We start from the raw sequence: 112,082 nt of genomic DNA on the forward strand, positions 1-112,082 counted from the left end.
ACCTCAGTGGACACTGCAGACGCTGCAGAGGCGGATTCGGTCTGGCAAGTTCAGCCTCTCACCTATGGAATCTGACTTTGATGAGCACCAGCTGTTTGACCAAGAGGAACTAGCTGTGAGTGATTTAAGTGATCCACCAGATCAGAGTCTGTATCAAACACCTGAATGGTGGATGAAACGCTTTCAGATACGATTGGAGTCATTTTTATAGTTGGCTCAAAGAAGTAACACAGAATGGGATTACTTCTTGAGCTGTTGGGGAGGCTGTGAATATAGAATCATGCTGCCAAGGAGAAGTGGAACAGTTCTCCTAAAATGCTCTGGAGTAAATTCAGCTGGGAGAAAAAGAGGAAGTCAGCCTTCACTGTTTCCAGCGCTTAGAATTTAAATATGTGTTGAGAGACTGACCCCAGTCGCTCTGGTTCTTGGACTGGTGCTGATATGCAGACTTGGTCAAAGCATGACTCGTTTAGACTCTTCCCTGAACTCACACCGTTTGGCCCAAACTTGGCTTATGTTTCTAATCTGCACGTGTGCCCACGTCAGTGAACAACGCTGGTAACACCAGGAACCTAGGGGCGTCTTGGACTCCCCACCTGTCCCAACCCACACCTGATCTCCAAGTCCTAATAATCCACTCGTGTTGATGGAGCCTGAACCTACCTGCTTCTCTCCATTGCGGCCCCAGCATCACTCAGGCTCTCTGGATCTCACAACTGAATTACCGAAGGCGTCCCCCAGCTGGCGCCTTGACCCTGGGGACCCTCCCCGTCACCCACTCTCCACACACTGCTGCCGGGTGAGCATCCTCAGATGTGAAGGGGACGTTCCCGTGGCCCCCCAGCCTGTCCCACCGGTCTCCTTACCCACTGAGGCTCCCTTCCCACCGTCACTCCGGCTCCTTCAACCAACACCCAGTCCTGGAGGCTTTCTTGCTTTCTCATCTCTACTCAAGCTTTGTTTTTTGTTTTTCTGTGCAGGGAATGCCCTTCCCCCACCTCTCCCCCCCCAGGAGGGCGACAGGTGCAGACAGAGCTGGAGCTAGAACGTGAGATGGGTGTGCAAACACACGTGCTGACGTGCACACGCACTGGGGCCGTTACTGGGAACCCCCAACCTTCAGGGGAGATGAGGGAGTGGTACGGCACCATGTACTTTTTTTTACTTTACTGTTCAGATTTTTCTATAGTGAAGATTGTGTAACTGTCTCTCTCTATTTTAAATTACATTTTCCCACCTTCACCTCCAGAGATTCTGATTCAGTGGGGAAGAGTCCAGGATTCTGATCTTCCAAAGACCCTCCACAGACTCTGCTCATCAGGCAGTTTGGGAACTGTGGCTGAAACAATTGTTTCCAACAGAATAAGGCAACTGACATTTTTGTTTTTAAGGAAATCCCCGATGCTATTATATAACCATTTAAAAAATTATTTCCTTTTATTTTTGCAGTAACTTAATTCTACTACAAATACACATTCTCTAAGGATATTAGATTTGAATTATCTGTAAGCATTATAATAGCATTAGCAGTCATTTTAACAGTTAGCCACATTTGAATAAAGGGTCTAAATAATCATTGTAAAGAATATATTTGTGTAGTAGGTTTCATAAATCATTTTAAATTAAGGCAAACAAGAAAAAACTACAAATACAATAACAGAGTTTCTTAAATTCTAAATTTAAAACACAAATACCATTTGATTGACTCAGAACAATGGATATTCTCAAAATATTAAGTAGAAAGTTATTAGAAATTACCAACTTTGGGATAATGGGTACCTATTTCACTAAACATTTTTTAAGTTTTGACTTTGGGAGAATATAAAGATGGGAATGGCTTTCTAATAAACTTTTGAAAGTATCTATAATGCGCTATAATTCGGACATCAAAGCATCTATTTCTTTAAACTTGTTAGTTATACTTTCAATGCATTCTCCAGCTTTCAGCTTTAGCCCATCAATCACGAGGTAGTCCTCTTCACAGTGGTCCTTCAGGCGAGCTGGCCACAGGAGCTTCAGGGCCGCATTTACAAGACTGTAAAAATAACCATACAATTCATTAGGACTAAATCAAATCTGCTTGAAGACCAGGCTTAATTATTTCACAAGTAAAACGCAAAGTAGTCCGTAACTCCCGCATCCACAGCAGGCACACGGTGTCCGTCACACTGGTCAAACAGGGATCCCAGGTTGTACAGTAAGTGTGTTCATGTGAAAGTCACTTACTGAGTCACGTCTAAGTGAATAGATTCCCCAACATTACATGTTTTTAGTTTGATTTTATGCTTTGGAAAAATGTGGTCATTAGAATTAAAATTCTGGGAGTTTTCTCTATTTGTTTATTTAAAAGTGATTCTTATGAGGAGGGGATACAAGTTAGAGTTGTTTCAGGCACATTTTCTGAGATCACCTTGTAAGCATCTGTATTCCTGACAACTAGGGAGAGTGTGTACGCCAGCTTAGTGGGAAAGGACACGGGTAAAAGAACACAACACACTCATTTATGAGATTTATAACTTCAAGGTTCATTAAAAGTAGAACATAAGGAAAAAAATGTATGTAGCTTATACAAGTGCGTTCATGTATCAAAGATGTACCTTGTAATACAAATAATTATTCAGTAAATTCTGTCTTATTTGTATATGGGTGACCTAATCTGTGAATTATTCAGGTGGATTTTATAATGATCTGAAATTAATTCCCTCCCATTTTTTTTCCCAAGTCAGGGCATGTCAATGAGCAGTAATATTAGCTAAGAACATAATTAAAAAGGTGACTCTACTGAGGAAAATAATCTAAAGTATTTCAGTGACAAACTGAAATGAATGTTGATGATCCATGTGTGTCTGCCTTCTTCCCCGTTGCTCCTCCCTGTTCACTGGTCTCAGAGCTTGAGTGTAATCAACTTGAAACCTCATACAGGAAATGAATGATGCAAACACCATCGAATTCACAACTCTGAAAAGAGCTCAAACAGTCTCTGCCCAGAGAACAAACATGCTCAGAACTTAAAAATTACCAGGTGGCTCTTCTTGGTGTGTCAGCTTTACCTGAAGTGGAAGGGCCACTTTCTCCTAAAAACAAAACGCATCTTCTGTCTGAGGTGGGATTACCTTTGGAAGCCGCATTAATATTTCCTACCAACTTAGAAAAAAAAGGAAAAAAAAAAATAAATCCCTTAGGGGATCATTCTTTATTTTTAAACTGGAAATGGCTCCGGCTTTGACAGCTGGTTTCGCTGCTATTCTCCTCATTTCAAAGCGAATAAGGCCCCGAGTAACCGAACCTGCATGAGCACCACGCTCACTGAACTTGGTGGAGAACAGCCCACGAGCCAGTCAGCAGGCGGCACGCACCTGCCTGCCAGCAAGCTAAAGTGGTTAATTTTGTGTAATTCCTCAATGCCTTCTGAAAACCTAAAATATTACAGGCCTCTAAAACAAAAAGCCTGCTCCTGCCTGGCGACGTATTAAAACTAGGTATTTGACCTTTAGAAATAAAAATCCGAAGTAATTTTCTGTTCTATCAGGTTACCAGTTATAATGGCAAAATAGAAGCCAATTCTGTGGCTGTAAAAACTCCAGGCCATTTCTATAAAAATCAACCTGGCTGTGTTTTTGAAAAGACGAACTGCAAAGACTGGAAAAAACATTGTATAAAGCCATATGGTGCTCAAACAAACACACATTTGCTAGAAAAGAATAATTTGTAAATGAATTATACATATACAATATATACGTCACCAATCTATAGATCTTATTCTACAAAAGGTAAGATCTATGGAGAGAGAACAAGCTTTTTACGAAAGGGAACTCTAACTGGGAAAACGGTGTCCACAGTCCATGGCCAATCAGGGACAAGCTCGTATCACTGATCAAGAGGATGATTCTGTCTTTCAACTCGGTGAGTGTTTTTAATGTTATTTTTATTTTCTCTTGACACTTCGATCTCAGCTGTAAATTCTGTATATTTTCTTGACTTCTAACTCAATAAAGGAGGTGTTTAAGAGTCACCTTTATTCTTGCTAAAGGTCTGAATGAACTCAGCCAAGGTGGGGAAACGATCTTGTCCTTCTATGAATCCACTGTTTTCTGCATCTCAGAACAGACTTGGGGCGGGTGGGTCCTCACAATGAGAATGTGGGGAAAGAGATGCAGCGAGGAACCCTTAGCCCTTCCTCTCTCCAGTGGCTGCCAGAGCCAACGCTCATCTGTAACAGTAGCCAATTTTGGGGTGCCAATTACTGTGCGAAGCGCTTTTCCTGGTTTGCCCCATTTAACCCTCAAACAATCCTCTGAGGCAAGTGGTAAGCAACTCTGCCAAAACACACCAGTCCTTGGTGGCAGGACCGGGACGGGGGCACAGGCACCGGGTTCCGGGCTCGCTGTGTATCTGAGCGAGTGAGCGAGAGAATGAACGAAGCCCTGAGGACCCACAGCTCCTCACGGCCACTCGTCTTCCCCACTATTTAGGGAACAGCTGTACCACCCCTGGGGAGCGTCTGCCTTGTGACTTGCTTTTCTCACACCTGCCACACTGCTGCTGTGTGTTAATGACCCGGGCTTGGCCCCTGATTTTATCTGCAGAGACACGGAGCTGATGGGCTGAGTGATTTGTCAACCAACTTCAAATTTCTGTTGTCACATGGAAGTACTGGATGCTGTAAACACACACGGCCTTTCTCAGCTCAACATAGTTGCTCCCCCACCAAAAAGAAGACAATCTAGTTAAGGCTGGTGAAATATATCCAGGTGAGAACCTCCGCCTCCAGGGTGTTATTAAGGAGGTTTGCCCCCGTGGGGGTTGTCCCTGTGCAGGAACCAGACAGGGCAGATTTTCCAGACTGCTCTCGTCCTGACCGTCAAGACTGGAGCCCCTCAAACCACGAGCCCCTCCCTCTCCTCAAACACATTTTTCTTTTCAAAGACGTTCATGAACCATGTATTCTGATTTCTCAACAGGCTGCTTAGTTTATTATCTAGCCCGTGATAATCAAGGGCTCACATTTCAGAACTGAAAAAAAAAAAATTCCCATACAATTAAAATGAACATCCAGGAGCAACTTCTGCCACTTATGGAACCTGAAGCTGCCGTTCGGCCTGATAATAAGCACGAAGCCTACCTTTCCTGCTGCCTCCGTCTCCCACCTGCTCCTCTTCGGCCCCCTCAGGCACTGCCGTGGGCTCCAGGGCTTGCCGGAGCATTTGCTCCAGCTCTTTCAGTAAAATCTCGGTCTCAGAGACAACTAAAGAGACATCAGTAATTAGACAGTCAAAATGCTACATCTTAATTAACGCCATCCCGTTCATAATCTCAACCACCCCCAAGGAGGACGCTCTCTACATGTTAGGAGATAGAAAATAAATATTTCGTCTAATTTTCATGTCTGGACTTGGCTTGATGCAAAATCATTACGGGTTTCCAGGTCAATCTTTTTACAAGTACCCCCTGAAAACTGTAGGTGACGTTCTTGCTATGTGAGGACCACAAAGTAGCCCTGAAGTATCAAAAGCTCACCAGAAGTTGGTATTTTTTTAATCAGGAGCCAAGGGCACCAAATGAAATTGTTTTACAGACCAGAGGTCAGCAACTCTTTTCTGTGAAGGGCCAGAGAGTAGATATTTCAAGCTTTGTGGGCTGGATGGTCTCTGTCACACCTCAATTCTCCTGCTACAGTGCAAACCATACGCATCTGTATAAACCAGATGAGAGTGGCTGTGTTCCAAAAAAACTTTATTTACAAGAACTGGCAGCCACTGGTGGACTCGGGGCCACAATTTGCCAGTCCCTGCAATAAACTGTTCAAACTGCTATTTAAAAGGGGAGGCCTTGTAATTACGTGGCTAGGCTACACACAGGCTAGGCTATTCCTAATCAAAATATCAGTGCATCTTAAAGATCTGATCTGATTTAAAAAAAAAAAAACCCCACACGTAAAAGTTGTGGGTTTTTTTTTTGCTATAGTGACATAAATATGTGAGTAGGCAAAAAATCTGGTACTTCACTGAACGTGCTGAGATAAAACAGTATTCCCTACCAAATTAACGCCTATAAACGTCCAGTGTAACTCTACAGAGGCGATTACTGATTAACAATTTGCAACTGATTCCCGATTTAATTCCCGATTTAAATAAAGCGAACATCTTCATTTCAGACAGAGTCTTGCGGAAGCGAAGACCAGGGGAAGGAGGCCAGCGTGGCCTGCCCCGACACCGCAGACAGATGGAGCACCTGACAAGTCTTCCAAGACAGCAAGAGGCAAGGCCACGCGCACACACCCCATCACCTTCCACTCCGGTTGTTCCCATCTGACACACAAATCCTTTTATCCACTGTTCACTGGCAGGTCACCAAAAATCCCACTAGGCAGAGCAGCTGAAATTTCAGGGGACCCAAGCTGGACGCACCCTTCAGTGGTAAAATATTATCAATGGATATGGAAGTAAGATGTTCCCAGCAATAACATTAATTTTAATTTAATTGTGCATGTGATATACACATCCATTTGTGTGTGTGTGTTGTGTTTACACTCACAGGTATCCTGTAAACCAAGCACGTTTTAAGGTAAAAAACAGAGATTATTAATGTGAAAAGTTCCAGTTCAAAAGAATCCATATTTTATCACCATCTCCTTTTATGCAATCCACACATATTTACTGAGTGCCTTCTAAGGCCGGGGACTTGGCAGGAGTCACAGACCAGCGAGTTTCCTGGCGTCATCCCTACCCAGCCCACCTCAGGCTTTCTCTATGGAAAACTTCCAGAACGGTTTGAAAGCAGCTTCCTGATAAGCCACTCCGCACCTTGGGATCAGCTTCTATGTTTGAAAACAAAACAAACCGACAGAAACTGTAGCTCACATGTTAGCTGTCTCCACGCGGATCTGTGTTCTGTGGGAATCGCTAAGCCTAAGAACACAGCCTATACACTGTTACACTGGAGAACACGGTACTCAAAGTTTGAGAGGTGTCAGAATCACCTGGACAGTCTATGAGGAAACTCCAGTGCGACCCCATCTACTGAACAAGGCTTTTCGACAGGAACACACGTTTTTATTGCAGCAGTTTTGCTAATGAGATTAACCTCTCTTCAGGACGGACTTCTTGCTTAGGGACCTGTTACCTCACGACACCTACGTGTGGTTCTCTTCACCCCGATTCCCCAGTCCCACTCATTCCTGCTTCTCATTCTGAGTCTATGGAAATTGACGCTGACACTTAATGCACTGTTGAGACGATGAATTTTGAGCTGTGCTGTAAAGGAAAAATGGCACACAAACATCTTTATATTTCTAAGGCTCGACTAAAATACAACCAATTTATGATAACGCAGGTCACTGCTGAATGCTTTTGTGGGCTCTCTGTTTTCAAGTGATCTGGAAAAATATCTCCGCTGCCTTTTGATCCGAGGGTAGACAAAGTAATGGATGACTTCATAAATCAACAGGGGTTCATGACACCAACTTGACTGATGTCAAATTCTCCTTCCACAGCAACAGGAGGCTTGCTATTCTCAACAGGTATTTCTATTCTGCGAACTGATGGAGTCCAAAAATAATTCTCGGAAATAGCGGTTACTGTAATCTACAAACTGGGTTAGCAAAATTGGTCAATGAGGTCCTCCGAGGATGGAGACAGGATGAACGCCTGTGCTTACTGCCTGGCCAATCTTCATCTATCAACCCTGATTATCCTGTGCTTTTCCTGACTTGCTTCAATTTGTTGTTGAGAGTCAAGTGGTGCATGATAGCTGTTCTATCACAGAAAAGTTCAAAAAAAAAAAAAAAGGAGGAAAAAAAAGGATCCCATACCGAAGTCTGTATTTGGCTTTTAAAAATGAATTTTTGTAAAATAAATCAGTGTTGTTTTTCCGTTCCTGACAAGAAATAACTTATTGTTTGTCTCAATAAATTGGTCACTATTTTAAAAGCCTTCAGATTTATATTTATGAAGTTTGGGTTAATCTCTATTTCTCTATTCAGTGTTTAAAGAAGCTGTTTCCTCCCTCATACAAAGGGGCCACTGGTTGGGTTACTTCTCGCCCGGCACTGAAAACATCATCTTAAATACATTTTCAGGGCCATTTCAATGTTGAAATTTTGAAGCCATTCTTACAGAGAAGGGGGGTGAAGAGGAGGCAAAAGCATTGGTTTGGTTTGGTTTTCAATAAACGACAAACCCTCCCTCCTCTGAGAGTTCAAGATTCAGATGCAGAGATGAGTGAAATCCAGGCTGACGTGGAGTGAAAAAGTCACCGTCCTGAGACACCAGCAGAAACAGGAGGCACCGTGCTGTTTGGAAAGGGGCGTGCCGGCCACCACCCCGCACCTTCAGCCTGCAGGTTGAAGGTAACTCCCAACCAAGAGCAGGCAGGGGCAAGGTTTGTCTTGAAGAGCAAGACAGTACCTTTCTCCCCATCACCGCCCAGCCCCAGGCCTCCAGGCCTTCCTGCCCTGGCCAGGCTCAGCCTACGGTCCAGACCTTTCCTGTGCTAACCATTCTCTGCCGCGCCTACCGGCCTCAGGTGGCTGATGATCACACCCTGGGCTAACTTATTAATGAATAGTAATAGATTATTAGTTAATCCAGGGTAATCCGTCAATCTTTTCTTTATTAAAACTTTGACAGACTGTCTACTCCCCCAAAAGAAATGAGGTGATGACCAACAGAAAACAGTGATACAACGAAACAGATGACAAAAACTCGAAGACTAAAAACAAAAGGAATCAAAATCGATTGATTAAGGGGGATACAAAGGGCGATAATGATGTTTAAAAGATGCTTAGACCAACTACCACTGCGGTACAGGATAACCATACATTTAGCTTTAAGCTTCTGGTGCTCCAAGCAAGGAAGCAACTGTGAGCTTTGAGGAATTTTAAGAAGCTATGGGACCTTAGAAAAGTCATATAACCTAAGTGCTTCAGTTTCTCCACTGATAGAACAGGCGGTGTCAGAATTCCTATCTTACCTGTCTCAGAGAGATCTTGTGAGGGTTAAATCAATCAGTAAACATGAAATGTTTAGAAGAGTGAGGACACACAGTAACCGTTACAGGTGTTGATTATCATCGCTATTATTGTATTATTATTTCATCATCATAGGTGAATTTTTTTGTCCCTGAACACTGGAAAAAAAAATTAGTTACAGGGATGACACAAATATAATACAAGATATTCCTGGCAGTGATTTTCCAAACAACCCAGACATGCTCCACAAATAATTATTTCTTAGATTAAATCTTTATAGAGCCATGAACATAGCGTTTACATTATTTAATGACTTCTCCACTTTTTCTATTATTTTCCAGAGACAGTGCTCTCTTTGTTGGATAAGAGGGCTTCCTCTGCCTTTCTTTACGGCAGACGAAGAAACTGATCCTTGGAGAGGTGAAGTAGCTGCACTTAATTAACTCCCCCCGGATCTCTAACCAAAGGGGAGAGAAGTGATCGTGGAGCATAAAACCCGTACAGGCGCATCAGGGCTGGGGCAGCAGACTGATGGGGCCTTCAAGACCTGGGGGTGTGAGGAAAGAGGGTCCAAAAAGTGGGACGGAGTCTCAAGAATAAAACGGTATAGGAAATAGGACTGGCCCTAATTAGGCTAAGAAGAAACGAGACATATCAGAGGCTTGGACCAAGAGATCCACAGGAAAATGGGTAGGAGGTAAAAAGTCTGAAGAGGGCTAAATTACTGGGAAAGAACCCCTCTTTCAGGAAGTCAGTCAGGAAGCGGCTCTTACAAAGAACAGAGAAGACTGGATGTTTCTGCTCCATAGTTCGCATGGGACTGGAAGAGTAAAATCCAGATCAGGCTAACTCCTCTCACAATGAGCCCTTGAGGCTTTCAGAGCCACACAGAGCGTGAGACTACTGAAAGGGCTTCCTGTTACGTAGGGAACCGCCGAGATGCGGTCACACAGTGACACGAAAGTGTCACTGCCGGCCCTGGACTCCCGGCGGCAGTGGGTTTCCTCTGTGGGGTCCTGTGCCAGCTGAAGGGGAGAAGGGCCCAGCTGTGGGGTTAGAGTCTCCCAGTGGGAGCTCGGTTTAGGGATAGAATGATGTTTGCGTTTCCATAGGAATATCTGGACTGATCACTTGAGGCAAAGGGAAAAAACAGCCAAGGGGGAAACAAAAAGGAACCTTATTAGCTGGAAGGCGGCAGCAGAATTAAGTTGAAGAAGAGACAGGAGCAATGGAATTCTGTTGTGCTTTAGGAGAGGAACAGAAGAAATTTCTTTTATAAAATAACTACTCTGCCCTTCGTTGGCCTGATCCTTTCTTGTGCTGAGACTTTACGAATGGCTTGTTTAGCCAGTTGAAATGAGTGTGTAGGATGTGGTAGGGGGGCTCCATGGGGAGAGAGTTTGGCTCAGATCACTTCTCTGGGTTTAATCAACTTTGAAACGTCTTTGCAGGGCTGCCAAAGCTCCACCTTGCAAGCAAGCAGGTGCCGGCTTTTCAGGACGAAGGGAAATGCAGAAAGTGGAAAGCACTTCTGAAAGCAAAGGCTTCCTCCCTGCTTTCTCCCCACTGTGGTCTGACGCCCACGGTGGGCAATCAATTCAGCCAGAAGCCCCGGCAGGTGATTTTCTTCCTTCTGTCCCTGGGGCAGCCCCCAGACCCTGGTACCCTGGACAGAGAAGTCTGGATTGACGTGCACTGATGCTGGTGCCTCCCCAACAAATGCTGGTGCTTTATTAAAAAAAAAAAAAATTAAATACATGACAAAGCCAGAGAAAATTTCATTCATTCGAGGGAATAGAAACCGAAAGACATTGAAAAGCCTTAGTATGTAAATCCGTCCTAAAAATGTCTCACTAATGTTTCTCCTACACGTACATTTTTTTTCCTTCAAAGGACGACAACTACATTTGGTGGAATTAAACAGAGGTAAAAGAACTAAGAGCGGGCCAGCTTTCACATACCCAGATTTTCCTTTGATAACGCATCATCTGAACAAACATTTTCGAAAGAGGATTCTAAAACAGCTAGCCTAGAAAAAGAATTGGACAGATTTAGTTCCAAAAGATCAATTGTGTATATTTAAATGACTAGTCACGCATATTCATTGCTAACTGTAAATTATAAACATCTATTTCTTATCTTGAGGTACTTTGGCTTGGTGGTTTTACACAGTATGTGAGGCAGTGAAAAAACCAAAGGGGAAAAATATTGATTCAATAATAATATTGAGCTCTCACCAGGGGAAAAGGCCTAACAATCTGCTCAGCACCTTACACAGCCTTTTTCATGTAATTCTTCCTCCAGAAACCTACTAAGTGACTGTTACTCTTATTGTATAAAGAAACTGAAGCTCTGAGAAATTGAGAAATCTGATAATGTAGGAAAATGGTTGAACATGACAGAACTAAATTCTGTCTGACTGCAAAACCCACGTTTCTTCCACTACACTCTGTTGATGACTTAGAGTCAGAGAACGTTTGTTCAAATGCGTTTTCTCTAAACGTAAGAGCTTGAGAAAGCCACTTAACTTCTCTAAGCCACGAGTTCTTCTTCTTTTAAATGGAGTTAATTACGAGACACCTCCTACCTATCTGATGGGGTTACTGTGGTGTAACACAGCACTGATGACCGTTCATTAAAAAAAAAAAAACAACTCTATGGCTGGTTCAATGATAAACATGAAAACTTGTCATCAGTGGATTGTTATAAAGGCTTGTTTCTGGTTTGCATTATCTAGTTTTAAACGAAAAACCTGCTTGTCATCTGGCTGCTCTCCCAGATCACTACTTATCATTTTGTTCTTTTAGAAAATTTAGAACACATTTCCCTAGAGAAACAGAGTTAAGAACCAGGGGGAAATATCATAAAAATTAAACCCAACATATATATTTCAATTTTATACATAGTGTTTAATTTAAAAAAAAAATCAGACCTTTTCCTTTTTCTAAATTTGGGCTTTTTCTTTTCAGTCTTATTTTTGGAAACTTGCATCTGTAAAATAAAAAGAAAAAGATGAGTTAGTTTATGTGGGATACGATGAGCTCAGTATAATAATGGATTCGATATGGTCCAAGTAATTTGGCCCAGAAGAAAAACTCTGGCCCACAGCCCCAAACAACACCTGTAACTCTAATTCACTACTTCATAATCACTGCAATTGCGCTGATTTGCTTAGCTCCAGGAATGGTCGACTGATCCAAAATGAGTGCCTACCCCCTGTATCCACTCTTCCTTCCTCACCTTCAAAACCACATGAAAATACTAAGTAAAACAACTTTAAAATTTTAATACATATATGATCTTTAAAGAAAGAAAAAGAAATATTCAGATGCCAGAAACATGTGCAATGCAAAGCTGTATCAGTGGGAAATGACATGGTGAAGACCCCCAGGGAATGTGAACCAGGAAAGGGCCAAAAGGGCTTGAGACTGAAGTTTTAATCTCTAAACAAAGACAAGATGAAGTATGTCAAGGAGCTGGAACCCTCATACATTCCTGGCTGGACTGGGAAATGGTGGAGCCATTTTGGAATACAGTTTGACAGTTCCTCAAAATGTTAAACGTAGAGTTACCCTCTGGTCCAGCAATTCTACTCCTAGGTATATGCCCAAGAGAAATGAAAACACATGTCCACATAAGAAATTATGTTTCATCAAAATGATAAAACTATAAATACACATAACAGCATTATTCGTAACTGCCAAAAAGTAGAAACAACCCAGATGTTCATCAATGGACAGATATTGTGGTATATCCATACAATGGAATATTATTCAGCCTTCAAAAATAATGAACTGTTGACACATACTACAACATGGATGAATCTTGAAACCATTATGCTAAGTGAAAAGTAAAAACAAAAGTCAGACACAGAAGGACATATGTTGTATGAGTCCATTTATCTGAAATGTCCAGAAAAGGCAAATCCACAGAGACAGAAGTGGATTAGTGATTACCAGGGTCCATGGGGAGGTAGAAATGTGCAGTGATTCCTAATGAATGTTAGGTTTCCTTTTGGGATCATGAAAAAATGTTCTGAAATTAGATAGTGGTATTGGTTGCATAACTATGAATTTACTAAAAACCACTTAACTGTGCATATTAAAAAGAGTGAATAAATTGTATCTCAGTGAAGGTCAGAAATTTTTAAAAAATGCAATGACATGGAAAAATTGAAAGTAATGAAATAGATACAATGTATCAATGATTATTAACAAAAGGAAACTGATGTAGTGATTTTAATGTTAGAAAAGAACAGATGTTAAGGAAAAAAAAAAGCATAATCAGAGATAAAAAGAGTTATTATTTAATGCTAAGAGAAACCATCTACCCCAAAAGTATAACAGTCCTGAACCTGTATACACCTAAAATGTTAGCCTTAAAATATACACAGAGAAACAGACAACTACAAGTAGAAACTGATGAATTTACAGTTAAAATGGGCTATTTTCATTTACTTCTCATAAGAAATTATATCTTAATAATAACTCAAGGAAAATTTATATGAAGCATTCAGGGAATTCATGTTATTATGATGCTAGAGACTAAGTGGTCTTTTTGTGATCTTCAACCTCAAAGTAATATTCAAATATTTTTTCCAGGACTGTTTTACATACACACAAGGTAAAAAAGCATATAGAAATATTATTGTCTAAATCATTGATCTACATCTCCAAAGACAATGTAAAGCTATCATTTTTATCTTGTTTGTTCGGGGTTTTTTTTTGGAGGGGGAGATAATTAGGTTTATTATTTACTTATTTAATTTTAATGGAAGTACTGGGGATTGAACCCAGGACCTCGTGCATGCTAAGCATGTGCTCTACTACTGAGCTATACCCTCCCCTCTATTATTTCTGTCTTGAAATTAAGGATCGGCTTAAATTATAAGCATATTTGAGTATGAGGTGAGAGGATTGCTACAAAGGAAAATAAAATTAAGGTAACAAAGTGCAAAGTGCTTTATAGGTTTTTAATAGAAAGAAATACTGTTAGACAATGACCAAAAGTCAAGTAGAGTTGTGTTGGTGACAAGGAATTCCGCTTCTACTTTGTTAAATACTCCACAGCAGCCAAAACGAACATGTCAGTACTTGCCAAATGGTCTAATATATATTTTCTGACTAAATGACCATTTTGCATTTCAGGGTCTTCTTTTGTTAAATAATGCTAAAAAATAACTACCTCAAGGTATCTGAGGGAAAATTAAATTAAATAACATGCCAGTTAGTTGATGTTCAATCACTGCTTACCACCAGGCCACCAGGTCAGTGCCGGAACTCTGTCCTTCATCCTTAGATCACATGACCGAGGGAACTTGGCACTTTGATATGGCTGGACTCTGCTAGCCTATTAGTTCCCCAAGGCTGCCATAACAAATTACCACAAACTTGGTAAAGCATCAGAAAATTTTCCTCTTCCAGTTCTCTAGGATAGATGTCTGTCTCTTATAAGAACACCTGTCATTAGATTGATGGCCCACGCAATCCAGGATGATCACATCTGAGTCTTTTTACCTCAGTTACACCTGCAAAGATCCTTATTTCAAATAAGGCCACATTCTGAGGTCCCTGATGGACATATCTTTTGGCGGCTACTAGTCAACCCACCACATCAGACACTAAAGATTACCTTATCCACTCCATCCGTTCTACTTCGCTTCCTGGGTGGCACAGCTGACTCTCCCATGGTGTCTAGTCCAACGCTCCGCAGAGTTAAGAGCCACAACGTGACCGACTCAGCACATCTGGCAGCTTGTTAGGAATACAAATACTCATGGCTGCTCCAGCCCTACTGAAGCAGAAACTCTGGCGTGGGGCCCAGGGATCTGTGTTTAACTAAGCTCTTTGGGTGATTCTTCTGCAAACTAAAGTTTTCCAGGCACCGGTCTAGTCCACACCCATTCACACATATTTACTGCTATAGAAGTATCAAGTCTTTTAAAGGAAACAAAGCAAGTATTCATTCTTTTCTTGTTGGATGTAAAAAACAAAGAGTCATATGTATAGAGAGCACGACAATCATTGAAAAATATATATATTTAATGATTATTACGATTGCAAATGATAGAACTGCCTTTCATTGCAAAGAACCGAAAATCTGTAAGAACTGTGTTTACATTCGATTTATAAAATCTGCATAATGCATAAACTGACTTGACACTACACATTTCCTTAAGTCACTATTCATCTACATTAAAATCTTTTTACTTTCAGGCAAGAACAAGTTTGTTAGCTAACGCTGTGTTAAATCTGAGGGCGTAAAATTTTCATTCAGTATTTTATGCTCATAGAAGATATAAATATGTTTTGTAATCTTGTGAGAATAACTGTCAGTTAATAATAATCTTAACTAAAGAGCTGCCTACTTTGACGGAAAAGGGAATATGTACCTCGAATAATGTACACAAACTCCTTGTCAAAAGTCATCACACAGAAGGGAAAGCCAATATTCTCATTTTCCTTTCGTAAATCTGCTGGGAAAATATGCTTGCAATAGGATGAAAACTGGTTTCAGGCAACATTGTAAATGATGGTTATTACTTAATCTGAGGATCTGGAGAGTACAAATGACACAGTTAAGTCTTCGAGCCCGGATAATGTTTATTTTTAACACTTTATTGAAAAAGGGGGGAAGGTTGAAATGATCACTGTCTAGCCCTACTTTAAACATGATTTCAACAGATCATCTACAAATCTGGACTTTCTTACATAACCGTCCGTCAGTGACCAGTGCTCCAGTGTGCTCCATCTTCAGTAGAGGCCAGTATTGCTGTGAGATTTGAACAGTGTCAGAGATCAGTCTGTGGCAATGTGACCTGTAAATATCTTGCTGTCCCCTGCACTATCTCTTCCGCCATCTGTGAGTTCACACTAAAGCACCATGTGGATTTCTCAGCTTTGAGGGGCTTACCAGAGAAAACAGTGGAGTGTGTGTTCAAGGAGTGAGCTAAGACACAGGAGAAAATAGAAAAATAGAAATTGGCCACTTGGCCACCTTAAACAGAAGGCATGAAAAGGCCAGCTATTACCACCTTCCACTCCGGGCTGAGGACGGAAGGGACAGGACACCTCAAGAAACACTGTGATTATACACTTCACTGATCATTTTTAAAGCCTTGGACTTGATTGTTTTTAAAATAGCCTTTGGCTATCTATCTGTACCAGTGATAGTACACAGAGATAGCACAGGCTGTACTCGCACCGATGGAGAGCTTCAGAATACTTGGGACTAACAGAAACAGGGTGTCCCGAGAGGAAAGGTCCCAGGGAAAAGCAGAATTGATGCCAGCTGTTCATCTGACTGAATGGAGCCAGTAAATTAGATTATTTGACCTGTAACTGGACACTGTCTAAACACTCAAGTCTGCTGGAAACAATTCCTATTTGTGTATGGCTTTTCCTAAAGTCACTGGATATTTCAGCAAGAGGAAGGTTAGGAAAAGATAAGGTTTCCAGGGAAGATTTTTTTAGGATTGACATATTTCAATTAAATTTAAAAAGCTGATGCACAGAGAACCTTTGATGATTCTAGTACCCATATTAGACTTTTTTTCTGGATTACAGAATAGATGTTGAGATCTTTGTGATCTGTTTTACCATTTTTCTCTCCAACAACTTGAGCAGTAAGGATAACTGGCCTGATCCTTGAACCTACGATCACTGTCAAGTGTTCTGAACACTTATCCTCAGCATTAGGCGAAAGAAGATGATCTCTGTTCTACATAGGAACAGACAAACTCTGCACAGTAGTACATTTTTTTTAAGAGACTATCTGCACAATAACACAATTTAAAAAAAATTTTTATCTGGATCCAATTCTTTACACCGGCTCTCTGAGGACTGCAGAGGTTAAAATGAAAGACATTCTTGCTCCTAGATTCGTGGAAGGACATGGAAGATACATCTGTTTGATCTGGCTGTGTGGGGGAATACAGACTTAAGATGTATATCCAATATACATATTTCATAAAGGAGTAAATTATTTTCAAAGCAATGTGAACGTATTACTACATAAGCCAAAACAAAAATGTTACCCAAAGTCATTATAATTACAAAGAATTTAAAAGTAATAATTCATAGGTCTTCAGAGAAAAGAAATAGGTTTGTGCTGTCTAATATAAATAATAAGTTGGAAGACTTGTGGGCAGAAGCCAAATGCTTATAAATTGGAAATTATAGATTAATTCCAAGTTATTAATTCTAATAAGTTCTAATAAGTTCTAAGTAAATTCTACTAATTTTCACTGGCATATTTTTTTCCGATGATAATAATTTCCCTTTGTAAATAGGAAAATCGTAGTTATTACTATTAGGCATAGAAAGATGATTAACATCTAGTGTAATAGGTGCAATCTATAAAATAAACTCATTACTCACATTCCTATTGTGTGTTATATCAATCATCACTTTTCTATCGATCAGTAACACTGGTCTTGATTTTAGTGGAATGAGATGAGGAAGGTGATGGTGAATAATAACCTAACGTCGAGAAGAAACCCGGATTTATCTTGTGTGCAGCTTGACGGTGGAGACACATGTGTCTCTGGATGAGATGAGTATAATCAACGAGATTGAAGAAAACTGCAGAACACAACCTTTTGTCCCAAACAACAAAGGACAATGCCTGTTCTTCATGTGATTCGTAGGACTCAGGCTGAAGAGGTTTTTGTTTCTTAACAAAAGAGCAATCACACTTTATAGAATTCTTTTTATTGCCTTCTGGCTCAAAGGTAAAATGTAGACTAGAAAACGTGGACAGTTATGGTTGAAAAGTTTTGAATTTCTGGAATCTGTGACACCGGATTTTAAGTATTACTAAACTCGAATTTCAAGTGAATTAATACTTTGAGTGAATTTTCAAATAAGCATGCATAGAGAAACAAAAATCAATACAATCTTCTATTATTAAACAGGGATATTTTTAAAAAATTTTACACGATACTTTGTGTTTTTTAATAATTAGGATGAAAACAATTCTTAAACATTAAGAGAGAAAATTACTGACAAAGATGAATTTCTGTTTACCAAGTACCAAGTCTGTATATACCAAGTCTGTATTTTGAATTTCTTAAAGTCACTGGTTTGGATACCCACATCACTTCCACCTTCCAAAGCACCCTTCAGACCTGCAAGTCCCCAGAATGGCAGTAACAGGTTCCCAGCAGCCCTGTGGATGGAAAAAGTGCCCTTTAAAAGCCAGCTGGCCAATACCTTGCCAACTACAAGCCCTGTGAGCCTGGAGAACAGCATGACCCTCACACTAGGATACTGTCCTTTTGAAGTGGGAAGAAAGGGGGCAGGGCGCAACCACTGAAGGAATGACACAGCAACTGAGGACAGGACAAAGTGGCTAGAACCAAGATGGCAGAAGACTTGACTTCCAGTAGACCCTGAGCCTCACGGAGCACCCACAGGTGCCATGACAGTTCCTAGGATGACCATAAAAGGTCAAAAAGTGGGTTGGGGGGCGATTCCTGGAAATCCTTGCCCTTTTCCCAAAGTAGTTGGAATAATCCTCCTACTCATTAGCATATGAAATTGCCAAGCCCATAAAACCTAACCAACTCAGCACCTTGCGGTTGCTCTCTCTCTCTCTCTATCTCTCTCTCTCTCTCTCTCTCTCTCTCTCTCGCCTTCTGAGATGGCCGGCACTCTGCCTATGAAGTATGTTATCTCTCTAAATCAACTTGCTTTCACTCTACCATGCCTTGCTCTTGAATCCTTTTTTGCGTGAGGTAAGAACCTATTCTCTCACAACACTTCACCTCCAGGGAAGGAAAACAGAACGGTTTCCAAGTCTGCTGCCCCCACCCCGGTGCACAGGTCCCCTCTATCCCCCAGCTCCTCCCTCTCCCGCTGCCCATCTTAGGAAAACTACAACAGGCTCAGTTTGGCTGAAGTCAGAGCCGTGAACTGAAAGTCAAACCAAAGAGAAAAAAAAAAAAAGGTTAAGCAAATCTACAAGTCCCAAAGTAGACTTTTTAATTTAATAAACAAATACAATCATCCACAGCAGAAAACAGCGACTTGAAATCAAGGGGTCTTTGCTTGCTCTCATAAATGGTATACAAAAGGCTTCGATATCAGCAATTAATTCACTTTGTCTAATTTTAATATTTTCCTACTAAGAGTTATCCTAGCAAATTCCTATAGCTTGTAATTCAAGATTAAAAAAAGGAAATCTCTTGCAACCTAATCGGGCAGGTTTAGTTATTAAGTGACTAAAGAACGTCATGGTTAAAAATCACTCCCCTGGAAGGCTGTTTCATAACACTGCCTTTCAGTAGGGCAGAGTTTGAGAATAGGGAAATTGAAATTAATATGAAAAGAATTTTTTATGTTAAAGTTTCTACTGATGATTTAAAGGGATAAATGAATAGTCTTTAATATTAATGTATTTATTTATATATATTTGAAGATGTAAATCATATCAAAAGAGGGCATTACATTTTAAAATTTTGGTTAGGAAGCTTTTTGGGGTAAGGCAAATGTTCTCTGTTTTAATCTGGAATGGTAGTCACGTGCATGTACACACGTAAGAAAAACATCAAAACTCTACACTTAAGATCGGTTCATTTCACCGTGTTTAAATTTTACCTCAATAAAAAAATTAATAAAAAGGTAAATCACATGAAAGAAAACCATAGTAAGTAACAGTACAGAAAATGGCAAAATGATGACAGAATACCTGAATGATTCAAGTTTGGGGAACACTGGCCTCTGGGAAGGGAATGATGCCCACAGAGTAAACTCCGAAAGGACATTAAATGAGTTTTGAAGCCTGACTTTGACTCTTCTCAAGGGGTTCCTCTGCTTACTGTTCTTTCCTGAGATTCTGCTCTGCCTGTGGCTAGAAACCAGCAGTAGAGATCTTTTATAATCTTTATCTTGTGGGAAAATGCATATAAAGCTGAGTGGATCAAGTGAGTTACAGTGTATGACTTCTGTATTAATAAGCAAACCTATTAATTAGCACAAATATCCAAATATCTAGTCATAAAGTGTAAGCAGCTTCTCCTGCAATTGGGCTAATGATATTGTTCTGCTTATTATGAAGAATTTTTCCAAACTTTTGGGGAAAAAATTTTTTTCATCAGAAAATATAATAGCTTAAATTCCTCATACATACGTGTATAAATCAAGACAGTGGTCATTATTTTTGTCTTTCAAGGTGGTTTAAGTTAAACTCTTGGTATTAAGAAAAACAAATTGTTAGAAAAAAGATACCCATACATGCATACTTCCTTTGTATAAGCCAAAAGATTAAGAAAAAATTAAAAAAAAAAAGAACCTTTTCCAATTAGTAACAAATATGTGGGACAGCGGGATAGCCTTAATATGTAAAACTCTACATGGAAAAAATTAAAGAAAAGTGATGAAGAGACAATTTCTGCTTCTACATGGGTGCATTTAGTATTATAAACATGTGATTTCTCTCCAAATTAGTACACAGATTTTCTACAATACCAATCATCGTGTCAACAGAATTTTTCTTGGGACTTGACTAAATATTTCTTAAGTTCATCTGTGTGTTGTTAAAACTATTTAATTTGTGCCTTTATTGGGGTTTCCACGGGAAAGGTAAGGTAGGGTAGGTAAACAGTTTTAAGACTGGCTACCGTGAATAATTCTGTAAGGCTTTGCTCAAGGGGGTGGTCTCTGGTTGGCTGGAACCCAGCCCTGGGCTGATTTAGGGCAGGGGAAATACCGGCTTGGGCTTTGAGAATTTGGTAAGAAGGTAGTTGAGGGGTGTGGGTTTGGAGCTGGGTGCTGCACATGAAACATGTACCCTGAGCCACCTCCAAGAATTAGCCAGTCTTGGGAGGGGGCAGTCCCTCCCCAGCCAAAAAGATTTTTTTTTTTTATGTTAAGACATCATAATATATAGAAAATACATACATATATATATATATATATATATATATATATATATATATATATACACACACATACATACAATCTGAAAAAGTAAAAGACAAGAACTGTGAAAACAATTTTTCAAAAAGCAGAGTAATGAAGGATCACTAATGCACACATTAAAGAAAAGACAGAGAGACAGTAATTAAAGCAATTTGGAAGTCATTTTAAGATTAGATACAGGTACACCAGAAATTAACACAACATTGAAAACTGACTACACTTCAACTAAAAAAAAAAAGACTTAGATACATGGATAGATATGGAAATAGATGTTTTGACATGTGAAATGCCATACATTATATTATGAAGAAGGCATATTATGTATTATAAAGACGATAACAAAAGAAAAAGAGTAAAGAAGGGAAAATTATTTATTGGTCAATAAATGGTATTGGGACAAATTGTTAGTGTAGGGGGGAAAAAGTATCTTTTTCCTCTACCCTTCTAAGTTCTCAGTTGGGGCCCCTGTAACGAAAGACAGATTTAAAAGAGAACAGCATTCAAATTTATCTAAGTTTTATGTGACAGGGAGGCCTTCATAAGGAAAGGAAGACTCGAAGAAGCAGTGAAAGCTGAGAGCTTTGAGGTCTGAGGAAGAGTGGAAAGTCATGGGGAAATGGGACAGACAGGAAAGGGTACGAGCTGGGCGCAGCAGACTACAGGGGACGGTAAGGCCTGACCTTTCACATTCCTCTCTGTGTCCTCCTGTCTTTGGATTCAAGGATGCTCCCTGTCTCTGTGTATATGGATGACACCTCCCACGTGAGGTTCTTATGACCTGCTTCAGGGGAAGGTCAGAAAGTCCTCCCTGCACTGTTTCACAAATTCCTTCAGCTTGAAATATTCACTACAGCAGGGTGCCACATTCTGAGGTGGCACGTCCTGACTCTTACCATTGGAAGGTTGCATGCAATTTTTTGCGCTCTGTCTTTGTACCACATGTAAAAATCAATCCATGCTTCTGTAATAACAGCTAACGATTATAAAGCTACTTCCTACGTTCCAGCACTGTGAGATGTGTGTTACACACACTGTCAGAGCAAGTTTCATTTTGTCATACGTTCATTCTTCCCATTTGACAGGAGGAGATCGACAGCTCAAGAGTTAAGCAGCTAAACTGAAGGTCACAGCACTGGCGGGTGACAGACCAGGGCTCTCTAGGCTTCCTCATTTGTACTCACACCACTGCACCATTATTTATCAAGTCTGTACCATTATAAGCAACAAAATAAATGCAGAGCACAAATGTAGACTTGACCACATACCAATATATAACTTCTGTATTTCCAGGGGAAAAAAAAGGAAAAGCACATAACACACCGGGAAAAGCATAACAGAAACTATGAAAAAATTAATATCTTCATTATGAATATATAAGGAGTTCACATAAATGTGTAAGAAAACATTAAGAAGAGCCCAGACACAGACAATCTACCTCAAGTCAAAGAAACGCGATTAAACCAACAGCAATAGCAAAGTATGATGTAAATTGACAGCAACAGCTTTATTATTCCTGTCAATGACAGTGGTTATTTGCATGCACTGCTGGAGAGACCTGACAACGTGGTAACAGGTTCCTATCCCTTCCCCAGGAATCCTTCTGCAGGGAAAACTGTCCTAAGGAAACAGCCCAACACACGTGATGGAAGAGGAAGCCATACTCATGAAGATTCTCACCGAAGTATTACCAGTAGCACAGGAGAAAGGTTACATGAATCATAACATACTCTGTTTTCACGACAGAGCAGTCTTTTAAAGCATGTCTCAGAAGCCCTAAAGCCCTAAGAGAAAATATTTTACTATATATAAGTACACCAAAAGAACTACAAAAAAAAAAAAAAAACTGAAAAGGAAAACTGAAAATATGTTTGCAACATATTAACAAAGTATTACAGGGAGGGTATAGCTCAGTGGCAGAGCATGTGCTTAGCATGCATGAGGTCCTGGGTTCAATCTCCAGTACCTCTATTAATAAACAAATAAACCTAATTACCTCCCCCTACCAAAAAAAAAAAGTTCTAAAAAACAAACAAAGTATTAACAATCAATAATGAAAGACAGTATCTACAAATCAAAGTAAAAAAAAAAAAGCCCATGGAAGAAATGAGCAAGTGTATGCATAGACAGTTTTCAGAAGAAATATCTCCAATAAATGTATAAATAATGCTCTGCTCATTAAAGCAAGAGAATAAATACCAGCAAATTAAAATAAAAATGATGCATTTTTCTCCTTTCAAATATTGGCAGATATGTAAAGATTGGTGATCTCTAAAGCTGGCAGGGGAGTGGGAAAAACACTGGTAGGTGTATTCAGGTATAACTGTTTTGCAGTGCAATTTGGCGATACTTAACTCAAATTTTTAATTTTTATTTTGAAATAATTTTAGATTTACAGAAAGTTGCATAAATAGCACAAGAGAACCCCCATGTATCCTTCACCCAATCTCCCCTAATGTTAATATCCTATGCGTTGATGAAGCCAGGAAATTAACACCGCTACAAAACTATTAACTAAAGACCTAATTCAGAGTCACCAGCTTTTCCCACTGATGTTCTTTTTCTGTTTCAGGATCCAAACTAGGATTTCATGTGACATTTAGTTGCTATGCCTCCCTAGTCTCCTTCAATCTGCAGCAATTTCTCAGTCTTTCGTTGTATGGGACCAAAGTGAAATGCTTACACACTTTCCCTCAGCAAATTCACTTCTAGGAATTATTTTGCTAAAATTCGTGCATAAATGTGCAAAAATGTTTCCACGAGGATGCTTATTTCTAGATTGTGAAATAGTAAAATGTTGGACGTGGGGCAATGAATGGGGAGGGAAAATGGCTTCCACTTTCCAGTTCACATGCTTTTGAATTCCGTAATTTTTTTTCACCTAGCATGTATTTGTTTCATAATTAAAGGAAAATAAGACAAATTATACAGAAACAAAGACCATCAGTGTCTAGAAATAGCCAGCTAAGGCAGTCTGGACATTCCCTTATACTAATTGGGACTGCCACTGGTACAATAATGTGGGGGATTTTTTTTTTTTTTTAATGGAAGGTGTTCAGCAATTTGGCATAATTTAAAATGCATCTAATGTAAACTATGGACTTTGGTTGGTAATAATGTGCCCATGTTGGTTCACCGATTATACCAAATATGCCTCACTGATGAGGGATGTGTGGGTGGGCAGGGCTAGGTGGGGACTCTGTATTTTCTGCTCAATTCTGCCGTAAACCTGAAACTGCTCTAAAAGAATAAAGTCTATTTTAAAAAATGCATCTATTCTTTGAAGTAGCAAGCCCACTTCTAGTCATTTTTCCTATAGAAATACTTCACAAATGTTTGAAGAGATTTCTGCACAATGCTGCTGCTGCATCTTGTAGTTTTGTAAACCTAAAGCCAACCTGAATGTCCAGGAGATTGCACAGGAAATTAAGACACTTCCATGAAATAAAACGCCATGCAGACTCTTAAGATACTGGTGGGTCTCTGACTTGGAAAGATGTCCACAATGTATTACTGAGGGAAAACAGTGGAGTTTAATTCATTCCACTTATGTTAATAAAGTATATGTACTTATAAACGTTATACTTTGTCTATTCATAAACATTTTACATATAATACATATATTTATACACACAGAAAAAATGCATAAAAAATTAACTGTTATTTCTTTTAGGACTGAAATTACAGCTGGGAAAGGACTTATTTGTATCTTTAATTTTTTTTCTCACAATGCTACTTTACTTTTAAAAAAATTTCTTAAAAGTTATAAAAACCACAAGATATGGAAAAGGTTTGTGATGTATTATATAAATGAAAACATTAATGGCATATTACTCGGTGATTAAAACTATACAAATAGACAAATGTATACAGAAATGACTTAAACCAATGCATTAAATTAATAAAAATTGGTTTAATTAAGGTGATGGATTTTGGATGGTTTTTAAAATTTGTCCTCCAAATATGTTATTATATTACTTTGAAAAAAATTGAATCATGATTAAAATGTGGGACCTACATTAAAAAAAAAAGACATAAATAATCTTTATCTAATAGAAGTAAGATACTATTATAAGTCTGAGAATTTTAAATATTCTTAAATCCTTACTTTCTACTTCTTTCTAAGGAGAAGTTAGGGAGAAAAGTATCAGCATTTATTAAGTAAGCACCTTTGAAACCCAGTAACTACATGTACTATCACTGCTTTTCATACTAACCTTCACAGCAATCAGACAAGGTAATTATTATTGTTGTCAACTCAGAGATTAGGTCAATGAGGTGCAAACTTGCCTGAAGTCACAACTAGGTAACAGAACTGGCTCTTGAAGGCAGATCTGACTCATTCTTAAGCCTGTACTCTTTCCACCACGCGATGCTGTTTCCTGACTCTATGTATAACACTTCCCAGAATCCGTAACGGGCAACACGTTAGCTCCTCCGCCTGTCCTCCTGAGACCCTACTGTCTTATACTTTATTTATTTATTTCTATTTCTCTATTTCCAGAGCCATTGGACTTGGAGATTTACTCTGGTCTGCACAAGTCCTCTGACATTCTGAAAGTACTTACTGTCGTAAACGTTCTACACTTCACGGAATATTCGAGCAGGAAGGGACTTAGATGTGGCCTACATCTTCCTCTTCTTTTCATCAGGTGGGACTCAGGGAGGTTAGTGTGACTTACTCAAGTCTCCTTCCTCCTGACTGCTGTCACTGCTGTCAGAGTGGCCAGGCGGGGACACCTGGACTATTCACCTCTCTCAACAGGTAGCCACGCAGCTGAAGGGGTCAAAGAGCGTGGCCACCGGAGTGGCACAGGCTTGACGAAGAGCATCACACTTGACCCTGGAAGCCCGTTCTTGGTAGGCACTTAGGGAAGATGTCCAAGGTGGCAACACTCTTACGTCTTGGTTCAAAGAGGTGGCAGCAACTGCTACTACCACTTGGCAAAGACGGACTCATAACTTTAACAACTTATTCCCCAGGGTCCTCCCACCACTCAAGGGAGGCAGGTGACACTGGGGCTAGCTTCGATCTACAATTTCACTTCGCGAGTCTATCCTATAAAATAATGCCATCAGTATTGAAGGACATTTGTACAAGGATGTTCGCTAAAGCACTTCCTGTAGCCGTACCAAACCACACCTGCAACTTGCTCATCAATACAGCACTGGTTGACTTTAACTGTGATCTGTCTGCTACGGGATGCTATGCAAAAGGTTAACAACAGATCTGTATCTGTTAGTCTATGGAGTCAAATCTATAGAATAGCGTACATAGTAAGATCTCATTGCTGTAAAAACACAACAATCACAAAACATTTATACATGTGCCTACACAAATGTGTTTATATAAATAAGTAAGTATTTATATAAATAAATAAAATGCGGACTATTAAGATTTGCAGCCCAGGATGAAAGGGTGTGGAGGCAATTACACTTCCTCACATTCCATCGTTACACTCTGTTTTGGGCAGGGGTGAACTTCCCTACACTTACTTGCTTTATTCGTGAACCAGAGATAATAATGAATATCTCTTGAATGTTGTGGGAGTGAAAATAACTTACGCGTAATGCCCAGCACTTAGCAGACATTTCATACATCACACTAATATTATTATCTTTTTCTTTCATACCAAGAGCTTGTTTTGGTCCATCTATAGTGTTTTATATAAAATACTTCTGTCTTTAAAAAATACTGTGTTCAGTATCCACAGATCCAAAATGAACAGAAAAATAAAAGCTACCTTCTTAAGCTCAACTCACTCAAACTCTAATGGGGCTAGCTCTCTAATATTTTAACAGGAACCAAGGAAAACTAATTCAGATTAAATAAAAGTACCTAAGGAGTGCAGTGTGGCTCTGGCAACTTCTCTAAACATAAATGATCTCCTTTGTAAGACAGTGATGAAAATGTTTACTCTGCTTCCCTCCCAAGGGTCTGAAGAGAAAGACGATGCTTTGTGGAAACGCTCAGTAATCTGAAAGTACTATACAAATGAAGTATTGTTTTAAAGCTAAGACTGTGCCCATTCATAAGCATGAAGTTCAAGATTATTTAAGAGTCAAATATACAAAGTGATTTAGATACTAAAAAAAGATACAAGAAAGTGATTTCGTACCTCAAAGAAGTGACTTGGAAAGCCAGAGAACTGTCAAAGGGAGCTGTGGGATGTGGACCAGCAGAACTGCACGCCCACCTGGCTCTGACACCCACTTTGTCACTGGGTATGTCTGGGGTGGTGTCCTTGTGAGAACCACTATGGTAATCCGTTTCTCACTGGTATTGTCGGGGTCAGATGAGGCGGTATGTTAGTGCTTCTCAGTCATACCACACCTAATGACCCCCTTTTGTAACAAATACTTTGAAACTTATCGTTCCCTATCTTGAAATGAAACTCTTAGGGCACTAACTTGTAACCGAGGATCCAGGCTCCGGAGCTTCCTCCTTTGAGCAAAGCCTCAGCCCTCAGCCCTCTTATCGGCAACCTCTTTGAAAACCTTCCCTGTGCCCTGGCCCGCTGAGCAGCTGCGTTCTGCTCCTTCCCTTTGCTCCGGGGTCTGGCCACGTTACTAAACTTGGCCAGTGGAATGAGCGGCTTCGTGCTTTCTCACTCAGCAGCTCATTTGCACTCCTTTTCTACGTTACTGCTTCCCATGGGCCAGAAGGCGGATGTGCAGATGCAGTCAAGTTCTGACCTTACAGGAGAGGACCACACCCTAGGGGCTGGCATAACAGTAAGACAGAGGAACTTGGGACTCTGAATGATCTTGCGGGGCAAGGCCTCCTCCCGCCCTGGATTGCTTGCCCACCTTCGGTCATGCATGTGATGAAGAGATGAACTTCCATCTCGTCTGACACACTGCAGTTTGGACTCTCCCTGTTCTATGATCGTAGTCTTTATTCTAATTAATACATCTGGTTGCATGAATAATTTCAAAAAACTGTAAGAGTCATATAAACAAGAAGTAAAAGAAAATATACTTAAAATAAATAAAATGACTTTTTTGGGGGGTTTTTTATTTGGGGAGGGATTAAGTTTATTTCTGTAATTTTTTAATGGCGGTACTCGGGACAGAACCCAGGACCTTGCGCCTGCTAGGCATGCGCTCCACCACTAAGCTACGCCCTCCCCCAACATGTATTTTTATATGTATATGCTTGGGAGCAACTCCATTTGAGGACATGAGCCATCAGACAAATGTCAGTCATCCTGGTCGTGATCCAAGTGAACCAGGAGCGTCAAAGTCATGCTGCACAGGATCTGTGGGACAAAGTACCAGCAGAAGCAGTGGTGGACACAAGAAGAGACACACTTCCAGTAAAAGGTCAGGCATTAGTGCATATGTTGAGAGAGAAGAGATTAATCTTAAATGAAAGAAATAATATTCCAAGGTAAATTACAGACTGAATGTAGAAAATGAGAAGAATGATATTCTCCCAAATGAACTTGGCAAAGTAACTCCCAGGAGGGAGAAATAATTCTCTGTGCTATGACTGGGATTTGACTGTGGGGTGACTGGCTAACAAAATTCACAGAAAAATACAGCTCCTTTCTTGAAATCATACAACATATCGGTGCGTACACACAGCCTCCAGTACTTGAAAAGGACTTGACCATAACTTCCAATAGGTGAGGAAGAGTATCTTGATAAATTGGAAAAAGAAGCAACAATGTGGAAAAGAAGCAACAATAAAGAATTTTAAGGTAGACTTTCGAGGACAGTATCAGAGTAAGACAGGAAAATAACAAGCTATCCAAAAATAACTTCAATATGTAATGTTTTTAACATAGATTTCTTATCATCATCCTAAAATATTTTAAAAATATAAAGGGTAGCAATACTATAAAATATTTCTAAATGTTTATCTTTTAAAATTAAATGCAATCAATATATTCCATGTGTCTGTTAAATTAATCATATTTTATTTTAAGACTATTAAAAGGCATCTCAAATTTCCTTTTACGTATTTGTAAATGTTTTCCTTGGTTTCTCAGTAATTGCACTTCTAACAGCTAAATATATGGTTGAAAATGGTACAATGCATTGAGTAGAAAATAAGTAAATTATTCAATAATTTCAAGAACAGTATGTTTATTCCATTTCAGCTTTCTTCTCCATAATAAGTCTTCTAAATTCCTTGGCTTTTTGCCTAATGTATTATATAGTTCAGTATTTTTTTAAATATTAAATCACTATACGATTGTATTTGTAGTTTGTTGAATCCAGCAGGACATTCAAAAGGACAAATGTTGGACATTTTTTGTTATTCAGTCCTGTTCCATGCACTGCAAGGTATCTAGTGTCCTTAGCTTCTGTCCAATAAAATGCCTGTATTCCCCCAAATTACCTTACCCCAAAACGCTTCCACAAATTCCTAGAACAACTCATAGGGCAGTGCCTCTCACAGTATCTGGGGGAAAGGACCAGTTGCCCACCCTCCAATCTGTCCAAGATATATACTCTATTATTTAAAAAAAAAAGTTACTAGGAAAAAAATGAAATAAAAAACAAAGACATACAAAATATATGTTCCATTTTATCAAACTCAGTGGACAAGAACGACTCTGTCAAATTAGCAGCCCAATTTCTGAGTGGTTCCTCTCAGTTTCTGCTCTTATCTCACTGCAGACCAACAGTTTACAGACCAGCTCTGGACCATGGGCCACACTGTGAACAGCACCGTCCTAGAGATGGCACTGCCTTTGCTGAAAATCACTAGTAAAAATAAAGCGATACATAGAAATGTTAGTTACCATCGTCATAATTTTTATGCTAAATATCCTTTCGCAGAGACTGAAATAAACAATTCCATCCACACTGACAGCCCTGCACTGCTTCACGCACTCCTGCCTAGATCGTCAGACAGACGCACAAGTCCTATCCCCTTCCTTTTAAAGGACAACCTTGTCTTCTATGCTACTGAATTCCTCTCTGCAAAGGTGCATCAACACAGCCAGAGAAAAGTCCAGATTCCTTTTAGAGGCCAAAAGTAAAAGGAGAAAACAAAATCTGATTTTTAAAGGACTCACGAAATACACACATGCAGAACACGAAACGATGCTCAGCTCGCTGCCTGTTCACCTGCCGGTCCGCGCTCAGCATCCTCTTCCCCAGTGCCCACATCCCACTCGCCCTTCCGTGGGCCCACTCCAGCCCCACCCCGCCCCTCGGCACAGGAAGAGCCACAGGACAGGCCTCCCTTTCTCCCACGATTCTTCTTCTTATGACACCAGTATAGCATCTGTCCAGAAGAATTTGTTTTAAGCACTGACTCCTTCCCTTTTCAGTGGTGTCCTGTTAGGAATATTGTCACTTGAGAGAACCGTCAAGGTTCATCTTATCCCCGTCACGGTTTTGACGGTAAGTACAGTGAAACGTCTCTCTGCGTACAATATACGGAATGACACGTTAAATTTTAAGCGTCTCTTTAAAATGCTATTGACTTTACAAACTTTCATGAAAGAGTCATACAAATGTCTGATGTTTAACTTTACAGTAAAGTCCATACTAAGCTGTGACTTTTAATTATTTGAATTTTCCATGAAGATTGTTTGCCCGCATTACAGTAACACAGTATACAAAATACTTTACTATATGAAAATATGTACATGAAATGTAATTCGAATGAAAACAACTATTTATTTGTTAAGTTCAAATTTTCTATTGTTCTGACATCTGATAATTCTGTAACAGTGATGTAAGTAACCATAAATATTACATTTCTAGTGTCAACCACACTAACATTTGCAAGAAAAGATTGATGTATCATTTTGGTTTTAAATATTAATTTGATTTTCTTTTAAACACAGTATTAATCAAACTGAATTTGAAGTCTGTATACCTTATTCAATAAAGCACGATCTTACCCTTTTCTTGGCCACCACAGCAACTCTGCCATCTGCTTTGGATTTGTCTGTAAGATAATAAAGTAGAGCTGCTTCAGAAAAGCGCCTACACTCCTGCCCAAGTAAACGCAACGTGACGCAATTAGAATTCTCTACTTGTTCCTGCTGTGAGATGTGTCTTCAGTGGTTCTTTCGATCAAAATGCCAACAAACTCGGCTCCCAGAGTTGAGTACAACAAAGTGATCCAAAAGTAAGAACATCAGGGATTCATATCCTTATTTGATAAACCTCCTCCTTTAAATCTGATTGGCGGGTTGGATGTCCTCAAGTGAGCATCCAGCGTATCTCATTTCTACATTCTGGTCAGCTTGTGTGATCTGGAGCATAAAGGGTCTGGAATTCAATCTCAGCCACCTCTATTTGCACATCTGCTACATGCCAGACATGGAATAAAGACTTTACAGGGACAATATCTTATTTAATGCTCACGACCGTCTTGCAAGGTGTGTACTCCACCCTCACTCGATAGCCCAAAGTGGTGCAGCGGGGCACGTCCATCTAACTACAGGTCCCTAACTGTCCTTATGTCTGCAGCCTCCTCTGGGGCCCTGGGAGCTGCCAATAGTAACTCAGAGAAAGACTCAGCAAGAATGAAGACTATAATCAAACAGAACAAAGCTGACCTGAACAACGTCAGGGTTAAGAGCGTGGACCCCTTGTGCAGTCAAAAATTCATGGATAACTTTTGACTCCCCTAAAACTCAACTACCAGTAGCTTCCTGTTAACTGGAAACCTTACCAATAACATAAACTGTCGATTAACACACATTTTGCAGGTTATATGTATACTGTATTCTTACAATAAAGTAAGCGAGAGAAAAGAAAATGTATTAAGTAAATCATAAGAAAGAGAAAAAACATTTATAGTACTCCACTGTATATACCAATGCTGTAAGTTTACATGATCTGTTTACAAGGTCTGTCAGGACCTACGTCAGTATTGTCTTCTATGATCTAAACACTGTAGATGTTACATGTATTACTAACACTAGACAGCAAAAATGAAAAGATAATGTGAAAAAGAAATTCATGTTTATTTATAGGTATAATGATTCACACGCTGATAATAAAGCAGCAGCTACAGGACTGCTTTATGGAGGCCCAGGGTAACGGGCAGGATTGCGTCACGGGAGCCCAGCCTACACACTGAAGAATGCATCATTATCAAATTTTTAGGGCACACAGTACGACAGGCATTTTATAAGACAGTCCGGGAAACGCTGTTAAAGTTTTTAAAAACCACTCACCTGTGATGATTGGCTGATACAGTTTCTCCAATTATGAGAGACAGAGATGTACTGTAGGGCAATGTAATTCTTTGAAAGCAAAGTTGTAAAACAGTAAGAAAGCTAACACAGGATGAATTTCATGTAAGTATCACTCACCCTGTGCCTCCCTAAGGATATGCTTACACAGACTTCAACACGGGTCTTGCACACAGTGTTCTACAGGATGCTGATGACAACGATGCTGCCACAAAAAGCCCCATGCAGTTATTTGACTTACATGAAGACACTCCCATAATACACAACAGATAAGCTTACTGACTGTCCGGCATGGTGATTCTTCGCTATTCATTAAGTAGAAGTGGGTCATCATAAAGGTCTTCATCCTCGCCGTCTTCAAGCTGAGTAGGTGGAGGGGGAGGAGGAGAAGGAGTGGTCTTGCTGTCTCAGGGGTGCTAGAGACAGACGAGGTGGAGGGGGTGGAAGGGGAGACGGGGAGACGGGCACACTACATGTAGCTTTGCAAATATTCATCTTACTTTCTGTCTGACTTTTCTTTTTTGCTTCTTTGTTTCTCCAAAAAAGTTTCTCTACGGTACCTTGTTTTTCCACTGTTTACTTTAGTTTCAGTGCCTGTATCACAGAAGGATCCGTGTCATAAAAGAAGTCAGAAGCAGACTTGAATATTTAGAACCCTTCTACCAGACTGTCTAATGTCAGTCTGTTACTGGCACTGCTCCCTCCACTTCTTCTTCCTCATCATCTGGCGCTGGTTTAGAAGCACTCATCTGTTAATTCCTCTGGCGTGGTGTCTATTAGCTCTTAAATTTCTCCAAGATTCATATCTTGAATCTTCACACCCCTTCCTTTATTTTGGCCATATTCACAGTCACTTTCATGATTTCCTTGACTGGCTCTGTCGTGAATCCTGTGAAGTCATGCACAACATCTGGTAACAGTTTTCTCCAGCAGGAATTTACTGTTTGGGGCTTGATGGCTTTCAGGGCTTTTCTAGTAACAATGGCATCGTCAATGGCATAATCCCTTCAGTCTTCCATGATGTTCTGTCTACCAGGATTCTCCTCCACAGCATTAGCAATCCCTTCCATAGAGTACCATGTGTAATGAGCCTTGAAGGTCCTCTGACCCCTGCTCTAGAGACTGAATCAGAGACGCTGTGTTTGGGGGCAAGCAGACCACTCTGACACCTTCGGTGTTGAATTCATGGGGTTCTGGGTGGCCAAGGGCACTGTCTAGTATTAAAAGAGCTTTAAAAGGCAGTCCCCTACTGGCAAGGAGCTTCCTGACTTAAGGGACAGAGCACTGATGAAGCCAGTCCAGAAAAAGGCTTCTTGTTGTCCAACCATAAGACTGGCAGCTGGTGTTTATCTTCTCCCTTCCAGGCTTTGGGGGTTAGCAGCTTTATGGATGAGGGCACTCCTGACCATAAACCCGACTGCATTTGCACAAAACCAAAGAGTTAGCCTGTCGCTTCCTGTCTTAAATCCTGGTGCTGGTTTCTCTTTCTTACTAACAAATGTCCTTTGTGGCATTTTTTTTTCCCAGAACAGGGCACTTTGTTTGCATTAAAAAAAAAAAACCTTTTCAGGCAGATATCCTTTCTCTTCAGTGACTTTCTTAATGGTGTCTGGGAACTTGTCTCCTGCCTCTTGGTCAGCAGAAGCTGTTTTTCCTGTTATCGTGACATTTCTTAAGCCAAACCTCTTTCTAAAATTACCAAATCATCCTTTGATGGCATTAAATTCTCCAGCTTTGGATTCCTCATCTTCTTTTTGCTTTAAGTTGTCAAATAATGACCTTGCTTTTTCTTGGGAGTATATTGGAGTCCACACGTGTGTCTTTGTGATAGCAACCCTGCATTCACATTAAGGCTGAGTTTTCGACGCGAGATTAAAAGTGCAAGGTTTTCGTGCAAGCAATGGTGGCATCTTCAGCTGCAGACCTCAATCTACGGTACATATCAAGCAATTCAACTTTTCCTCGTCATGTCATGACTCTGCTTCTCGGGAGCACTTCCAGCATCACTAGTGGCACCTTGTGGGTCCACAGCATTGCTCAAGGTTAATGGTATTGCACTAAACACGATGCAAAATACGTGAGAACATTCTATTGCCATGCGCAACTCACTGGAGAGATGAACTGTTCATGCAGAGGTGATCAGGGTCACAGCATTTTAAGTGGATACTCACTAAACGTGAACTCACAACAGCCAACAGCAGATGGCTATGGAATTATTATAGTACAACAGTATGTACTACAGTTAATTTTATGCAATTATGATTTAATACTGCATCTTTACCTTTGTTTACATTTCTCTCGACTCTGAATGGAACCATGTACAATCTGTGTTTGCATACATTTTGATAAAATTTAACTCTTTACTATAGATTTGTATGGATTTTATGGTAGTGAATGGTAAAATTGACTAGTATCTACATATATTTTAATCATTCATGACATACCTTTCTCTTAATTTTTTCAATATTTCTAGGCTATGAAGTTCATCTGCGATGTTTTTTCAAACTGTCGCAAATCTCCAAAAATATTTCCATATACTTATTATGAATTCATTGAAATCTGTGTATAAGCGGAGTCATGCAGTTCAAACTTACGTTGTTCAAGGGTCAACCATATATAAAATTATTCTAATCTAAATGTCCAACAACAGATGACTGGATAAAGAAGTAGTGGTATATTTATACAATGGAATACTACTCGGCCATAAAAAATGCTAAAATAATGTCATCTGCAGCAACACGGATGATCCTGGAGAATGTCATTCTAAGTGAAGCAAGCCAGAAAGAGAAAGAAAAATACCATATGGTATCACTCATATGTGGAATCTTAAAAAAAAAAAAAAGACAAATGAACTTACATATAAAACAGAAGCAGATTTACAGACATAGAACACAGACTTGTGCTTGCCAGGGGGAGGCGGGTGGGAAGGGATAATCTGGGAGTTCAAGATTTGCAGATACTGACTGGTATATATAAAATAGATAAACAGGTTTATACTGTATAGCACAAGGAAATATATTCAATAACTTGTAGTAGGTTACAGTGAAAAAGAATATGAAAACGAACATACATATGTTCCTATATGACTGAAGTACTGTGCTGTACACCAGAAGTTGACACAATATTGTAAACTGACTATACCTCAATTGAAAAAAAAGAAAATTATTTTGAGATATCATTTTGACATGTGCAAAAGCATATGTGTGTGTATTAGTAAAAATTATTGGCATAACTATGGATATTTTAAAAAATGTTCAATATGGAATTCTGTAATTGAATAGATTATATGTAAATATTCATTCATAGATATGTTTTAGAAACCTTAGTATTGTGGGAATGAAAAATGGAAAGTGCTATGGACATTAATAGTAAAGTTCTATTAACATTAAAGAAAAATACAGAGATTTAATTCATCAGCATAGTAGTATAGTTCACAATAGATATGTAAAGAAAATTTTGCCGTAAAAAAAATTATTTCCGGAAAATCCAGAAATGCAGAGAAGCAGGTTGTTACATGCATACCTACGACCGTCTGGCCGCATGTAAACTGCCCTCTTGCCCTGTGTTTAGCTGCGTGTTTGAAATAATCCTTTCTTCTGGAGTACACTTTCTCCCTTCTGGTGAATGTACCAGACCATCTCCTTCCACAGATGATTCTTCCAATTAGGAGTAATACCCACCTATCTTACAAATCCACAGTCTTAGGGCACAGAACTTTCTTCCTTGTATTATGGTTACTTCTATGTCTGTCTAAGCACTCTGCAAGACCAGGGTGTGTGCCTTAAAGACAGGGACTATTTTTCATATGCAGCAGGTGCTCAGTTTTTTTATATGTAGTATATGTACATATATTCTATTCAAAATATTATATGGATCTGAAAGACACGTTGTACCTGAACATATTAATATAATTTATTAATTAAAATACAGTAGAACATATACATGGTATAAGGTACTAGGCAGTGCGAGGTGTAAAATACTGTGTGTTCTCAGACCTTCAGTTTCTTTATTGATAAACAAGGAGCAGTATATTGGTATACTGTGAGATTTCAATAATATAATCTACATAGTAAAGCTCTAAAACAATGCCTGGTAGATGACAGACACTAACAATGTTCTCTTACATTTTAGCTAATTGGTGTGTGCATGTGAGAGAGACAGAGAAAAAAAGAGAGACCTTAATCCTTATACTACTAGGAAATAGTTCAGTGATAATTCATTCCACTATTGTATCAGCTTTTTAAGTGATTCCTTCATTCTTCCATTTAAATAATTATTTTATTCTTTTAAACACAGTTGGGAATAACTGATGAGTAATGATAAAATAGCAAAATAATGCAAGGTAGAAGAAAAAAATTAGATCACTGAAATTCCATAATACATTTTAGATTTATTAAAGGGCCCAGTGAAACCTGATAGTAATTACAAGATAGAATAATTTTGTTCTATCAAAAAAATTTTTTTTCTCCTTATTCTTTTGAAGACCTCTGATAATAGCAAAAAAAAAAAAATCACAATGAAATACCATCTGTACAGATACTTAAAACTGCACAAAAAGAAACTTAAAAACTAAAATTGGATCCAAAGGACCCTGATTAAGTACTGACAGTTAATGATTAATGATAATAGAATAGAAATGTATGTTTTCCCTCAAAACATAAGTCATGCTTACGTGAAATTCTCAGTAGGGAGGTGAACTGGGAACAGAAATATCCAAATTGTTGTTCAAGAAACTTTTTAAAAGTGGCAGAACCATCTCCCAGGGCAACAGAACCACCCATTTCAAATGCCAAAGGAAAATTCTGACGTAATACTGAAAAACGTAACAATCACTGGCGATTTCCCTGTTAATAACAGTAGGGTCCGTGTTCAACTTCAGCAACATTAACTACTTTCTAAGAGCTGAATTCTCCCTAGTGAGAAAGGTTTAATTTCCTCCCTACAGAAATCTCTGTGTGTAAGGACCCTCACGTACGGAGTGAAAAGCAGTTAACAGGAAATGTAGATTTTGATCATTAAATGGGCCTTTTCTCCTCTTCTGAGCTATAGCCACATCATATTTTTGAAGTGCAAAAGAGGAGCTGCAGGTGGAAAATGACAAGTTCGAAATGGGTAGAGGTGGCCGTGCCTCATGACCCACAGCAGATGTTCAGAATTTTTATTCACAACCATATCAGAGTCCAAGTACTAATATAAATCAATGGCTTCTCTTCTTTGACTGTTTTTCCTAAAGCTTGTCCATTCACGGCCTCAGAAGAACTGGCAGTACATGCTTCTTTAAATGTGACAGCGAGACCATCTTCTTAAAAACAGAAAGGATACTCTGACATGTAAAGAACTCAGAAGTAAACCACTCTGTCATAACAAGTATACAGCTGAACAAACTGAAAATCAATAGCTCTGCTTAGATCCCTCAGAGAAGCGAGTTCACAGGGCAAACCGAATTTGCAGAGACAAACTGGTGAATACAAAGCATCACCACTGACCGGAGCAGAAACGTCTGCAGGAACCAGTACCAGGGCAGGAAAACGTGGATGGTCATGGCTGGACTGCTGGAGACTCAGTGTCAACAAGGCTGAGAGAGAAAAACTCCAGGGGGAACCAGTTGGTGGGGGAGGGAGACATACTTTGGTGAGTCTACCTGCAGGAATGAAGACTGGGAAAGAAATCCCCCTGCGCTTTTGGCAGTGGGAGGAAAAAGAAACCGTTTTGAAATACGCCAGAGCATTCAGTTCTTCTGAGCAAGGCCTGGCCTCAAGAGATACTCTTTTACCAGAACCTAATGTACCGGGGTTTTTAAAGAACCAAACCAACCTGAGGGAAGGGAAATGCCCAAATCCAGCCTGGTGTGGCCCTCCCTGTGGGGGAAGGGAACTACCCAACTCCAGCCCCCTTGAGCCATCATGTACCACCTAAGGGGGTGAAAAAAAAAAAAAAAGAGAAGCATTTGTGAAGCTCAAAGCCCAGTCCTGAGACCTAATCACAGGACTCCAGAATGCTCCCCCAGTCCCACACAGCTTACCACTGCACTATTAAAGGCCTCTTTACCATGCTTCCTTTTACCTAGTACGTCATGCCACAAAAAATTACAAGGCATACTAAAAGGCAAAACACAGTTGGAAGTGACAGAGCGAGTGTCAGAAGCAGTCTTTGACATGGCAGAGATGTTGGAATCATGAGATTACGAAGTTAAAACAACTACAATTAATATGCTAAGGGCTCTAACGTTAAAAGTGGACAACACGCAAGAACACCTGGGTGATGTAAGCAGAGATTTGGAAATTGCAAGAGATAATAAAAAAGAAACGCTAGACACCAAAACACTGGAAGAGAAACAAACTACGCCTTTGCTGGGCTCCTCAGCAGACTGGGCACAGCTGCGGACAGACTCACTGGGCTTGAGGACATGTCAATAGAAACTTCTAAAACTGGAAAGCAAAGAGAAAAAAAAAAGAAAAGACTAGAAAAAAAAAACTGAACAGAATACCCAAGATCTGTGGGACAACTATAAAAGTGTAACATATGTATAATGGGAATACCAGAAGGAAAAGAAAGACAGAAAGGGACAGAAGAAATATTTACAGCAATAAGGACTGAGAACTTCCCCCCCCAGTTAATGTCAGACACCAAACCACAGCTCCAGGAAGCTCAGAGGACACCAAGCAAATATCAATAAAAACTACACTTAGGAGGAAGGGTATGCTCAGAAGTACAGTGTGTGCTTAGCATGCACGAGGTCCTGGGTTCAATCTCCAGTCCCTCCATCTAAATAAATAAATAAACAAATCTAATTACCCCCCCCCAAAATACACTTAGGTGTGTCCCATTTAAATTGCAGAAAATCAAAAATAAAAATTCTTGAAGGAAGCCAGTGGGGATAAAAGTATCTTATTTATAAAGGGGCAAAGAAGAACTCTATCCAGTTCCCCTCAGAAACCATGCAAGCAAGAGGAGAAAGGAGTAAAATATTTAACGGTTGAGAGGAAAAAAAACTACCAAATTAGAATTCTGTACCTTGTAAAATTATCTTTCAAATTAAAATACACACTTTGTCAAAGAAAAATTGAGGGAATTTCTTACCAGAAGTCCTGCCTTGCAAGAAATGTTAAAAGAGAAACGGAAAATGATATAAAACAGAAACTTGGGTCTACATAAAGGAAGACCATCAGATAATGACTAAGTGGAGGTAAAATAAAAACTTTTATTTTTCCATTCTTAATGTACCCAGCAGAAAATAGTTTGTTTGAAATAATAATAGCAACAATGTATTCAATTACTATACATATATTTTATATATATCCATAATGAATGACAGCAATGATACATAGGACAGAGGAGGAATTAGGAAAATTCTGTTAATGTAAAATACATGCAGTACTCATGAAGTTATATGGTGTTTTTTGAAAGTGGACTTAGATAACCTGGAAATGAATATTGCAAACTCTAGGAAGACCACTAAAAAAGTTAAAAAGGAAGTATAACTGATAGGCTAAAAAAGGAGAGAAAACAGAATTACACGAAATACTCAAAACTACAAACAGCAGAAAAAGAGTGGAAGAAAAAACAAGAACAAAAAAACAAGGCAAACAGAAAATAGTAACAAATATGGTAGATATTAACCCAACTATATCAAGAATCGTTTTAAGTATCAATGGTCTAAATACACCAATTAAAAGACAGAGATTGTCAGAGTGAATCAACAAACAGGACCCAGCTATATGCTGTGTATAAAAAAGCTCCCTTTAAATATAAAGACATATTTAGGCAGAGGTAAAGGGATAGAGGAAGATATACTATGTTAACACTAACCAAATGAAAGCAGAAGTAGCTGTATCAATTTAATATAGAACAAACTTTATTAGTAAAAAAGAGGAAAATTACATAGTGATAAAGTGATCAATATTCCAAGAAAACATAATGGTCATTAACATGAATGCACCTAACAGAGTGTCAACGTAAGTAAGGCAAAAATTGACAGAACTCAAGGAGAAATAGATCAATCTATTATTATAATTGGAGACTTTAACACCCTCCATCAGAAATGGACAGAGCCAGCAAGCATACAATCCCTAAGGACACAGTTGAACTCAGCACCGTCAACCAATTGGATATAACTGACATCTACAGACTACTTCATCCAACAACAGCAGAGTCACATTGTGCCCAGGCTCACCTGGAACACTCACCATGATAGACCACATTCTGGACCATAAGACATACCTTAACAAATTAAAAAACAGGTATTTTACAATCGTGTGCTCTCAGACCACAGTGGAATCAAAGTGTAAATCAAAAATAGGATAATTGGAAAAATCCCCAAATACTTGGAGCTTAAACAACACCATTCTAAATAACACATAGATCAAAAAGAAATCTCAAAATAAATTTAAAAACATTTTGAACTAAGTGAAAAAAATAAAGCTCATCAACATTTGTGAAATGCAGTGAAAGCAGTGTTTAGAGGGGTATTTATAGCACTGAATGCATATATTATGAAAGAATAAAGATCTAAAGTCAATAAGCCAAGCTTTCACCTTAGGAAACAAGAAAAAAGAGCAAGTCAAATCTCAAGTAAATATTAGAAAAGAAATAAAAATTAGAGGACAAACCAATGAGATTGGAAACAGAGAGTCAAGAGAGAATATAAATAAAACCAAAAGCTGTTTCTTTGATTATTTATTCTGCATATGCCTGTCAGTATCTACAAATTTTGAAATCCCAGTCTGTCCCTTCCCACCCCCCTGTCCCCTTGGCAACCACAAGTTTGCATTCTATGTCTATGAGTCTGTTTCTGTTTTGTATTTATGTTAATTTTTTTTTTTTTTAGATTCCACAAATGAGTGATCTCATATGGTATTTTTTCTTTCTCTTTCTGGCTTACTTCACTTAGAATGACATTCTCCAGGGACAGCCATGTTGCTGCAAATGGCGTTATGTCGTCTTTTTTATGGCTGAATAGTATTCCATTGTATAAATATACCACATCTTCTTTATCCAGTCATCTGCTGATGGACATTTAGGCTGCTTCCATGTTTTGGCTACTATACAGCACAGGGAAATATATACAAGATCTTGTGGTAGCTCACAGGGGAAAAAAAAATGTGACACTGAATATATGTATGTTCGTGTATAACCGAAAAATTGTGCTCTACACTGGAATTTGACACAACATTGTAAAATGACTATAACTCAATAAAAACATTAAAAAAAAAAGCTGTTTCTTTGAAAAATCAATAAAATCAATAAACCTCTAGCCAGGCTAACTAAGAAAAGAGCAAAAACATAAATTACTAACATCAAAAATGAAAGAGAAGACATCACTGAAGATCCCACAGACCTTATTTAAAAGGATAATAAATGCATGCTATGAATAACTCTATGCCAACAAATTTGGTAACCTAGATGAAATGGACCAACTTTTTGAAAAACACAACCTGCCAAAAGTCAAACAAGTAGAAACAGACAATCTGTAGAGGCCTTCTGTATCTCTTTTAAAAATTGAATTAATACAATAACCTTCTAAAACAGAAAGCATCAAGCCCAGGTAGGGGCACTGGTGAATTCTACCAAACATTTAAGGAAGAAATTATACCCATTCTGTATAAACTCTTCCAGGAAGGGTATACTTCCTAACTCATTCAGTGAAGCCAGTATTACCCGAAATACCAAAACCAAATAAAGACATTACAAGAAAACTACAGAGCAACCAATATTCTTCATAAACATAGATGAAAAAAGTCCAACAAAATATTAGCAAATCAAATCTAACATTGTAAAGAATTATATATCACAACCAAGTGGGATTTATTCCAGGTATACAAGGTTGGTTCATCATTCAAAATCAGTTCAATTAATATAATCCATGACATTAATAGAAGCAGACAAAGCACTTGACAAAATTCAACACCCATTCATTCATGGTAAAAACTCTCAGCAAACTAGGAATAGGGGGAAACTTCCTCAATTTGATGAGGAGAAGCTCCAGAAAACCTACAGCTAATATCATCCTTAATGGCAAGAAATACAAAGCTTTCTCCCTGGGATCAGAAACAAGTCAAAGACGTTCTTTCCTCACCGCTCTTCTCAACACTGTACTGGAATTTCGGGCTAATGCAATAAGACAGTAAAAGAAAATGAAAGGTACAAACTGAGAAGGAAAAAATAATACTATCTTTCTTTGCAGATGACATGATCATCTAAGTAGAAAATCCAAGAGAATCAAGGAAAATACTCCTGGAACAAACAGGTGACTATAGCCAGGTTGCAGGATACAAAGTTAACACGCAAAACTCAATCACTTTCCTATTTACCAGCAATGAACAAGTGGAATTTGAAATTGAAAACACATTACCATTTATATTAATACCCCCCAAAATGAAATACTTAGTCATAAATCTAACAAAATATGGACAAGATCTGAATCAAGAAAAATTATGTGAATAATACCCTATTTGTTTAAAAAATACAATTATAATGAATGTTCCTATATAAGAAAATGCTTTCTAGACCCAGCAGGAGAATTACTTTATGTAGAGTAACAGTTAACGCAACAAAAACAGGATAACCCAATCCTGTGTACAGGACGCTGAATCTGTTACACTATCACTGGGTCTGTATTTATACATCATTTACTGACCCTGCAGATTTCAACAATGAAAGAGTTGCATCAAACGTAATAGTGTGCCAATTTCTACAGGGTAAAAAAGAATTTAGGCCAAAAAATTAGTAGTAATTATTTCTGGGTTGGAAGAAGAAATTTGGGGGTAGAGAAATCCTCAAAGTTGCCAGGACGAGATAAATGGTTTGCTTCCAAGCAACTCACCTTGTGTAAAATAATCTGAGTGGTTAATTATCTCGCAAACCTACTTTGATCGCAGTAAGAAGCTGAGTATGTCCTAAAGTCACCCTGGAAACTAAGCAGACCCAGGATTAAACTGTCTATTTTGGAGACAGTGAAGAGTGTGTGTATGCAGGAATGCCAAAGGACCTGGACTTAAGTGCCCGACAACACACGACTGTGACAAGAGACATAGTTCCATGACTTTTGGAGAAAGCAGGTTCCTGCTAGTGTGAAATGGCTGCAATATGCTTTTTAAAAGTCAAAGACCATATCACTTCAAAATATTAATGCTTTTTAAAATTTCTTAAAATTTTATTTTATTTAATTTTTGAAGGGGGGTAATTAGGTTTCTTTTTATTTTTTTTACCATTTTTTTGGTTTCTTCATTTATTTACTAATTTTTTTAATGGAGGTACTGGGGATTGAACCCAGAACCTCGTGCCCGCTAAGCATGCCCTTTACTGCTGAGCTACACCCTCCCCTGCTCAAAATACTATTGTTTAGAAAAACTAAATATTTCAAAGTTTATGCTGGTTACATAAGAGAAATGTCTAGTCCATGCGAGAATAAAATTGTATTTGTGACAATAAAGGGAGTTCAACCTTTATTGCTAATAAACAAAGAAACTGTATTTTCAGTACAAGGAATAAAACCACATTTGTGGCAATAAATGTCTCTTTACCAGAGCAGTTTGCTTGTCATTCTTTTTCCACTCTTTTCAAACCTACTTATATGCTTTGAAATTGAAACTTAGATGGCTGGGTTAACATTTAAACTTTTTCTCAAATAAAATGTTTTTACATATAAGTTTTTAAAAATACATATTAAAGTTTTGCAAAGGAGGAAAAAATATCGCTCTTACTTTAAAATTCACTCGGCACCAGATCAGATCCTCCCACAGAATAATCTGTTTAGAACTTAGGTTGATTAAGTGAGATGGGCCTCGTAAGAAAAAAAAAATTCTTGTGATCACTGAGCAAAAAAAATTTAAATATATTTGTTTATCAAAAAATCATCATTTCCATGCAACTATTATATTCTTTTTAAGAGTTAAAAATGTGCTACACCTACTGTAAATCTGATGATGAATTCACTTAAAAAGCTATCTATAAACCAGAATGTTTATGATTTAAGAGAACTTTCTTTGAAACTGACCTGAAATATCATATTTTTTCACCGAATTAAAAAAAAAGTTATTACCTTTTATATTTGCCTTGAATTTACTCAGAAATAAAATATTTTGAAAAATACTTTGTTCTGAAATATCCAAGGGAAAGTTTCGCTCCAGGAGTATATTTTAAAAGCCACAGCTGCTAATTTTGAAATATACGCTTTGAAATACACCAGCGGGACCTATGTAGAAAGACTAAGAACAAGAAGATGACAGAAGCACTAATTAAAGCCCCAGCATTTAAACAGAGTGTGTGCTTAGTCATTGAAAATAGCTTCAAGAGGGCAAAATACATACTATTAATCCATATGAAATGATTTTTCAGTGGACAAAGATATACTATTTTCCTATGAAGAGAAGAGATTTTTAATGGCAACGTATTTTGGAAAGCATGCCCCTGAATAAATCCTTATTTTGGGGGTGGTAAGGAATAAAAAATGCATGTACCCTGGTTTGTGAGGGAGCACATCTCCAGTCTTTGCTCATCAGAAAATCCACACAGCAGATACGCTTCTTGGAGTGCACTTTTGTACCACTTCTTCTTCTTGTTACATTTTCCTGGCTAAAGAGAGACAGAAAATAAGATTCATTTTGAAATTTACAATTTTGTTTTAGCATCCACTCGATTCAGCAGTTGAGCTAGAACTAAATCTGAGCACTGTACAATAGATTACTTACACTTTGGTATCTGATTATTCTTTTATTAGTATTTTAGAAAAGAGCAAAATTGTAGAACTTTTGCATATTAATAGCCAAAAGGGTCAGAGTCTTCATTCACTAAGGTAATACTTATAATATAATTCATCTCACACTTAGAAAGGTACAGAAAGTTAAGACCACCAATGTAACAAAGTAGTGAATATTAATACATTTTATCAGAATACTGTTAATTCCCTTTTAACACAGCAATGATAAAGAAGTGGTAAAAACTGAAAAGTCTAGTTTCTTATTGTAATAAGATTAATTCCATTTACAGCTAGTTTTGGTGTTATTGCAGCTAGTTGATACATTCATGCAAGTTTTTGAAACTTTCTGTGCCCCAATTTCTTCACCTGTAAAATGTGGATAACACGATTATCATAAGGTTTCATAAGCATTAAATAAAATAATAGATGAATGTTTTCTGTAAACATTCAATAAATATTATTCTACTTGAACATAGCACTTTTTCGAAAACGTTTATTTAGTTTTTTAAAAACTACAATTTGAAAAGAAAAACAGAATCAAAGAATCTCTAGGTTAAAAATGACTATAAAATTATCTGGCCCAATAATTTTGCCAATGCTGTTTTTAAAGCTTGCCCATAAAAGGTTTTTATAATGTTTACAAACGTTACAATTTATAAAATGCATGCTCCCCCTTTCTTTTTGAAAACTTTACCATCAAAAAGAATAGAGGTGTTAAATTACATGTGGTCCCTGGACACTAATTTATTTGGCATAAAAAGTGAAAAAATATAATCAAAAATATATCTTTGTACACAGAATATTTAAATTTCACTTATTAAGTTATTTCATACGAGAAAAGATGAAAAGATAGGCAGATACAATTCAATAAATATTGGAAAATTTAAGTCAATTTAAAGAACATCTAAGGCTGACATTTGCAGATTTAAGACAGTCCTGCAACTCAAATGTTATAAAGATGAGTTAAGAATTTATAAGCAGTGAAAAATCACCTAAAAGCTGATATAGCACTAAACAATTGAAGCTACAGAAATTTCTTGAGGAAAATCAATGTGATATATTGCTAAAGTAAACTTGTGCGAGTCTGGGGAACTAAAGAACTTTTTTTTTGAAGTCACATAATTTAATTACTTTATTTTTATTGAAGTATAGTCAATTTACAATGTGTCAATTTCTGGTGTACAGCACAATGTTTCAGTTATACATATATATGCGTATGTATATATTCCTTTCCACATTCTTTTTTATTATTGGTTGCTACAAGGTATTGAATACAGTTCCCTGTACTCTATGGTAGAAACTTGTTTATTTATTTTATCTATAGTATTTAGTACCTGCAGATCTCAAACTCCCAATTTATTCCTTCCCACCCCTTTACCCTACTGGTAATCATAAGTTTGTTTTCTACGTCTGTGAGTCTGTTTCTGTTTTGTAAATAACCTGTTGTCTGAGTCTTTAAGAATTTGTCAGGAAGTATGTGCCACCTACTGGTAAGAATACAATTAAACATTTTCTAAAGAACTCAAAAAGTTAAAGACTCTTTACTTTATAAAGAAGTTCGAATTCCAGAATAAGGCTCAGCTATGCATTGCAGTTTTCAGTTAGTTTGTTCTTTAATTGAAGAAGTGATAAGTGCAAATTCCAAAAAGTGTAGAACGCGCCTCCCTATCCGTCCCTAGTACTCAGTGTTTCTCCCAAAGGCATCCAATTTTACCGGTTTCTTTCACAGTCTTCCAGAGGTATTTTATCTACAAGCGTTTATATCATTTATATATGTTTTACAGATTGCCATGAATAGTTACATACTTTGAGTTTTTCTATTTGTCTTGCAGGCTGCTTCATTTATTAATTGATTCAACATATTCTAGACCCTTGGGATCTATTGCTGAAGAGAACAGACAAAGCTTACATTATAACCAGTGAAACAGACAATCTACAATAAGTATGACAAACAGATCAAGGCTACAGTTTAACAGGTTGTAAGTACCATGTAATAAAGAAAAGGTAAGGCAAGGAGGTGGTCAGGGTGACTCGCGTTGAAAGTGGACATTTGAGCGAAGACCTAGAGGAAGTCAGGGAGTTAGCCCTGTAGCTATCCAAGGAAAGAGCACTGCAGGTGGAGGAAAAGTGCTGTAAGATGGGAGATCACAAGTTTTTCAAGAAGCATCAAAGAAAGGAAGGTGGCTGAGGGTGAATGAGAAACAGAATGAGTAACACGGAATGATAACAAAAAACAAATGGACAGGGACCAGATCATGGAAGTCCTTGCAGGTCACTGTAGGGACTCTGGCTTTTACTTTGAGTGAAATGAGACTCACTGCAGAGTTCTGAACAGAAAAAATAACATTTGATTCGAGTTAATGTTTTAAAACAATCATTCTGCTTGCTTTGATGAGAACAGGATGACTGGCTATTGCAATAGTCCAGGCAAGAAATAATGGTGATGTAGACCAGATAATAGCAGCCACTGTGGTGAAAAGTGGTAGGAGTCTGGATATAACTTGAAGGTAGAATAAAAATAATTTCTTGACCAACTTAAAATTGATTATGAGAGAAAGAGAGGATGACTCTAAGGTTTTTGGCCTGAGTGAACAGAAGATGGAATTTGCCACCTGCCGAGATGAGGAAGGCTGTCAGGGAAGTGAGACTTGCAGTAGGTGTGTTGGGGGGGAGCATAGAGCAAGAGTTCAGACATATTGAGTATGCATTATGACATCCAAGTGAAGATACTGAGTAGCAATTTGGTAAGGGAATTCAGGAGAGAGAACTGAACTGCAGATAAAATGCAGGAAACATCCACACACATGCACCATATTTAAAGCCAATAAATTAGATGAGAAAACCAAGGGAATGAGGAATCAGATGTATGTATATCCATGTACATGGTATGCATGTACCATTATTTATTTTACAAATGCTCTTATGATGGACATTTAGGTTTTTTCTAGTATTATGCAACATGAAACAATGCTGCAATAAAAGAAAAATTATCCCTATGTCTCTTTGCCCATGTGAAAGTGTACTGAGTATAAGTTCCTAAGATGTTGAATGACCAGGTTTAATGCATGTATATTTTAAATTTTGGAAACCATTGTGAAATAACTCTTTAAAAATTTTTTTTTAATCTAAGTATAGTCAATTTACAATGTTGTGTTAGTTTCTGGTGTACAGCATAGTGATTCAGTTATATATGTATATATATTCCTTTTCATATTCTTTTTCATTATAGGTTATTATAAGATATGGATTATAGTTCCCAATGAAATCACTCCTAAATGAGGTGGTCACAATTTATAATGCTCCAAACAATATGTTTCCTCACACTCTGGAGAACACTTCTGTTACCACACTGAGATCTCTGTCAACATTTTTAAGGAAAAAAAAAACCAGTATTTCCTTTTTATTGTCATTTTTGTTTCTTAAATTCTGTCATCATGAGCAATTTTTCCTATTTTTTCCAGCTTTACTGAGATTTAATTGACATACAACTGTAAACTTATGGAGAGCAACGAAATGATTTGGTACAATGTATATACTGGGAAATGATTACCGCATCGTTAACACATCAGTTAACTCGGTTAATACATATTTGTGTGTGTGGCGAGAACATTTAAGAACTTTTCTCTCAGCAAATTTCAAGGATATAATACAATCTCATTAACTATAGTCATCATGCATACATCAGATTCCTCAGAACTTTTTCATCAACTTTTCATATTTTTAAGCCATTTACAGGGGAGGGTATAGCTCACTGGTAGAGTGCGTGCTTAGCATGCACGAGGTCCTGAATTCAATCCCCAGGACCTCCATTAAAATAAATTAGATAAATAAATAAACCTAACCACCCCTCCAAAAAAACCCCTATAAATAAATAAATTAAATAAATAAATAAATAAATAAATATTTCTAAAAAATAAATAAATAATAAATAAAAGCCATTTATATTTTCTTTTCTATGAAATGACTGTTCAAATCCTGTGTTATATTTATCGCTCATCTTCTCATTGATTTGTAAGAGATTTTCTGTGTATTAAAAATGTAGTCTTTTGCTATATGTGTTGCAAATACCTTCTTCTGTTTATAGCTTACCTTTTAGTATATTTGTATTTTCCTCTCTGCTCATTTAAATCTTTCATCCTTCCAGAAGTAATTTGGACGTGAGGTGTGAGATATAGCTTCTACTTCATTTTTTGCCCAAGAAGCTAGCCATTTGTATACACATTATTTATTACCCAATATAACTTTTCTTTAATTATTTGAATACAACCTTAACCACTATTTTCAAGTAATTGTGGACTATATTTTATTAATCTATTGGATAACTGTTAATACCAAACTGCTTTTACTACTGGAGTATTACTATAATTTTATATTTTATAGACCTAACTCCCTCTTCTGTGTTTTATTTTCCTACAAATTTTATAATTTGACCCTTGAACAACACAGGTTTGAACTTCGTGAGACAGGAAGGGGGCAAGGCACAGTCATTCAAGGAATGATGCAGCAATTAACATCAAAATGGTGGCAGATTCAACCCCTAGTAGGCCTGGGGGCTCAAGATGGTGGGAGATTTCACTTCTAGGAGATCTTGAGCTTCATTATACGTCTATTGTAATATATTAGCATAGTGAATAACACGCCCACAGGCGCCACGGCAGCCCCAAGGATGGCCACAGAAGGTCAAAGAGTGGGAAATGGCCAACTCCCTGGGAATCCCAGCCCCTTTCCCAGGTTAGTTAGACTGGTCCTTCCACTTACTATGAAGCCACCAAGCCCATAAAAACTGGCAACACGGTGCCCCGCAGCCACCGCCCCTTCTCTCTCCGTCTTCAGAGATGGCCCACGCTCTGTCTATGGAGTGTGTATCTATTTTTAATCTGAGCACCCAACCCCCACACCTCGTGGCCTTTCTCTTGCCTTTTGATGTATCTCTCTGAATAAATCTACCTTTACTCAACTGTGGCTCGCTCTTGAAGAGTTTCCTGCGAGAAGCCAAGGACCCACAATTGGCGGGCACGTCCCAGGGCCTCAACGGAAGCCTGGGACACGGCCCTCCTCACGCCCCACATCTGTTTTTCCTGCATCATTCGCAGTTCCATTTACACATGACTTTTTCTCCCTAAATACATACTGCTGTACCACAGGATCCCTGGTTGGTTGGATCTGCGCATGCAGACCCGGTGGACTGGAGTGACCACCGGAAAGTTACCATAAAGTTACATGCAGATTTTCGACATGCAAAGAGGGTGGGTGTCCCTACCTCCGAGCTGTTCAAGGGTCAACTGTAGGGGTTTTTTTTTTAAGTCCTTTTGAAAAATTGAGATTGCATTCAAATCAATGTAGGGAGAATTGACATCTTTCCATATTAACTCTCCTAAACAAAGAAGGGGGATTATATCTTCCCATTTACTTGGGTTTTATTTTCTGCCTCTTACTAGCATTTTAAAGTTTATTCATACAGATCTTGCACATACTCCTTAAGCTTACCCCAGTGTATCATATATATTTTGCTGCTGTCATAAATGGTATCCATCCCTTCATACTTGCAGACTGGTGATCGCTTTATAGTAATTTTATTGCCACATTTTCCCATTGTTTCCGTTTTCCTGTTGTTTATAACAGTTCTTCTATTGTTTATAATAGTTTTGTTTATAGTAGTTTTTCCACTTGAGTTCCATGGGTTTTCCAGGTAAACAAACATCTACAAATAACGATAATTTTGTTTTTTCCTTTCCTGTATGTACACTTCTGCTTCTTTCTTTGGCTAATTATATGAGCCAATTCTATCTACCAGGACAATTAAATAATAGTAGCAATCCTACATCCTTTTAAGTACCCCAATTTCCTACCTGAACAACCAATTTCTTCTCCAATTAAAACTTCTGGTTGAAAGAGTTCATGTATTTTTCAAGTTGCATTGTAGCGTCTCACATTTATTTAAATTGAATTCTTCTGCAGAAGCTACCAAAAAAAAATTTGTTTGTAATCGCCTTTATAAAGTAAGCTCTCTGAGACATTCTCATAATCTTTCAAGTGGAATCTGCCCAGGAAAGCCTTCTGGATTGACAAGAAAGAAAGACTCAAACATAACAGATTCATTCCATACACTAATTATTAGGGCAAAAGTTTGTGAAGGATGAATGAACATTATGCTTGAATGAATTACAGTAACACTGTGATTAAGTTCAATTTAAAAATACTGTAGTATTTAATGAGGTAAATGTTCAGCCTGAAGGTTTACCTTTTGGGAAAAAGCTAGCAAAGGAAAGGATGCTGTTTTGAATCCCAAACTAAGGCAGAACCTCAAAGAAAAATTGTCTTTTAAAGGCAGAAAACATTTCCATCTACTTCTTCAGCCAGAAGTCAAATAATTAACTTCATTTTTAAACAATGAATTGTTCAAAGCCAAGTATTATTTAAAATAGGATTCAAACTCACGCAGAAAGTGACCACCATTCAAACGCACTTTTTTAGCTGGAATCTAGAAGTTTCTTAGCCTTGACTGAAATCTACCACAGGTACTATGGTTTTTCTGGTAATTCTCAAATAATAAAATGTCCTATAGTTACTTATTTGGTTCTCCAAAATTAAAAAACTGAAATGTCTACCGGATGTAAGAGACAAAACGTCATTTCAGGTTTGGGGCACGCCCTGGGGCGACCAGGCTTCAGGCTCCCGTTTTCCTTTTCCTCTACATGTGTCTCCTCTCCCCGTGTCTTCCAGGTCCCCTGGGGTTGAAAGGGTTAGCTGTGGAGAACGCAAGAGAAATTGCAGAAAATGTGTTTATTTGATTGCTATCAAGGCAATCTGGGTCACTGTCTCCCGGGCTGGAAGTGGTTTTTATTGTAAAGTGCTTTGTGGGTTTTGAGAGAACTTTTTGTCCCCACAAAGAACAGCTCCTTTGACAGGGGCGAGGTCTTTGTTTTAGCTGGCTGCTTTCAATCCCCACTCCATTAACTATTTTTCTGCTGAGGCCGTGTGGAAGCAGGAAGCCATCTTGGGCGGGAACCCTGAGCAAAATGATCCAACTCTTTGTCCTATGTCGTCTGCATTGCAGCTCCCCAAACTGGGTGATGCTGGCCGTTCCCAGTGCCTCCAGCTCTCTTCCCTCTGCTGCCAGACCTGCTACTGGAAGCTCTCAGTCTGTAGATTTCTCTGGGGGGAGCTGCAGAGCACACACCTCAAGCTCCCAACCATTTGTACAGGAAAATGACCATCTACCCTTTGCCGAAGATGGTGTCGGGGGGAGGAGGTGTAAGAAAATGCCACAGTACACCATCATCCCCTCCAAAGAAATATCTATTTGTTCAAACTCAAAAATTTTATATCCGTAAGTTGGGCTAAGGGCTGCCAGGCCAGTTTGGGCACCCCCTTTGCAAGTCCTGCAGACATAGCCTTGTACCTCGGTTTGCAATGTGAAAAGTATTTCTGTCCTCAGCTTTTGCAGCCCTAACCTGAGTATACCGAATAATTTTAGAACTTTCAAATGACCTCCCACCCTGAAACAAAACAAAACACAGACACATTTTTAAATATACTTGTTTAAGAAGGAAATTTTCAAGGTGGCTCTTTGACAGATTTTCAAGGAGCCAAAAGCTTGTAAAGTCAAGGATTAAGATCACTGACTTCAGATGAGATGCTAGGAAGGGCTGGGCATCTTCAAATTCCAGTAAATTCTTTGATCCCAACGGCAAATATCATCTTTCATTATATTTATATTACTTCGGCAACTTGAGTTTTCTTAATCAGTTTTATTAAATAAATTTAGGGTGGAAGGGGAAATAAGTAATCGTCCTAGAAAGAGAAGGAAGCATATAGTCTAGAAATTTGTGTGAATTTATGAGTATAAATAAGATGATTCTAGATGTGTTCTCAATAGATGAATAAGCATGTAAATATTTGGAATAAGGATGAGGTCTGAGACTAAACAGACGGTTAGACAGGGAAAGATATCACCCCATCTCTGAGAAAACTCCTAGCTGTGTCCAAAATTGAAGCTTGTAAACTGCTGTCCTGTGTGATTTTGTTTCAGCTGAGTGTTATTGGCTGAAAGTCCGAGTACCATTTTCACCTTTCCCCGAGTTTGAGGAGGAAGCTGGACGTCCAGTCTCAGTAACTCCTGACTCACTGAACAAGGGCTGTGCTCTCTGCACACACTAACATGAAGGGACAAATTCAAAGAGAAGAACACCTACGTGGTGGCCCACCCAGCAAGGCCAGTAAAGAGAAATGTGCCATCTGGCAGTTCCTATGTTCTGCTGCTTTGTATGGTAAGACTGTTTCTCCACTTAAAATTCATCAAGACGGAATAACCTGGAGCCGCAGCAGGGTGAGTCTTACTTCTCAAGCTTGAATGTGTCAGCATAGTCACATCTCCTTGTTTTTGCAAAATAAAATTGAATATGGCAGCCGACACGCAACAAGGATAAGAAATTTGATCCTACTCATTTAGGGGCCAGCCCTGACTTTCCCTAGGCTCATGTAAATTGGAAGGGAATATTCGGTGCCTGAGGAGTGGGGCAGATCATGACTCCTCCACCCACAGGGCTTCCGGAATAGCATCTTCCTTCAAGTCCCCTGAAGTCAGGCCATCTAACAGCTTCTCTGCTACACCTGGACCAAAGGATCTGTTCGGAGGGTTGGGGCGTGGGTTCTATCTCCTGAGGCACCACGTGTGATTAATCTCTGAGATGCTGCCGCTCCCCAGGGCACTGATGGACCTTTGTCCTCTTCAATGTCTGAGAGGACCTCTTCTCTGCCTTACGCTCCCGTCTGCCCCTCCCGAGGCACAGGACTCTCTGTTCCCCGTACTTCCCACCCTCAAGGAACTCAGCTCAGGGACACAGATAAGGTCTGCTTTGGATCCCCACAACAGAAAGCGCCCCTGAGACAGGAGAACAAGAGGGGCTGGACGACTTTGCGGAATAAATGAAAGGGAAAAGTATAATGAAAACAAAAATTATCGCCAACCAACGGCTGGTATTTGCGTGGCTGTCGGGAGGGTCTCCTAGCGAAGGGGCTCTGAGTATCAGAACCGATGGGCAGGTGGCCGTCCCTCCTCCCCACCCCCCCGGCACCCTGCTCCTTCACTCTACCTCCCTCCCTCCCTTAATTTTTCCTCACAGCCCTCATCAACAACACCCTGTATCTTTTAAAAAAATATATTTGTTAACTACGTGTCTCATCATCCCATTAAGTCTCATGATGGCATTTGAATTTTGTATGTTTTGATCAGTTCTGAGCCTAGAATTCGTGCAAACACTAGGAGCTCAGTAAATATTTGAGTATTATAAATAGATATTTCTTGTTCAGGGTGGCATGGGTAAAACCCAGACAGGAAACTGGGGATGAAAATGAAAGGCTGCTACATTTTAATCCTGAATTATGTGATTATCCCTGGAGAAAGGCAAAAGAAAATTTTATAAACATAATGAGTATCTTGCATTATAGTGTGGTAATATTATTTCTAAGATAATATTAAACTTCATTTTGTGTATAGAATGCAAATCTGTAAAGTATTTCACGAGCCCTTGATTTATCCTATGATATTTGTAGCATTTTTTTCTCGAAAAGAAGAAGTGTGTCAAATTTCAAGTACTTCAAATATTAGGTAAAAAAGTTATATCTAATTTTAAAACTAAATAGGGTCAAATGCTTCTTAATATGATCTATTTGGAGGGCTGGCCTCATGACCATCCTGTAGGTACAAATGATAACATTTACTATCCCAAATTATTGATTCAAATTTTGATTATATCAATAAAGGCAGCTGCAAATAAAAATGTCTACGATTTAGAAAATGTACCTTTCAGACACAATGTTGAACCTATATTACAAATCTGGAAAACTGGAATCCTTGGACTGCTTAATTGGGAGTCATAAATTCATTGAAATGGCTACAAATAGGGACCATTACTTTAAGTTATTTCAGTACTTTGTTATAATATGCCCTTGAACATGGGGAGATCAGCCACAGATTTCAGAACGTAAAGAAAAACAAAGTAACTTTCCTGTGGAATGTTTCTGTCCTAAAGGTTTGAGGACCAACACGAGCACCTATTACAATACGCTCTGCCTGGTGATTCGTGTCAACTGCCGCTACTTGTACCTTCAAACTGACCGTGCACCTTGCTGACTCTAACCGTGATGGCTCTCTATTTACTGTTGTGCCAAAGCGATCATTTTCACTTAAAGCAGTTCAGGAGAAAGTTAATCACAAGGCGATCTTGTCTTCCTTAAACTGGATTTCTGCAACAGCACCCAGGAATCTCGACAGTGAGAACGTTCTCGTTGCTTTGATGCAGAGACGGTCACATCACACCCCTGTGCACCACACACACCAGGGCCGCCTAACATCTGTCTCCCCTTGCATCTGCCATCTTTAACGTAGGTTCTGGATTATTTAGACAGCTTATTCAAGTGAGTCAACACTTGAAGCAATATGCTTTCAACAATAGGAACCGGCTTCCTCTAACTCAGCAGGATTTTTACATCAAAGTAACTATGTCCTCTGCGTCCTATACCACTGACACGTGAGCCAGTTAAGCTGACAAAAAAAAAGTTCTAGCTTGTTCAGTCTGATCCTTTACATCAATTTGAAAGATAATACCAAGAATGCAGTGAGTATCAGGGGAGAAATTAGGCAGAAAAGAAAGAACAGGAAAGTGTGAGAGTCAAAACCTGGTTTACTTGGCTTGAAATACTGGGGAGTTACAGGGCCTGAGTGCTCCCTGAACCTTGGGGAGGAGGAGCGGAAGGAAGCCAAGCAGTTTTAGGTAAAACGGCCCCCATGGACACATCAGAAAAATCACAGGCCACTAGAAAAGCTCTTTATTAACCTCGACTTAAACATATATTTTCTAAGTATTTGGAATATCTGAGTCCTTTCCCTGTGTGTCAAGATGGATAAACATCGGCTGCGTGCTGTGGGGTGTGTGTGTATGTGTCTGTGTGCCTGTGTGTCTGTGTGTGTGTTTGAAGGCACCCTCGTCTGGCATGTTAGGCTGGTCTATTATCTGGACTGATATCCCCTAGAAAATAATTTTTATACAACCAGTACATCAGTTGTTTAGTGAAATGGACCTGAAACCAGCTTTTGAGAGAAAAAGAGAGAAACAAAGAGGCCTCTGGCATCACAGCAGGGAAAAATCAGTCACCACCAAGGATAGAAACTGTTTAAAGGGACAGGGGAGTCTAACCTCACAGTTTTGCTAAAGATTTGCCTGGCTTCTTTAGCACCACGAATTCATAAACACATTTACAAATTCTACAAAGTAAACAATAAAAATACTATACCTTTTCACAAATATCTTCTCTAGTTAATGCCAGTGAACACAGAAAACAGGTATTTATGGGGAGAAACCCTGCTATACGCTGGTTCTGGAGATTCACTGAGGAACCACAGGGATTCTCAGGACACTCCCCAGTATGGAGGTTCAGGAATACACATTTTTAAAGAGCTCTCTGGAGAATATGATGATGAGAAAGTTTGGGGAACCAAAATCGGAGTAAAACAAACAAACAAAAAACCAAAGCAAACCATGGCATCAGAATACCAACATTTGCATTAATAATAACCAATTACTTCTAAAGTTACAGGGGAATGAAATAAATGCTAGGTTTTAATGACAGCCGCAAAGAGGCCCTACATTTATGGCTAGGAATCAGCACTCAACATGAAGAAGGGAGCTTTCACATCTTTGTTCAATTCTGAAAAGCGCTGGTTAAAGGTTGAGTTAATCAATCAAGCTGGCTGAGTTAACAATAGGAAACCAGTAAGAAGGGCTTTGTGATTGTCCAGTTTACCGATGAGAGCTTATTATGAATTTGATATGCTTATGAAGATTAGAAGCAGATGGTCCAAAGTAAATCTCAAGCAGGTCGACATATAATGTAAAAACCTGGGGCCTGTAGTCAGAAGAGTGGGCTTGAGTCCCAGGTCTGCTGCTTTGTGACCTCAGGGAAGTCATTCAACCTGAGCCTCAACTTTCTTAACAATGAACCAAGATCACAGGAGATAGTAAAAGGTACTCTGTAAAATGTAAAGCATTTTTGAAATGTTGGTTATCAATGTCATAAATGATCAGAAAATAAACATTTATCATTTAGTTTCTGCAGTCCCAAATAAATGAGATATAAACTCTATTCACAATAGAAAGGAGCTGACTAACTATTATATTTCAAAAGGTGTTCCACTATTAAAGAGTCCACACAGGAAACTATATTCAATATCTTGTAATAACTTCTAATGAAAAAGAATATGAAAACGAATATATGTATGTACATGTATGACTGGGACATGATGCTGGACACCAGCAATCGACACATTGTAACTGACTATGCTTCAGTTTAAAAAAAATCCATTGCTATTTCATTTACTAATTTCTCCAATGCTTATATAGTATTAAGTGTCAGGTACAGTCTGAAGCACTTCACAAACAACTCTCTTTAACTTCTCAGCAAGCTTACCAAGTAGGTACTATTATTTTCCTCATTTTACAGATAAGGAAACTGAAGCACTGAATTTAGAAATTGCTCAAGCTCACATAGCTAGTGAGTGACAGAGCTGGAATTCAGACACAGGGACAGGCATTCTAGCTCCAGAATTCATGGGCTCAATGACTATAAAATGACATTCCACTAAAAGGCAATTCTGTTGCACAAATCTCAAAGATGGTGTTATGAAGAGCGTCTAGACCAGATGGGAAGAAATAAATTCTGTTAAAAATGACAGGAAACTGCCATCTGGCATTTTCTGTATCAGGTCATATTTATACTGCTTAGGAAAAGTTTTTCTAGGATGATTAATCAGCACTTAAAAATTTAAATCGCCACTGAATGTATGGTTAAAACGGTAAAATTTTATGTTATATATATATTTATATATACAATATATATGTATATATTTTGGAGCTTAGAAAAAAAGAGGCAGCTTTATAACTTTGCTGGACAAAGGGGATTCACAGCAGGCTAGTGCCTTCAAAACTGTGAACCCCTTATGTTATATTTATTTTATCATAGTTTTTTAAAAAGAATAAAACTCTTCAACTTATTTATTGTGTACAGTTTAAAGTATTTTACATACTCTGATTTCAAGCTGCAGAATTTTTATTTTGCAAAACTGAAGATACCACCGAAGTCTGTAGCAAGAAAGTGTTTTACTGCTGTGAAAAATGATAGGGAAGTATTAGTAACATGTTGATGAAAGAAAGCACGGGAAGCCAGTGAGTCCACAGATAATTTGTAAGGCCGTGCTAATCTCAAGTGCTGTATCTCCCACAGCTCCAGCCAGGCTGCCTGCTCCAGCTGGGGATGTTCAACAGAACTGGGAGAATGGGTTGAAAATCAGCCATGAAAATAAGCCTGTGCTCATTTGCCCTGAGCCTTAGAAAAGTCAGGATTGGCTTAAAGGATTTTAAGCAAGAGTCTGAATAGATATGCAGACCTGAATCTAATAGTGAACATACGTGGTTGCTATTTTCGACTCCACATATGCTTGTTTTTTATGGAATATATGTTTACGGGAAAACAATGGCTGTATTTATTACAGACAGATGCTCAGATTCTGTTTAAAAATAGAATCATACAAGCAGGTGGGAGATCTCTGAGAAGAGGACGGTTAAATATGTCATACAATCACAGTGCATATTCTGTGATCGAAACAAAATGGTAAGGAAGTAGTAACCCTGGAATTTATTTTCAAAGTCAATTTAATCAGCATTGTTTAAGGGTTTGCCCGAGTCACAGACTGTTCCTGGCCCTGGGTTACAAGATCCTTTTTTTTAAAAATGAAGAAGTTAATGAAAAGAAAAGAAAAAAGTTAGTATATCAATTGTAGAATTTCAGTTATGACTGTGAGTTTTGGACTTCACCATTCCCTAATGGAAGAATGTATCCAAAAGATACTCCACAACTGTTTACTAATTTAAGAACCCGACATACAGACTCATTATAAGACAGCCTTACTCATAAGGGATATGTGGCTCTGAAGGCAATTTAGTGAGCCCTGTATTTTGGCTTAAAAACAGTGATCTGACTCTGGTTTCTTTAACAGAAAATAAGCTCTTCTGGAAAGCTGAGAAAGCTACATACTGGAATTTCTTTGGAAAGATGATTGCTGGTGCACTGAGGAGTCGATATGAGAAATCCAGTTCACGCTTAATACATTTTTCATGCATTTGATGATGGGCAAGGTAGCCACCTGGTCCTTCCTTTATAAACTGAGTACAGTTGGTCATATTATTTGGATTTAGACTTTTAACTTCAGTACAAGTTCAAGCTATCTAAATTCATAAGAGATGAAGTTGGGAGATGACAAAGGTGAATTTAAGAATTTATTTGGAGCAGCGAAGTCAGCATATATAAGTGTGAATGAATTTAAAAAAAAAACAGAATAGAGATAGGGAAACAACTGGTTTCATTCAGCTGCAAAAAAACATGAAAGATAATATTTCCTAGTCTCCTTCCAATTCCATCAAAGAAATCTGAAGTATTCTTGGGGCATGGCTGATCCTGGGGACTATTCATTCACCAAGGAGTCACATTAAGAAGGCTCTGACCTATCTCCTGCTTTCAAGGGGTCGTAGCACTTCTGTTTACACTGAACTAGAAAAGCAAAGCAGCAGTGGCCACTTTCAGTCACGGACTGAAGAGTCAAAGGATAAGGTGATCACTCAGTTCTACTTCCCTCAATTTCCGAAAGCACTGTATTGGTTGATTAAAAAAAAAAAAACCACTACAATCATGTCTTTTTTTGCCATTTGCAGCAAAATGGATGGAACTGGAGATTGTCATACAAAGAGAAGCCAGAAAGAGAAAGAAAAATACCATGGGATATCACTTATAAGTGGAATCTAAAAAAAATGAGACAGATGGACTTATTCACAAAACAGAAATAGACTCACAGACATAGGAAACAAACTTATGGTTACCAGGGGCAGGGGGGACGTGGAGGGATAAATTGGAAGTCAGAGATTTACAGATACAAACTACCATATATAAAATAGATAAATAGCAAGGTCGTACTGTAGAACCCAGGGAACTATATTCAATACCTTGTAATAGCCTATAATGAAAAAGAGTATGAAAAGGAATATACATATATAACTGAATCACTATGCTGTACACCGGAAACTAACACAACATTATAAACCGACTGTATTTCAATACTATACTTCAATAAAATCATGTCATTTTTCACAGATAATCTTAGTCACAAGAAAAGATATTACTCTCCACCTTGTCATTCTTGTTTTTTTTTTGTTTTTTTTGGTACTCCCTCCTGTAGATATGGGTTTCTAGAGGGAGGAAATAAGTAATGTAACAGTATATTTCACGTGTACTTACAATGATAGTGTCAACTAATGCTTATTAAGAGCCTACTACATATACTAACTACTATATGTAAAATAGATAAACAGCAAGTTCCTTCTGTACAGCACAGGGAACTATTTTCAATATCTTGTAATAACCTAGAATGAAAAGGAATATACGTGTGTATATGTATGACTGAAACATGATGCTGGACATCAGAAATTGACACACTGTAACTGACGCATTTTAACTGACTACACGTCAATTAAAAAAAAGAGCCTACTACATGACAAGCTCTATGCCAAATACTTTCTGTGCATAATCTCAGTCAAGCCTGTAACAACTTTAGGAGGCATATACTGTTATAATCTCCATTTTAAGATGTGGCATGTGGGATTTGTAAGGGGTAAGTGGTCTGCCTCAGGACAGACATCTAGTCAGGAACACAGCCAACCTGCAAACCCAAAGAACCTAGCTCTGGAAGTCTGCCTTTTAACCACTATGACAACTTCATTTTTCTCCTAATATACATTACTACAAAAGTTTTCTTGACAGGTTATTCACAAATTGTTCACAGTTACAGAGACATGTTCTAATTCCCTCAGACTTTTTCAGACCAAAAACTAAAGGATGCTTAGAAAACAAACAAACAAACAAACAAAAAGCTCTTAACCCAATAATGCCAAAATTACAGCAAATTTTACAAAAAATATGGAATTGGTATAATAAAAATCTACTGAGAGTTTGGTAGCTGTATAGATTATCTGCCAGCAGGAACATGGTGCAGAAACACACACACACACATATACACACATACACTTTTCTTTTTCCAAGTGTGATTTTCCACTGAGAATTGGCTCAATCGATTTATATCCAGCTTCACTTCATTACCTTAAGAGCAGAACACTGCCTGATGCTCTAGTTATAAGCTAATTTGCTAAACCTTATTAAAGACTACATTCTTAGAATTTGGAGCCTCGTAAATCTTGGAAGCAAAACACTTGCTCAAATAGATGTTAATCCAGACACACCTGTCAAACGACTACTGCAAATGTAATCTGAAAATATCAGAGTCCTGTCACTAGTCCTCCAAAGGGGAGCACTGAGCAACAAATAAAGAGCAAGTGTAACAGAAACTGCCATCATTCAACGTGTATATTAGAATTAAAAGGTGAAAACGTTCCTCATTTCATAGGAGGCGCAAGTGTAGAAAAACATTCAACAATAAATCAGACCACTGCCTATGCATATGTAAACTGGCACAGTATAGAAATAGAAAAGAATCGGACCCTATAGTTAGACATCTTGGTTCCAATCATTGCCCCATCACTTGGCAGCTGACTGACCTTGGACTAGACATGTAGCCTGAATATCAGTTTCTTCCGTATGTCAAATAACGATGTCTATCTTCATGGGATTTCTGTAAGACTTTAAATATGATATTTATTATATCATTATATTGTCTACCCAACCCTTGGCCTGGGGTAGGGACTCAATTACGTGTTTTCTGTTTATGGGCTTGTTGAGTTACTGGAGTCACGGCAGTGCACACTGACATCAGAGCTCTGTGCTGGAGGATATTTACCAGAACAAATTTATATTCAATGTATCATCAATGCTGGTAATTTCTACTCCATGTTTATCGTTGCACAGAAAAGAAATCAACTTACTTGATAAATTACTATAGGATAACAAGTTGTGTTATTTCTATTTACAGACTGGGGGAATGAGGGTAATGTGATTTCAGTCACTTGGCTGCCTTCTCAGGAGTGCTGAAACTTTAGGAATGGTATTTCTGAAGATACAGGTTACAAAGAAGGGTGACATCCTCTGCACTCTTATTAGTGTGTCTGTTAGAATATCCTAGGGGCTCAACATGAGGCCTGTGTCTTCTTCATACTGCATATCTGTTATTCGTTGGCAGCGCGGGCTTTTGCTAAGAGTGATCCAGGGTAGGGAACCAACATTCAAACATTATCAGTCATGGAGCCACAGAGCAGAGGACTCTGGAGGATGGTGCTCTGGACCCAGGCACATGCTCAGATATTAATCATTCACTGAAACTCGTCGGACCTCACCCCACCACGAGAGCTCCACACATGCAGCTCTACTTTATAACAGGAAGGCAGAAACCTGGAAAAACTTGGTGAACAGCACTCACGACCACCCTAATTAGGAAGCAGAGTTCCAGAAGTTGCAGAGCTCAGGTTTAGCAATACGGTATTGCTCCCTTCTCATCTCACTGGAAAATACAGGCAACTTCATATTACAATGGGTAAATACCCAAACAACATCTGGTACCCCAAGAAATGGCTGTATATCTACGGGGATATACTACATACAGTAGAGGGCAGTCTATTAAAATATATAACAACAACAAAAAAATCTATTCACATCATGGACCAAAAGAATCCCCTAAATTTTACCACAGGAGAATCATAGCATCATGAGTGAACAACTAACATTTTCTTCACAATATAAAGAACTAGAAAAGGGTAGGCCAAGCAATCATTGGTTGGAGTACATAACCTATGTCTAATAAAAATTAAAATGACTCTATGTAACCTGTAAGATAGATGATCAACTTAAAGACACTAGGAGTATTAAGTTTCAAATTATACATCAGCAATTTATCAGCAATAGATTATGTATACTGCTGAATGACAAGAATGACTTGAAAGCTGTTTTCAATGAGGCTGTTACTACTGGGTGAGACACGTGAACCCAGGGCAGCAAGCATCATTCCCAGGCGAAAGGAAGTGAACGACTAACAAAGGAATCAGGAGAAAAGCAAAGTGAGACAGGAAGCCGCCACCACCACTGCGTTCCTACACTAGAGGGGATAAAACCAGAAAACTCTGACACCTCAGGTTGAGAAAATGTGGTCAGTGGTTCTCTCTCTCTGGGATGCATATGAGATTCATTTGAGGGACTTAAAACTACTAAGGCCTGGCTGGCCCTCCTCCCAGAGCTGATTTAATGGATCCAGTGGAGTGGAGCCCAGTGAAGCCCAGGCACTGCTTTGTTTCGGTTGCCGTTTTGTTGTTGTTACTGTTTTGTAAAGCCTTTGAATGCAAAGCCAGGCTTAAGAAATGCTAAACCAAGTCATGCAGTCTATCAAACAAAAAGGAAACTTGCAAATAATGGGTTCTGCAGACCAGCACCTACTAAATATAAAAGAAAACAACATTTGTGCTCACTGGGGAAAGAATTGTATTCCATCCATCAGTTCTTAAAATAGTTACCCAGCACATATCCACGGCTATTTTCTCTGAGTAATTACCAGAGTGACATCTATTTTGAATACACACCATAAGAGAATCAAGGTTTCTTTAAAAGGGGGAAGGGAATTTCAGCTCTTTATACCACTGACCTTCTAGTAAGTGAAGAAAGTAAAATGTATGAGTGAACTACCATAAATTACAAATACGCAATCTAAATATTGCCTTCAACTTTCCTAAAGTACATCCTAGAGTATCTATGAGTGATTTTATTTATTGGGGAAAAGCTTATCTATCACCTGTATGAATAGACAGTGACAGAGCTCTGTTTTCTTTTCAACAATAAAGTAAGTTACGTCAGGGGGTCCCCTAAATATATCACCTAGGGCGACTACTCAAAAGAAAAAAAAAAAAGAGAGACAACTATGAACATTTTCAGAATTTAAAACTTAAAAAATATCGTATTTTCTCATAACTGCATATAATGTCTTTCTAGAAGAGCTTATTTCTCTCCCACTGTAAAACATACTGCAAAATAAAGATAAGCCATAGTCAGTGAAAACCCTGAAATATTATTTAATCACTTGTTAAACTAAGCTTGCTCACATTAGGAGAAAATGATGTTGAGATAATATATGAAGTCAGCTTAAGCAGTGAGAGCCATGCATGCCTACCTTTCTTTGTCTACCTTTAGAAAAGCAGCTCAGACAATGGGTGTCTCCTTCGTCTCTTCTACAAAAATCTTTAAGAAAGTCTACACTGGGGGGAGGATACAGGGCAAGTGGTAAAGCGCATGCTTAGCATACAGAGGTGCTGCATTCAATGCCCAGTACTTCCTCTAAAAATAAATAAATAAGTAAACTCTCCCACCTCAAAAAAAATTTTTAAAGTCTACACTCTCCTATACATTCTTTTTGTGTAAGTGATCTTTTCTGTGGGGTGGGGGTGTGAACTGAATACCTGTATCAATGTGGTTCGCTGCAGAGACAGCATTTGAGGATGTAGGCGCTCCAGTGCAGAGAGGACTATAGGAGATTAAATTCCTGGGAAGTCTAGGCATAGAACTGTAGGCTGAAGTCAATACTATCTCCATCTCCAAGGGACAGAGAAATCTCAGCCATCCCTGGGTTAGACTCAGTGTGATATTATTCATTTTCAAACAATTTCTGTATGTATCATTGTGGACTATCTTTCGATCTTGGTTGCCAGTATCTCCTGAGTTGACCTCTTTGCTTTCTTGATTTCTCACTGGGGCAGTGAGGCTCCCGTCATGGGTGAGTCTCTCCTTCCTGGCAAGTGGAGAGCCTGACACAGCTGGGAATAGGGAACCGGAGCACAGCAGGACGGTCTGGCGGGCGCCGGCTGAGTGTGAGGGAAAAGGGAGCAGAAATTGCAGCCTTGGATGAAGAGACCCACAGAAGAAGGTGCCACCATTATATCAGCTCCAAGTGAGGAAGTAAAGAAGATACGGACGAGGAGAGAATAAGGGACAAGTACCCCGCATGACAGCAGGGAGGAGAGCCTGCGCTGAGTATGCGGGCACCCAGTGACTCATCCACCCAGAGCACCCAGCCAGTCGGGGAGTGGGTGAAACATACACTTAATTTTTTTCTGTCCTCATTCTTGCTTTAGGAGGCTGCTTAATTTAAGCAGCCCTGAATTGCCGGGTCTTTGCAAGAATTTCTAAGTCTGCTTTCATGCTTTCCGAAGGTTGAAAACTTACGGCTCCTGATTCTTGAGTTTACTTTTGTTTGGCATCAGATTTTTTCCCTTGTCCCAGGAATGAATGGTGGGCTCCCTGCAATCATACTACTCAAATTTATCCTGACAGAACTCAACTCCTGAGAGTAACGCTAGTTCAGATGATGTAAAAATACACTTTGATTTTTTTATACATATTTAAATAGGATTTCTGCAGAATGCCCTGCTCTTTATCACACTGTCAAATATCAGATTCTGAGGTCCGCTTCACGAGAAGCTAGGCGGCTTCCCTATCTTTCAGAAGAGGGGAGGGGCACAGAAGGGAGGGCACGCCTTCCTGTCTTCTGTGGTTGCCAGCAGGAGCACATCCAAAGTGGCAGAGCAGAGAAGGTGCCTCCCACGAAGGTGACTGGCTCACAACTACCGTGAGACGAATGTAAGTCATGTCATTCCACACCTAAAGATTTTTACTGCAAGAGCCTTCCTTGCCAGCTGCCTTCAGGCTGAATGGAACAAAGATACTGTTTATGCCAGAGACACAGTAAAAGTTCACCGGAAAGTGCCTCAAATTTCCACCAGTTTACTCACACTGTGGATTCAATGGCATGCCTTAAATGTAATACATCTGTCTGTATATTTTCTCATATATATATATATATATATATATATATATATATACTTCTCACTATAAAATAGAAATCATCCAAATTGAATCAAAGGCATTCACATTTCTGACATCTACTTTTTAATCACATTTCTAATAGAAGCATGGTTTGCAGATGAAGTTTCAGTATTAGAGTACAGACACAGATAACTGGATTAATGTGCAACAATTAAACCAATCATGAAAACGAGCCCAATTCACTTAGTCTCACCAGCTTGAGAATTCAGCCTACTCGTTAATCGCAGTGTGTGATTTAAAATTTAAAAAGAGTCAAAAATACTGAAGGAGTTAGTATAATGAAATATTCTCTTTGAAATTTGAAAAATCTGGTTGATTCCATAATTAATTTTTCCTGTGAGCTAGGGCTACAACTTAGAGACTTCTCAAGAGAATTAAAAAATTACCAAATGATAACCTTAAAAGTGTTTCAAAAGGCAATTAAGTCTTCAGTTGACTTATACTATATTGCCATTAGAGAAACAGAATTTAAAACTATCCTCTGGGTATTTTTATGTCCACACTTCCTTTAAAAAAAGCTACTTTAAAATACAAATATTTGAGGGAGAAGGGGGGTTGGAAGGGACAGACTAGGAGTTCGAAATTTGTAGATACTGACAGGCATATGTAGAACAGATAAACAAGATCATACTGTACAGCACAGGGAAATATACACAAGATCTTGTGGTAGCTCATGGTGAAAAAGAATGTGACAATGAATATATGTATGTTCATGTATGACTGAAAAATTGTGCTCTACACTGGAAATTGACACAACTTTATAAACTGACTATAATTCGATAAAATAAAAAATACAAATATTTGAGTTTAAACAAATAATATATGCCATTTTGTGTACATAAATATGAAAGTAGGTAATTACGTATCTTTGAGGATCTGAGACAAATGGCCATCATTAAAAACAAAGGCGTTGATGTTACTGCACCTACCTCTAATGTGATACTGTAATGTCCAACAAACGATGCCTGGATCCACGACCGTGAATGGGGGTCACCCAGGAATTCCACGTGATACTGCTCAACATTTCCATCCCGGTCATGAGTCACGTATTTCCCTTTAAAAGGATCAGGGCAAAGTATTCCTGGCCAGCTTTCGAAAGAAAATATTTTTAATTATTTTGATGTTTTCAAATAAGGCAGACATTAACATATATGTCACAATCTTATTTCACATTTCCTCCTTTGAATTTTAAAAACTTTTTCATGAATTTCAAACATATTCATAGTTTCATCTTTTTAAAGTCGGAGATTCAATTGATGCAGGTAATCATTTGTATCTTTGTAGATACAGAAAGCTTTGAAATAGTCACATATTTAAGATATTCATAAAATATGAGGAGAAAGAATTATTAGACAAAAGAATGATTTCCAAGGTCTCTGAGAGACATTTAGGCACTGCTAATAGGAAAGATAAGAGACTAAAGGATTCATCAGATTCATGGCAGGCTCGAATCAAGTCTTACCAGTCAGAATGATTAATTATGCAAATGTTAACCCACGGACAGGGCTTCTGACAGGGCAGAAGAGAGCCAGTGTTTCATGAACCAGGCCCGCCAAAGGGGTACTGGTAGGTTAGGCTAGGATGACACTGGAGATTGTCACGACTCTGGGGAAAGTGTTGAAATAGCGCTCAGCAGTTCTGTAACGCCCCCCACCCTCCCACCCCCACCCAATCTGCCCCACTGGCCATGACCAAATCGCTAAAAATCCTCAGTATTGGAAGTAAGGTTTATCCTTTACTGAACATAAATCCTTTAGGGGTGTGTTCTTTCATGACATAAACCTCTACAAATCCCTTGATATGTTTCATTTTCCCATTTGGCAAAAACATACTACATACATCAACTAAGTTTTAGCCCTGTTACCAATCTTTCGTGACTCTGATCTACTGTGCAGAGGAGAAAGCAGGCAGGGAAGGCAGCAAATAAGACCAGGAAGCTGGGACTAAGGAATGTACAGTAGAAATCTTACTGAATTTTATTTTTTTTTAGTTCTTATTTTGGGGGGCATTTCATTATTTATTTATTTAAATACTTTACTGAGGTGAAATCCACAATCTAGAAATTAACCATTTTTGAAATGAACATCTCGGTGGCATTCAGTACATTCACAATGTTGTGCAAACACCACTTCTGTCTAGTTCCAAAACATTTAAAGCACCCAAAATGCAACCTCTTACACATTAAGCATTTTCCCTCTCTGGGCGCCCTCCTCCAAGGCCCTGGGAACTGACTGAATTTTATAGCCCACAATCCAAAATATGCCTATCTGATATACTCAAACATCCAAAAATCTGTGCGACTGTCAAGTTCTACTTCAGTTTGCAGCACTACAGAGCGAAAAAGATAGTGGGGTTCAAAATAAAGCATCCAGGCCCCAGCTCTGCCTTCAGCCCAACAGGAAGCCTCGAGCGGGTAACCAGGCGTCAGCGTGACTCTGGCTCCTCGCTGTGCTGCTTCAGAGCTCAAACGAACCCGTGCTTTATGCACATACATTTCCTGGCAAATTGCAATACTGCAAAGTGCCATCATTATGGTCTGAATTGTGTCATCCCACCAAGCCCCACCCCTGTCCAAAGTCACATGTCGAAGTCCCGAGCCCCAGTGCCTCAGAATGTGACTGTATTTGGAGAGAGGGTCTTTACGGAAGTAACTAAGTTAAAAGGTGGGCCCTGATCCAACATGACTAGTTTTCCTATAAAAAGAGAAGATTAGGACCCAGACACACACAGAGGGAAGACCACGAGAAGGCACAGAAAGAGAGACTACCCACAGGCCAAGGAGAGACCTCAGAGGTCAACCCTGCTGACACCTTACGTCAGACTTTTAGCCCCCAGAACTGTGAGAAAAGAAATTTCTGCTATTTTAAGGCACTCAGTCTGTGGCAGCCCTAGCAAACTAGTACAATCATGTATCAAGTAAGATAATTGGTACAAGTGAAAAGTAGAAAGAATGATAGAAAGTTTTTTCCTCATTTAGATAATTATTTAGAAACTAGATAAATTAGATACTTAGATAATTTTAAAATGTAAAGGAAGCTGTAAATCATGTCATAAAGAATCTGAAATCACAAAGATACAAAATCTATAAATGGCCTGGATTTGAGGACTCTAGCTTGTTAATCTTCTGCTAAATTATCCTTGATATTAAAATTATATTACAGTTATAAAGTCATAAATATAGAAATGTATCTTCCATAACCAACCATAAAAAGAATTTACAGATATAAATTGATAAAACAATGTAAACTAAGGGAAATATTTCACGCTTACTATTATTAATGTAAAAAAACAGATTCCAGGAAGTTGAGTCCCAAGGACAGCTGTCAGCAGGTGGTGACTTGGGGGCCCCAGTCACTGGGTGGGTGAGGTGTTGGAATGGAGCAGGCACCTGCTCTCTGAATGCTGGGCAGCATCCTGTAGCTCTTGGGTCACTGAGCTGGGAAGGAGACATGGGGGGCTGGCTGACTGCTAGCCCCGGATCATGGAAAAGGAAGGGCTAGAAAATTAAAAATTGAGTCAGACTATCTGGAACCCAAAGCAGCCTGATATTTGGAAGAACTGGAAATGATAATGGAAAGTCAAGTGAAAATTTAGGACCTAAATGAAGACCATCTGGTTATTATCAGGTTCATGTCACAGTATCTTATTGCTATTTGGCGACTCTGAGCTGCGCTTAAGAGTTAAACTTGGGGCAGTTTATCTTTTAAACTTACAGTGGAAACCTACATTTCTGAAGGAACCCACTCAAAAGAAGAAGACTTCAACAGGCAGATAAATGACTAAGAATGAGCGGTAACTATAGCGGAGACCCCCCACCTTATCAAAAGTTGAGGAACAAGTGGGTCCTTCAACATGATCAATGGCTATTTTAAAAGCAACGAAAATGTGACTGTTACATTATCATGTGTTTAAACTCATTATAAAATGTAAGGAGCTCACGTTTAATACCAGGTGATTTGGATCTCACAGCAATTTAAAAAAGGCTCACTGCCAACCAATACCAAATTATAAGTAGCACCTATTCCATTCGGTGTAAAACAGTCTTTTCTAACAGCTTTTCTAACACTTAACACACGAAAGAACGAAATATTTTGCAGTTATTATGTGTAAGATGAGCCACTACTGCTCTGACATAAATTCTGATACAACTATTTTTTAAGTCAACCCTATTGGGCCCAAGAGTACTCAATTTAAATCTATTAAATATAAATAAGAAGAGATGACACCTAAAAAGAAGTAGAAGCCAACAGAAGAAAAAAACCTCCTGTTCATTATTTAAAACATTATATTAAAGAAAATACTACATGCTGATTTAAATATGAATTATGGGAAGTATTACCAAATGTCCAAATAACTGGGGCATTTTCAGGTGGTGCAAAGAAATTCTAACTCCTAATCCACACATCTCAGCTAAAACAGAATGTAGCAAACTGCAGGAAAAGCTGAGTGGAGGCAACAGATGCGGAAAGCGTGATTACTTCCCCCACCTGCTACATCCATCATCTCTGACTTGCTGTGATTGAAGAAAGAAGTTGAAGTCCATTTTTTGCCCTCCCTCTGACCTCAATTTGAGTTCCAAAACTGTCAGAGATGATAGTGCATTGAACATTCTACTTCTCGATTTTTCACTTTCATACTGAGGAGAAATTCTGTAAGTGTTGTCTGGGGACTTAAAGGTGGACAGGAAAAGTGAGAGCAGGCCACCCGAAAGAAAGGGATCAGAAACACAAGGACAGTGTAAGGTCAGTCTCAGAACTGGCGGGTGGTGGACGGTAAAATGTAAAATTCAACAAGGTCAAATAGACACCGGGTGTTGAAGTCCACTTGCAGGACAAGAAACTTCAAAGGAATTGAAAACATCACAAAAAAATCTCACACATTCCTTCTCCAGTGGATATGATCTTTAATAAGATAGCCATTGCCTTCAGTAGAAGGTGAAGCTTAAGCACGGTATCTGTTGCCAGGTATTTGTACCCAATGAGAAGTATATAACTTTTATTTTCAAATTGTGATCTAGATGTTCAAGAAGACAGCAAATATTTTACTTGGGCCTCATTTCTAATTGCTGGGAAACAAAATGGATGAGTTGGAATTATCACTAACTTCATGTTATATTTGCCAAGGAATCTCCTTGCTGTATACCTAACTGCAGGGGCTGATGGGGAGAGGAAATTTCCCACTCGCACACATACACACGCATTATAAGAACATAAATCCATAGGCAGAAGAATGCAAGTGAGAAGTAATCAAATAAAATTTTATAATGTTGAAAGGGTCTAGTAGAAATCTCAATTTTTAAGCATATATACTATATCTAAAAAGTATCATGGATTGGTTAACTTACAGGCATATTTAATTACTAAACTGTTCAGACTACAGTATTTAGAATGTGCATATATTTTCTATAAATTAATTTTCATATTTATGAGAAATCTTTGTAAAATGTCTGTGTAAACATGCCCAAGGCAGTTGCCCTATATAGAACCCCATTTCTCCTTACCAATGCCTTTTCTTATACTACGTGGGATACGCACTGTTATTTTAACTTTGAATTTCTGTGCTCTTTCTAGCCCAATACAATGTAATTGATCAATGGGGAACCCTCCTGCACTGCTGGTGGGAATGCAGTTTGGTGCAGCCACTGTGGAAAACAGTATGGAGATTCCTCAAAAGACTAGGAATAGACTTACCCTATGACCCAGGAATCCCACTCCTGAGCATATATCCAGAAGGAACCCTACTTCAAAATGACACCTGCACCCCAATGTTCATAGCAGCAATATTTACAATAGCCAAAACATGGTAGCAGACTAAATGTCTATCAACAGATGACTGGATAAAGAAGTTGTGGTATATTTATACAATGGAATACTATTCATCCATAAAAAACGACAACATAATGCCATTTGCAGCAACACAGATTTTCCTGGAGAATGTCATTCTAAGTGAAGTAAGCCAGAAAGGGAAAGAAAACTACCATATGAGATCGCTCATATGTGGAATCTAAAAAAAAAAACCAAAGCATAAATACAAGACAGAAACAGACTCATAGACATAGAATACAAACTTGTGGTTGCCAAAGGGGAGAGGGATGGGAAGGGACAGACTGGGATTTCAAAATGTAGAATAGATAAACAAGATTATACTGTATAGCACAGGGAAATATATACAAGATCTTATGGTAGCTCACAGCGAAAAAAGATGTGGCAATGAATATATGTATGTTCATGTGTAACTGAAAAATTGTGCTCTACACTGGAATTTGACACAACATTGTAAAATGACTATAACTCAATAAAAATAGTTAAAACAAACAAACAGAAAGATTAAATAGGCATTGCTTCACTCTGTATAAGCCTCTCTAGCTTTTTAGCTTTATTGGAGAGGGTGAATTCTTCTGAGAAAAAAATACCTCTGAGATGTTGACAAGATTGAGGTTCTGAGCCTTCGAAGCTAGTCGTGAGGCCATGCGCTAACAAGAAGGGACCCCGGTAATGCGACACTACTAAGTGTCTCTGTAGCCAGCTGACTGGTCTTTTCGCTTGAAATTTCAGCCTCTCTAACATTTCCTAATTAAGAGCTGATGTTTGGCTGTTTTTCTTTAGTAGATCAATTCTATCCTTATACTCTATGACTGAAATTTATTCTGTTAGCATCTTTCTATGTATTTGTGGTACTGGATAAGCCATACAGCTGTGGATCTGAGTTTCTTAGTCTGTATTTTAAGTCTGTGTTCATCTGTACTTAGTTCATAAAGAGGAATATATGTGAGCACGTAGCCAAATGCTTTCCGTTCTATCCAATAATCAAGAACAGAGATACAGCTGTATTTGGGGGCATTCTGACGGTCCTAATCTGAGATTAGAAATAATTTAGGGACTAGAGTAGAATATTCTTCATTTGTATTTCAAATCCTAACCCGCAGTTACAAGCACAAAACTGCAAAAGAAATTCCTAATCAAATTTCTAACATAAAATTTCAGATACAATGAAAAGATTCGAATCCATTTCCTGAAGTAGAGTTAACTGAACCTTCAGAACTTCCATTAGAAAATACAAATGGTCTGCTTCCAAAGTGTTCATTTGAGATATGAAAAATGACAGGGGACTACAAATACCTTCATAACTAACTTCAAAAATGTGTGTTCACACTGATGTCTTTTAAAAATATTTGTTCTTACATAACTATCTAGTTCCTCCTCATGCCCATCCTAATTATTACACAGAAGTCAATTATATATGTATCTGTATATATGTGTGAACATTTCACATTTAATCCCTACAAGAGTTCTCAGTAACAAAAGGTGCATATCTGAGAGATTTCCACATCTGAAAAGATATTCAGTGTAGTAGTGTGCTCAGACTGCCATAGGAAAATGCCACAGATTGGGTGGCTTAAATAACAGAAAATTTTTTCTCACAGTTTTAAAGGCTAGAAGTCCAAGATCAATGTGTTAGCAGAGCTGGTTTCTCTTGTGGCCTCTCCTTGGCTTGCAGGTGGCTGCCCTCTTGGCGACTTCACATGGTCTCTCTTCTGTGCACAGGCATCCCTTGGGGTCTCTCTGTGTGCCCAACATTTCCTCTTCTTACAAAAACACCAGTCAGTTGGCATTAGGGCCCACTCTAATGGCTTGTTGTAACTTAATCATCTCTTTAAGGGCCCTTACTCCAAATATAGTCACATTCTAAGGTCAGAGGTTTAACTCACGACTTTTAAGGGAACACAATTTATCCAGCAACAGTACATGACAGAGTAAGAGCACAAATCTAGGTAATGACTTGAAGCCTCTTGTGTGTGTGTTAGAACACGCCCATCAGTCTCCCCATGAGAGCAAACATCTTACATTTTTCATGGAGAAAAGGTGAAAATAAATGAAAACAAGATGATGGGAGAAAAGGAAGATTTGAAAAGATAGGTGGCAAAACTCATGAAAGAAATTTTACAGTTTTCAATAAAGACTAAACTGGATGGAACACAAGAAAAAAATGAGTTCTATTGGTAGTTCCTTTAGAAAAATAAAAGCTGAAAGGGGAAAAAATATTTGAATTTAAAAAAATGAAAAGATGAAAACAGTTGAAGAAAAAGTACCAAAGATAACCAAAGAAGATCCATCATAAGTAATATAGGAGTCCCAAAATAAAATCAAAGCAATGAACAGAATAAACTGCTTACAATTAAAAAAAAAAAAAACTTGGGAGTTTGAGATTTACAAATGTTAGCCACTATATATAAAAATAGATTTAAAAAAAAGTTTCTTCTCTATAGCACTCTACAGCACAGGGAACTATGTCCAATATCTTGTAATAACCTTTAATGAAAAAGAATATGAAAATGAATATATGTATATATATGCATGACTGGGACATTGTGCTGTACACCAGAAACTGACACATTGTAGCTGACTGTACTTCAATTAAAAAAAACTTAATTGAAATAAAAAGACTTTAAAACTTATGCTGAAAATACACACTACATACTTGGGAAAATCAACTCAGCGGGAAACACTGAGCTATACAATAGTAAATATACAAAAATCTAAAGAAAAAAACCAAATCTTTTAGGTATCTAGGCAACAATTACAGAATACACTTTTTTTTTTCAAGATAGGCCATGCTGAGCCATAAAATAAGATTCAATGAAACTGACTACAATAGATTTAAATAAGAAATCAATAACCATAAGATATTTTAAAACTCCAGATATTTAGTGATTTAAAAACACACTTCTAATAACTCATTCCAAAGAAGAAATCACAAGCTGAATAGTAATAAAATACAACATATGAAAATTTGTGGGACTTAGCTAAAGTAGTACTTAAAAATTTATAGCTTTAATTGCCCGTATCAGGAGGAAAAAAGATTTGAATCAGTTATCTAAGTTTCCAATTTAAGAAACCAGAAAAAGAAAAATTAAACCCAAAGAAATCAGGGAAAGAACAGCGAGATCAGAAAACACTAAATAAGAAACCACACCAAACAATAAGAGAAAAAGTTATCTTTGAGAAGTTATGAAAATTAATAAACTTAGCAAGACTATCTCTCAGCAGTTTACTATAAAACAACAACAAAAACCTTACCTTGGCCAATTCTGTAATTTGACCAAAACCAGGCTTCCAAGTGGGAGCTGTGAATAGACGATCTTAAATCCACTCTCATGAAGCTGGGACTCTTCGGGAAAGTCTTCTTCAGAAACAGAGCACTTATTATACCTTGAGTCGGTGTTCATGAAGCAGTACCACGGTTCACTGTGGTCAACTCTGGCTGCATCCTTACTTGACAACAATCTCCATTTCAAACAACTTTCATTCTCACACTGAACCCACACTTTGTTTACATACATCTTGTTTTCCATGGAGGACTCCATTGCAGTATTACACTCTTCTACTATTATCTTACTATCTAATTTTTCTTTTTCTTTTTCCATAAATGCATTCAATCTGGAAAATAAATCAGAGGAAAATAAAAGAATAAAGATTTGAAAAATAGGAAAACGAATATATGTATGTATATGCATGACTGGGACATTGTGCTGTACACCGGAGACTGACACATTGTAATTAACTATACTTCAGTTAAAACAAAGCAAAACAAAAAAAGAATAAGGATTTGAGAGTGTAAGGAGAAAAAGTTCCAGCCAAATTCTGAGAAATAGCTCTTTGATACCTTCTTTTTTTAATTTTTAAAAATTTGTTTAGAGGGGAGGTAATTAGGTTTATTTATTTATTTATCTTTTTAATGGAGGGACTGGGGATTGAACTCAGGACCTCATGCATGCTAAGTGTGCACTCTACCACTAGCTATACTCTAACCCGCAATATCTTTTTTTTATGATTTTTCTTTTTTCTTTTTATTATGCACTACATAATATACTGTATGCTACACAATACACTGTATAACCTTCTAGCAAAAATAACTGAGTTATTTTTCATCAGGAAGGTGCCCTGTTAATCAATGTTCTCCAAACCCTTTGACACATAGTAATGATTAACTCCAGAGATGCACCTATCTCTTTCCATCAGACTCCTCTGATACGGATAACGGGCAATCCTTTTTCCCTTGCCCCATTACTGAACCTGTGGACGCGCGCAGTGGCCATTCCCGGGATGAACAAGCAAGCGGCCATGACTGCAAGCCCTGGGAGAATCTCGAACCGCATCGTGCTGAGAAACCAAGAACAAACACTTCTTTCCAGGCCCCTGAAAGGTGACCCGGCTTCGGTCCCTTCCCGATAAGCTCCCCCATACCTTGACTACCCCCTCTCTATCCTGTAAAGACTACACTCGTTGAACGTGTTACGTTTCCACCTACCCAGAAACAAAAGAACAAAATAGAAGCCTCAATCACTCTGGTCACAAATGCTCCAAAATTAAAAAGAAGAAAAGTCTGATATAGTAGAAGAATAGTAGAAGTTAATTATAATACCTATTGTACTATTATTAGTACAAAGCTGGTAGATATCCAATACTTTTGCTGTAATAAAAATGAAATCTCATTCAGTGCTATGAGGCAGACATTATTCTAAGTGCTTTATGCACACAGCTTACATAGTCTTCACAACCTTCATATGACCACTTTTAGGGGGAAAAGGAAAGCTAAGAAAAGTAATTTGTTTAAGGTTCCAGGTCTAGTATATGGTAAAGTTGGGATTTAAATGCAGGCAGGTTTCCTTCCCCCACAAATTCTGTGATCTTACCCACGAGACTGTACTGCCTGCTGGCTATATGATGGATATAAAATGAAGCAAAGTATTTCACCATACGAAAATTTGGAATTTATTGTTAAAAATTAAAGTAATCTTTTGCTTATATAGTTTGGGGTCTTTTATCCATTAATTCAAGTGATATGAGTAAAAACTTCCCAGAGCTTTTTTATTATGAAAATTTTAAACACATAAAAAAGTTAGAATTACACGATTAAGTCCCAAACTACTAGCTTCAAGAAGAATAATGTGCATACTAAAAATAATTAATATAACTGAAATACAAGTAAAACTAATTATTAGCAACTCACTTTGCAATACAAAACCTATTTTTCAAAAAAGACTTAGAGATACCATATTAATAAATTAGTAGAACACTACTATTCAAGTAGAAGCGCCATTTGAAGCAGCTCTTAATTCTGAGTTAATTATATATTTAGAAACTCACTTATCACATACTTTCCCATGGTCACTACAAAGTGCTTTAGAAAAAAACTTGCCAATGTATTCCAACAGGCATAGTTCACAATTTTTGACCTATTAATCCCACTCATGTGAATGTATCCAGAGAAAATAAACGTAAAAGAGACTAACCTACACACTGCAAGACCAACAATATTCACTGTGCACGGTTTGTCGTACTGAAGGAGTGGAAAAATCTAAAAACAGGAAGAACAAAACAGGAAGACAAATATAAAATTTTGCTAATGATATATATATTTTTAAAATTTGGCTAATTCTTTAATTGGTGAGGATATTCATGAGGAATAACTCTGCATTTTAGATTGCAGTTGAAGTGAAGTCTTTTTCTCTACTCTTTGGGTCACTAGACAGTAGAGCAGAAATTTTTGAGTCCAGAATTCAGAGCCAAATTACATGTGAATTCCTGGCTCCACTAATCACCAGCTGTACATCCCTGGGCAAGGCACTGTTTTTCATTTCACTTCACATTTGGTGTAACTTCATCGTGTGTGTAACATTTTTTTGTTTTTATTTCCAATTCTTATGTCTTCTTTACTAATGCTGGCTAGGACATGTATAATATGGAAGCCATGATAATGGACTTTTTTTTTCCTAATTTTAAAGACAGTGATTCCACTATTTGACAATAAAGTCAAATACATATGCATGTTTTTTGTAGAAACCATTAAAAGATAATAAAAAGTTGTTTTCCTTCAATTACCAGTTTACTAAGAGTATTTTTTTTGGGGGGGCGTTAAACATGAAGTGGTGTTGAATTTTATCAAATGCTTTTCTGAAGACTGAGGTGAATATAAGATTTTTCTTTTTAAATCTGTGAATCAGGTAAGTTGTGTTAATGAATTTATTAATGATAAACCCACTTGCACTCTGAGTAAACCCTATATGGCCATGTCACAAGATTTTTTTCTTTAACATATATTACTGCATTCAGTTTATTAACAATTATGAGATTTGTTCATATATGTGTTTATAGGTGAGATTGGTCTATTACTTTCATTTCCCCTTTTGTCTTTTTCTGGTTTTGATATCAAGATTAAAATGGTCTCATAAAATGAGATATAGAATATCCTCCTTTATTGGTAAGTTTGCTTAAGGAAGGAATTTCTAATTTTGTCAAACATTTAAGAATTCTAAAGGGGCACAAACTACTATGTATAAAATAAATAACCTACAAGGATAGATTGTACATGTACAGCACAGGGAATATGGCTAGTATTTTATAGTAACTTTAAATGGAGTATAATCTATAAAAATATTGAATCACTATGTTGTACACTTGAAGCTAATATAATAAGTCAATTATATTTCAATCAAAAAAATTAAGCAACCAGAAGCAAACAGAACAAAATGTTACTATCTGCTAAGTCCATGCAGTGAGTACATAGGTATTTCATTTTTTCTCTATACTGGAAATCTCTCATAACTAAAAAATTGAAAAATTAAAAATATTGTTTAAAAAACCATAAATTAGTAAAACTGATAGAAACTTATGAATCATGTAGAAAGCATTCTCTGCAAGATTTGCACAAATACAAATATTTGCTTATTTTCTCCAATCTGTCACGAAACAAACTGAGAATTTTTCTTGTAATGAATTTTAAATTTGCAAACAATAAAGGTTTCTTTGAGAATACAAAAAAAAAAAAAAAATTCCAGGGTAACTACTGTACCTGTCATTATGTTTCTTTCACTCTGAATTTGTTTATACCATTTTTTTCAGTTCATTTATCTTGTCAGAGTTTTGTAAACAACCAGAGTTTCAGTCTTCTTATTTATTCATTTTTATTTAATTTTTGTAATTTCAACTTTTTTTATTTTCAAATTTAAACAATTTTTATTCTATTTTTATTTTTAAATTTTTATTTCTTTATTATTGAGTTCGGTCTTCTTATTTATTTTTTCAATTCTATCTATATTAATAGCTGCACTTTATTCTTTCCTTCCTTCTACTTTCTTTGGGCATTCTTTGTTGGTCTTTCTCTTCTTGAGTTGATGCTTAGTTAATTCATACTCAATCTTTTTTTTAAACTTTATTAATTTTATTATATTGTGGTATAAGAATACTTAACATGACATATACCCTCTTAATTTTTTAAGCATGTAATAGAGTATTTCATTTCAGCTTAAGGAACTCCTTTTAGTATTTCTTGTAAGGCAGGTTTAGTGATGATGAACCCCTTCAGTTTTTGTTTGTTTCAGAGTATCTTTATCCTTCCTTCAATTCTGAAAGACAACTTTTCCAGAAAGAGTATTCTTGGTTGGCAGTTTTCTTTCTTTTATGAGTTCTTTTAGAATTTTGAACATATCATCCCCCTCCCTATCTTCACTCTTTTTTGTTCTTTGTGCTCCTCTGATTGTTTGAGTCCAGTGAGCTATCTTCAAATTCATTGATCTTTTCTTCTGTTTGATCTAGTCTGTTGTTGAATATTTCATTTGAATTTTTAGTACATATATGATTTCTTTATAGAATTTTTACATTTCCTTCTTCTGTTGAAATTCTTACAGTGCTCCTGCATTGCTCCCCTGACCTTGGTGAGCAGCTTTATAATGATTTTGAATTATCTGGCACGTAAATCACTTATCTCCCCTGATTTTTTCACTGGGGCAAGCCAGGGGGAGAAGACATGGAACATTTATTTCCACATGGCCATTCAGGGTCCCATGGGACTACTAATTGTGTGCCCTATTAGTTCTCAGATGCAGGCTAATTAGAACCATTAGGCAGCAGCTGAAAAAGTATGCAGTCAAATCCCTTCTAGGGGAAACAGGGGAGTCTTGTGTTTTTGCCTGCTCCCTCTGTGCTGGTCACACATACATCAGACATCACCTATTTGTCTTCTGTGGTGAATGCAGACTTGAGAGTTTCGAGCCCTTTTGGTTCTCTAAGACTTGGGAGCCATAAAAGTTGGGGTGCTAGATATACGGAGTAGCTCCTTCCAGAAAGAAGATGAACATTTGCTTTTATCACTGGAGTGAGTGTGGGGAGTGAAGGGGATGGAAGTGCCCACAAGCCCTTTCAGGCTCCCTGAGGAACACAAGCAGCTTCCAGATGCAGGCTGGTCAGAAGCGCAACCCTTGGGCAGCAGCTAGGAAAGTACGCAGGTAAACCCCTTCCAGGGAGAAACTGGTAACCTTGTGTTTTAGCCTGCTCCCTCTGTGTTGAGCCCAGGGGGATGGCCATGGTAAGCTGCCTGCACTTCTGTGCAGAACCACCTATCTGTTCAACGTGGTCCTGGGGACTCACAAATGCTCATTCCCACTGGCTCTCAGAGCGAGGTGATTTGGAAGCCAGTCCCCTGGGTAGCAGCCATGAAAGTTGAGGAGCTCTGTGGTCCCACCTCTTTGCTCCTCAGGGAGAGGCTGGCAGCTGGGGGCTCCTTCCTGAATGTAAGGAGCTACTATGGAGTTTTATGGCATCAATGCTTTTCCTGACTCATTTCAACTGTGGGTATTTTCTCAGTCATCCTACATGCAGAATTCACTCAACTTGTTTCTATATTTCTCTCCAAGGGAACTGATCTGCATGTAGCTGTTTATTCCGTGCACCTGTAGGAAGAAGAAAAGTCTGAAGCCTCATATTCAGCTGTCTTGCTAATGTCCTTTGTATTTTGTTTTCTTTACTTTTAATTACTTCCAGGAAAATATAAAACAGTAGTAGTAATATCAGACATCTTTATCTTGTTGTGACTTTGACAAGACTGAAGCGTAAATCTGGCCATCAAAAATGCAAGAAATTAAGGTTATCTCTGTCAAGGCTTTCCTCTGGTTGTATGTTCCAAGACACCATCACACCATCACTCATCCTCCACAAGCCCCCACGTGAGATGCAAACAGTGTATTAGGAAGGCGAGATAATGCTGGCCACTGGGTGAAGGGCTACCAATTCAAAAACCAAATGTAAAGAGGGATGAGGGGGATTCTAAATCTAAGGCAGGTATTGGGAGTCTGTGTGGACAACAAAGCTGAGGATAAGGAGTTGGGGTACAGTCCTCGAAATGGTGAGGTTCTCCATTACAAGTTGGTTCCAGAATCTTCTACTTCTATTTATTATTTAATAAGAGAAATAGGTCTTACTGATATTTGAGAGCAAATTGACACTAGAAATCTCACTCAGTCTCTATATAAGCAGGTCATACGTCCTGAATGGGACATGAAGCCTCCTGCTGGAAAGGTGGGAGGAACCACAACTCAGAGTGTTTCACGAGGGGCCCTTCAGTTCTCCATTTAATTTCACTATATTACAGACATATTTAACTAAATGGGTTTATAGATTATATTATCTAGATTATTCCTCACAAAATGAAGTCACTTAAAATACTTCTAAAGAGAAATGACATCTTGAAGAGAATACTAATAACACAAATAACTAAAGTATAAGAGACATAAAAGAAAGCAGAACGTGACGACTATCTGCCACTTAGCTGCCTAGGATTCTGTCCATCTTGCAATCACTGGTCTGCTCTAAAGCAGAAAGCACTCTAAGTTTACTTGGCACCACATCAGTGGAAAGCTTAGCAAAATCCATTATGATAGCCTATTATAAAATGTTAAGGGGATTAAAAGATTACTTTGAAATGGTAGATAAAGTTTTCAGATTTTCTCAGGAAGTTGGGTCTCACAGTGGATAATACTGAGAAGATAAATTAACACTAAGAAAATGTCATTATTACTTAAATACTGATACTCATTTTCAATTGTGTCTAACTTAAACCTCTTGGTATTTTAGATTGGACACAGTTTATCTAGGCTAATAGAATTTACACTACAGATTATAAAATAGTTACTCTTTTCAAACCAGATTCTCATTATTTCTATTACCTTTTCTCCAACACATTGGTTTTCAAAATTGTCACATACAGAAAGTGCAAATGAAGAGGAGAAAGAGAGAAGAGAGGAGTAAGGAAAGTGGTGGAGTATTTGAAGGGGGTCCCTATAAAATCACGCCTAAGTTGTCGACACTTCAGTGTGTAAAGATATTGACAAATGCAAAGCTGTGCTAAATACACTTGCTTTGCTCAACTTCTGTTTCTAACTTTTTTATTTCATAACTTAGCTAACATATTAAACTAGAGAAGTCAGAAGAAAAGGTAAAAGTTACATTTTGGAAAATAGAAAACATTGAACATCTATTCAAAATTACACGGCCGTAAGTTGAGGCTGTACGTTAGTTTATTTACTCATTCACTTAAGGCCATAGTTTTGAATGGTTATAGACAATTTCCAGTCAGACAGCTCTACCACTTTTTACTAGGCAAAAAAGTTAACCACTCTGGATATTATTATTATCTGGGGATAATAAGAGTACCACCACTCTGGAACCTCTCTTATAAGGATGCTGATCCCGTTCATAAAGGCTGTCTTTATGAATTAATCACCACCCAAAGGCTCCACCTCCTAATACCATCACACTGGGGGTTAGGTTTCGATATGAATTTGAGGCGACACAAATATTCACTCTACAGCATTCCATCTGGCCCCCAAAATTCACGTTCCTTTCACATGAAAAATACATTCATCCCATTCCCAACAACTCCCAAAGGTCTTAACTCCTTCCAGCGTCAACTCAAAAATCCAAAGTTATGTCTAAGTATTACCTAAATTAGATATGAGTGAGACTGAAGGGAGGATTCATCCTGAGGCCAACTCCCTTCCCACTGTGAACCTGTGAAGTCAAACGTGCTATGTGTTTCCAAAATACAATGGAGGGACAGGCACAGGCCTGACACTCCCCCTCCACAGGGAGAAGTAAGAAAGAAAGGAGCGTCCGGTCCCGAGTGAGTCTAAACACTAATGCTGGATAATAGTCTTGTCTGGCTCTGCGCTCTGCCCCCCAGGCCTACGGGGGTTGCAGACCCCTTCTAGGCCCACTGGGGTGAGTCCCAGCCCCACAGTTTTGCCAGGTAGGGGCTGGGCCCCTCGGCTATAGTTGGCCTTGCCTCTGTGGCTTTGGGCAGCCCACACAGGTAAGAGTCAGGTGCCTGTGGCTCACCTGGGTTTTACTGGTCTGGGGTCAGCCCTGGCCTACAGCCCCAGTGGGCCATGCCCCAGCAGGCACCCTCTGTGGTGACTCTGCCCCTGCAGGGATTCTCTGCCTGTGTCCCAAGCCAGGGAACCTAGGTGGCAGTAGCTATGCTGTCGTGGCTGTGCACTTTGTGCTTGGTCAGAGACAGCACCCAGGCATGGCAGCAAAGTCTGCTGATGGGTAGATGCTGCAGAAGAACCCACTGGAACATACCTGGGGCAGTCAAGGATCTTGGCACGTGGGGAGCAGAAGCCTTGAGGCAAGGCTGGGCAGCATGTCTTAAAGACCCACAAGTGCCTGTGGCCCCTCCTTTGAAATCATCCTGTCCTCCAGGCCTTTCTCTGCATTGCGTGATGGGGGTGGCAGCCCTGATGATCTCTGAGTTGCCCTCGCTCTTCCAGGCTCTTAAACAATGCCACCTAGCTTCAGCGGAAATGGCCGATCAGCTCCTTAATGTGCTTACTTGGCCACACCTTTCATGGTCTTTCCCAAACAGCAGCTCATTCTTCCCAATATGGATAGGCTAAGACTTTCCCAAGTATTTTAAGTTCTGCTTCCTTTCTGATGAAACAGTTCTGTCTTTGAGTCTTTTCTCTCGTCTCACATGTTACTGTAAGCCAAGAGAACTTACTTCACTTAGTCAAGAGATGCTAAGTTGGACTTTCAACACCTTGCTTAGACATTTTCTCTGCCAAATATCCACTTTGTTTACTCATCAGTTCTCCCTTCCACAGAACACTAGGCATGAGCACAATTCAGCTAAGTTCTTCGCAACTTCATAACAACGATTGCTTTTTCTCCATTGTTTGATACCGTGCTTCTCACTTCCACCTGATATCTCATCAGGCTGCCTTCACACTGTCCACATTCCTACCAAGATTCTGCTCAAGATTACTTAGGTATTCTCCGAGAAGACTGAAGCTTTCTCTACAGTTCTGCTCTTTTCTTTCTGGGTTCTCATCAGAATTGCCCTTAATGGGCTGTTTGTTCATGACAATGTGGCCTTTTTCTAGCATGAACCTCAAGACTCTTCCAGCCTCTACCCCTTAACCCAGTTCCAAAGCCACTTCCACATTTTCAGTTACTTACCTACAGCAGAAGCCCTGCTTCTCAGTACCAATTTCTGTCTCTGTCTGCTTGGGCTGCTATAACCAAAAATTCCAGACTTGGTGACTTATAAACAACATTTAGTTCTCAAAAATCTGGTGGCTGACATATTTGATGTCTGGTAAGAACCTGCATCCTGGTTCACAGATGGCCATCTTTTTGGTGGCCATCACTTGGCAGGGAGGGCAAGGTACTTTCTGGCCTCTCTTTTAGATCCATTAATTCCATCTGCTCTCACGACATAATCACCTCCCAAAGTCTCCACCTCCTAATACCATCATATTTTAGGGAGACACAAATATTCAGTCTATAGCGACAAACCTACATTGGTTTTGAAAGAGAGGGGTAGATTCTTAGTGGTAAGGGAGGATAGTGGCAGATGAAGCTTAGATATCTATTTGGGGCAAATGGATGAACAGTGGAGTTAATAACCAAACAGGGCATATAAATAAGGAGCAAGCTTGAGATTTAGGGATCAGAAATAATACGTTCCTTTTGGTCTTGGGTTTAAAACGCCTGTGAGTCTGCTAGGTAGGCAGTATGAAGTATGGGTCTGCTCCTCTAGAAGAAAATTCTAGAGTCACACAATAGAAAGTCAGAGTATATCTGTATTTTCTGCTCAATTCTGCTGTAAACCTGAAACTGCTCTAAAGAAATAAAGCGTATTATTAAAACAAAAAGTCAGAGTATAAACTTGGCACCAGAAATCCTAGGCAGTTTCTCAGCTCTTAAATGACTGACCATCTGGTTTTTAAATTTATTTTTTAAAGAGACCAAAGATTTTCTAATCCTTTAATCCTAATTAATTAATTAATTATGGTGTCTATTTATTTATTATTTAAGTATAGTTGATTTACAATGTTGTATTAGTTTCAGGTGTACAGCAAAGTTATTCAGTTTATATATATATATATATATATATATAATATAATATATATATATTCTCAGATTTTTTCATTATAGGTTATTACAAGATACTGACTATAGTTTCCTGTGCTCTACAGTAGGTCCTTGCTGTTCATCTATTTTATATACAGTAATAGTGTATCTGTTAATCCTAAACTTATCCTTAAACCTCTACCCACTACTGATTTCTTTACTAGTTCCTCTGTCTGTCTCTAGGCCCTAAATGTAGGCCTTTCCAAGGTTCTGTCTTCAAACTTCTCTTTCTACATTCTTTTCCTTGGGGATTTCACTCAAATAGCTTTGACTCCCTCTCCTATGCAAACAGCTGTCAAATCTCCATCTTAATCCCTGAACTCCATCTCAAATCTCATCTTCACATCTACATTCCAAATAATTTTGACACCTGGATTTACTCAAGCACCCTCAATTTGGGCCAAATCAAGTTTTCTTTTCCTTCAAAACAGTTTCTCTCTCATTACTGTTACCTAGACTCAAATTTCATCCAGGGTCAACTTTGAAACTGCCTACTTCCTCATCCCCTCTATGTAAATTTAAAGCTGTCATTTTGTTACAACTTACAAAATTGAAAAGGTTTCTGCCTGTGTTCCCACCTTTCCAATCCTACTGCTACAAACCTAGCTCAGTTTCTCATTAGTTCATTTAGACTGCTATAAACAGCCAACTGACCAATCTGTCTACTTCCTCTCTCCTCACGTTAATTTTCAACTCACTGATAATAGGTTAATCTTATAAACTCTCAATAATGGATCCTCTTGCTAAAAAAAGTATTATTTCCCATTGCTAACATAATTGGAAATAAGGTCCCCACTCTGTATTTGAATTCTCCACAGTGCAACTCTACAGTGAAGTAGTTAAGAGTATGGGTTTTATTACCAGTCAGACCTTGATTAAGATCTAAGAACACAAAGTTAACAGCTGTATGACTGTGGGCAAAATCATTTAATATCTTTTCATCTGGAAAGCAGGAATAACGCTAACACCACCTCATAGAACGTTGTAAAAGTTCAATAAAACAATGCATATAGGGTACGTGGCAAGAAGCAGAGCATGCAATGGGTGCTCATTAAATGGTTGCTAGCGTTACATTCTTTATTAGTCTTCCAGACAGCATCAACTTACATTATTTGATACTTCCCAAACACACCCAGTGTGTTCTGTCTCTATACCATTGCTCATGCTCTTCTTCTTACTCCATCATTATCTGCAAACTGCCTACTTTCAAGACCCACCTTAAACACCGTGTCTTTCCAGAAGTCTTTCCGGATATCCCCAACTGGCTGCAATTTCTCCCTGCTTGACCTTCCCGTCCTCTTAACTTCAGGTACTGACAACATTCTGCTACATATTATAATGACGTTACTGTCTAATTCCCACCACTGCACTTAAGCTCTCCCAGGGAAGAGGCATTATTTTTGTACCTCCAGCAATAAATGAGTTGATGATGAAAACATTGTTGTCTCTGTGTTGATCTCAAAATGCCTAAATAGTGCTTTAACATGAAGGAGTCGTTCATATCACTTCCCTAATTTTGCTCAATTTCTTCTATATTTCTGTGGGGCATAGGGAACTGGCTAAATATACTAACAGATGGGAAAGGGATTAGTGAGTAATTTTTTATTTATAACAATACATTACAATGCATTACTACTTAAATTGAATTTATTAAAGAGACCACCAAAGTCAGCAGAACCCCACCAAACAGTTCTAAATAACTTAATATAGCACAATTGCTACAGATATTTGTAGCATTAAAGTGAAATTCATGAGGTAAAGAAAATAAGAAAAGTCCATATGGACTTTATATAAGTTCTCCAAAGATTTCTGTATTCCATGAATGTTATTTAAGAATGTTATAGCAGAAAAAAATTAGAAAATGAGATCAAGTCTTCTTGAATTGAATTATTACATCATTCCATTGTTCAACAGAACAAAGGTCTCAAAGATAGAGTACAGCCAATATGAATTCTTATGAAGCATCACCTTTTATTACAATGTTTACGTTCTTTATTTGTGACTGATGTATCCCAGATGGGAAAATTACAACATAACCAAGGAGTTCGGAATAATCTCAGAATATAATGGGACAGTGTGAATAAATACGTACAGGACAGGAGTAAAGATAAATGGATGCTTATAATAGAAATTGTTTTTATTGTCTGTATGTGAATGAGAAAAATAATGACTGTTCTTCCAAATGAAAAAGTTGTCCTTATTCTTTTGATCGCCAACATTGTTGTTACAGGAAGTGCATACATTTTTAACTACCGACTAACCCAGATGCTGCAAGTCTTCTGGGTTTGACAAAAGTAATGGTTACTGGATGAGTGTCCTCAGAGTCGGTGCATTTCAGCATTAGAATTTCAATTTTCATCACTCCCATTTCTAGGTAACATGTCATGTGTAACCAACAGCTGTACAACTGTAATACCAAACCCGCCTACTTTCAAAGATAATCTGAATTGATGAAAAAGGTAATTTTAATATTCTGGATTAAAATTTCATAATATTCAAGAGAGAGGAGAAAAAGATCAGGACTCAGTGTCAAAAACGTAGTTTCTCATCCTGGCTATGCAACTTCCTAGCTCTATAATCCGTAAGGTAAAGAAAGTGGGGCTAGACGGTTTCTAAAACATCGTCCCCCTTTCCTACTTCTTGATTTATGCTTTCTGACTGTTCTTCCTCAAAAATCCTCTACTCTGCCTGCAGGACCATTAGCTCCTCGGCTATGTTCCTTTGAAGCACGTCTCAGAGCCCACATTTCACTAGCCACCCTTTCATCACATCTGTGTTAAGTCTTGTCAGCTCTCAAGACTTACTATATTTTATTTGCTTTGCAGCATGTGCTGGTTTTCAGTGTTTCTTCTGTCTTCAGTTCACATATAATTTCTCTTAACTTGGCAATCAAGTTAGAAAAAGGTGTATTTCTTGTCAATTATTAACATTCAACACTCTTCATCACCTTCAGTCCCCATCTGGGGCCTTCAATCTGGTATCTGCCATCGTCTTTCATGAAATATGCTTTTATCACTATCTTCAAGACAATTAAATACAGCAGGTATGAATTCCCTTCGGCAAATGTTCATTGAGTGTTTCACTGTCCTTCTCACTAACCAGCCCAATGTAATGTGATCAGCTCTGAAGTCAGGAAGTCCATGAGGAGTCCAGAATCAACTAATTACCAGTTGTATAGCTTTGGGAAAGACGTTTAACCTCATAATTTTATCTGCAAAATTACTATTTTATAGAGAAGTTGTAAAGATAAATTAAAAAAATAAGTATATGTAGTAGAGAATAATGATTGTAATAAAAATAAAAGAACAGCGTTTATACTAGGGACAATCAAGTTTGGAAGTTCTCCCCAATACTTCCAGAGTTGGACCTTTTTTTTTTTTTATTCTTAGAGAATACAGAGAAGGAAGGATAAGGTCTACAATAGCAAAAAGAGATAGGGGTTCTACTGGGATAAATCTGAAGATACTGTATATCAATCTAGCAAAGTTTAAAACTACATTAGTCTATGATTTTAAAATGGTAAAGGATTATTTGAAATTCTCACGTACTACTGACAAAAATGGAAATTCGTGGACACTTGGGGAGAGAAATTTTGAAGTATGTGACAAAAGCCTTTAAAATGTATGCAGATAGTAATGGTATTTCATCACAGTTAAATTGCTGATTTGGAGAACTATATTATAGTCATGTAATAATAAAAATAATTTCTTGTTTTTGGAAAGTAACATACTGAAGTATCAAGTGGTAAAGACAAATCATATCTGCAACCTACTCTTTGTAAAGACTGCATTCCTTGCCAAGTGTGGTCAACCTCTCTGGCACCAGCAAGTTACACCAGGAATGCTAACTGTCATTCCCATGGCCACCTGTGCGCTGGGAACGGGGACAGTAAGTGGCTATTAAAACTAACCATTGTTAGTTAGTTTTGTGTGTCAACTTGGCTGGGTCAGGGTACCCAGATATTCGGTCAAATATTATTCTGGATGTTTCTGTGAAGGTGTTTTTTAAGATGAGATTAACATTTAAATTACTGGGCTTTGAGTAAGGCAGATTATCCTTCACAATGTGGCTGGGCCTCAGCCAATCAGTCGAAGGCCTTGACAGATCAAAAACTGATCTTCTCCAAGCAAGAAGGAATTTTGCCAGGAGACTGCCTTTGGACTTGAAATGCAACGCTCCACTGAGTCTCTAGCTTGCTGGTCTACCCCAGCAGATTTTTTTTTGGGGGGGTGGGGGGTGGGGGGGGCTTACCAAGTCACCACAATTGTATGAGCCAGTTCCTTAAAATAAATTGCTCTCTCCCTCTCTCTATATGTATATACAGATACACACATACACACATATATAGTGTGTATATACACACAGACACACACACACATCCCGTTCGTTGGTTCTATTCCTCTGGAATACCCTAACACAGTGGGTAAGTAAAAGCGTCACATGGCTCACTTACTGAAATGAGCAGCTGCCTGCTTTAGTAAGCACTCTTCTGGGTGTTGTCATGTTTTTATTAGATTCCAAAATTAGATTCCAGAAGTCCAAAAAAGTTAAGTCTAACAGTTTCTGCCAGCTTAATCATTGCTTTAGTGAAGGGATTGATTTAAATTCCCTAATCTGCTATTTTCAGTAATACCACTACAACTTACTCTTAAATGATTCAATATACATACCCAATTATATACTGAATATACATTCCTACATCATTATTTTTAAATATTACCATTGAGAATATTGGGGAAATCTGAGTGTAAAGCAACTGGAAATTCTTCCTTCTATTCTTCAAACTTTTCTTTACATGACATTATATCAAAATAAAACAACTTTTTAAACTTAGCTGTCTCAGAGACTGGTTCAAGATGGGAGACTGAATACACGCCAGAGCTTCTCATGCCACCCCAAGTGCCAGGAAATCACAGAAGAGTGTACCTATGTCCATATCTTCTAAAAAAAATTTTTTTTTTTTAAAAAGCAGGCAGTACCTTCAGGTGTCCAGAAACTAGGAGGATTCCTCCCATGAAAGAAGATAGATGGGAATGAAGAGAAGGAAGCCACAGCCCAAAACATGCACAGATGAAAACGCCTACAAAGATGGAAGCTGGTCCGAGGGTATGCTAAGCCTACAAGTGTCAGATAATGAATATAGGACAGGTCTGGGACAGCCAAGAGAGTGAGGGTCACCTCTCTTTGGGTCAGGCAGTAAGCAAAGCGATGTCTATTGTCAGGTAGAGCAGAGCCAACCAATCCCTGGGGTGAAGGGGTAAAACAGGGGCTTCAGGAGGCTAGCAACACCCAGGAAGAATAGAGTTCTCATGACCCAGAAGAAGCCACTGGCTCACCCCATCTAGGAATTTGGTCCTACCACTCCTCCTTCCGTATTTGGAGAAAAGCTAAAGTAAACAGAGAGTTTATAAACAATCCCAAATACACAGCTGAGCACTCAAATCACAAAAATTAAAGAAAAAAATCCAATAATGGAAGAGAGAGAACAAACCCAACCAAAGAAAACATTCATTACCTATGAAACACAAGTTTTATAAACTAAACAAGATGGCATTTTAGAATGTCTACTAACTCCAGAAAGATATGAAAGGATATTCATTTCTTTAAAAGAATCAACAGAATATTACGGAAATTTAAATTCTGACCGCTGAAATTAAAAAAAAAAAACAATCGATACACTGTCAAAATAAAAATAAATGAACTGCAAGACTGAGCCAAGAGTTTTTCATGGAATGAAACCTACATTTAAAAAAATGACGTATAAGAGAAATGAATACACTAGGAAACCAGCAAGAGAAAAACACATAAATAACCAACAGAGTTGATCAATGTGGACTGTCATTAAAACAGACAGTCAAACAAACAACCCAGAAACTGGGTGGCTTCAACAACCGTCTTCAACAACAGAAAACAAAGTTATTTTCTCACCGTTTTGGAGGATGGAAATCCAAGATCAAGGGCCTGGCTGATGTGGCTTCTGGTGAGAGCCCTCTTCCTGGTTTGTGGATGGCTACCTTTCACTATGGTCCCTCTCACGCAGCCTCTCCTTGGTGCATGAGCAGAGAGAGAGAGTGTGCGTGCACAGAAGCATGCAAGAGAGCTTTCTGGTGCCTCTACTTATAAAGTCACTTATTCTGTCATATTGGGCCCTTACTTTTATGATCTCATTTATCCTTAATTACTTCCTTAGAGGCTCCTTCTCCAAAGACAGCCACACTGGAGATTAGGGATTCAGCATATGAATTTGGGAGGCTCACAAACATTCATTCCATAACAATCAATAAATCCAAAGTTGGTTCTTCAAAAGGAGAAAAGTCAGAAATAAATCATATTAGAAATACAGCTGTAGAACTATAGCAAAATGTAAAAGTTCCTAGAGGATAGCTTGTATATATTTAACCCAAAGGAGATCTTAAAAGCCAGATAAGCAGAGCATAAGAAAAGTCTATGTTAATCTCATTTAGGAAGGAAGATTTAAAAAAATCCTAGCTAAAGCAGATCAGATCTGTAAAGTAAATCAGATCTATCAGAATATTAAGGAAAAAACTGATCATGGCCACACAGGCAATCAGAAATAAGAGTTAATTAGTCCAACACTGGTCCCCTCCAAGCTGTCTTCTCTGAAATGTAGCATCTTTCAAAGCTCCATGGAATCTGGTTATGGCCCAGAGCCTGAGGCAATCAATACTGGTCAACCACAAAATGTGGACCCCAGTCCTACCTCCTCACGCCAGGGAAGGGGATGGTACTAACCCGATCGTGTATACTGGTGTGCCCTACTGCAAGTTAGGCGTGTGCTAACATGCAGCTTCTTACAACTGTAATCACAAGTCTTAGCTTTCCTATCCACCTTGAATGCCATACTGTCAGGAAAGTACTTGAACCAAAGTTCTGCCACATTTCATTACTACTGCATACTGTCCCTGATCATGCCAGGGGAGAAGGTGGTGTTTCTCTAATTACTCATGAAAAGCGCCATAGTTCAACGGTCAAGGGTCTCTACTGGTATGTGTCCTATGGCCCTAACAGATTGCTGTGTTCTGCGTCAGAGGGGAATGAGGAGACGGAGGCTCACCACCCACCTAAGTGCGCATTCTCTAGCAAGTACTACAATAGCAAGTCTGATACACGGGCTGCTTGGCCACTTGCACTGTTTGCATGACGTGCCACCTTATAGACTAGAGAAGGAAAACCATATGTGATCATCTGAATAGTTACTCTCCCAAAAGCATGGGAGGAATTCAACATTCATTCATCCTTTTTTACAACAAAAAATAGAGTTCAATCTCAACCCGGCACCATTTATAAAAATAAATTCCAGACTGACTAAACAGTAATGTAAAATATCATACACAGCATTGAAGTAAAAAATGCATTTGTACGTAAGACACAAAAAAGTCATAAAGGAAAGACTGATAAACTTGTACATGTAATAGAAAAGAATAAATCTGACTCCATATCAGACCTGTTCCTTTGGCTTTAACCCTGTGCCCTGTTTCCTAGGCTTAGTCTTGCTGGCTCTGCACCTCTTGTAACAGAATGTTGCCTAGAACCTGAAATAGACAGGAGAGCCTGCTCTCAAGACTCTGCCCTTTAAGGATATTAAAACTTTTGGATATTAACACTTTTTCATTCATATAAAGACAACAAGTTGCAGAACAGAAAATAACGTTTGTTTTGTTGGAGGTTTTACAGGGGCACCATGACCTGACCTACACGGACAGTTACAAGAACAAAGGATTCCAAGAACAAAGGATTCCTACACCAAGAAGTTTGAAACAACCAACCACACCCTCCCCTTTTTTGTATAAAATGAGCCTGAATACTGACTTGCGGAAGATGGTTCTCCAGGACATTAGTCTGCCATCTTCTTTGGCTGCAGGCTTTATGAATAAAGTCTCTATTCCTTGCCCCAGCACCTTGTCTCCCGATTTATTCGCCTGTCATGTGGCGAGCAGAAGGAGCTTGGACTCTGTAACAAACATGGTGAGATTAAACCTCTGTGTAACTAAAACTGAAATCAATCAATCAATCAATCAATGTATGAAGTAAACTGAAAGGCAAGAAAAAGACAAGGATGAAATATTTTCATATGGATTAATATTCAGAATACAGAGAGTATGAAGTGAACATACTCAGAAAGCATCATGAAAGCAGAGAAGCCTCAAGGTTGCTTTTCTATTTATATTATTTTTAAAATGTTGTAGTGAGACTAAAATAAAGATATTTAATTTCCTACAAAAAGACTGAGTATTAGTATCTAACAACATAAAAAACACCAAACAGATCTGTAATTTCTAATACATTACAAATTTATGTGACCAGATATAGTACATTCCACAAGTAAGAGGGGTGGAAGGGGGGAAACAAGATTGTGGTTGGGTCTAGTAACAAAAAAATACAGAAGTAGAGATGGTTCATATTAGAGTGTATTCTACCAAGACCAGTTAAAACGTACAAAATTACATTCAAATATAACTCAGGAGAGGGAAGGTAATGGGCAAGATTGTCATACCTCAAAGGGCATGGGAGAGCCAGCCAACTCACTATGTAGTTTGTGTATACTGTGACATGCAGTATGTAGGTTTTTCCAAAAGGAAGAAGTACAGAATTTTAATTTTAGATTAATAATTATAAAATTATAGGATACCCATAAAAATGACTCACTGCCTATCATTATTTATACTATCCAATATTTTAAATCCAGTTTTAAAATTAAGCACTGAGTCACATTTTCATAAGGTGGGCAAGATGTTCTTGCCTCATTATAAAAAGTCTGAACTGGTGAAGTTTTTTTTTTTCTTGAACTTTCAGAAAAGCAGCAGTGAGAGTACTTTGGTTTGGGCTCAGATGAGAGGCTTTTAATGAAGCTATTAGAATTGAAGAACTCCACTTTCAGGATTCATTAATCCCCCCAACATCTCCATGTTTAGAAAGCCTGACTAAAAAGAAGCCATCCATCCCCAAATCAGCCCGCGTAGCATTACTACACACCTCCTTTCTTCGAGTAGAATTTTTCTTGAATATAAAATGAAAAAAAAAAAAAATCCTAACAGGTTAAAACAAACCAAATGCCCGGTAAATACTTAACAAAGTCAACTGAAGAACTAAACGTGACTTGTGCAGGTTTCCAGCGAAGTCATCAGTCACATAATACAAACAAAAGTCAACCATTTACATACATGGTAAACTCTAAGAAATGTACCCCAAGAAGCATTAACCTTTCTACTGTGTCATCTTGAACACCTATACATTTTATTTTTTTCATACAGTGTAACATTTTAATAGAATATATTAGCTACTATGTGATATTGCTTTGGTGCTAGTTACACAGGATCCTTTATCTTAAAAGATGCGAGTTTTCCCAACGAGGAGCTTTGGTTCTGCTTTAGAAGTCTCATTTAAATTAAACACCTTATCAAATATTAACACAGGGAGAGGTGACACCGGCTGCAACATAAACAGTCAAGTTACCTCTCTGTGTCTTTAGGAATTACTTTCTCCTTCAAGGTATTTACACTAGAAAGCTTAGTGTGTCCTGATTAATATTTCAGTAGTAAAGGTTTGAGTGATCAGAACCTTGGCAAATTTTAATTCAAAATTGTGAACAAATACTTGTAGTGACAAGACTATGAAATTGAGTTATTACAAATTTAGTATTAGGAGGGAAAACAATCGTCTCTGGAAAATGCCTTAACCACTGACTGCTTCTCAAGATAGAAGGATAAAAGCACAGATGGTTTATCATACAATTAATCCTATTCTGTCCTCTGACATTTCTGTAATTTCATTCATTAGAAGGGAATTTAGAGACTTAAGAGCACTTTATTGCCGCATTCAGCTTTCCTATGAAATAATCAGGATCTTAAATATAATGTATAATTTTTTCTCTTTTAGTAAACTAGATACTGGCTTTAGAACCTGTGGGAATGGAGACAAGAAGAACCAATTGGAAATCATTCTAGAAATTGTCTTTCGGCAGAAGAGCAAGCATCCAAATGAGAAACAGGATAGCCACTGTTAAGGGCTGAACTGTCTTCCTTTACTCCCAATTTATATGTTGAAGTCCTAAACTCCAGTACCTCAGAATGAAGTATTTGGAGACAGGATCTTTAAAGAGGTAGTTAAATGGAAATGAAGTCATGAGGCTGGGTCTTAATCCAATCTGACTGGTGTCCTCACCGGAACAGGAAGTTGGGACACAGACAAGTACCAAGGAAAGACAATGTAAAAGATACAGGGAGAAGACCACCGTCCACAAGCCAAGGAGAGAGGCTGAAACACATCCTCACCTCAAGGATCTCAGAAGGAACCAAGCCTGTCAACACCTTGATTTCAGACTGTTGTTTAAGCCACTTAGTCTGCAGAACTTTGTTATGACCGCCCTAGAAAATGCATACGGCCACTTCTGCCTTTCCAAAATGTAAACAGGTTTTGTTCCCCTTCAGTCTCAACCCCAGTCGCCACTCCTCAGTGGGAGTGAGTGGGAGGAGGCTCTGGCCCCTGCTCCTCCAGCTTCTCAGAAGCTGCTTTCCTACCGGTACAGTAAGGCTTAAATAGATGTGTGTTAAGGAGGACCTCCCCAAAATGCCTTTATAGATAAACCGGCAACATACTTTTTACCTTTTCCAGCACCTGAGGTTAAAACGGGGAAGACAGGTGTTTCGTTAGAACCACAAACCATCTCCGCATCAGAGCCCTCATCTGACTGGTAACTGCAACAAGGAGACTGGCTGGAGAAGTACTTGAGGGGGGGCTGTGGGCATCAGAATCGTGATGTTCAAATTCTTCCTGCAGTTTCCTGATCTGGTTGCCTCTTCATCCCGTTTGAGGCAGTTTCCACTTCCTTTGGTTTCCATGTGGAGTTCAGACTGGGTCCTGCCCTGGTGTCTACCACGTGACTCTGGTTTTTGGCTTTGTTTTTTATCCTGCTGGCTGCTTTTCCTGTCTTTTCACAAGCAGTACTCAGCCACGCAAACATGTTCCAAAGAGGTCTCGTGTAACCGCAAAGAGTTCTGAAAGTGCTTTCAGCATTTACCGTCACCACGTTGAGAACCAGAGATCGGCAGTCAATTTTTGGCTTGTAAAACTAAACATCTTTTCTTCTAGAAAGAGTCTTCCAAAAGCAGCCATTCCACACTCAGTAACAATACCCCCCACCCCATGTCCAGTCCTCCCCCTACCCCCAAAACTGCCGTATCTAGGAAGACTGTGTCCTGAAGTTTTCCCTGGGATTTTTTTGGTTTTGTTTTTAACAAAGAAGTAGCAGACAGCAAAGCTTCAAAAGCCTAAGGAGCAGTATCCATGGCTGCGGGCGAGGTAAAGTGGCATTACAAGAAAATGTTTAGGATCTAAATGCATACTGTACCACTTAGTGGGACACAGAGTACAAGAACATAAAGATTAAAAATACAGCTTCACCTTCCGCTCCTCAGTTTGTATTTCTAAGAAAAAGTTTTTATTTGCTCCCGGGGACTTCGTCGGCTGATGGGTAAAAATGCAGACGTGGAGGAGCTGAAAATGCTCCTTACAGAAGAAAGAACAGGAAGGTGTTCTAACACTAGATTTGAGAGGTCATAGGAGACAAGAGGGAATGAAGTAAGGATGTGATCAGTCAAACAAAAAAGTTAATGAAATTTGAGGGAAAGAGGCAAATAATTCCTGCAAGGTTTGGAACTCTGAGGACAGTTGGATAAAGCGAACTTTTAAAAGTCTACTTCGTATTAAATGAAGGACTTCCTCCTCTGCCGCCCCTTCAAGAGACTTTATAAAGGCTGAAATTAACACTCAATGCTTTTCTTTTTTTTATGCTTAGGAAAAATTCTACTTTATTAGAAGGCAGTTGAGGCTCATGAACTTAGTTCATATCACACTAAGGGCCTAATAGTTACCTGCGTCAGAGTATCATTTACTAAATATTTAGTAAATGTCCTGATTTAGTGAAGACACGGTCAGTGAAAGATGAGCAAAGACTGGCCTGGCTGCTCACTCATCCCACTCAGCACCCCTAGGGCTCTGCCACCACCCTCCAGGACTGCCTACCAACCAGCCATTCCCCATAGAGAGGATTCTAGAATGTTCTCTCTAGAGTTCCATAGTAGTACACTTTTTTTCTTGAACTCATTAAGGTCTTTTATTTTGTCTTAAAGTATACTTAATAATATACATTTTGAATAGAAAATACTGACAATTATCATGAAAAAACTTTAAAAGAGATGATTCAACTATACTGAGTTATTTAGCATATAAAAATTCTTGTATTTGAATCTCTAATTTGTTCATATATTCAATTAGCATCATACCATCAGTCTACTTTCTAATTTTTCTTTTACTTTTTGCATTTGATTTTCTGAATTATATTTTTATTGAAATATAGTTAAATTATATTTTTATAGAAGTATAGTTAATTTATAATTTATAATATCATATTAGTTCCAGGTGTACAACATAGTCATTCAGTAATTTTACAGATTATATTCCACTTACAGTTTTTACAAAATAATGTCTCTGCTTCCCTGTGCTGTACAATATATCTTTGTTGCTTATTTGTTTTATACCTAGCAGTTTGTGCCTCTTAATCCCAATACTCCTACCTTGTCCATTCCCCCTCCCTCTTCCCACTGGTAACCACTATTTGTTCTCTGTAACTGTGAGTCTGTTTCTATTCTGTTGTATTCATTCATTTTATGTTTTAGATTCCACATATAAGTGATAACACAAAGTTTTTGTCCTTCTGTGATTTACTTCAAGCATAATACCCTCTAGGTCCATGTTCATTGTTGCAAATGGCAGAATTTCATTCTTTTTATGGCTGTATAATATTCCATTGTATATATATACCACATCTTCTTTACCCATTCATGATGTCATGATGGATACTTAGAAACTTCCACATCTTGGCTATTGTGAATGGTGCTGCTATGCACACTGGGGTGCATGTATCTGTCTGAATTAGTGTTTTTACTTTTTTTGAATATACACCCAGGAGTGGAATTGCTGGATTACATGGTAGTTTTCTTTTTAGTTTTTTGAGAATCCTCCATATTCTTTTCCGTAGTGACTGCAACAATTTTCATTCCCGCCAACTAGGGTTCCCTTTTCTCCACACCCTCACCAACATTTGTTATTTGTGGTGTTTCTGATGATAGCCACTCTGACAGATGTGAGGTGATATCTCATTGTGGTTTTGATTTGTATTTCTCTGATTATTAGTGGTGTTGAGCATCTTCTCATATGCCTGTTGGCCATCTGTATGTCTTCTTTGGAAAAATGTCTATTCGAGTCTTTCCCTATTTTTTAATCAGGTTGTTCAGTTTTGCAGATATTGAGTTGCATGAGCTGTTTATATATTTTGGTTATTAACCTCTTATCAGTCATAGCATTTGCAAATATTTTCTCCCATTCAGTAGGTTTTCTTTTTGTTTTGTTGATGGTTTCCTTTGCCGTACAAAAGCTTTTACGTTTAATAGGTCCCATTGTTTTTGCTTTTATTTCTTTTGCCTTAGGAGACAGAGCCAAAAGAAAAAAAATATTGCTATGATTTACTTGAAAGATTGTTTTGCCTATGTTGTCTTCTAGGAGTTTTATGGTTTTCAGTCTTACATTTAGGTCTTAATATTCAATGTGTTTAAAAACAAAATTTGTATTTTTTTAAATGTGACACTGAGCTGGTCTTATCAGGATGAGAACAAGAAAGCCTCAAAGCTGAGGAATATGTGAAGGACTACCAGATGGGATTTGGGACCAATGGTAGCTCTACCTCAGATTAAATCATCACCCGAAGACAAAGCCACAAATTAACCTTCACCATAACCATCCAGGGGACTAGGTTTCTCCAAAAATTACTGTAAGACATTAAAAAAAGTGGATTTTAATTGGGAATTCAGGCCTCAAGATTAGATATTTACAGATGGAAACCAGTTTTAGGCAGCATCACATGATTTCACTGAATGAAAGTACTCTCTTGGGGAATTACAACTAAAAAATCATTTTAATCTAGGCTTCAAAGATATGTAATTGTTCGAGATGGTGTCTTTCCTGGTCTGAAAGGGGAGGTCTGAGGAAGAAACAATTAGACTGGTTCAGGGTTCCTCCCTCTTTTGACTGGCTGTGACTGAAACCATGGAGATTGGCATACCATGCTGTAGGCATTCAGCAGGCTTTGGAACCACAGTAGGGGTGTTTATTGTCATCAACTGCCAGCGTTAATAAGGAACACTGCCAGCGAGGGTGGAAAAGGCATTTGAATTATGGCTAGAATAAACTAAGTGCTCTAACAGTGTCAGGCCCCAGAAGTTGAAAAATGCTGGAGATGAAGTGAGGATCTGTAAGAGTCTAGAATTTGGAATTCACAGTGAGCTCAAAGCCACAAAGAACTACTTCTGTAGCAGTATTTTAGGCTCTGTCTTCCCCCCTACTCCACACTGCACCCTCCTCAAAGAACTATACACTTAAACGTGAAGATTTGTTGGGATTCTTAGGTCAAGTTAACATCCACGTAGCAAAGTAAAGGGAAAATAATCTGCCTACATATTCATATTTTGAGATTTTTGAAATGGGCACTCCAGCAAGGAGTGGAGGAATAAAAATGAAGAATTAGAAATGACAAGATCAGGTTAGTGCAGGAAATGTTCACCTAGAGAAGAATTACTAAATAAATTACTCTTTCCTACTAACAAGGAGTAAGTCTTAGAGAAGGCAGTGAGGACTGTCAGGGAGAACTTGGGGCACAGAGACGACTCAGTGTCCTGATTTCCTCCCAAATCTCCCAGCCTGATTTAGTTGTAAATTTGTGACTACAAACCTCAAAAGGCTACTCAACACTTCTCCATAATCCTACCATAGCTCCCTTTCAGTTTCCTTTCTCATTCACCCACACAATTTCTCCTCTTGAAAACATACCCTTCTGCCTCCCCACCTTAGCTAACGACCTCAGATAGGAAATATTTCTACGAATTCCAGTATTATTTTCATCCAGGATCGATCATAAGCACATTCACACATACATACACACACATACACAGATGTGACCTTAGCTCATAGGCTAGGTTAACGCTAAGATATATCAGAATAAACCTGTTGTTTGCAAATTTAAGCCCGTGTGCTAAAAATGGAACCGTTCATCTTCCTTTTATTATATTTCCCATGTTAATTTTCCAATATTCCAAATAATGCCTTCACAATGCCAAGCTATCAGGGAGTCTTCTGCTCTCATATGCAGAATATACTTGAAATACACTTATCAAGTATATTATACCATTATCTGAACTTGGCATTAAAAATACAAATTTTAAAATAGCTCCAATTAATTAAAAAATTATAGTAAACTAAACTTTACTAGTATTGTGGCTATTTAATGTTTGTGAATCTTAACTTTAAATACTTAACATCACAGCATGTTGTTAGAATATGTATCCTGTTTATAATATACGGTGAGTGATATAAGTTAACAGAAACAGGAAGATTAACTTAAAATAAGAACACACAAAGGCAGGAGGGTACAGCTCAGTGGTAGAGCGCGTGCTTAGCATGCACAAGGTCTGGGTTCAATCCCCAGTGCCTCTGCTAAATAAATAAATAAATAAATAAATAAATAAATAACCCCCCACCTCAATACTACATTGGCTTATTTTTTTTTTAATTTTAAAAATAAAATAAGAATATGCATTTTTATTTTAATACCTCTTTACAATTTTAGATATGATTTAACTAGTATTCTTATAATTACTAATGGCCACAATTAGTGTTACGTAAATTAAAAATTAATCTAAATATCATTTTATGAGAACTGAATAATCTCTATGTTCAAAACTAGAACTGTTTTTAAAATAAAATGAGATAGGAATAAAGTATTTCCAAGTCTATCAGCAATAGCCTACTATTGCATAGTAAGTTGCAATAATTGAGAACTAATCTTTTGAATATAAATTGTTTCTGGTAAGCCAAAAGAAAATGTGAAACACAAAAAAAGGCTCACAGCTTCTACCTTGACATGGCTAAAGTAAAAGTTGCTGAATTCCAGAAAAGAAAAGGCAGCACAGAAAATGTCAACAAAAGCACTTTCATGTAGTCTGACCAGACACGTTATTGAAGAAAAAAATTTGAGAGACAGTTTTCTCACATTTTCAAACACTGAAACATTCTGACAGGCAAAGGAACTCTCAAAAATGAAATGGAAAAGTTGTAAAAATGTTATATTGCAGGAAGAATCTAAAGGATCTAGAGACTTATAATAAGACGAATATATTTGAAGTTGATATTTACATTTTTTAAAAATGCAAATTATTAACAAATGTGTTAGCTAAAATGTATTAATTTTATATTTATGTATTCAAGTAAAATACTATGAGGGCAAAAGCAAGATTATAAATGTATACGATGTTATTATTGAAACTATATTGTATCAGCTAGGATTCATTTTGATGCAAGTGGTAGTTTAAGTCAAAATATTAGAAAATTAAAATAAAAAGGAAAGAAAACAGAAAAAAACCTATTGGTTCATATATCAAAAGTGAGCAGTATGGCTAACATGAGGCACAGCTAAATTCAGGACTACATCAACATACAAAAATCAGTAGCATTTCTTTACACTAACAACAAACTATCCAAAAATGAAATCAAGAAAACAATCTCATTTACAAGAGCTTCAAAAATAATAAAATACTTAGGAATAAATTTAACCACGTAGGTGAAAGATCTGTAAACTGAAGTCTATATAATACTGACGAAAGAAATTGAAGATGACACAAATAAATGGAAAGATATCCAGTGTCCGTGGAATGGAAGAATATTGTTAAAATGTCCATGCTACCCAAAGGGAGCTACAGATTCAATGCAATCGCTATCAAATCCCTGTAGCATTTTTCATAAACACAGAAAATACAACTCTAAAATTCATGTAGAACCACAAAGACCCATGAAGAGCCTTGAAAAGAGGACATTTTTGGCCTATCTGAAGGACAAAAACGAGGCTAGCATGACAGGTAACAGGTGCATGGAAGATTTCCTGTACAGATCTACTGTCAACTAGAAAAAAAAAAATCAGAGAACCAAATAGAAAAAAAAAGCCAAGAGACCTGAACAGATACTTCGCAAAAGAGGCAATCTAAATGACTAACAAATAGGAAAACGTCCTCAAACTTAAAAGAGTTGTAAAGGAAATGCAAATCAAAGCTACAATGTGACACCACAGCACACTTACAAGCAAGGCCAATGTTAGAAAGACTGCCGTTGCCAAGAGTTGACAGGGGAATAAAACAAACTGGAAGTCTCAGACACAACTGGCTGAACTGCCGATTAGTAATTCCATTGGCAAATTTGCTTTCCGTTATCTACTAAATTTAATACACCCACTTCTAAGTATATACATAATGTAAATACATCTAATGTTTATATCCATCTCAATAGATATGTACAAGAACATTCAGAGCCAAAAACTGTAAATGGCTCAAATATTTATAACATGTAGAACAGAAAAATGAAATGTGGTATACTCACATAGCAGAATACTTAATAGCAAGTTTAGCAATACTATATAGCAAAATGAACACACTCCTGCAACACAGAACTTGAGTGAATCTCAGAAACATACTGAATGAAAGAAGCCAGATACAAAAGAATACGTATTATATGATTCCATATATATTCAGCTTTAAAACAAGTGGAACTAATTTGTGATGTTAAAAGTTAGAATAGTTGTTAGCTTTGGGTCAATGGGGTACAGTGATTGCGAGGGGCCATGAGGTGGCTTCCGTGGGGCTGGCAATGTTCTTCTAGGGTCCTGAAAACCATGACAGGTAAGGAGTGAGGGGAAGAGATTCATCTTGACCCTGAATGTAGTCATACAAGTGTATTTACTTAGTGCTAATTTGTGAGCTGTTCATCTATAATTTTTGTACTTTTTTGTACATATGGTATTGTTCGACAAAGTATATATTTTAAAAACATATTACAGTATAAAGAATGTATTTGGGAGGAGGGTATAGCTCAGTGGTAGAGTGTGTGCTTAGCATGCACGAGGTCCTGGTGTCAATCCCCAGTACTTCCAATTAAAAAAAATTAAAAATAAAAAAGTATATTTAGGTAAGGAGATGAAGTTTTGGCCCTGGGTAGAAACAGGGCTCATGTGTGTTTTAGAGGTAGAAGAGGTGGGACTCAGTGATGTACTGCATGGAAGGAATAAGGGAAAGGTGGAGATCAAGATTTACTACTAAATTTTCAGCTTAAGTAACTGGATCAAAGTTGGTAACGTCTCCAGAAAGACAGAATGGTTGATTGCATTAGGCGTTTGGAATTTCAGTTATGAGGACAGAGAAGCTGCCACTGGATTTAAACGTGGAGGTCAATGATGATCTGAGTGCAGTGCTGGGTTCATGGTGGGGATGAAATCCTGACTGGAGCACATTAAAGTGTAACTATGAAGTAAGGAAGTGAAGAAACAAGTTTTGAGTTGTCGTTTTGTATTTATTTTCCTGTGAATGGGGAGGAGAGAAATGCAGAAAGCGAAAGCTTGAAAGCACTGTGGGATCAGAGCAAGTTATGATGTGTAGTATGCAGGTAATTGAGGAGAAGGAGTCTGGTATAAAAAATTAAACTTGATTTACCTAATAATTTTGGCAGGAAATTAGAATCCAATACAATTCACCTTCCCCTCTATGCACAAAACCGAAAGCCACATTCTTTTTTTAATTTTGATTTTTTTCTAATCATTCTTTTTTTTTTTCCTTCCTTCCAGTTTTATGTATACTTTTGGGGTGGTAATTAGATTTTTTTTTTTTTTTAAAGGCGTACTGGGGACTGAACCCAGGACCTCATGCTTGCTAGGCAAGTGCTCTACCACTGAGCTATCCCCACCCCTCTAGAGAAGGCACTTTCTAAGAATCTTCTTTACTGCAAATGGTCAAATTTTTCTATTCTTTAGGTTTTGCTAGGTTTAGGGATGGGGGAAAATTCTTATTTTTCTCTTTATTTCTTTTGCTTTAACAGTTTTATTGAGACATAATTCACATACCACAGAATTCACCCATTTAAAAAGTGTACAATCATTTCTTTTTATGTTCTGGATTCCTTCATGATGTTGAAGGGTTATCTGGTGTTAGTAATGTTCAGTGTAAAACAACAACAGCAAAAAGTTTTAGAAACAGAACAGAGAGATATTTTCCTTCTAAACTTTTATTTCAACAATCAGTTTAAATATAAAAAATATTTACTGTACAAAACAAGATTTCAGGAAAAAAAAACTATCTATAAACTATTTCCAATTGTTTATAGTCAGGAAAGAACTCATAGTAACATTCTGAAAACTGTTTTTTTTATTGTTTTTTTTTCACTTTAGGGAGCTTACCCTCATTCTACATATCTGGTCTCCTGCGTATGTGAGAAAATTAACGTCTATTTGTTTAAACTACTATTTGCTCTCTTTCCAATTAGTTGTGGTCAAGAGGCATTCTTAAGGTATATGGCTTGGTCTTTGACCTCTTGTGTCTGAGCTGTTGGTTCCTGGAGGAAATTATGTAGTCATGTCTATTGGCACCACTCCAAATTCATGGACTCCAAACTCAGATGAGCCCTCAACACATCTTTAAGGCTATCCTTTTTCTGTAGTCTCTCTTTCCTCCTGCAGTCCTTTAGTGATTATTCCAAACCTTCATAAATCTCAGACCATCCTCCTCATTCTCAAAAGACAAACCTATCTCCATCATTTCTCACCTCAATACCCAAGAACTTATCTAAAACTGCTCTCTTAACGTGCTGCCGTTTCAGACCTTGATTCTCTTTTCTTTGTTCTAAAACACTTCTTGAGGGTTTACTATTAGCCAGACATACTGCTAAAGCAAAGACAAGATTCCTCTTCTCAAGTAATATTATGAGACAAATGCGTACGGGGCACACCTAAGTGCGACTTGCAGGCGGCGAGTGGCAGGCTACTTAGGAGAGGTGATGGCTAAGCCAACCTGAAAAATGATTAAGTAGGAGTCCCCGCCCCCTCGCCATGCCATTTGACACACTGTCTATTTAACGAAGTCCTCCACAAGACAAGGAAGAGCCACTGGCAAGTCAGTCTGCCTTGTTAACCGCTGTATCCCTAGCATTTAACAGAATGCTTGCCAAAGAGAAGCACTGAATGAATGTTTATATTATGAAATAAGGAAAATAATATGAACGCCTAAGTTAAGACTGTCCTAGGAATTACTGATATTCAAATTATTTAAAAACCAGGATGGCTGTGTGTGTCAGCTGAATACCATTTGTAGCTCTGGATTAAATTCTGGCTCCACTTCCTTTGAGTTTTTTAAATGAAGGCAAGTCAGTTAAATGATCTGAATATCCTTCTATCATACGTACACTGATGGTAATAATACTCAATTCACAGGATGGTTTTAATGATGAAACAGCATATGAAAAAATCCATTTCAGCGCTGGTACACTCAATACATATCATAAATGTTTGACTTCTCTTCTAGATTGCTTTTGAGTTAGATGTATAGTTAGGTAAGAAAATTAAAATATGCAGAAATCAGTACAGAATAAGAGCACTCTTTTGTGGAGGAAACTTCATGATTTTTCTCAAGTGCTCAACTCAGAAAGTGAATGCTTAGTTTGCTTCTCAACTTTAAAATGCATTTGTCCTTAATCTTCTCTATACTGTAAATTTAAAAATTTGCTATTTATTCATTTACCTAATTAACAAATTTTTGCCTATATATCAACCTTAGATTATACCTAACGATTCAAGAGAACTTTATTAAGAGCATACTATTCATGCAATACTGTAATTTATCATCCCGGGACGAGTTTATGCAGTTATTGCTGGATAGCTTCCACCTGAATAAATGCTCCAAGATGCTTAATATTTTCTTTTGTTTGTTTGTTTTAATAATGAGGACAACTGATAGATCTCAACAAAAGTAAGAAATCAAAGTGGAGTGGGAAGAAACAGCTTAATAGCAATATTTAAAGGCTGGTATCTTTTGCAGCAACTATGTTCTTGAGCTTTAAATTTTTTCAAGGGAAAAGTTAAATAATGAGAAATGTGATAAATTGTGCTAAGTGCCAACTTCAAACCTTAGTAATCAATTTATACGCTATTTATGTCTATATTGGATGGCTACAAGTATCCCAGTATTTTGTATTATTCAGAATATTGAGACTTGTGAGAATAAAACAACAGGTCCAACAAGAATAATTAAAATTAAGTTCTTCAGACTGTCTACCAAATCCAAGTGTTAAAAAAAGAATCGAAATTTGTAGATACTGACAGGCATGTAGAATAGATTAACAAAATTATACTGTATAGCACAGGGAAATATACACAAGATTTTGTGGTAGCTCATAGCGAAAAAAAAATTTGACAATGAATATATGTATGTTTATGTAAACTGAAAAATTGTGCTCTACATTGGAAATTGACACGACATTGTAAACTGACTATAACTCAATAAAATAAAATAATTAAAAAAAAAAGAATCAGAATTATGTCAGTAGGCTGAACAAGGAGAATACTCATTTCAGACCTGCTTAGTTATTTCTCCCTACACGTGACCTTTAGCTAAGCTATACTATCAAGGAAGTCACACAGTTGATTTGCTTCAAGGTAAAATTCTGTTCCACCAATGTTGCTGAAGAACAATCTTCAATTAAGTTGATCGCTTCCTTTAAATCACAAGATGGGGAAGGAGAACTTCAAGTTCATTTAATTAGAGAATTTCAACTTGCCATTCAAAAATGTAAATTTATACATTGTCATTTATTTTCCTCATTTCAGAAATGTGTCATAATTCTAAGAAAAAAGTGGTAACTTTTTTTACTCTGGGTGCTAGTAACTATATAATTAATGCTTCAAAAGTCACTATGCAGATATTGAGCAAAGGCATCTATCACTAAAGAGTTTTCAAATGAGGACGTGCCAGTGGAATTAATTTTAAATTGCATAATGCAAAACTAAGAATGTGCTGCTTCCTCATGTCACATCTAAATCTGCAAAGAAAGCATGACACACTGAGAATAGGAATATTGGAATTCTTGGAATGTTGGAAGTTGGAATTCTTATCTTGGAAAGAAACAAACGAAAGATTTTCCCCTAGTCTGTCTAGTTTTCTTTTCAGTTCCTTCCGAGAGGGTCCTCTCCTCTTCTGTCCTGAGAGGCAAGCCTGGACTGCCTGTCTTTCTGCATGATGAGATGGGGAAGACAAGGAAGCAAATTAGTTTGATGAAAGACTTCGAAAAACGTCATATTCATCTTCCATCTTTCATCTGGGGCCTTCACAGCCCTGTGATGATCCTTCTGGCAGCGCTGATTCCTGTCTCCACTGTGGATGCTTCTCCAGTGTATTCTCTGCCGAAGCCTCCTGGGCTCCCCTTTCACTCCACAGTGGGTTCATACCTAGTTTCTCTCAGAACGTCTTTTGAAATCCTTTGTCCACTGTTGACGCTCCAATCCTTTTTCTGTTCTGTGTATACTTTTTGGCGCTTTAACTCCAATTTTAATGTAAGGGAAAGAAATAAAATTGTCTATAATCTCAAATAAAACTTAACAATTTATTCTCTTTACTTACAATATATTATGAATATTTTCCCATATCATTAGGTGTCTGTACTATTTAAGGCATTTTAGTTTTGAAGCTGAAATTATATTCTTTATTTACTTCAATTATGTACTTAAGAGAGTTCTAATGAAATCCAAAGTAAAGATCACAGTATTTGTCCAATATTGGAGTCACTAGATAACGATTTTTAATATTTTATTAGTGATTTAGTGACTTTTAGTTTTGTATTTTTGTTGTTGCTGCCTGTGCTTTTGGTGTCACATCCAAGAAATTGCCAAATCTGCTGTCATGAAGCTTGCCCCTCATTTTTCTTCTAAGGGTGTTACGGTTCTAGCTTTCACATTTAGGTCTTTGATTCATTTTGTGTTAATTTTTATGGTGAGGTAAGGGTCCAACTTCATTGTTTTGCATATGGATATTTAGTGTTCCCAACACCATTTGTTGAAAAGACTGCCCTGTCTCCACTGAATGGTCTTGGCGCATTTGTTGAAAATCATTTGACCACTTATGTGGGGATTTGTTTTGAGCTCTGTATTCTATTCCATTGCTAACGTCTTTATGCCAGCACCATAATGTTTTGATTCTACAGCTTTGTAATATGTTTTAAGGTCAGCAAATGGGAAGCCTCTAGCTCTGTTCTTTCTCAAAACTGTTTGGTTATTTAAGGTCCCTTGAGATTTCATATTCATTTTAAGATGGAAATTTTCCATTTCATTTTTAATTCTGATAATAGCCGTCCTAATGAACGTGATGTTAATAATTTTATTCCAATCATCTATTTCCTTACTGTATTTTTTTTATACTATCAGTTAGTGAGGGAGGCATGTTAAAATCTTTTAGTATTGTGGAGTTTTGCCCCAGTTCTGTCTAGTTTTGCTTCATATAGTCTGAAGCTGTTTTATTAGACGCATACAAACTTAGAATTTTTAAATCTTATTGGAAGTAATACTTTTGTTTTCCTGAAAGTTTGCTTTGTCTCATGTTAACATACTATAAACAGGCTAATTTACTACAGTTTATTTGTGATCAATAATTTTTCATCCTTTGCTATTATCCACAGATTTCTTATAATCTGAAAAGTTAATTTTTTCTTAACCCAATATGATAATCTTTGTTTTCAGTAGTCTGAGTGCATTCAATGTAATACTGATATATTTGGTTTTAAATATATCATCCTATAATGTGCAAAACAATAAAATGAATGTCAATTAAGTCTATTTTTCCTAAAACTTTTAAAACATCATGAGGAGAACTAATCAAAATTATGAATGACTACATATGATAATCAATATTGAAAACTTTTACCACTTTTTCAGCATAAAGGAGACTTGAGACTGATATAATTTAGGTTGTGTAGGGGAAAAGTACACTTTCTCAAAATAATTCTTAACTAAAGGAACATTTTATAAACACATTATATAAAAATGTCTAATGCTACAGTTTATAGTTGACAATATCCTTATTACTGTATAGTATTTCTCTTCTGAAAGTAAATAAACCTGTCTCTCAGTTTTTGTAAAGATCAAAGTCATTTATATATAATTTTTCAAAGAATTTTCCTATTGTTGATTTAGTTTCAGAAAACAAGGATTATGGAGTATTTACTTAATATCAAGATGCACAGAATTTTTCCTTAGACCTTTTCTTTTCTTCAACCCAAGCCATTATTTTTCAATTGGAGACATTCATATGCATATATTCTAAGTAAGTTTGCTCTATTGGGAAAATCATAGTTGTCCTCTGCCTAGTTGCATAGACATAACATTTTTTATTCTTTTAGACTCTATATACTATGTTTCATGCCTTTATAAAAATTATTGACCAAAACAGTAAATGTGCAAACATAATGAATGAAATACTCAATGTCAAAAATTACATTTTTCATGAATGTAAATGTTATTGATAATTTTAATCATATTTCTGTAACTAAAAAGTTCCCAAGTTAAAATATAAGAAAATGTGTAGATATGGTTATTTCATTTCCATTTCGATCTAAACAAAGATGAAAAATTGTAAAACTAAGAATAATCTGGCTTCTAAAACTCTTTCAGTTTTGAGCAATCACCTCAGTTACTACACTCAACGTATCAGTGATTTTCTCAGTGTAGTTAAGTATTTCCAGGTAGTTATAGGTCAGCCTTATCTCTGATCTTTAAACTTCTTATCTAACAGGTATTTGTAACATATTAACTCATTTGCAATAATAAATATATCAAACGATCTGGCCAGGGAAACAAAAGAAATATTTCAAATTGAAAATTTGAATTATTCCAGAAAAATGATTTGAGGGATGGGATAAGAACTTCTCTTATGACTTTTGTGCATAATATACAGGTAGTAACACAATTCATTATGAAGATTTAGCAGAACAATTGAGAATTGTGATGCTAGTTTAGTACAATCTCTGGAGAAAAACCTTTGTATTTCAGGCACAAAGGGAACGTACAACTTTGGTTTCTACCAGGGAGCACGTGGTGTCAAAACCGTGATGATATCTTTCTGGCACATGTTCCAAAAAACACTAATGATTCAAGAATACTTTTAAAAATTACGACTCAATCTATTCTGATGATATCCATTATCTGAAGATATAGGATCCTCCTCCAAATGTGATGCCAAGTAAGAAGCAGAGACGTAATTATCAAACTAATGCTGAAGAATGTTTTTGGAGTTCCCATTCTGAGAATTTTTAAATTTATAAAAAAGTCAATGATCATCTAAGAAAACTTTATAAAGGACTAGAGACACTCAGACACTGAAATTGGATCTCTTTAGTCCTTTATAGAAGCTGGTGGTAAAACAGGCAGGGTTAGATTAAGAATGGACCTCTAAAACATGCCAAGAAATCATTTCAGGGGTTTAAGAGTAGAAATGTAATGGTAAGATTTACATTTTTAAAAACTCATTTAGCTACATATAAAGGATGAGTTGGAAACTAAGAAAAAAGGAAAAACTAATTAGAGGAAATTATAATACATAAGAAACTGTGGCACAGTAGAGACTACGAAAGAGATCCAAAAGATGCTGAGGGGTAAAATCCACAAAACCAGGTGAACAGAATGGTTATGGGATGAGAGGGTAGGGGGTTATTAAGACCAAAAGGGAAGGATATAAAATGACTGTCAAGAGAAAATAATTAGTAAAATATCAGTGAATTTAAAAAAACATGTCTTTTTGTTTTTGGACTTTTAAGAATCAATTGTTATGCTGACAACAGAAATTGACACATTGTAACTGACTATACTTCAATTTTTTTAAAAAAGAATCAATTGACTGTTCATAGACAATTGAAAAATCTACACTAGGAAATTATGTCTTTAAGTTTTTAACTATTACAAAATCAATGATTTCATTTTTATATCATGTGAATTGTACAACAGAGTTGGAAATTTTCCCTCTCTTTTGCTATATAATCTATTTCAAAAATCTAGTTTAATTTCCTTCTATAGATCTTACTGACGTTTAATGTCATCCTTTCATTGCTGTTTATTTGCTGGCTTTATAAAATGTCTTTCCTCTGAAAAGCTGACTTTATCTTCTTGGCTTTTATAGTATAGATGTGAAAATCTCAAAATAGAATTATTTCTCCCTCTCTTCCCATTTTAAATAGGGGGAGAAGTTTATTTTCTTCATAGGCACATATAGAAACTGTCATGAAAAATTACTGGGAGTTTCTTGTCATGTTAAATTTCACATAGGTCTTATCTATGTGATTGATTTATCTGTGATAGATTTTAATTCTTTTTTTGTGAGTATTTTTAATTTTTGGGGGGGAGGGGAGGTAGATTTTACTTCCTTATACATTAAAAAGCTATTTTGCCTGTTTCATCTCTGTGCCTAAAACAATGACACATGGTAGGTACTGAGGGAATATTTGTTAAGTATCGAATAAATTCATGAACTCATATCTCAAATAGTAAATGTGTAACTATCAAGCTTCAGAGAAGGGTTGCTCTAACTTCATTTAATAAGAAGTCCAGTTGAGACTTCTTATTGGACATATGTTTCCAAAAGAAAGTCACTGCATTTGGTAACTATGCATACAATTATGACACTCATGGCTATTTTTTAAAAAATGAAAGCTGTCAGAAGCTAAGTCCTACTGACTGCAAAGCATTTCAAGTCAAAAAGTTATTATGAAGCAGACTGTATGCCCAGGACAAGGCTGGCAGCAAGAGACAGTAGCATACATGTCTTTTATAAATGGAACATAAAATGCCATAGTGGTTTGATATCTACTAATCCGTCCATCTGAAAAGCACAGGAACGAGATCTCCTTTCACAGTTAGGAACTTGATAATGTCTCTTTTCTCCCTGAATTCATATTTTTATCTCACTTCCCTCACCTAAGCTTATCCATAAGCTTAAACATATTTTAGTGCTTGAAAATATTTCGAATTGGTCATCATATCACATTTCCCTACATAAAAAACTGTATTTAAAAATTCCAAGAACATAAACTTTAAAAATTGTCAGCAACATTGTATTATCATTAAACACAACTGATCAAATGAGAAACTTACTACGTGTTATGATCATTATAAAATATCACAAGTCAGCTTTTACTGGAAATGCATCTCTTAAAGAAATGCATACCCCCTCCCCATTTAGGTCA

At 37.8% G+C, this 112,082-nt stretch overlaps 1 protein-coding gene and 2 pseudogenes across 1 annotated transcript; all 3 read right to left on the bottom strand.

The window, feature by feature from the left end:
• Positions 1-1,412: 1,412 nt before the first annotated feature.
• ZCWPW2 (zinc finger CW-type and PWWP domain containing 2) lies at positions 1,413-92,891 on the bottom strand. The gene is given in 10 exon segments (XM_032459405.1): positions 1,413-1,998; positions 2,000-2,035; positions 5,148-5,245; positions 10,930-10,997; positions 11,901-11,959; positions 30,756-30,802; positions 44,519-44,633; positions 66,603-66,762; positions 74,751-75,110; positions 92,754-92,891. Coding segments are annotated over 10 exon segments (1,095 nt in total). The 5' UTR covers positions 92,780-92,891; the 3' UTR covers positions 1,413-1,872.
• Positions 75,169-92,888, bottom strand: LOC116657295 (annotated as a pseudogene).
• Positions 92,892-95,373: 2,482 nt separating the features above from the next.
• LOC102517553 lies at positions 95,374-97,525 on the bottom strand (annotated as a pseudogene).
• Positions 97,526-112,082: the final 14,557 nt, after the last annotated feature.

The sequence above is a fragment of the Camelus ferus genome, chromosome 17, assembly GCF_009834535.1.
Source record: "Camelus ferus isolate YT-003-E chromosome 17, BCGSAC_Cfer_1.0, whole genome shotgun sequence".
In the NCBI taxonomy this organism is placed as follows: Eukaryota; Metazoa; Chordata; class Mammalia; order Artiodactyla; family Camelidae; genus Camelus; species Camelus ferus.